The sequence below is a fragment of the Panicum virgatum genome, chromosome 4K, assembly GCF_016808335.1.
Source record: "Panicum virgatum strain AP13 chromosome 4K, P.virgatum_v5, whole genome shotgun sequence".
Taxonomy (NCBI): Eukaryota; Viridiplantae; Streptophyta; class Magnoliopsida; order Poales; family Poaceae; genus Panicum; species Panicum virgatum.
The window spans coordinates 5401612-5518644 of NC_053139.1; the positions used below are offsets into that span (position 1 = coordinate 5401612).

Sequence of the window (117033 nt, forward strand, 5' to 3'; positions counted from 1 at the left end):
TGCATGAAAAACTGCAAACGGGCGTGGCACTCAAAAAGAAAAAGTGGAAGGGGAAGCCAACTTCACTCTCTGTAACTGTCCCGAAACGGTTGACCGCATCCTTTTCCAGTGTGTTATGGCGCGTTTTGTTTGGGCGTGTTTCAAAGAAATTTTGGGTTGGGATCAAGTTCCTCAGAACCTATCCCATATGTTAGACAATTGGATACCCCTGGGGTGCCATGATTATGATTTAAAGTTCTTTGCTTTCGTCATTATAGCGTGGTCTTTATGGGGGACTAGAAACAAAATCAGAATGCAACAACTCTATCCAATATCTCCAATTACAATCCTGTTCAAGTCTGCTTCCTTTATGCAGCGATGGTCGGTGCTCCTACGGGAAGCGGATAAAGGGAAGCTGAAGACCCAAGCTGGTGAGGTGCACACCTGGGCGAAGGCTTTTGAGGAATCGAGAAGTCGTGAGGAGGAGGATGTCTGGTGTTAAACGTCTCTTCTCTGTCTGTGATCCCAGGCCGTGCCCTGTGGCTGTTTCTCTCCATTGTGGTTATTAGGGTGCCGATTTATCTGAACCTTTATTCGCTTTCTGGAAAAGCTGGTAATCTACTTTCAAAAAAAAACTAACCCCACAAATCATTATGGTATAAATTGTCAAATCCTGAAAGGTTAATGAATTGGAACCCAAATTGATTGAGCAGATAATAAGGTAGCTCAACCAAACTCCCCTTCCTTGAGTATAAATTGCGATTTCAAAGCCGCTTCAGAGAGCCAAATCCAGCAGAATCTGCTTAGAAACTCAAAATCTACTGGAGTTTATAAATAGAAAATCAAAGCAGCTAGGCTTTCATTATCGAGTCATTCTCACGCTCACGCTGTCGTGCTCTGCTTTGCTGCGCACTCTGCACCCGCGCTCATTCTCCATGCGCTTTTGCAGGTGGCTCCTATGCTAGACTCGGTACTCTCTCTTCATGTGATGCACTAGCAAATCTTATCTCGAGTTAATTCTCGTTTTAGCACCGACACACGAATGAACTTTGAGAATCCTTTGGTGCTAACTGCTAACGCACGAAAGGATCTCGAGTATAGCCCACGGAAATCCTACAGAGTTACAGCATTCGGACCCATCAGTTTTAAGTTTAACTGACGCCTGACTCAAACTCTGATCTGAACTTCGATTTTGATTCGTGCAACCAAGGCGTACACGGCCCCTGGCGGCTGGCGCCGCCTATTTAAAGTCAGCCAAACCACGACGTAACCTATCTGCAGTTCCAGGACAGCAGGCATGGACACGACGCCGCCGAGCCGCGGTGTCCGCGTGCCCTACCTCGCGTTGAAGCACACGGCGGGTAAGGCGGGTTCGGACCACCCCGTCTTCTTCAGTCTCGGAGGTGAAGGCCATCGTCCCCGACGCCACCGCCGGCGAGCTAGAGACCGGCAACTGCTGGGCAACTCCGCAGGGCTGGGTCCTGGTCCGCGACGCCGCCGCCTCGTCCACCTACCTCCTCGACCCTCACGACCGCCGCACGAGGATCCAGCTGCCGCATCTACCGGAGAATGACCTCCCTCGGGTCCGCACCTGCCTGCTCTTCGACCACCCTGATCCCGCCGATCCGGGGAGAGGAAATTGCCTTGTTCTCCTAATCGAGCCCGACAACCCTATCATCCATTACTGCCGCATTGTCATGACACAAGCCTGAAGCGAGGAACCGACGTGGCGTTCACGTTTCGTGGTGTTGCGTTTAGAATTTTACTTGTAACTATTTTTAGTTGTGTGGGCCCGAGGCCGTTCTATACTAGATATAAGCCGTGCCCATGTGGGGAAGAACCAACAAACAAATGAATTAGAAAAATTCTGGAAGAGGAATCCTTCCTCGTTCCGCCCCAACTATCTTGCGTTGTTGATTTCTCACGCCTTCGATTCCTCGTTGGCCACGGGTGATTACAGTGGTATCAGATTCAGGCCTCCTCGGCGCGCTACCGCTCGATTCCTCGTCGGCGTTTCCACCCCGATCCGGTCCGCTTCCACGGCGCACTGGACCTGCTCCGCCGAACTTCGACGGGTTCGGCGTCCCCGCCCCGCTATCGGCCCCCAGCCGACGGCGGCCACCGCCACACGCCGGTTAGCCAGTCCGGCGCCATCGTCCGTTTCCATTTCTTCGCGCCGCTTAGGTCGTAGTTTGGGGTTGGTGATTGTGGCCGATATTGGAGCGGGTCTGCATCAAGGGCGCGGCGGCGAGCAATTCGTCGTTGTTCGTGGGTTCGGTGTGCGATTGCTGTAGCCCTTCGACTTGGATTGACACTGTTCGTGCCTCGGGTGGAGGTTTTCTCAAATCGAGCAATGTCTCCTTGTTTGAGGTGCAGTCAACACGGCGCCCCCTAAGCCTTCCGTGCAGACATAGTTCGTCTTGGAGGCGATGGCGTCTTCAGAAGAGCGTGAATCGTCGCGTTTCGACCATGTTTTGGAGTCTCTAGATCTCCTATTCGCAAAGGTTGGTCAGCTTGACACTACTCAGCAGCGTATGGCGACGCAGATGGATCTCGGAAATCAAGTGATGGAGCAGATGTTGAAGGATCAACAATCTCTTTCCAAGCAAGTGGAGGCCACTGGTCAAGCGATTGCTCGGTTCTCTTCTTCGGATTTCCGTCCTTCCCGTCGTCAGGATCCTTCGTCTTCGTCAGGTGATATCCCTGCTCATCGCCCTTTTCAGAGTTTGCTCGGGGGTGGGGGTGATCATTCTGGGGGTTTCAAACATGGTGTTCCTAAAATGTTGTTTCCCAAGTTCACTGGTGTTAATCCTCGTATCTGGAAAGACAAGTGCCTCGATTACTTTCATTTGTTCAATGTTCCTGAAGGTTTTTGGGCCACCATGGCTTCTCTGAACATGGATGGCCAGGCAGCCAAGTGGTTACAGGTGTATAAGTTGCAGGTTGGGCTGGGTTCATGACATGATCTTATTACTGCAGTCGAAACTCAATTTGGGTCCTTTGATTATCGTGATGCTATTGGTGAACTCATTGCTCTCGAACAGACAGGTTCTCTGGAGGATTATATAGTTGCTTTTCAGGACCTTCACTATAGTGTGTCCATGCACAACACTGGTTTGGGGGAACTATATTTTACTACTCAGTTTGTCAAGGGGTTGAAGTCTGATATTAGGGGAGGAGTGCAGTGTCAGGTGCCCGATTCAGTCAATCGAGCAATACTGTTAGCCCAAGTTCAGCAACAAGTATTAGACAACACTAAATTCAGATACCCCAAATCCTCAGTCCCTGGTAAAGCATTTGCTATCCCAGCCAAATCAAAGACTAAATCCACCACTGCTACTAGTTCCTTGTGGAAAGAACGTCAGCTACGCAATTACAGGAAAGCCAATGGGCTATGTATGTATTGCGGTGACAAGTATGATGCTGCTCATGCTGCCTCTTGTACTCTGAGACCTCAGCATCAAGCCAATGCTCTGGTTGTGAATGACCTTGATCAACCATTGACTGACGAAATTCTGACCCAGCTGGCTGTGGAGGATTCTATGTCAGAAGAGTTTGAACAGCTGTCCTTGAATGCTTTGGCTGGCACTGCTCATGGTGATGCTCTTCAGCTGAGATCTCTTGTTGCTAATAAAGTCATGCTGGTGCTCATTGATAGTTGGAGTTCTCATAGTTTTGTCAGCTCATCTTTTCTGCAAACAGTGGGGATCCAACCCATTGATGCTCCACCCAAGAATGTCAAGATGACCAATGGTCAGGTGCTACTCAGTAACAAGATGGTACCCCCATATGGCGTGGTGGTGTCAAGGGCACACTCTTACAGCTGACATGAGAGTGCTAGACTTAAGTGTGTATGATGCCATTTTGGGTTATGATTGGCTCAAGACTCGTAGTCATATGATCTGTCAATGGGACAAGAAAATTATTGAGTTTGAGGAGAATGGTCACAAGGTTACCTTACAGGGTATTCAGCTAGTTCAGCACACTATATCTGGCATTTCCGTTGCTAGTCTGATCAAAAGTTGTAAAGGTAATGATATTTGGGCTTTTGCAGTACTCTCTGCTGAGCCTTCTACTCCTCCAGAATTACCATCTGAAATTGCTACACTTCTTCAGGAGTATGCTGATGTCTTTGCCAAACCCACAACCTTGCCTCCATCTCGAGTATATGACCACACCATACCTCTCTTGCCCAATACTACTCCTGTCAATTCCAGACCATATCGATATTCTCCTCTCCACAAAACTGAGATTGAAAGACAAGTCAAGGATCTTCTAGCTGCTGGTTTGATTACCCAGAGTACCAGTCCTTTTGCTTTCCCTGTCCTCCTTGTGCTCAAGAAAGATGGTACTTGGCGCTTTTGTGTGGACTATCGCAAGCTGAATGAATTGACAATTAAGAATCGATTTCCTTTGCCTGTGATTGAGGAGATATTGGATGAGTTAGCTGGTACTCAGTTCTTTACCAAGCTGGATATGTCTGCAGGCTTTCATCAAATTAGAATGTGCCCTGCTGATGAGCATAAGACAGCCTTCAAGACTCATCATGGTCATTTTCAGTTTCGTGTCATGCCATTTGGGCTCACCAACGCACCAGCTACCTTCCAATGCATGATGAATGATATCCTACAACCATTCCTGAGAAAATTTGTTCTTGTGTTTTTGGATGACATTCTTATCTATAGTCCCACTTGGGAGGCACATTTAACCCATTTGCATCAGGTGCTTGACCAGTTGAGGATCCATCAGTTTTACTTAAAGAGTAGCAAGTGCTCTTTTGCTCAGACTGAAATTACATACTTGGGCCCATGTGATCTCTCAACAAGGAGTTTCCACCGATCCTACTAAGGCTGCTGCTATGTTAAAATGGCCTACTCCAACATCAGTTACAGAACTGAGGGGATTCTTGGGTCTTACTGGTTACTATCGGCGTTTCGTGCAACATTATGGCTTACTAGCTCGACCACTTACTCAGTTACTGAAGAAAAAGCAGTTTGCATGGTCTCCTGCAGCTGAATTGGCTTTCACTACTCTTAAACATGCCATGACTCAAACTCCAGTCCTTGTTCTCCCAAATTTCGATGATCCTTTTGTGGTGGAAACTGATGCTTGTGCAACTGGGATCGGGGCAGTTCTGATGCAGCATCACCGGCCGGTGGCTTTTCTTAGCAAAGTTTTAGGCCCTACTCACCAGCATTTGTCTATCTATGAGAAGGAATTCCTTGCTCTGATCATGGCCATAGAAAAGTGGAGGTCCTATTTACAGCGTCAAGAATTCACTATTTTGACTGACCACAAGAGTCTTTCCTATTTGACTGAACAAAACTTACAGTCTGACCTACAGCGTAAAGCAATGACACGGTTAATGGGCCTCCAGTTCAAGGTTGTATATAGGAAAGGAAGAGAGAACTTAGCACTTGATGCTTTGTCCCGTGTGGGTCATCTTATGGCATTGCAGGCTATATTTGCTACTTCTCCAGCTTGGCTCCAGGCAGTTCTCAACTCTTATCATACCGATGAGCAAGCACAACAACTTCTGCAATCCTTGTCTGTCCATTCTCCTAATGAGCAGGGTTTTTCACTGACAGATGGTCTGATTAGATACAAGGATCATGTCTGGATCGGCCACAATTCTGCTCTTCGCACTAAAGTGATTGCAGCTTTACATTCTAGCCCTATTGGTGGTCATTCGGGCATTCAAGCCACTTATTATCGAGTGAAGAAATTGTTCCATTGGAAAGGTCTCAAGAAGGATGTGGAGGATTTTGTTAAGCAATGCAGCATTTGTCAGCATTCTAAGCATGAGCACACTAATCCAGGGGGTTTATTACAACCTTTGCCTATTCCAGCGGGTGCATGGCAAGACATTTCTTTGGATTTCATTGAAGGCTTACCCCTGTCTCAAAATGCCAATGTCATTCTGGTGGTAGTTGATCGGTTCACCAAATACAATCATTTTTTACCACTCAAGCACCCATTCACTGCTCATCAGGTGGCCCTCCTATTATTGGATTCAGTGGTGAAATTACATGGTTTGCCAAAGACAATGGTTTTTGATCGTGACAGGATTTTCCTTAGCACGGTTTGGCAGGATCTATTTACTGCTCTGGGAACTAAATTGTTGCACAGTACGGCTTATCATCTGCAAACCGATGGGCAAACGGAACGAGTGAATCAGTGTTTCGAGATGTATTTGCGCTGTGCTGTTCATAACTCTCCCAAACTGTGGCGTCAGTGGCTGCCATTGGCTGAGCTCAGGGGCGGATCTAGCGTGGGGGCAGGTGGGGCTCAAGCCCCCCTACCCCCACAAACTCCATGGAAAGTAGAGGTAAGAAGGAGGGAGAAGAAGAGGAAAGAAAGGAGGGAGGAAGAAGAAAGGGGGGCTGGAGGAAGAAGAAGGGATATGAGCCCCCCCAAAAGGCAAATCTTGGATCCGCCACTAGCTGAGCTGTGGTACAACTCTTCCCTTCACACATCCCTGGGTTGTTCTCCTTTTAAAGCCCTGTATGGTTATGACCCCGATCTGGGTGTTCTGCCTGCTTCTGATTTATCTTCCACAACTGAGGTCTTTGTGATGGAATTGATTCAAGATCGGGAACAACACATGGAAATGCTCAAGGAACAATTAACAATTGCTCAGAATCGAATGAAGCTTCAAGCTGATCGTCACCGTACTGATCGTGTCTTTCAAATTGGAGAGCAGGTTCTACTTAAGCTTCAACCCTATGCTCAGCATTCCGTGGTGAATCGACCATTTCCTAAGTTGTCTTTCAAATTTTTTGGTCCCTACACCGTTACTGAACGCATCGGATCCACTGCTTATCATCTGGATCTTCCTGCGGACAGCAAGGTCCACAATGTGTTCCATGTTTCCCAACTGAAGGCTTTTACCCCTGATCACACTCCGGTTTTCTCGGATGATCTGAAACTGGTGGACCTCTCGGCATCGCCTACTGAACCTGAGTTCATCTTGGATCGTCGCTTGGTAAAGAATGGTAACACGGCAGTTCCACAGGTGTTAGTCAAATGGACTCATTTTCCTGCTGACGCTGCTACTTGGGAGGACCTGTACGTCGTCCAGAAATGTTTTCCATCGGCAAGTGCTTGGGGCCAAGTCACTTCTGAAGGGCGGAAGATGTCATGACACAAGCCTGAAGCGAGGAACCGACGTGGCGTTCACGTTTCGTGGTGTTGCGTTTAGAATTTTACTTGTAACTATTTGTCGGGTGCCACAATTAGGGACACCCTAATTGGGGTACTAAGATCGCTTTAAAAGACACAAACACCTGTTAAAGCAACTGGGCCCACGAAGGCCCACGGCCTGCTTCCTATTCGAAAGAAAGGAAAGGACTCAAAGAAGCCCAGCATGCGGCCCATTCCCATCCCCCTCGAACCAAAAGAACGATCTCCGCTTCGCTCGAGGGTCCCTCTCGGGCCCGCTGGGCAATCTGCACCTCGCTCGAGGGTAGCGGATCTGCCCTCGAGCAGGTGACCGATCTCCGCCTCGCTCGAGGGTAGCGGATCTGCCCTCGAGCAGGTGACCGATCTCCGCCTCGCTCGAGGGTAGCGGATCTGCCCTCGAGCAGGTGACCCATCTCCGCCTCGCTCGAGGGTAGCGGATCTGCCCTCGAGCAGGTGACCGATCTCCGCCTCGCTCGAGGGTAGCGGATCTGCCCTCGAGCAGGTGACCGATCTCCGCCTCGCTCGAGGGTAGCGGATCTGCCCTCGAGCAGGTGACCGATCTCCGCCAAGCTCGAGGGTAGCGGATCTGCCCTCGAGCAGGTGACCGATCTCCGCCTCGCTCGAGGGTAGCGGATCTGCCCTTGAGCAGGTGACCGATCTCCGCCTCGCTCGAGGGTAGCGGATCTGCCCTCGAGTAGGTGACCGATCTCCGCCTCGCTCGAGGGTAGCGGATCTGCCCTCGAGCAGGTGACCGATCTCCGCCTCGCTCGAGGGTAGCGGATCTGCCCTCGAGCAGGTGACCGATCTCCGCCTCGCTCGAGGGTAGCGGATCTGCCCTCGAGCAGGTGACCCATCTCCGCCTCGCTCGAGGGTAGCGGATCTGCCCTCGAGCAGGTGACCCATCTCCGCCTCGCTCGAGGGTAGCGGATCTGCCCTCGAGCAGGTGACTCATCTCCGCCTTGCTCGAGGCCCTCTCACGGCACAAGGGACAAACGGCCCCCGCCGCCCAACCGACCACCGTACAAAAGCATTAAAGGCCAGCCACTCCGCCACGGCTCAAATGACGGGCGGCGCCAGACCGCCGCTCCCGCGGTGGATGTGACCGACGTCCCATCCGCTGACCCCGGTCACCTCTCCGCCACCCCGGTCGCTGTAGCAACACTGTGGACATTCAATGCGGGGCAAGACAAGTTGGCGCCGCCCCCGTTACTGTTCTGCCGACATCAACCATCCGGACTCACCTCCCGCTGGGGAAGGGGTCCGGCGATGTCACGTGTCCTTCCGAGAAGGACACTCTGCACGCACGGGCAGGGACCCCGGACCTCCCCCTTATGGGGTCCGGGACTTCCACGCGCTCCTGGACCTTCCAGTGTGCACGCCCGCACTCCGACCAGGGGGTCTGGGGCCGTCCCACGCCATTACTACCGCCGGGACACTGCAGGACGACCGGCGCAATCTTCGCGGAACCCAGGACGACAACGACGCGCGCCGCCTTCCCACAGTACACTTTCTACAGTGTTCGACCACAGTACCCCCGCGATTTAAGGGGAAACGATGACTTCCATATCCCCACTCATGTGCACCGCCCTTCCTTGTGACTATAAAAGGAGGAGGTGGGTTTTCTTAGGCATGAGGGGCAGCAGGTTCTCCGGTCTTTCTCCCTCAGAAAGGCCTCTGCACTACTGAGCACTCACCTCAACCGACTCCACTCCTAGCAGAGACTTGGGAGCTTCCCTCCCTCTCTCGCTTTGCTTGTATCCCCTACTACAAGCACTCCGGCTGCAAGATAATACAGTGCCCTCGCACACCCCCTTTGCTGGACGTACGGCCCCGCGGCCGGAACCAGGATAAAATCGTGCGTTACTGTGTTGCCTCTTGCATCATCATCTGGGACGAGAAAACACGCAGCATTTACTAGTTGGGATTCAGGCCCCTCGGGTCGGAACACCGACAGTTGGCGCGCCAGGTAGGGGACACTGCGTGACTTTTTCTCTCTTTTTCCCACTTGATCTCCAGGAATGGCGAGCAGATCGAACCCATACCCTATGGGTGTTTCGGATCCGTTTCCAGCGGGACGCGCGATCTCGTTCGGGAGTCTCGAGTTCAGGACAACCGGCAACAGTTACCTCATGCAGCTCCTCTCCTCCGAACGCAACCTCGTCACTCCGACTTCGCCAGCCCGGCGCAACAGGTGCTCGGGTCAGCGTTCGCGACAAGCACGCGCGGAGCGGCGTCGTGCGGCACGCCACAGCTCCCCCACGTGGGTCGAGGCTGGCGTGTCGCAACTTAGCATCACGGCCAATGGGGCAACCGTTTCGCCATCGCGTGCCTCGGCGTCATCTGCGCCGGCGCCATCGCCTGCGGCAACACTAGTGCCTCCCAGGGGGGACTCGACTTCGGCGTCGCCCTTCCCCTTCGGGATGCGCAACGCTGCCGCCCACGCCTCGTCAACCGTCGCTGACTTCATCGAGCGTGGGGATCTGCCGGGTCATCATCTTCGGTCGATTCGCAGCCCCATCGCGTCATTTCCTGACGAATCCTACCCCGAGACGGCGAGCTCGATCGCCGACGACATCGACTTCTTCATGACCAACTTCGTAGCCGAGGAGGCCGAGGACTACTCCGGGGCCCGCGACCCCGACGCTCTCCGCGCGTTCCAGCTGGCGACGGCCTACTGCCTCACCTGCTCCGAAGACTCCAGCGAGGGGGATTTCGATCCTTCCCGGGAGTGCTTCATGGTGGACCTTGCGGACGAGCAAAATGACAACGCCCCAGGCAACGACGGGGAAGGCGGGGCGGACGTACGGGCAAAGCAACCGGTGGTCCTGCCTGCGGCCCCTTCCTCATCAAGTTCGGCGGCGCGACAAGCTCAACTGGCGCAGCTCAACGAGCTTTGAGCCAAGCTCGACGAGCAGCGTCAACAAACCCAGGAGCTACGCGCCGCACTCGAGCAGCAGCGTGCCGTGCCTGGTGCACACGCCCAGGCGGCGGGACGTGTTGCCCGGGAGCGCATCCTGGCCGACGACAACGTCGACAAATCTCCGGAACTGAAGACGGCGGGCGAGAAGCTCGTCGCTGCAGCTTACCTACTCCAAGCTATGCCCGAGCCATCGACACCTCCGGGTCGCAACCTGCGCCGCGAGGCACAGGAGCTCATCGAGCAAGCTGCCGTGCAGCAGGCCGAGAGTTCTGCGTCTCGCATGCGCTCGAAGGCCCCGGAGCAGTGTGATGGGACTGCGCACCAGGACCGTGAGGTCTCCGTGCACACACCCCCAGCGGCGAAGGGCAAAGCAGCCGTAGCGCCCGGCGCGAGGGCACCCTCGGTGCACGAGCGCATCGGGAGAGTTCCCGTAAGGGAGCGAATCCGTGACACTCGCGGGCACGCTGGCGACGGCGACGCCCGCAACGTCATCGACGGCAGGAGGTACACCCCTCGACGGGGTGGACGCTTCGACCCCGAGCACGACAGGGGTGAGTCACCAGAGCCTCCGGGCACCCGGGTGTTCAGCCGGGAGATTCGAACCGCGCCTTTTCCCCCGCGCTTCCGACAACCCAACACCCTCGTCAAATACTCGGGCGAGACTGATCCTGCAGTCTGGCTTAACGACTACCGCCTAGCATGCCAGCTAGGCGGCGCGACGGAGGACGCGGCCATCATCCGCAACCTTCCTCTCCATCTTGCTGACGCCACACGAACGTGGCTCGAGCACCTACCTGCGGATCAGATCCACAACTGGGCCGATTTGGTCCACATCTTCGTGGGCAATTTCCAGGGCACGTATGTTCGCCCTGGGAACTCTTGGTACCTCAAAGGGTGTCGCCAAAAGCCCCGCGAGTCCCTGCGTGACTACGTGCGACGCTTCTCCAAGCAGTGCACCGAGCTCCCCAGCGTCACCCACGTCGAGGTCATTAACGCTTTCCTCGAGGGTACGACGTGCAGGAACTTGGTGCATGAGCTTGCGAGAAGCCGACCCGTTAACACCAATGAGTTGTTCGACGCTGCCACCAACTACGCCGCCGGCAAGGAAGCGGTTGGTGCCATCTTCGACGACAAATTGAGCAAGCGCAAAGACGATGCGCCCGCGTCAAGCCCAATGCCCCCGCCAAGAAACTGAAGCGGGGGAAGAAGGGAAAGAAGCCGGTCCCACCAAGCCAGCACGGGTCGAGACAGGCAGAGGACTCCGAGGAGGCCTTTGCAGCTGCCCCAGACCGCAAGGGACCTCGAGGCCCCCCTCGAGGCGGTGGTGGCCAGTTCGACGACATGCTTGAGAAGCCGTGTCCTTACCACAAGGGCCCGGTCAACCATACCCTCGAGCAGTGCGAGATGCTCAAGAAATACTACAACCGCGTCGCGCATCGCGACGAGGACAAAAAGAAGGATGCTGGCGACAAAGGTGGAGATGACGAGTTCCCCCCAGTGGAGAACGCCTTCTTCATCTTTGGAGGAACAACGACGAATATGACTTCTCGGCAGCGCAAGCGTGAGCGCCGCGAAGTCTTTTCCGTTACCAAAGCCACGCCATCCTACCTCTACTGGTCGAAGGATACCATCGCCTTTGGCCGCGAGGACCACCCCGACTACGTCCCGCATCCGGGACGATATCCGCTCGTTGTCGATCCCATCATCGGCAACACTCGCTTCTCCAAGGTGCTCATGGACGGAGGCAGCAGCCTCAACATCATGTACGCCCCAACCTTGGAGCTCATGGGGATCAGACTGGACAAGCTTCGCCCCAGCAAGTCGCCATTCCATGGCGTTGCGCCGGGGAAGCGAGTCCAACCCCTCGGCCAGATCGATCTGCTTGTATGCTTCGGCACAGCAGCCAACTTCCGCAAGGAGGTTCTCACTTTTGAGGTGGTGGGATTTCGAGGGTCCTATCATGCCATCCTTGGTCGTCCTTGCTATGCCAAGTTTATGGCTGTCCCCAACTACACCTACCTCAAGCTCAAAATGCCGGGTCCGAAGGGCGTCATCACCATCGGCTCTTCGTTCGAGCACGCCTACGAGTGCGACGTCGAGTGCGTTGAGCGTGCGGAAGCTCAAGCGGAGGACGAGGCCCTCGCAGCCACCCTCGACAAAATGGCGAGCGAGGCCTTAGACTCCACGCACCGACACGCTGGGAGCTTCGAGCCCGCTGAGGGTATCAAGAAAGTACCCCTCGACCCAAGCCACTCCGACGACAAGATGTTGCAGATCAGCGCCACCCTCGACGACAAATAGGAAGTGGTGCTCGTCGATTTCCTCCGCACCAACGCAGATATCTTTGCGTGGAGCCCCTCGGACATGCCTGGCATACCGAGGGAGGTCGCCGAGCACTCTCTTGATGTCTGACCCAACTCCAAGCCGGTGAAGCAGCGCCTAAGACGCTTCGACGAGCTCAAGCGCCGGGCGATCGGCGAGGAGTTGCAGAAACTTCTGGCGGCCGGATTCATCAAAGAGGTATTCCATCCCGAGTGGCTAGCTAATCCAGTATTAGTGAAGAAAAAGAGTGGAAACTGGAGGATGTGTGTGGACTACACTAGTCTAAATAAGACATGTCCGAAGGTTCCCTTTCCCTTGCCACGAATTGATCAGATTGTAGATACTACTGCGGGATGTGAGCTCTTATCCTTTCTTGATGCTTACTCCGGTTACCACCAAATCAAAATGAAAGAGTCCGACCAGCTCGCGACTTCTTTTATCACACCTTTTGGCATGTACTGCTACGTTACGATGCCCTTTGGCCTCAGAAACACCGGAGCTACCTATCAACGGTGTATGCTCCACGTTTTCGGAGACCATCTCGGGCGGAGCGTAGAGGCATATGTCGATGACATCGTTGTAAAATCCAGGAAGGCGGACGACCTGGTTGCCAATCTCAGGATCGCATTCGATTGCCTACGGGCCAAAGGGGTAAAACTTAACCCCGAGAAGTGCGTATTTGGGGTGCCTCGAGGCATGCTCTTGGGTTTCATTGTCTCCCAGCGGGGCATCGAACCCAACCCTGACAAAGTCTCGGCCATCACTCGGATGGGACCGATCCGAGATTTAAAGGGGGTACAGAGGGTCATGGGATGCCTAGCATCCCTTAGCCGTTTCATCTCGCGTCTCGGCGAGAAAGGCTTACCCCTGTATCGACTCTTGAGGAAAACCGAGCACTTCACGTGGACCCCCGAAGCTCAAGAAGCCCTCGAAAGGCTGAAGGCATCGCTCACTCATGCTCCCATTCTTACGCCACCTACGGACGGCGAGCCCCTCTATCTGTACGTAGCTGCGACGACCCAAGTGGTCAGCGCGGTGATCGTGGTTGAAAGACAAGAGGAGGGTCAGGCTCTGCCCGTCCAGCGGCCGGTGTACTATATCAGCGAGGTGTTGTCCGAAACCAAGACACGCTACCCGCAGATTCAGAAGCTGCTCTACGCAGTAGTGCTAGCTCGACGCAAGTTGCGCCACTACTTCGAGGCTCACCCCGTCACCGTTGTCTCGTCTTTCCCCTTGGGAGAGATAGCCCGCAACCGGAAAGCCGAGGGTAGAATTGCCAAATGGTCTGTGGAGCTGATGGGAGAGACCCTCGCCTACGCCCCCCGCAGAGCGATCAAGTCCCAAATCTTGGCTGACTTCGTGGCTGAGTGGACGGACACTCAGCTACCCCCATCACAAATCCAGGGCGAATGCTGGATTATGTACTTCGACGGGTCGGTGATGAAAACTGGCGCCGGTGCCGGCCTCCTATTCATCTCACCCCTCGGAGAACACATACGGTACGTGATCCGCTTGCATTTCCCTGCTTCGAACAATATGGCGGAGTATGAGGCCCTCCTCGGTGGCCTCCGCATCGCCATCGAGCTCGGCGTCAAACGCCTCGACGCGCGCGGTGACTCTCAGCTTGTCGTCGACCAAGTAATGAAAGAGTCCAGCTGTCACGACCCGAAGATGGAGGCATACGGCAACGCGGTGCGCCGCCTCGAAGACAAATTCGACGGTCTCGAGCTCAATCATGTCCCGCGCAAGTACAACGAGGATGCCGACGAACTGGCCAAGATAGCCTCGGGGCGGACCACTGTCCCCCCGAATATCTTCGCCCGCGACATCGCCAAGCCCTCCGCCGAATTCAAGGACCCGCCGGAGCCGGGCCCCTCGTCCACCGGGTCCCCCGGCGGGAACCCCCCGGCGGACGGGGTCGAGCCCATGGACATTGACTTTGGGACCACCTCCGCGGACGAGGCCGAAGCAATGGAAGTCGACGAGGTCCCCACCTCGCGAGACTGGCGCGTCCAGTACCTTGACTGGATGATTCGAGGGATCTTACCCTCGAACCGTGCTCAGGCACGGCGCCTCGCCAGGAGGGCCAAGTCCTTCGCTCTAATCGACAATGAGCTACACAAGCGCAGTCCCTCGGGCGTCTTGCAGCGATGCATCCCCCTCCCAGAGGGCAAGGAGCTGATCCGCGACATCCACGCTGGCATCTGCGGCCATCACGCCGCGCCACGTACCCTCGTGGGCAATGCGTTTCGGCAAGGATTTTACTGGCCCACCGCGGTCGCCGACGCCACCGACGTCGTGCGGACCTGCGAGGGTTGCCAGTTCTATGCTCGAAAAACACATCTTCCGGCCCATGCTCTGCAGACCATCCCCATCACGTGGCCGTTCGCCGTTTGGGGGCTGGACCTCGTCGGTCCGCTGAAGAAGGCGCCCGGGGGCTTCACCCACTTGCTGGTGGCGGTCGACAAGTTCTCCAAATGGATCGAGGCTCGACCCATTGGCAAGATCAAATCCGAGCAAGCAGTCCAATTCTTCACCGACATCGTCTCCAGGTTCGGGGTCCCGAACTCGATCATCACCGACAACGGCACCCAGTTCACAGGCAAGAAGTTCTTGGCGTTCTGTGACAGTTTCCACATACGTGTGGACTGGTCGGCTGTGGCACACCCACAGACGAACGGGCAAGTGGAGCGTGCCAACGGCATGATCCTCCAAGGACTAAAGCCAATAATCTTCAACAAGCTGAACAAGTTCGGCCGGAGGTGGCTCACGAAGCTATCCTCGGTCATCTGGAGCCTGAGGACGACCCCGAGCAGAGCCACGGGCTTTTCTCCGTTCTTCCTGGTCTATGGTGCCGAGGCTATCCTCCCCACTGACTTGGAGTACGGATCGCCAAGGCTCAAGGCATATCAAGAGCAACGAAACCAGCGAGCTCGCGAAGACTCGCTGGACCAAGTGGACGAGGCTCGAGACATGGCGCTCCTCAACTCTGTGCGCTACCAGCAGTCCTTGCGAAGGTATCAAGCGCAGAGGGTCCGGCGCCGAGACCTCAACGAAGGGGACTTGGTGCTAAGGCTTCGACAAGACAACAGGGGCCGCCACAAGCTCTCACCTCCATGGGAAGGACCGTACATAATCGCCAAGGTGCTCAAGCCCGGCACGTACAAGCTGGCCAACGAAAAAGGCGAAGTCCTCACCAACGCTTGGAATATACAACAGCTACGTCGCTTTTATCCTTAGCATTTCAAGCTATTTGTATATTGTTCGTACTCGCATTTTCAATTTCCCGAAATAATAAGGAAGTACGCTTTACTTATTGCTTTTTGGGAACATTCCCGACCCTCGAGGGCTCGGGCGCGCACGAACATCGAGGTACGCTCGGCTTTACCCTCGGCAAAGCCGAGCCTCCCTCGGGGGCTACTACGGGGGGAACCCCCGAACGTCCCCAAAAAGTCGCCAATGTTTTTTCGAAATATCTCCGTCTCGACCCTAAGCTTCTCGTATCCTTGGAAAAAACGGACGCGAGGCATAAGCAACTACGGTACGGGGCTGGCCGAGTCGTGGGGCCGCCTACGCCTCCGGGATACGGCGCCCTCCTCACCACCCTACGCCTACGTTGCTTATGAACGCGAACTTCCTCGCAGATGTTTATCTAAGTCGCATACCAAGAACACGGAAGTAAAGTAAAGAAACACAGGCTCGAACACACGAGGCCTCGACAGGCCACACATTCAAATTATGAAATAAAATTTCATATATTCATAGGATGCGATTACAAAGAGCGACTGTGATAAACACTAATCTATTTACAATGGGCTTCGAGGCCCAACTTTCCTACAGGCTACCATCCCCCCCTGCGGGTCTTCAGGGGCGTCGAATTCAGCGATGGGAGGGATGTCTGCCTCGAGCTTCTCGGCGAGGACGGTGGCGAATTCCTCTGCGGCTGCGTCAGCTTCATCCATGATGACCGACGCGGCGTCCGCATCCGCATCATCGGGAACGACGTACCCCGACGACACCCTCTGGAGATCCATGAGGTAATGCATCGAGGCCACGGCGAGAGCCCGCAGGACACCGAGGCGGAAGGTACTCTTGGCGTGTTCGGCAATCCGGCCGCCTGCGCGCTCCCCCTCGAGCTCTTGACACACGCTCACGGCGGTCTGCTCCAGCTCAGCAAACTCCATCTGTGCCGCCGTGAGCGCGGTGTGGACCGCTTCCTTCGCCGCGGTCTCATCCGCCACCTTTTGCCTCAGCTCTGAGCAAAGGAAATCAACATTAGCCACGAAAGAAAGCAAAACGACGGAAAATCGAAGGTACTCACCCGCCATGTTCTTTTGCGCCTCCTCCCTCTGGGTACGGGCGGCCTCCTCGAGCGAGGACAAGGAGGCTTCTTTTTCCTTAAGGCTAGCCCCCATGTTCTGGAGGGCCACACCCTGTTCCTGGAGGGTCCCGGCGAGCGCAACCACGGCCACCTCTTTGTGGAGGAGCTCGGCTTTCTGCTGCTCAAGAGTGGCGCTGAGGCGTTGCAGCTCGGCGCTCTGCGCCTCAGCCTCCCGAGCTCTCTCCTCGAGCGTCGTCCGAAGGTGCTACAGCTCGGCAGCTCGCGCCTCGGCTTCCCGGGCCTTCTGCTCTGCTGTCGCCCTCTGGGCGTTCCGCTCATCGGTGACCCGCGCCAGTTCCTCCTCCAGCGCCCGCTGACGCGCCCCCAGATCGGCCATTTTTGTATTAGCGTCGATGTTTTTGAGCACCAGCTCGGCGTTGTGTTGTCCGAGCTGGCTCATCTGGGAGTACAGCCGGTTTATCTCGACGCTCTTTTGGCGCGAGATTTCCCTCAGCTGCTGCAAAGGGGGAGGGCGTGGGTGAGGACGCGTAAAAGCTAAAACCGAATCCGAGCAATTTTCGGGGGGAAATATTTACCTGGCTGACCTGGTAATCCGCGTTCTGATGAAGCTGATAAGCGCGGTCGAGGGCCTGCAAGATCTCGCGCCCAACGCCCATCTGCTTGTCCCAGGCCTCCTCCTCCTCCTGCTCCTTGCGAAGGAACTCTGAGGGGACACCGGACGGGACGATAACCCCGAGGTGGCTCCCCTCCGACGCCCCCACTTCGAGCACGCCCGCGCTGGCCGACGCGAACTCGGCAATATGTGCGGTGGCGCTCGCCGCAGCAGCGGGGTCGATATCCATCGAGTCCCCGTACTCCTCGCTGCTGTCTGGCAGCTCCACCACCGCCGTTGCGCCCCCCTGCGCCGTGGGCACGGGCACTATCGCTGCGATACCCTCGTCTCGGGCCTCGATGGGCTCCGAGATGGGGGCTCCTTCTACCGCTGGCGCCTCTTGCGCCATTTCTTCTGTGAGACCCTCGCCCTCGGCCCTCGAAGGCTCGAAGACGGGGGTCTCCTCCGCAGTTTGGCCGGCAGGGTGCTCCTGCGCGCCCCCGCCAGTTTCTCCTCCTATGTCCGGCCGGGTGGCGATATCTGCGTCGCCCTGACCGGCCTCAACATCAATGACCGCTTGGGCGGCGCCACCGGCACCGCCCTGGCCGGTCTCCTCGGCGTCGGCCGCTTGAGCAGCCGCCTCGGCGCCACGGTGGCCGGCGTCACTCTGACCGGCGTCACCCTCCTTCTCCCGGGCTTGCTGCGCCGCCTGGGCCCCTCGGGCCACTGCCTCCCGTAGCCTAGCGGCCGCCGCCTCGAGATCCAAGGCGGGCGGGGGCTGCGGCGCCGTGTGCGGAGTGCTGCGAGCCCCGGTCTTGAGAGCCTTGGCCGGGGCAAGCCGCACTGCATCCTTGGGAACGGCCCCGGGGCTGGAAGTCAAGAGGCACGAGTTGAGCGGGATCGAGAAATTTACCAAGTACGTAACAAAAAACGAAATCCAAAATGCTTACCCAGATCGAGCACTCATGCTCCTCTTCCTTGTGGCGCTCTTTCGAGCCTGGGGCATCGAGTTGTCCCTCGAAGACTGCCCCGAGGGCGCCCCCCTCGCGTCAGCCCGATGGCTCGAGGCTGCCAGCACGGACGACTCCTCTCCCGCCGCGGCCTCGTGGCCGCGGATCAGCACCTGGGGCGCAGGCGACCCCTCGCCGGCCGCCGGCGAGGATGACCCCCGTACCGCACCCTCGAGGGTGGGATTCGCCGATGACCCCGCTACGGCCCCCGGCTCCTCTGGCGCCACGGTTGCTCCCTCTTCCTCGTCCCACAGGTAGAACGGTAGGGGGCTCGCGCCCTCCCCGTCCCGCCTCGGCGCGCGGTCCTCGGCATCCGAGGCCTCCTCCGAGTCCTCCTCCTCGTCCTCCTCCGAGGACTCAGGTGTGGCGGGCTGCGGCTTCCCCTCCGCCCGAGCGAGCTGGCGCGCCTTGTCGTGCGCCGCCTTCCTTTTCCTCTTCCTCTCGGCCTTGGCCTCCGCCGCGTCCTTCCGCCTCTTCATCTTCTCCGCGTGGAGGCGATTGATCAGGCGTTGTTCTGGGACCGGAGGCCTCGAGGTGCCGCATCTCAAACCCTGTACAATACACACATATGGGGTCAGGAAAGGGGAACTACACGATGCACGACGAGTTCGAAGCCAAAACTCACCAGGGAAATATACCCCGGCTCGGGGCGCATCTTGATCCTCCAAAGATCCGCGGGATCTTGGGGAAACTCCGCCACCGCATACTTCGCCCTCCGGGCGGCGTTGGTGTGGGAGAGAAGCTTGCTCGACGTCCTCGAGCCCTCGACCTTGCTCCCGGGGATGAGCCGGTAAATCGGCAGGGCCCTCTCCACAAGAGGGATCACCCTCTGCCGGTGAAAGTTCGCGATGACGTCCACCGCTATCAATCCCTTCCTCGCCAAACGCCCCAGCGCATCGGTGAGGCCCTCGAGCCTGGCTTGTTGGGCTGGGGGCGACACCCCCCAGTCCCACTTCGCCGGACGCTCCCGAAGAACCTTGTTAGTAAACGCCGGGAGCGCGCCGCTGAAGTTTCGAAGGTAGAACCACCCTCGGCTCCACCCGGAGTTGTTTGTCGTCATCTTGCTTGTGATGTAAAGGTTCCGCCGGTTCGGGCGGACGTGGAGCGTCAAGCCACCGGCGCGTGTGAACCGCCTTGGCTGGTTCCGCGCGTTCTCGACGAAGAGCTCGCCGCGGAACAGGTGGATCCAGAGATCCCAGTGGACGTCGATGCCGAGGTACCCCTCGCAGACGGCGACGAAGACCGCCGCCTGCGAGATGGAGTTGGGGCTGAAATTATGCAGCTCCACTCCGTAGTACTCGCACAGCGCCCTCATAAACTTGCTGGCGGGGACGCCGAAGCCCTGTTCGTGGAGGCGCACGAAGCTCACGACGTAGCCCTGCGGGGGCTTCGGCTCAGACTCGTCCGGGTACGGGGAAATCCACACCGGCGCCCCCATGTCGGAGTTCCGCGGCAGCAGCCGTTCGGCGACCAGCTGCTCCAGCACCGCGACGGTGGCGGAGGACTTCCCCCATAGCAAGGGCTCCTGGATGTCCGACATCTCCGAGAGTCGAGGGGGGATGGAAAAAGGAAGACTCCGAAATGGCTAAGTCTCTCTCTCCCGCTTTCTCCTTTCCCCTTCTCGCTCTTGGCTACGGGTTCGGAAAGCAACGGAGGCGGAGAAGGCGAAGGCGAAGGCAAATGGCCAGGTGAACCCAAAACATCCCTTTCTTCTCCGTATTTATTTACCACGGGGGGCGCACCCACAGCCACGGCCCAAATCTACCGCATTCAATACGGTAGATTTTGCTATCACTGACGGGTGGGCCCCACGACCGCGAAGTTTCCCACGCGCGCACGCGGCGATAAATGTGGCACGGTAACCGGCGAGCGCGACGCGACTGTTGTGTTATCCCATCCGTCAGCCGCCGCCCACGCCGCTCCGTCTGCCCGAGGCGGACGCCTGAAAAGGCGCGCCCACGCTGTGCCACCCAAATCGGGCCACGTCGCCCGCTACCGGCGGAAGACCCGCGCGCGTGGCTCGCGGCTCTGCGACGTTTTCAGAACATGACGGAATATTCCTTCATAGGGTCTCTTTACCCTCGAAGGAATCGCATTTCGAGGCCTTACTGATTAGGGGGTCAAAGCCTGGCCCTTCAGGGGGTTCGACAGGCGCCCCAGATCACCAGAGTCAGGGACTGCAGGGATGTGCCGTACAAGCTACCCTCGAACGCGGAGTTCGAGACATCCTACGCAGTGTTCAAGGCCAGTCGAGGGTGCCTAGAAGGGGGATCCCATCGAGGGAGAGCATCGAGCCCTCGAACCCTACCGAATGGGTTCGAGCCCCGCCTAGCGAACCCTCGCGAGCGCTTTATGAGACGTGTCTATGGACCACGAGCCGACCCCTATCGAACGGGGCACGGACGTCCACTTGAACAACCCGCTAATAGCTCACTGAAGCAGCCATAGCTCGCGGCCCGGGCATGGGTAGCATGGTGCGCTTCACCCCTCCTCCCTGCGGAAGGGCGACGAGGGTCGTAATTGAAGTCGAGGGTTTCCCCTGAACGCCTTCACACGGGCCTAGGCTCGGGGGCTCCTCGCACACCACGGTTCAAAACCACACCCTCGAATAAATCGACAGCCATCACTTATGAAGCTCCACGCGTAAACCGAACCCACCGCTATTAGCGTACGTCCCCCTAACGGCTAAAGCTGAACGCCAGATCGCCATACCAGCACTAAGAGTGCCGAGGCCGGCTGAAAAAGTGCCGATGCCGGCTGAAAAAGACGCTGGACGGCCATCCCAGTAGAGCTACCCAGCGGGACAACGTTTATAGCCCTTGGACGAGCACAAACTCTCCTCCAAGGCCTCGGGGGCTACACCCGCGGGTGCGCTGACGCGCCCCCGCGAAGGTGACTTCACACATATTCGAGGGTCGTGACTCTCTATACACCCCTATACCCTCGGTAATCCTCCCCGCAAAGGAGAAAGGAGACTTTATTGCTCAAATGCAAGTAAAGATTACAAAGGGTCACCGGCGCGAAGCCATCGAAAGATACAAACACATTGCCACCTACGTGGCAATTTTCCCTGTCTTGGGGAGGAGCGAGCGACGAAGAAAGGCACCAAGCCCCTAGCTGACGCAGCGGCGAGGCTGCTAGGGATGCGAGAAGCGGCCCCCAGACCTCACGGGTCCAGCGGGACGCTCTCCTCGCAAGCCTTCTTCTAGCGTCTCCTCCACCGAAGACCACGCGGGGGGTCAAGCTGGCGGACAGCGCCCTCCGCACCGTCTCCCCGAGAGCAACCTTGTCGCCGGGGGGGACGATGCGAAAAACAGCCGCCGGACCTGGCGCCAGCGCCCCGGTCAGGCGTCTCCATCCCCCTTCAGGCTAGGGGACATCGCAGGAGCAGGACCCCACGGGCCCAATGCTCTTCTGCTGATCCCACTGAAGCTGAGGGATGGTGCGCACGCCCACTCCGGTCTTCCCCAACCGCTCGCAAGCATTCTTCTAGCGCCAAAAGCCTAAAAAAGCCAGGCCACCCCATCTGGGGGCCGGTCGCAAAAAGGCAAAGGAAACATTACAGGATTTAGGCAATGCAGGAAGAAAGAGTCGGAAGGCTGGAGAAGAAGGGAAATCCCACGACCCCTATTTATAGATGCGCCGGGCACAAAGCTTCGAGCTTTTCGAAGAGCGGAGGCTTGTATCGCCCGTGACAAAGCGGCGCTCCACGAGCAAAGGATGTCCTCGGTCCCTGCGCCGAGACACGACCGAACGAAATAAAGCGGAGCTGAGCCCCCGGATGCTAAGCGGTGCAGCATCGGCCCAGGCCGGATGCCCTCGAACGGCGCGCCGTAAAGCAACCAGGAACGCTGGGGCCAAGGCCCTACGTACGGGACAGCACGATGGGAGCACCAGCTGCCAAGCAGCGGGTGCCACCGTCGCCCTGGCCCCCCTCAGTGCGCGGACACGTCTTGTCCTTTACCCAAACAAACAAAGAGGCGTGCGCCTCGAAGTACTCCCCCCACGGGTGTACTATCCCGACCGGCGTGTTGTCACATCTGCCGGGCCCGCGCTCAGGCGCGCCCAGCAGGTGCACGACTTTGACTAAACACGTCAAGGGGGGAAATCGCGGAAACACCCTTTGGCCGAATCCATTAACTCGACCAAAGCCTCGGGGGCTACTGTCGGGTGCCACAATTAGGGACACCCTAATTGGGGTACTAAGATCGCTTTAAAAGACACAAACACCTGTTAAAGCAACTGGGCCCACGAAGGCCCACGGCCTGCTTCCTATTCGAAAGAAAGGAAAGGACTCAAAGAAGCCCAGCATGCGGCCCATTCCCATCCCCCTCGAACCAAAAGAACGATCTCCGCTTCGCTCGAGGGTCCCTCTCGGGCCCGCTGGGCAATCTCCGCCTCGCTCGAGGGTAGCGGATCTGCCCTCGAGCAGGTGACCGATCTCCGCCTCGCTCGAGGGTAGCGGATCTGCCCTCGAGCAGGTGACCGATCTCCGCCTCGCTCGAGGGTAGCGGATCTGCCCTCGAGCAGGTGACCGATCTCCGCCTCGCTCGAGGGTAGCGGATCTGCCCTCGAGCAGGTGCCCGATCTCCGCCTCGCTCGAGGGTAGCGGATCTGCCCTCGAGCAGGTGACCGATCTCCGCCAAGCTCGAGGGTAGCGGATCTGCCCTCGAGCAGGTGACCGATCTCCGCCTCGCTCGAGGGTAGCGGATCTGCCCTTGAGCAGGTGACCGATCTCCGCCTCGCTCGAGGGTAGCGGATCTGCCCTCGAGCAGGTGACTCATCTCCGCCTCGCTCGAGGGTAGCGGATCTGCCCTCGAGCAGGTGACTCATCTCCGCCTCGCTCGAGGGTAGCGGATCTGCCCTCGAGCAGGTGACTCATCTCCGCCTCGCTCGAGGCCCTCTCACGGCACAAGGGACAAACGGCCCCCACCGCCCAACCGACCACCGTACAAAGGCATTAAAGGCCAGCCACTCCGCCACGGCTCAAATGATGGGCGGCGCCAGACCGCCGCTCCCGCGGTGGATGTGGCCGACGTCCCATCCGCTGACCCCGGTCACCGCTCCGCCACCCCGGTCGCTGTAGCAACACTGTGGACATTCAATGCGGGGCAAGACAAGTTGGCGCCGCCCCCGTTACTGTTCTGCCGACATCAACCATCCGGACTCACCTCCCGCTGGGGAAGGGGTCCGGCGATGTCACGTGTCCTTCCGAGAAGGACACTCTGCACGCACGGGCAGGGACCCCGGACCTCCCCCTTATGGGGTCCGGGACTTCCACGCGCTCCTGGACCTTCCAGTGTGCACGCCCGCACTCCGACCAGGGGGTCTGGGGCCGTCCCACGCCATTACTACCGCCGGGACACTGCAGGACGACCGGCGCAATCTTCGCGGAACCCAGGACGACAACGACGCGCGCCGCCTTCCCACAGTACACTTTCTACAGTGTTCGACCACAGTACCCCGCGATTTAAGGGGAAACGATGACTTCCATATCCCCACTCATGTGCACCGCCCTTCCTTGTGACTATAAAAGGAGGAGGTGGGTTTTCTTAGGCATGAGGGGCAGCAGGTTCTCCGGTCTTTCTCCCTCAGAAAGGCCTCTGCACTACTGAGCACTCACCTCAACCGACTCCACTCTTAGCAGAGACTTGGGAGCTTCCCTCCCTCTCTCGCTTTGCTTGTATCCCCTACTACAAGCACTCCGGCTGCAAGATAATACAGTGCCCTCGCACACCCCCTTTGCTGGACGTACGGCCCCGCGGTCGGAACCAGGATAAAATCGTGCGTTACTGTGTTGCCTCTTGCGTCATCATCTGGGACAAGGAAACACGCAGCATTTACTAGTTGGGATTCAGGCCCCTCGGGTCGGAACACCGACACTATTTTTAGCTGTGCGGGCCCGAGGCCGTTCTGTACTGGATATAAGCCGTGCCCATGTGGGGAAGAACCAACAAACAAATGAATTAGAAAAATTCTGGAAGAGGAATCCTTCCTCGTTCCGCCCCAACTATCTTGCGCGGTTGATTTCTCACGCCTTCGATTCCTCGTTGGCCACGGGTGATTACACGCATCGGCGGCGGCGGCGACGACGACGAGTGGGTGAAATACGAGTACGACATCGAAACTCAAGATTTACCTGACCTGGGCGAAGGTTGCAAGGAAAAACTAGTCATATGCTCGATTGCAGCCAGGCCCGGCTCTGGGCCTAGGCGGGAGGGGTGACCGCCTAGGGCCCCGGCTGGAAAGGGGCCCAATCTCATGTACATGCAGAGCAGCACCGAGGCCTAGCAGCGTAAGGGCAAAATAGCGAAACGTCAACTGCGCGACCTAGCAAGCGTGAACGGACGCTGAAATTGAAATAATGTTTAGTGGCGTCTTGGCGATTGTTGCCTGCTGCATGTTGGCGTTCTTCACAAGATCAAATCGGATCAGAGAAACAATTAGTCTTGACGATTGCCTCTTGCTGCACTTGTTGTGGTCGTTGGTGCTCCGATTCACCAGCAAGGTGACCGTGTGCTGCTGTTCCGTTCCTCATGAACGCCCTAGTCCTGGATCCTGTCCTGGATCAGGTCATCAGGTGGCTCACACAGTCCGCAATCTTCTCACTTCTTCCCTTTGTTTTTCAATCAGTCCATAAGTGATAGTGATAATTAATTTCATTCCCATCCCCCATAGAGACCTAAAAATTAGTTTTGACTTTTCTATATCTATAACTTTTACTACACATCTAGATATAACTTTGTGTAAATTAGATGCATAGCAAAGACTGTATCTAAAAATGCAAAAAAGTAATAATTTAGAATAGAGGGAATATAACATTAGTGAATATTTAGAGCTCTCACCTCAATATTATCCTTAATGACTTTGCACTGATAATTTCCAAAGGAGTTTTTTTGAACCACAGAAACAATATTTTTGATGGAATTGTTACAATTTATTCTTGTTTGAGGTAATCACACTAGTCACATTTTGTGCTCCTTTAGTTTCTAATATGGACACTGTTTTTCAAGAATTGAGTATATGTTACTAGCATTATATGCTTTATGATTTTGCAAATGCAAACAACTTTTTAGTCTAATAAAGGGCCCATAGTATCCTTATGTCCTAGGGCCCTAAAATATGTTGAGCCGGCCCTGATTGCAGCTTGCAACGGCAGGTTCTACTTCAACGGCGGCCTCGACGAGCTCGGCGTGCTCGAGTTCAGTCCCGCGCCGGCGTTCCGCTCCATCGCCATCCGTGACGCCATCGAGCTGCCCTTCGGGTGCCAGAAAGTGTTCCTGGTCGAGTCCGGGCAGGAGCTCTTCATGGTCTCCCTGACGTCGCTCAGCGACCCCAATGTGATCCGCGGGGTCCTCGTGCACCGGATGGACTTCTCGCGGCAGGAGTGGCGCGAGGCCGGGGACATCGGCGGCAGGGCGTTCCTGCTGGCGCCGTGGTACTTCGGCGCCTCGCGCCCGGCGGCGGAGTGCGGGCTGGAGGCGGACTGCGTCTACGTGGCGTACGCGGGGACGAGGCGCCTGCTGGTGTTCAACGTCAAGGACGGGACGACGACGATGCAGGACCTGGATGGAGCTCCGGTGTCCAAGCTAGCGTTGTGGATGCTGCCTACCAATCCATAGACGTTGGACAAGCTTTGCTTTTGTGTTTTTTCGCGTTGATGTTTTTTCGCGTTGATGTTTATATGCTTTTGGAGAACAATGTTTTTTTTCTAGCTGCCTACCAAACCCATAGTCATGTAATAACTGCAACTTGTTCTTGAGCAATTAAATCATCCCGTTGCAATAAGTAAATACCTGTCAATGATTCTGGATGCTCCACTTTCAATTCGTTCCTGAAGTTCAGACCATGGTAGTTACTGATTTAAAGAGCAAACAAGCTTAATTCTGGTCACATTACGCGTGATTTGTTAGCGACTTGTTCCTTTGATTACCAGTGAGTTTTCTGGAGTCCGAACCAACTTGAGAGCAGAAAACTTTTTTGAAAGGTTCAGGCTCCAGACCTTCAGGAATACCAATATGCTGGGCTTAGACGAAGGCTGGCTGTTCCACTCAAAGGTGAGACCGTAAAAAGCTGTCTTTATAAAAACCATAAAAAGCTTACTGTAAAAGTTCCGGATTACCTTTTTTTTTTAACTTCGTGGAGCCAGTATGGTCAATTTTAATGACTGTACTAATAAGAGGAATGCATTTAACATTTACTATCGTGTAATGATATCATGTGAAACAAATTTATTTCTGTAATTTTTATGCTCCCAAATCCACATTCCAGAGCCCAAACCGTTTTTTTAAAAAAACACATCCTGTGATTTTCGCGTCAGTAAGGTCAGCAGGGCCAGATCAGATCCCAAATGACCCCACTGATCCCCATGGACTCAACTAAACAAAACCGAAACGCAAAGCAGGGCCCTCTTCGCAATTCCCACCACCACCACCACCACCGTCACCGCCGCCCGCCCCCAGATCCGCCCGGCCGACGCCGCCCCCGCGGCGGTGAGATCCCCCCGCCGCCCCGCCCTGGATTCCGTCGAGAGGATCGTCGAGGACTTCTCCATGGACCTCGCCATCAACCCCTTCTCCTCCGGCACCCGCCTCCGGTGAGTCGTCGTCCTCTCCCACACCGCGCCCTCCCTCCCCCTCTCCGATCTGCTCGTGGTGTGACCGGGCCGGCGTGGGCGTTGCTTACGCAGGGACATGATACGCGCGATACGCGCGTGCAAGACGGCCGCGGAGGAGCGCGCGGTGGTGCGGCGGGAGTGCGCCGCGATACGGGCCGCCATCAGCGAGGGCGACCAGGACTACCGGCACCGGAACATGGCCAAGCTCATGTTCATCCACATGCTCGGCTACCCCACCCACTTCGGCCAGATGGAGTGCCTCAAGCTCATCGCCGCCGCGGGCTTCCCCGAGAAGCGCATCGGCTACCTCGGGCTCATGCTGCTGCTCGACGAGCGGCAGGAGGTCCTTATGCTCGTCACCAACTCCCTCAAGCAGTATCCGCCAAGCCTGCGCCTACCATTTTTGTGTTTGCTGATGCTGTTTTGCGCCATTTCTGATTTATATGCTGATACTAGAGTATTTGGTACTACTTAACGTGGGCAGAGATCTTAACCACTCGAACCAGTTCATCGTGGGGCTTGCACTCTGTGCTCTTGGCAACATATGTTCTGCTGAAATGGCGCGTGATCTGGCACCTGAAGTGGAGAGGCTGTTGCAAAATAGGGACCCTAATACGAAGAAGAAGGTACACACTTTTTACATGATAGTTTAACCCCTAGCAAAGTCTGTTTGAGCACTTTGACCATACTCCCAATCCAAGTGTAACTCTCCTTATAATTCTACATATGAAAGAGTTAGCTATTAAGATGCTTCCAGGACCAGGATAATTGTTTGCTATTTCACTATTTAGCTCATAAAACTACTGACACTGTTCTTTAGAGGTAAGCGGTAAGTGATAGTGCTGCAAATCATACTCATTTAGATAATAAATATTAGCGCCAATAAATTTGTGATGAACAGCCGTTATTTTCTTTTAGGGTATTCTTGCTGTCGTCGTCTCATAGCTTACTCCTGAGCATTTTCCCAACTTGGCATTTCATACTTCACTAGTATTTATCCTTTTTGGTTAGCTTGTGAAATGTATACTGTAGAGCAACCTTGTTGATTGTCTAGCTCTTGCTATTTTGTAGGCCGCCTTATGCTCTATAAGGATTGTACGAAAAGTTCCAGACTTAGCAGAAAATTTCATGAGTGCTGCTGCATCATTACTGAAGGAAAAACATCACGGAGTTCTGATATCTGCTGTTCAGCTTTGCACTGAACTCTGCAAAGCTAGCACTGAAGCATTGGAGTACTTGAGGAAGGTACAATGCATTCCACTGGAGAGTTATCTACACACATAATGCATGCAGTCTTGAAGTTAGATAGCAACAGCTATTTATTTCCCATTACTCATTTGCATATACTGTTTATCCTTGCATGTTTTGCATATTAATAGGCCTGAGAAACGCAACCATTCTTATTTTCATTCACATCAGTGAAAGAAACAGTGTTCAAAGAATTTCAAGTTGTATCCTTAGTCTAAAATCTAATTGACCCATCATTTCACTTTTGGAAACCTGGCATGATCTTTTATTCTATGATGAGACATGCCACGTGTCCATCGCCTTTAAATAAGCTTGACATTTTTATGTATTTCTCCTTTCACGTGTCCGTCACCTTTAAATAAGCTTGACATTTTTATGTATTTCAACTTTCAAGTGCCCATCACCTTTAAATAAGTTTGACATTTTTATGTATTTCTCCTTTTACCATCTATGAAATGCTAGATGTTGATTAGCCATTCCTTCTCTTTACTTGCCTCAATAGATTACACATTCTGAGCTACCCCTACACTGATTTCTAGGAAAACACTGTAGCCTTTTGATAAATGTTGTCTGTTAATTTCCGTTATCTATCTCAAATGGCCTGTGAGCAATAAAATCATTAGTAATATTAGTTAGAAAACAATGTGGTGCAACCGTGGTAGTTCTTTGTTATTCAATGGCACACCTGATCAATGTTTGATGTAGGCTTTGCCAGTAAGGTGGCATGTGTGTGTTGTGTTGAAAGCGCGTGTGCAGATGTAATAGACCGGCCTTCTAGTTGGCAGCTGTTCGCAAAGAAACATTGTCACTGTAGAGAGTTGTTGTGTAGTATAAACATGCACCACCTAGGTGTGAATCCTCTTCGACTCGGTGCTTATTTCTTCTTATTTACAATGGGACCTAGTTCCTCCTAGGTCGTTCACTCTTTTAATCAGATGACTTGATAGTCAACGCTAACACCTGTACTGCCCTCGCATATCACATCAGGATGCATAGATCTCAAACCTAGTCCTTGCTGATTTGGATCATTCATGTCCTGTTACCTTAACACAAATTCCATCATAAACATTCCTATAATAATGTGACCGGTTTTTTTTGTATGCAACCATTCCCTATGCTGGATCCGCAACAAAAGTAATTTTTTTCTTTTGTTCTGCCTCGTAGATGATTTTTGACATTGTTGTTGGATGATACCATGAAGATCATTGTGAACTTGCATGTTTATTTGTGGCTATAAATGTACTGACAGAGGCTTCTTGTTGCAGAACTGCCTTGAAGGTTTGGTTCGAATACTGAGAGACGTCTCCAACAGTTCATATGCTCCTGAATACGATGTTGCTGGCATTACAGATCCGTTCCTACATATCCGAGTCCTTAAACTCATGCGGACACTGGGTCAAGGAGATGCAGATTGCAGTGAGTACATTAATGATATACTTGCTCAGGTGATTTGTTCATCTTCCATTTTAACTTACACAACTACCAGAGCCATTTTCTTTGAATAATCACCACAACTCATGTATTACAATATTATACAACTATAACAATATGAACTCCTAGTAGCACTATCCTGAGTAATTCGTAATTGTTAATTTCGAAGTGATGCTGTTTCATCTAGAGCTTGCTCAGTGAATTACTGCTGTTTGCGTGTTAGATTCTAAAAAAATTGTCATAGGAATGTTGATTTCCTACTATAATTTGTACATTTTCATGGTTATCTTTGCACTTAGCATTCTAAATACTTGGTTTTCTTTTACAGGTTTCAACGAAAACCGAGTCAAATAAGAATGCTGGAAATGCTATTTTATATGAATGTGTTGAGACCATAATGGGCATCGAAGCTACTAGTGGCTTACGTGTGTTGGCAATCAATATTTTGGGTAGATTTTTGTCCAACCGTGATAATAACATAAGGTAAATTTACTCTTGCTTAAGCCATCTAATATGGTGAACTATTTTTTTTTTAAATATAGGCCAAAAGGGTGAAAGTGGTCATTTACTTAATTATTACTTACTGTGGTTTGATGGGAAAGTTTTTGGTCTTGACCTGTTCCTGTAGAATATGAGCATTTTTCTTTTACTCAGAGAATATGAGCATTATTGTAAGGCTTGGCGATTACAGTGCTATTCTATAGACAGCAAGAATGGACAAGGCACATAACTATGTTTTAATAGTATAAAGTGTTTTCTCATCTCTCATCACAAAAAACATCTTACTGTATATACTGCCTTTTCAGATATGTTGCCCTGAACATGCTTATGAAGGCCATTGCTGTAGACACGCAAGCAGTGCAGAGGCACAGGGCAACCATTTTAGAGTGTGTCAAGGTAAACCTAGCACGATTTGGCAGACTAATGCGATGTGTCTGTTCCTTTTGGCTCTTTCTTCTACATATATGAAGTAAAATATGCTCATCATGTACAATATTGGAACAATATTCACTAATGATAGTTTGCTGATATAAGGTTTTATTCATTTCTTCAACTTTTCTTTAGAAGGAAGTTCTGTCCTGCTTTGTATTCTTTCCTGTCTGTCCTTAAGTTATATGTGTAACAAGAGGAAGAACACTAGCTATTTAATCCATGTATAAGTCATTATATTTTCATCCAAAAAAGCATCCTCAATGATGGAGAGAATAATAGATGTATATCTCCAACCCTAGAAGGGTGGGTATATATAATACATATACTTGGGCCTCTATACACATGGGCTCAATATATATCAACACCCCCCCCCCCCCGCAGTCTGAACTATCGGCACAGCGGTGTTCAAGACTGGACAACAAGAAAGCCAACACCCCCCCGGAGTCTGAACAACCGGCGCAGCGGTGTTCAAGACTGGACAAGAAGAGAGTATAAAAGGCTAATACCCCCCCCCCCCCCCCCCGCAGCCACAACTAGCCACCGGCTACGTTGAGGCTGGAGCGAAACTGTGAGAAGGTTGAGGAGGGCAGTCCCTTGGTGAAGATGTCAGCAAACTGGGAGGTAGTCGGGACATGGAGTACCCGAACATCGCCAATGGCGACTCTGTCGCGCACGAAGTGCAGATCGATCTCCACATGCTTCGTCCGCTGATGCTGGACGGGGTTGGTGGAGAGATACACGGCGCTGACGTTGTCGCAGTAGACGAGCGTGCTTTTGGCGAGCGGGCTGTGGAGCTTCGCCAAGAGCTGTCGTAGCCAGGACGTCTCCGCCACGCCGTTAGCGACAGCCCGGTACTCCGCCTCAGCACTGGAGCGGGAGACAACCGGCTGCCGCTTGGACAGCCAGGAGACTAGGTTGCCGCTCAGAAAGACGGCGTAGCCGGAAGTGGAGCGACGAGTGTCCGGGCAGCCAGCCCAGTCAGCGTCGGTGTAGACCACCAGCTCAGTAGAGGACGAGCGGTGAAGCACCAGGCCGAGATCCACTGTGCCACGGACGTAGCGGAGGAGACGCTTCAGGGCAGCAAGGTGTGACTCCCGGGGATCATGCATATGGAGACAGACCTGCTGGACAGCGTAGGTGAGGTCCGGCCTGGTGAAGGTGAGGTACTGCAAAGCGCCAGCCAGACTCCGGTAGGCAGTAGGATCACCCACCGGATCACCCAGATCAGCAGACAGCTTCGCCTGAGTGTCGACAGGAGTGGAGCAAGGCTTGCCATCAGTCGTCCCAGCCCGCTCCAGAATATCGAGTGCGTACTGTCGCTGGTGAAGGAGAAGACCAGACGAGCGAGGCTCAACAGTGACGCCCAAGAAGTGGTGGAGCTGACCGAGATCCTTCATAGCAAACTCCTGCTGCAGAGAGGAGATGACACTCTGAAGCAACCGTTGACTGGAAGCTGTGAGCACAATGTCATCGACGTAGAGCAGCAGATAGGCAGTCTCATCCCCACGGCGGTAGATGAAGAGAGACGTGTCAGACTTGGCCTTGGTGAACCCCAGTGTCAGCAAGAACGTGGCGAACCGAGAGTACCAAGCCCGAGGAGCCTGCTTCAGACCATAGAGAGACTTGTTGAGCCGGCAGACCATATCCGGACGATTCGAGTCCACAAATCCCGCTGGCTGAGAGCAGTAGACAGTCTCTGACAGAGTGCCGTGAAGAAACGCATTCTTCACGTCCAGCTGGTGCACAGGCCAAGAGCGCGAGAGCGCAAGCGAGAGAACCGTGCGCACCGTAGCGGGCTTCACGACTGGACTGAAGGTTTCATCATAATCCACACCAGGTCGCTGAGTGAACCCTCGGAGAACCCAGCGAGCCTTGTATCGCTCCAGTGTGCCATCAGCCCGACGCTTATGCGTCCAGATCCACTTGCCAGTCACCACATTGCAACCAGACGGACGCGGCACGAGGTCCCACGTCTGGTTGGCTAGAAGAGTCGCGTACTCCTCTTCCATCGCGCGACGCCAGTGAGGATCCGCCAAGGCGTCGCGGACAGAGGAGGGTACCGGGGAGACCCGCGGCTCTCCCTTGGTGGCGGAGAGAGTCGCGGCCTGAGACGCCATCAGCCGAGTCACCATGGGATGGATATGTCGAGGATCCCGATGGATGACTGGCGGGTGGTACACCTCCGGCTCGGCTTGAGAGGGAGCCGGAGGAGGCGGCGGCGGCGACGACCACGGCTCCGGTGTCGGCGTCGCAGGAGCCTCCGGAGCAGGAGGCGGCGCCGGTACACCTGCACCGGCTCAGCGTATCGCTGCGGCGTCGGGGTCGGCGCCGAGCGACGATGGTACACCTGCACCGGCTGAGCGTACCGCGCAAGTGCAGGGGAAGGCACCGGGGCCGTGCGTGGCGCAGTGGGAGACACAACGAGTCGAGCGGGGCGCCAGCTTGTGAGAAGCGGTGGCGGAGGTGTTAGGGTAACACGCACACCCGAAGACCCGAAGGTGGTCGTAGCGAGGAGGGGTACCGAAGAGAGCGTGGTGTGGAGTGGGAGCAAGAGAAGCAGTGGACGTAAGGCGGTTGAGCATGTAGGTGGCGGTGTGGAGGCTCTCGGCCCAGAAGCGCGGGGGCAGAGAAGCCTGGATCAGAAGGGTGCGCACGACGTCGTTCATCGTGCGAATCATCCGCTCAGCCTTGTCGTTCTGAGGAGAGGTATACGGACAAGACATACGCAGCTGAACACCCCGAGACAGGAAGAAGGACCGGGAGGTGGAGTTATCGAACACCCGCCCGTTGTCACACTGGATGGTCTTAACGGTGAGGCCGAACTGAGTGGACACCCAGGCAAAGAAGTAGAGGGTGGGGAAGGTCTCAGACTTGGCGCGCAAAGGGAAAGTCCAAGAGTAATGAGAAAAATCATCAACAATGACCAGATAATATTTATAGCCAGACATGCTGAGTACAGGAGATGTCCACAGGTCACAGTGAATCAGATCAAAAGCATGCCCAGCATGCGAAGAAGAAAACGGAAGTCTAACATGACGACCTAACTGGCACGCATGACAGAGGTGCTCAGCAGGAACCCTAATACATGAAACATCGGTACTACGGCTGAGCTGAGCTAAAACGTCGCGGCCGGGGTGACCCAGCCGGCGGTGCCAGGTGGTGGAAGGTGTCATGGCAAAAGCAGTAGACGGAGAAGCCGAAGGCGAGGCAGCGGAAGCAGGAAGCCGAAGAGTGTAAAGGGGCCCCGGGCTGTCACATCGGAGGAGCGGACGCCGGGAAGCTGAATCCTTCACAGTAAGACCAGATGAGTCAAATTCGATAGAACAGGAGTTGTCAGCAGTAAACTGGCGAATAGAAAGAAGGTTGTGAACCATTTGAGGAGCAACAAGAACATTAGGAAGACAAGGAGCAGAACCCACGGCGGTGACAGGAAGACAAGACCCATCACCAACCATGATAGAAGGACAAAAGGGGTGTGGGGGTCGGGCAGAAGAGAGGATACCTGCATCAGGAGTGGTGTGGAACGAGGCACCCGAGTCGGCGATCCACTCGGTGCTGACCGGCGGTGTCAGTCCCATGGTGCTGAAGGACTGCGATAGAGCGGCCTGGTCCCACCCCCCAGGCCAGGTCGGCTGCTGGCTGGGCTGAGCGGGTGGGGTCCAGGACGGCGCGAAGAGTGGAGCAGCGCCAGTGAACATGGCCGCCGGCTGGAGGTGAGGACGAGGCCCCCCTCCTGGACCCTGGAACGGCCACATCGAGATGCGCCCTGACCATGTGTTGCTGAAGGATGGCTAGGGCGTATCTCCAGGGGCAGGAGCGGGAGCCGGAGCCGGAGCCGGCGCGCCTCGACGGCCCCCACTGGTACTGGTAATCCCAGGAGCAGGGCCACCAGCACCACCACCACCCCGTCCCCCCCGCCGACGACGTCCACGCCCCCCCACCCACCTCCTGTCTGCCCGGTTGGAGCAGCACCAAGGAGCGGCGGAGGAGGCCGGAGGAGCAGCGACGAGCGCGGTGGGGGTGGGCGAGGACGATTCGGGCGCGAGACCCCTGGTGATCTCCTCGAGGGCGAGGTCGTCCCGGACCTGCAGGAAGGAGGGGAAGGGCCTCTGGCTGGCAATCCAGCTCTTTAGGTGGTCGTAGGTGCTGCTCAGGCCCCGCAGGACATTGAGCACCAACACCCGATCGGAGACGGGACACCCGAGGTCGTGAAGAGCATCGGCCATGCCCTTCATCCTCCGGCAGAACTCACCAACGGAGAGGTCCCCTTGCTGGAAGGTACGGAAGGTGGCATCGAGCTGGAGGGCGCGGTACTCGGCGTTGCCGAGGAACTGCCCCTCGAGCGCCACCCAGGCCTGCCGCGCGGTGCCGCCGTGGGTCCTGACGAGGTACTGAAGATCCAGGGAGATGGTCCCGAAGATCCAGCACATGGCGACGCTGTCGCGGCGCAGCCACACCATGTCTCGCGCCTCGATCGGCATGTCGAGGAGGACGTGGTCGTCGAGGGCGTAGCGGCGGAGGGCGAGCAGAACTGGTCCCGCCAGTGTCTGTAGGAGTTGGACGTCTGGTCGAGGAGGACGGTGACCAGGGCCCTGATGTTCTGGACGCCGGCGGCCTGGAGGTGGAGCTGGGCGACCATGGGGTCGGTCGGGTTGTGTCGGGCTCCAGATCCAGCGGGCGGGGCCTGGCGGGAGGAAGAAGCGCCGGGCTCGGGGTCGACGGGTAGCTGGCCGGAGGAGACGCGGAGGAAGTGCTCCGCCTCGGCGACCCGGAGAGCGGAGGCGTCGGCCGCGGCGCGCTCGCGCTCCCAGGCGAGGGCAGCCACGCGGACCCGCTCCTGGGCCGCCGAAGCCTCCGACTTGGCGGCGAGGAGGGCTGCGGCGAGAGCGACGTCGGCCTGCTACCCACGGAGAGCGGTGGCGGCGAGTGGCGCATCCGCGGGAGACATCCCGAGGCCAGACCACGCGGCATCAGGTGCGGCGTCGGCAGCGGGCTTCTTGCCCGCCGCGACATCGGCGCGGTGGGCCGCAGCAGCGGCGGCGGGATCAGCGCCTAGCAGCTGCGCCGCGGCCTCGGATCGACGCCCGCGCCCTGTAGCAGCTGCGCCGCGGCCCGCAGGGCGGCCGAATCGACGGCGGCGGCGCGCTGCTGGGCCCCCGCAGCCCCCGCGCCCGCGCCAACAACTGCGACGGCGGCGGTGTCAGGCAGCAGGGGGCCGAGCCAAGGGCGTGCAGCGGCCGGGACGCGCCACGGGCCGGCGGCGGCGGCGTCGGGCAGCAGGGGGCCGAGCCAAGGGCGTGCAGCGGCCGGGACGCGCCACGGGCCAGCGGCGGCGGCCTGGATCAGAGAGGATCCGGCGCTGGCGGCTGGGAAGGAGGAGAAACCGGGAGCAAGCGAGGAAGGAAGGGGAGGGAAGGAGGAAGGGGAGACGAGGGACGGCGCCGGGAGGGGCGGCGCCGGCGGCCGGCCATGGCTGCCGGCGGCGGCGGCTGGGTAGGGAGGAGGAGAGGAAAAAAAATCTAGGCTAATGATACCATGATGGAGAGAATAATAGATGTATATATCCAACCCTAGAAGGGTGGGTATATATAATACCTATACATGAGCCTCTATACACATGGGCTCAATACACACCAACACTCAACACACTATCGATTTATCTGTCTTGTTTTGGATTTGTGCTATTGACCTGTCACTTCCTACAGGCTTCCCAGTCTGCTTTTGTACTTAAATGTTTTCAATTGCATATGAACTGTCAGGATGCAGATGTCTCCATTCGCAAAAGGGCCCTGGAACTTGTTTACCTACTTGTCAATGATACAAATGTAAAGCCTTTGACTAAGGAGCTTGTTGATTACCTTGAAGTTAGTGATCAAGATTTCAAGGAAGACCTCACTGCAAAGATATGCTCGATAGTTGAAAAGTAAGTTGTTATTTCTGGATCTATCGTTTCTCCTTGTTGTAAAATGTTTATGGTTCATGCAGTTGTGTTTCCTAGGTGCAATTGGAAGATAAAAAAACCTGATCTGCATATTCCTTATTGCTCCAATGGTTACCATATATCCACTGATGTTAGATATATATTGAAATATAATTGATAATTGACAGGCAATAATGTTATTTGGTTCTGCAATGCATGTTGCATTCTCCTCCGGTACAGTTTCTTTGTTGTCTCATAGACAGAGAGTGAATGGAATAAGGGAACATCATTCATTAATGCGTGAAGAATTGGTTTGTTCTCATTTGAATAATATCATTACCAGATGCCCTCTTTTGAGCCTGCCTAAAGTCTTTAAACATGGTTCTTACAGCATAATATCGTTATAATTTTCTGGATGTTATCACCTATTAAAATATATGGATCATACATAATTTCAGTACACATCCTTTCACAACATGCTAGATGGAAGGCTATATTATCAATGTGTTTGATCCTTGCCACATAAGCTGCAGCACATTGTTGTCTTTTGCTGCAAGCTTTCATTCCTTTTATTTATATGGAGCTTGTCGTGGTGCTGCAAACCACAGCCGGGTGGCGGAAGGCACCCGCCCTAGCCCAGAGGGTGTGTACTCGGGGGTTAGCTAGTCTTAGATCAATCTTCCTCAAGAACTCGATGAACACAGCAAGATTTAGAGTGGTTCGGGCCGCCGGAGCGTAATACCCTACGTCCACTGTGTGTTGTATTGCCTTCCCACGAGAGTGAGAAGGTGCGAGAGTTTCAGCCTGTCTGGATTGTGGAGATTTCCTTGTGCACAGCGGGCACCTCCCTTTTATATCTCAAGGGGGCGCGTACACGGCTGTTGGATCCCCGACAGGTGGGTCCAACGATGCGATATAAAATAACGGGGTGTTCATACATTATGGCGTTGCAGGCGAAGGAGATCTCTCTCTTGGATTCGCTCGCCTGCTCCCGGAGCCCTCCGTCCATCATGTCTTGGCGCTGTCTTGTCGAGACGGAGCCCGACGCAGCTAGTAGCATCGCCTGTTACGTAGCTGAGCGGCTGTGTAGGGAGCGGCGTAGGTGGCATGATGGAAAAGTGCCGAGCCGTCGTATCCATTTAACGCGGCCGACGGGCTCTGCGCGGGCGCGGCTCAGGCGGCTCCACTGTGCTCCTTGGTAATACGCGGCGTGCAGCGGGGCCTGACAAAAGGCTGTCTTGTGTGCCGCGGCGGCAGAGCACGCCTTGTCCATCGCATTAAATGCGGTAGGTGGGCGAGTCTTCCTGCGGAAGACTCGCGCACAACCTCACGTCTCCGGGACACGCGGCGGCTCCGGACCCCTACACGGTGAGGGGCGTCCGGACGGGCGCAGGAGGTCCCGGACCCCTCTGGGGGTCCGAGGCCTCGGCGGTCAGCACGGAGCTTCCCTTTTGTGTAGACACGTGGCGTCACCGGACCCATCCTCAGGCGGGGAACGGTCCGGGGCCGTTGGCCTGGTGAGGGAAAAACCTGGCCTGTGGGGCCTGGCTACTCCATCTTTCCCGCGCAGCTACGGGTAACTGCGCGGGTCCTGCCTTGCTGCAGTAAGAGTGGGTATCCCTGTTACAGGGTACCGACAGTGGCCCCCGGGCCCACCTTGGGAGAGGTACGAACCCACAGGTGGGGCCACTTCAGCGATTTGGCTCTGTATAGCTTGAAGCTCCTTTCCGCAGGGGTCTTGACCGGCTTTGATCGCCCATCGGGTTGGTTGCTGCTTCATCACGTCGCAACGGATTACTGACTATGGGCCCCACGATCAATGGTTCACCTAGTCACACGCGCGACGTTCGGCATTGCTGCGGCCGGAGTAAACGGGTCATTTACCACCGGCGCAGCTCCCGAAAAGCTCGGCCACGCCTGCGATTAATGCGCGCACGTCAGCTCGGCTTTCGCCTTGCTTCACGCGCGCAGGCGACGGTTCGGATCCCGCCTTTTTTCACCCTCGTTGATTACCCACCCTCCCTGACATGTGGGCCTGGGCCCCCACGTCATGGACTGGGTGGCCAACTCCGGGTGCGGGCGTCGCTTGAGTTCCGGCGACGGTTCCGGGGCGCGCCGGTTGAGTCAGGCTTTATAACGGGGCATACCGCATTCCACGGTTGCTTTCCCGCATTCGTCTTCTTCCTCCAGCCTTTGCGCCCCTTTGCCTCCGAGCTTTCCTCGCCCTTCTCTCCCCCTTACACAGGCTCCTTCCTCACCCACCAAGAGATGACATCCCTTGTTCATCCCCGTCGCTTCCAGACCGAGGGAGAGCTGAACACAGTGCGCCGCCTGCTTGGGTGGAGTGCTCAGGAGACCGGCTGGGGGGTGCGAGCAGGCTCGGTTCCCCTTGGCAACCTCCGCGCCGGGGAGTTCGTGCTATTCACCTCGCATGTCTCCGCCGGCGTGGGACTGCCGATTTCTTCATTCTTGCTGCTGCTGCTGGAAGACTTCGGCCTCCAACTTCAGCATCTGACGCCGCACTCCCTCCTCCTGACATCCATCTTCGTGCACCTATGCGAGATGTTCGTAGGAGTTCGGCCCTGCGTCATCCTCTTCCGCTACTTCTTCATTCTGGTGAGGTCCGGAAGGAGCAGGGACGAAGTGGGAGGGTACTACTTCCAGATAAGGAGCGACCTGCCGACTCCTTACATTCCCGGCCTTGCTGGCGGAAGGTGGGAGGAGTGGCGCAGGGATTGGGTGATCGCCACCACCGAAGCCAACGAGCGCCTTGCCCTGCCGATCGCGGGGCCCGCCTCCGACAAAGCATCCTGGAGGGCCAAGCCGTCGCTGCAGCCGGAGTTCGACTCCGTGCTGGACAAGATCAGGTCGCTGGCGGAGAGCGGCCTCACCTCATGGCACGTGCTCGGCGACTTCGTGAAGCGGCGGATCGCCCCCCTGAAGCAGCGGCCACGACCGGCGTGGAGCTTCACCGGCCTCAACGATTGCAGCAGGACCCACCGCGGGGAGGGAAGCGACCTGACCCAGGAGGCCTTGGAGGTCCTGGTGCGGAACGTGACGGGAGACACCTTCATCCCGGAGAACCTGATCCTTCCGCAGGGCATAGTCCCCCTCTGCGAGGACTCCGCGAGGGTGGCGGTGCTGGCAACCCTGCCGACTCTGGACGACGGGGGACTGGCCCCACGCCAGACCGGGGGCGACGCGAACCGCGGGCTCCGGATCCCTGGCACGTCCGGGGATCAGGCTACGCTGGGCGCTGCGGGGTCCGGCGTCACTACGAAGGGGAAACAGGCCGCGGCTAGCAGCGCGGCCGCGGCCGGTTCTAGCCGGGCTCAGAGCAGCTCCGGTGCGTCGTCGGGGGACGCAGGCCGGCGGAGGCTACTCCGGGGCGACGGGACCCTGGTCTCGGAGCCCGCCGCGAAGCGCCAGAGGTCTTCTGAGGGCGCAGGCCAAGGTAGCTCCCGGGCTGCCGGCCCCCACGGGTCCTCTGGCGCAACTGGACCACCACCATCGCCGCCGAGGAACTCATCGCGCCGGCAGCAAGAGCAGCAGCAGCAGGAGCAGCCGCAAGAGCAGCGGCAGCAGGCACGCGGACGGCAGCAGCAACAACAGGTGCGACCCCGGGTTGCGCCCATGCCGCAGCCGCAGGAACAGCAGCAACGGGTGCAGGCCCGGGTTGCGCCTGCATCGCAGCTGCACGGGCAACAACAGCAACAGCAACAGCAGCAGCCACAAGAGAAGAGGCCCGGGCTCCGGGGACGCTGGGTACCCGGTACTGCCGGGTTAGTGTCATCCTGCTCTCCTTGCCTGCGCCGGTGTTCTGTTTGTCTGTTTTTGTTAATGGCTTTTCTGCTTTGCTACCAGGGGTTCCCGCCCCAGCGGTTCTTCTACCACCGTTGGCACATCAGCAGGTGCTCGGGCGGCGGCGACCTCGGCATCGACAGCGACGGTGGCAGCAGGTGCGGGACCCTCAGGTACGGCGTCCTGCTGCTTACTCCGTGGCACATGATGCGATGCTGACTGTCATGCCATTTCCAGACTCTGCAGTGCTCAGTGCAGCGGCGGCGGCGGCGCCGGTGCTGGGTGCAGCCGCACCCGACACGGTGGTGGAGGTGCCGGTGCAGGGCGCAGCCGCTCCTGACGCATCGGTGGAGGGGGCACCCGATGCGGCCGCGTCCGCTACGGCGGCAGCGGGAGTGCCGGAGTTAGGCTCGGCCGCGCCCGACTCGGCGGCAGCGGGGGCACCGGAGCTGGGCCCAGCCGCGCCCGACTCGGCAGCAGCGGGGGCGCCGGAGCTGGGTCCGGCCGCGCTCGACTCGGCGGCGGCGGAGGCGCCGGAGCTGGGCTCGGCCGCTCCCGACTCGGCGGCATCGGGGGCGCCGAAGCTGAGCTCGGCCGCTCCCGACTCGGCAGCAGCGGGGGCGCCGGAGCTGAGCTCGGCCGCTCCCGACTCGGCAGCAGCGGGGGCGCCGGAGCTGGGCTCGGCCGCTCCCGACTCGGCGGCGGCGGAGGCGCCGGAGACAAGTGCCGCAGCGGAAGCCCCTACCTCCAGCTCCGGTCTTGTTGCGGAGGAAGAGTTGGAGGTGGTGTTTGGCAGGCGGCTCCTGCAGCTCCAATCCCCGGAGGAGGATGCGACTCCGCTTCGTCAGGTGCTGTTGCGAGTTCGGCGGTCGATCGAGGAGGCAACCTCCTCTGCCGAGGCGGCCTTCCGGCGGGAGTGGTCTGCGCTGGAGAGCGAGCGTCAGCGCCTCTCCGACTGGCACACCCGCCTGGAGGCGCTCACGAAGGCTGAAGCCTCCCACGCCGCGGAAACTCGGTCAAAGCTCAAGGTGGACCAAGAGGCCTACCGAGTCAACCTTAAGAAGGTGTTTGACCGAGAGCTCGCAGTGTCAAACCGAGAGAAATCCTTGGCGCAGCGGGAGCAGGACTTCACCTTGGAGGTTGTTGGCTTCGCTGCTCAACGGTCCGACCTCGAGGCCCACCTCGCAGCCCAGCAGTTAGAGCTGGAGACTCGCAGCGAGGACCTCGAGGTCCGGAGGCAGGAGCTCGACGTCTTCTCTACGACTCTGCAGGGATGGCGTGAACAACTGCAGGAAAGAGCCTGCCAGCTGGCTGCCGACGAGGCGGATTTGGAGGAGGACCGGAAATCTCTCGCCAAGCGGGAGGCTCACGCCACCGGCATAGAGAAAGAGCTTGGGCGCCAGCGAGAGTCGCTCAAGAAGCGGAAGGTATATGCGGAGCAGAAGGAGGCCAAGCTGGAGGAGCGGTCCCGCGAGCTCGAGGAGAGATCCCGCGAGCTCGAGGAGAGGTCCCGCGAAGTGGAGGCGGCCAAGGCGGCATTGGACACCCGGGCGGCAATTCTATTTATCGCGCGCGTGGCTGCCAGCCATCACGTCGCACAAGCCCAGAAGCGCAGGAGGAAGTTCCGCTGTGTTCGGCTGTTCCGTACTATGCTGGACGGTGGCCTCATCTTTTTTTTCTATATCCGGACTCATCTAGTACTATTTCACTTTCCATTAGATCGGTCCGTATTAATTAAACACATGTTCTCGTATCAATTCGCTAGCTCCTCAGTTCTCGATTTTCTACCTAGGGATGATATGGAATTTGCAGTTCTCATTTCACCATCATTTTAATTTTGTTAATTGATTAGGATGGACCAATGACACGTATGATTCTCGTTTCTTTCTTCTAATCCTAATTTTACTACTTTAATTTGTCTTAACTTTTGCCTTCATGCATTAGGTATGGGGCGTTTATTCATTGCGCGTGTTTTTTGCGCGCCGTTGCATCGCAGAAGGCTTCCCCTGATTCTATTGTACAATCCATTTAGCGTTTTGAAGAGTTTAACAACATTTAGAATTATGGAACATTTTAAAGTGTTTAACAACATTTATTCAGAACTTTTTCAAATGTTCTAATGTTCCGGTACAATTCTGAAAAGTTTTACAAACATATATGAAATGTTTCGGAACAATCTAAAATGTTCCCAAACAAAGTCCAGAAATATTTTTAGCACAATCTGAGATGTTCCCAAACAAATCAAAAATGTTCCGGAACACTCTGAAATGTTCCAAAACAAAGTCCTGAATGTTTCAGAACTTTTCAACTGTTCTAATGTTCCAGTACAATTCTGAAATGTTTTTCCAAACATATCTGGAATATTTTACAGACATATCTGAAATTTTTTGAAACATAATGAAATGTTTCCAAACAAACCTGAAATATTTTTAATCGTCCAAAACATTATAAAGTGTTTAACACTATTTATTTGGGTATTTTTTCATGCAAACACTCTGAGGTGTTCCCAAACTAATTTAAATGTTTCGAAACACTCTAAAATGTTCCGAACATTCCTGGATTGTTTTTGATCACTTAGAATATTATGAATTGTTCTTAATCTTTCAAAATTTTCTAATGTTCTAGTATAATATATGAAATGTTTTACAAAAAATATCTGAAATGTTTCGGAACAAATCTGAAATGTTTCCAAGCAAATGTAAAATACTTAATCATTCAAAACATTATGAAGTGTTTAACAGCCTTTATTGGAAACTTTTCATGTAAACATTATTTCTAGCACACTCTGAGAGGTTTCCAAACTAATTTAAATGTTTTGGAACACTCTAAAATATTTCGGAACAAACCTGAATTGTTTTAATCATTTCAACATTTATTTAGAATTTTTTGAAATGTTCTAATGTTCTGGTGCAATTTTGAAATATTTTCAAACATATCTGAAATGTTTTGGAACAATCTGGAATGTTCCCAAACATTTTAAAGTGTTTAACAACATTTAATCAGAACTTTTCGAAATGTTCTAATGTTCCAGTACAAATCTGAAATGTTTCGAAACAATCTGAAAAGATTCAAATATTCAGAACGTTTCCAAATTCTTTAACAATATTTAACTTCAAACTTTTCTTGTACACAAATATTTTTCGAAACAGTCTGAAATGTCTCCGAATTAACTTGAAAAGTTCTTGATTAGGTCCTTCGGTCCTAATGTTTGTTTTTCCTTGCTTCTTCGGTCCTCCCTGATCTTCCCCCAATCTGCCGATTGTTGATTAAGATCAATCAACTGTATACTTGTTATAACTGCTTAATGGGCCGAGCCCCAGCTTTCGCTTCCGCGTGCGTGGCGCGCGGCGCGCACCCAGGCTTCTGCGACACGATCACGTGAAGTCGCATAAAGCGACATATAGACGCCCCCCACCCGGGTGCAGGAGGCTGTCCGGGAGGCGGTCCAGAAGCAGCAGGAAGACCAGCGCGCTGGAGCCCAGCGGATCGCTGACTGGGCGGCCGAAGCGAGCCTCGCACTGGTGCCATTTGGAATGAGCCCGATCCAGGTGGCGGAGCCGCCAGCTTCGATAGCTGACGCCCTCCCAGTGTTGAGCTCTGCTTCGGATAGGCTCCAGCGCCTGGGGCCGGTCCTTACTGGACAGCTCGAAACCGAGGGCCGCGAGCTGATCCGGATGGTGGCAGAGCACATCCTGACCTGCCTCCGGAGCCACGACCCGGCCATCTCGCTGGCGCCCGTGGTCGATGGCCCTGTAGCAGAGACGGAGGCTGCCGCTCGGGACAGCGTGCGGGAGGTCGTTGACTTCGTCGCCGCCTACTTCAAGCGAGAGCCTGCGGACCCTTAGGCTGGGGATTGTATCTTTTTTCCTTTGCATTATGTAACAAACATTGTATCAGTTGAAAGTTTTTGAAATAGAAGAAACTTCAACTTAGCTGTTTGTCGGTTGTTGATTTGCGGTATGCGGCACCCTGGCGCCCTGGCCCCCTGGCGGATAGGTTCAGTTGTTTGGACCTGTCTGCCACGTGAGCCGTAGAAGATACTTCGGACCTCCTTGGCATGGGTGTCACATAGTTTGTAAGACGAGCAAGCGTCTTGTTCCCTGCGTAGCATACAAAACTACAGAGAGAAGAATCAAATTTGCTTATATGGTAGCAATGATACTGCAACTTAGCTGTTTGGCGCATGCAGAATCCATTCATGCTGTCTGGGACAAGGTGGATGCTCGGGCCCCCTGGGAGATAGACTCAGTTGTTTTGAGTCTGTCTACCATTGAAACCGGACCTTGGTCTGCATGAAGGCTTTGAAGCGGATGCCAGGACCCCCTGGTAGGTAGGCTCAATGGTTTGAGGCTGGCTACCACCCTAGAGGCGGCTTAACCTGTGTACCACTTCAAATTCACAGCTTAGTAGCAGGCCCGCGGGACTCATCCCTGACCAGTGCCAGGCTGGTACAGGGTCCGGGGCTCAAGACGCGCAGGTCCAGGTTGGTCAGTGCTTGTTACAGAGTGGTGGAGTGCGTAGGCTTAGGGTCGGAACCAGGCTAAAGCGCTACGCAGGGCTCCGGACCATTCCAGGAAACAGCACGATCTTTCCGGACCTGGCTTCACCGTCCCAGACCCTTCGCAGCAGTGGGTGAGGTCACTTTGCTGTGCTCGATCCTTTGAGATATAGTGCTGGACATGCCGCGTTGGACTTAGGAAGCCAGCTCTTGAGTTGGGAGGAGGTCCGGGCCCCTAATTACCCGGCTCCAGGTACTAGAGCACTCGTTACAGGGTGGTGGAGAGTGCAGGCTTTTGGGTACGGAACCAGCTAAGCGGCTACACTGGGCTCCGAACCGCCCCAGGAAACAAGTACCCGCTCCCCAGAGTAGGTCTCTAGGGGTCCGGACCCCTCTCCAGCAGCAAGAGGGTCCGGACCTGTACGGTAGTCCAGCAGCTCAATGCGGATCTTAGTTGCAGCAACAAGAGTGGAGGTCCCGCGGGGGTTAGAAAAAGGCGAAAATTCCGAGAATCGAAAAGCGTAATTTAGCTTTGACACAAAGATAGAACTAGGAGAAATTCTTTCCTTTGCAATCTCGATGTACATGGCTTGCACGATGGATGTCAGAGGCCGGGTTTACGAGGTCGGACCTCTACCGCTCTGAGCCGCGCGTTAGCCGACGGTGCGATGGATGCCAGAGGTCGGGTTTACGAGGGTGGCCCTCGATCGCTCTGGGCCGCACGCTGACTCTATCTTATTACAAAGGAAAAGTTATTTCCCTGCTCTGCCTAGGTGTAAAACTTACGCAGATGCTCTATATTCCACGGGTTGGGCAGCGGCACTCCGTCTTCTGTGGCGAGGCGAACGCATCCGGGCCGGCATACCTCCGTAACCTTGAAAGGCCCCTCCCAGCTGGGTGAGAGTTTGTGGAGCCCCGCTCGGTTCAGGATCCGCCTGAGGACGAGGTCGCCAGCCCGGAGCTCCCTACTGTGCACGAACCGTTGATGATAGCGCCGGAGCGCCTGGTTGTAACGTGCATTTCGGATTGCTGCTCGCCACCTTCGCTCGTCAACGAAGTCCATGTCATCGCACCGCAGCTGCTCCTGCATGGACTCGTCAAAGGCCTGGACCCGTGGGGAGCCCAGGTGAATTTCTGGGGGAAGGCATGCTTCGGCCCCGTAGACCAGGAAGAACGGAGTCTCCCCGGTAGCTCGGCTGGGTGTGGTCCGGTTGCCCCATAGTACACTCGGAAGCTCGTCAACCCATTTGGCTCCATGCTTTTTCAAGCAGTTGTAGGTGCGGGTCTTGAGTCCCCTGAGGATCTCTGCATTCGCTCTCTCAACCTGTCCATTGCTGCGGGGATGTGCCACGGACGCAAAGCATAGCTGGATGCCGATGTCCTCACAGTACTCTTGGAAGAGTCTGCTTTTGAATTGGGTCCCGTTGTCCGCGATGATGCGGTTTGGGACGCCAAATCTGCACACAATGGACCTGAGGAATGCGACTGCAGATTTCTTAGTAATATTCACCACAGGAGTAACTTCCGGCCACTTGGTGAACTTGTCGATGGCGACATAGAGGAACCGGTACCCGCCGACAGCCCGGGGGAAAGGCCCCAGGATATCCACACCCCACACAGCGAATGACCATGAGGGTGGAATCATCTGCAGGGCTTGAGCTGGGGTGTGTATTTGCTTTGCATGGAACTGGCATGCTTTGCAGGACCTTACCAGCTCAGCCGCATCCTGGAGTGCTGTTGGCCAGTAGAAGCCATGCCGAAAGGCCTTGCCAACAAGCGTGCGAGAGGAGGAATGACTTCCGCACTCGCCTCCATGGATCTCCGCGAGCAGTTCGCGGCCCTCTCCCTGGGAAATGCATCGCATGAGGATTCCGTTGGCGCCACGGCGGTAGAGATCCCCTTCTACCACCGCGTAGCGTTTAGCCAATCGGACTATGCGCTCAGCGGACACATCGTCATCAGGGAGGATGTTATCCTTCAGGTAGCCCCGGATCTCGGAGATCCATGCATCGGGAGCTCCCAAAGCAGGTAGGAGTGGCTCCGTGAGGACACCAGGTTCCTCATCAGAACACACAGCCCCGGTTGGGCACCATAGGTGGAATGCTGCCGGGACCGCTAGCTTCGAGGTGCCAGCTTGATCCCCCTCACCCGGCTCGGCAGGCTGGGCGGTAGGTTTCAGCAGCCGTCTTTCAAAGACACCCTCGGGCACAGATGCCCAGGTAGATGCTCTCGCAGAGAGATCATCTGCTGCTGAGTTGTGCTCGCGGGGAACGTGTTGCAGTTCCAAGGCGTCGAAGTCCTTCTCGAGCTTCCTCACGTGAATGAGGTATGCCGCGAGCTGGGGATTGTTGCAGTTGCAATCCCCTCGGACCTGCGTGATGATCAGCTGGGAGTCCCCCTTCACCAGAAGCTGCCGGACCCCCAATGAGAGGGCTTGCGTCAGGCCGAAGATCAGAGCCTCGTATTCCGCCATGTTGTTAGTGGCCTTGAACTCAAGGTGCACCATGTACTTCAGCTGATCTCCGTTTGGGTCGATGAGGACTACACCAGCCCCGGACCACTTATCGCGGGCGGACCCATCAAAGAAGAGTGTCCAGTGAGGCTCGGTGAAGACTGGTGTCCTGATTTCCGGCTCCGGGGTCCAGCATTTATGACCGGACCCCCAGGGTTGCTTGGGGAAGGAGTCCACTCCGCTATGAAATCAGCCAGGATCTGGCTCTTGACCGCGTGGCGTGGCTGGAAGTCCAGTTGGAATTCTGCCAGCTCTGCTGCCCACTTGGCGATATTGCCTGTGGCGTTGGAGTTGTGTAGGATCGCTTTTAATGGGTAAGAGGTCACTACAACAACTCGGTGTGCTTGAAAGTAGTGGCGCAGTTTCCTGGACGCAATAAGTATTGCATAGATAAGCTTATGCGTCTCAAGATACCTGGCCTCTGCCTCGTGGAGGACTTCACTGACGTAGTAGACTGGCTTTTGGACGGTCCGGACTCTAGTTCCTGGGTCCGGCTCGCCCGTGTCCATCACATCTGTCCCTTGGGCCCCCAGTGGTTCTGGGTTCCCACTGGGATGAGGCTCCTCCGGACCTGCCTGTGCAGGGCCCGGACCTTCAAGCTGGGGTGAGGCTGACGGGCCCCCGTGTCCGGGGTCCGGCTCACCACCCTTGGCCAAGGAGTCCTTGGTGCTCCCCTGGGGAGTTTGCTCCATCCTTTCGGCGACCAGCACCATGCTGACCGCCTCCGCAGATGCAGCAAGATACAGAAACAACGGCTCACCGGGTTCTGGAGCCACCAGTACTGACAGCGAGGTGAGGCGCTGCTTCAGCTCCTGGAAGGCTTGTTCAGCCTCTTCGGTCCATGAAAATGGACTGGACCTCCTCAACAGCTTGAAGAAGGGAAGGGCCCTCTCAGCCAGCCTCGAAATGAAGCGGCTAAGAGTAGCGAGAGATCCAGTAAGCTTCTGGACGTCCTTGATACGGCCAGGAGGCCTCATTGCTTCGATCGCCTTGATCTTGGCTGGGTTTGCCTCAATGCCTCGATGTGAGACCAGGAAACCTAGCAGCTTCCCTGCTGAGACGCCGAAGATGCACTTCTCTGGGTTCAGCTTGGTGCGCGTGGCGCGAAGACGGTCGAAGACGAGGGACAGGTCCTCCACTAGTGTTGACCCTACCTTAGTCTTGACCACAATGTCATCGACATAAACCTCAACAATATTTCTAACGAGATTACCGAAGGTTTTGTTCATAGCTCGTACAAACGTGGGTAAGGCATTCCTTAGACCATACGGCATGACAATGTAGCAATAAAGCCCATCTACTGTTACAAAGGCAGTATGCTTCCTATCCTCTCTAGACATCTGAATCTGGTGGAAACCAGAGTATGCATCTAGGAAAGACAAAAGTTCACACCCGGAGGTGGAGTCCACGATCTGATCGATACGCGGAAGAGGATAGGGGTCTCTTGGACATGTCTTGTTGAGGCTGGTGTAGTCGATGCACATCCGGAGCTTCCCGTTGGCCTTTGGGACGACGACCGGATTGGCCAACCACTCGGGATGGTGGACCTCCTCGATGAAGCCGGCGTGTAGGAGCTTGTGGACTTCTTCGCGGATGAAGTTCTGCCGCTCCACGGACTGCTTCCGAGGCTTCTGGCGCACCGGCGTGGCGTCAGGGTAGATCCTCAGATTGTGCTCGATCACTTCCCTGGGGATCCCGGGCATCTGTGACGGTTCCCAGGCGAACACGTCGACATTTGCCCGGAGGAAAGCGATGAGCGCGTCTTCCTATTTCTCCTCCAGGTTTCCCGCGATGCGGGTGGTCCTGGTGGGGTCTGTTCCAATCTGTACCGACTTCACGAGAACTTGGTCCGGGTCAGATGGTTGGACCTTGGGAGCCTTTGCAGGCGCCCTGGGTTGCGAGGTGGACGGATCCTCGGAGCGTGCAGCCTCTGCCGCCAGAGTATGCAGTCTCTCAACTGCAGCGACGGCAGCGGTGCGGTCACCCTGCACGGTGAGGACTCCGGCAGGGGAAGGCATCTTCAGGACCAAATACCCGTAGTGGGCAATGGCCATGAAGCGGTAGAGTGCCGGTCGGCCAATGATGGCGTTGAACGGGAGGTTCACCTCCGCAACATCGAACATGACGCTCTCTGTGCGGAAGTTCTCCTCGGTCCCGAACGTGACCGGCAATGTGATGCTCCCCAGGGGGAACACCGGGTGTGGGCCCACTCCGGAGAATGGGCGAGAGGGAGTCAGCTTGGACTCTGGGATCTGCAGCTGCTTAAATGCTGCATAACTGATGACGTTGAGACCAGCTCCACCGTCAATCAGCACGTGGTAGAGCCTCACGTTGGATATGACAGGAGCGGTGACTAAAGGTAGCACACCAGCTCCGGCCATATTCTCCGGGCAGTCGGATGGCCCGAAAGAGATGGTGGTGTTCATCCACCTCTGGTGCGGCGCCGCCCTCGGGACCCCCGGCTTCACCGAAAGGACCTCCCGGCGAAGGGTCTTCACGTCCCGCCGGGAGACAAGCTCCCAGCTCCCGCCATACATTACGTACAGCTTCTTGCGGCGGTCGCCGTTGTCGGAATCGGAGTCGTCGTTGTGATAGACACCCTTTAGCTCTCGGGCGGGGGATTGGTACCCCAGCTCCTTCTCCCCGGCCGCGGCCCCACTGTCAGAGGCCTTCTCCTTGCCGGCCCGCTGGCGAGGAGGGGGTGAGCCATCCTTAGAGGACTGCTCACGCCGCCCACTGACCCGTTTCGCGAGCTTTTGGATCTCGCGGCAGTCAGCGGCGCTGTGGCGAGCGGTGGGATGCACTGGGCATGAACCTCCGCTTCCACCTTGCGGGCGAGGGCGTTTGCCGTGGGTATTCTGGCCCCCAGCCGCTGCAGCCGCAGCCGGCGCCGCTGCTGGCGCTGCTGCTGCAACGACTGGTCCGCCGGAATGCGGCTCCCCGCGACCCCGGTTCTTCTTCTTCTTCTTGCCACCGCCCTGAGCGGTAGCACTGGAGCCACCAGCTTTGGTGTCTCCATCTTGGGGGGCTGAGTGCCATGCACGGCCCTCAGCGGCCCTGGCACACTTGTCTGCCAGGGAGAAAAGCGTAGTGACGCTTTCCACCTCGTGCGTCGCCAGCTTCTCGAGCATCTTCTCATCACGCACCCCCTGACGGAAAGCAGTGATAATAGATGCATCTGAGATACGAGGAATGGTACCCCGTACCTTGGTGAAGCGCGAGATGAAAGCCCGAAGCGTTTCCCCGGGTTTTTGCCTCACGGCGTGAAGGTGTGCCTCCACACCATGCTGCTGGTAGGCGCTGGCGAAGTTCGCTGTGAACCTCGCACAGAGCTCTTCCCAGGATTGGATCGTCCCGGGTGTGAGATTCATGAGCCAGGTCCGGGCTGGCCCAGACAAGGCTACATGAAAGTAGCTTGCCATGACGGCGCCGTTGCCACCAGCCGCTGTGATGGCGGTAACGTACACCTGCAGGAATTCCGACGGGTTAGTAGTACCGTCGTACTTTTCCGGCAGGTGGGGGCGGAACTTGGGTGGCCACGCCACGGCGCGGAGGTGCTCCGCAAGCGCAGCACAGCCCACCCCGGCCACCGGTGCGCCCGACTGAATCCGGGCGTTCACCGGAGGCCTGGGTGCCGCCGCGTCCAGATCAGCATTGAGGTTGCGTCCCTCAAAGTTGAGGCGGCGCTCTCGCGCCCTCTCGACAGCGATGCGGGCATCCTCCCCCGCGCGCCGGCGGTTGAGCTCCGCCCGCAAGTCTTCTGTTCGTGCACCCCTCACGGTAGGGGAGCGCACAGATGCCGATGCACCGCCCTGACGCTGGTGGTAAGGTACCACCGCGTTGCCAGGCGGAGGTCGTTGCCCAGTCTTTGCAGAACTGGGGGAGGCCTGAGCCAGATGGAGGAGACGATCGACGTCGTCCCGCCATTGCCTCAGGGCGTCTGGCGAGGCTGCCTCAGCCGGGGGGTTGCGAAGCAACTCCCTAGCCGCTGCCAGCGCTCCGCCGCTCGCAGCCTGTGAGGGGGCCCTTGACGGGCGCCCTGACTCTTGCCGGCGGGCGGCGCGCGCCACCGCCAACGGTGCCTGCTCCACAGGCACAGTTGCCCCTGGAGCAGGAACGCGAGAGGCATGTGGCGTGGAGGACGCCACCCCCTCCGTCATCTCCACGTCGTCTACGCGAACCATGGGGACGAAGAAGATGATGGAATGCGACCAGCTGTGCCCCTACCTGGCGCGCCAAATGTCGTGGTGCTGCAAACCACAGCCGGGTGGCGGAAGGCACCCGCCCTAGCCCAGAGGGTGTGTACTCGGGGGTTAGCTAGTCTTAGATCAATCTTCCTCAAGAACTCGATGAACACAGCAAGATTTAGAGTGGTTCGGGCCGCCGGAGCGTAATACCCTACGTCCACTGTGTGTTGTATTGCCTTCCCACGAGAGTGAGAAGGTGCGAGAGTTTCAGCCTGTCTGGATTGTGGAGATTTCCCTGTGCACAGCGGGCACCTCCCTTTTATATCTCAAGGGGGCGTGTACACGGCTGTTGGATCCCCGACAGGTGGGTCCAACGATGCGATATAAAATAACGGGGTGTTCATACATTATGGCGTTGCAGGCGAAGGAGATCTCTCTCTTGGATTCGCTCGCCTGCTCCCGGAGCCCTCCGTCCATCATGTCTTGGCGCTGTCTTGTCGAGACGGAGCCCGACGCAGCTAGTAGCATCGCCTGTTACGTAGCTCAGCGGCTGTGTAGGGAGCGGCGTAGGTGGCATGATGGAAAAGTGCCGAGCCGTCGTATCCATTTAACGCGGCAGACGGGCTCTGCGCGGGCGCGGCTCAGGCGGCTCCACTGTGCTCCTTGGTAATACGCGGCGTGCAGCGGGGCCTGACAAAAGGCTGTCTTGTGTGCCGCGGCGGCAGAGCACGCCTTGTCCATCGCATTAAATGCGGTAGGTGGGCGAGTCTTCCTGCGGAAGACTCGCGCACAACCTCACGTCTCCGAGACACGCGGCGGCTCCGGACCCCTATACGGTGAGGGGCGTCCGGACGGGCGCAGGAGGTCCCGGACCCCTCTGGGGGTCCGAGGCCTCGGCGGTCAGCACGGAGCTTCCCTTTTGTGTAGACACGTGGCGTCACCGGACCCATCCTCAGGCGGGGAACGGTCCGGGGCCGTTGGCCTGGTGAGGGAAAAACCTGGCCTGTGGGGCCTGGCTACTCCATCTTTCCCGCGCAGCTACGGGTAACTGCGCGGGTCCTGCCTTGCTGCAGTAAGAGTGGGTATCCCTGTTACAGGGTACCGACAGAGCTGCTAGTCCTTTGCTACCCCCCCCCCCCCCCCCCCACACACACACCTTCTCCTCGTACAGCTCATTTTGGTTATTTAATTCTTTTTGATCCATGGCTGTCCTTGATGAGTTGTTTAAAGTTTTGTGTTCGTATTGGATAAATTTTGTGGAATATCTTGTTTTATTCCCGTTGATTTATGGGAAATTAATAGTGTTGCATTTTTGTTAGGTTTTCCCAGGACAAACTATGGTACTTAGACCAGATGTTCAGAGTTTTATCACTGGTACGTGAAGCAGTGCAGTTATTAGCGCTTTCTGGAGCTCTCCTTTTTTTTGGCTAGATATTAATTCTACATCTATACAATTTCCTTTTCCTGATTACTGCCTTACTGGTGTTCTCAGTAAAATACTCTTGATGTTTTCTAGCGAAAGTTCTCAATCCACTGTTAGGTAGTTACCAAATCCCCACGTTTTTCACACCTTTCATATGCGAAAACTCCACCTGTGAAAAGACTCAAGAGTCAAGACCAACCAAACCAGAATGCTGGTAGCCAAATAATTTATCATATTTACGCACTGTTGTTACTAAATGATTTCACTTCACCCAATTAAATCTCTAAGTCTATAAATTTATGTGCATGAATTTCTGTTGCACGGGTAAATTAGAAATCCATATTGTTGTTTAACTCTTTTATCCACAGGCTGGAAATTACGTGAAGGATGATGTGTGGCATGCCCTTGTAGTTCTAATGAGTAATGCATCTGAACTTCAAGGATATTCAGTCAGGTCATTATATAAAGCATTGCTAGCATGTGGTGAGCAGGTATGGAGAAATAATTAGTGTTCTTTGTAATATATACTATTGGATTATGTATCTAATTGGCATAGACCTCTTCTATGTTGGTATGTTTAGGAAAGTTTAGTTAGGGTGGCTGTTTGGTGCATCGGTGAATATGGAGAAATGCTGGTGAACAATATTAGTATGTTAGACATGGAGGAACCAATCACGGTGAGTTGCAAGTTCTTGTTAGTCATCTCTATTTGGTGATACACTTTCTATTGAGAAGACGACGGACACTGCACTGATAATTCCATTTTATATCATTACATATTCTTGTTACTTTCTGTATGCAATATAATTTGTTAGTTATGTTCAAACTGTTCAAAATCCAGTGTATATATATGAAGTTGATAACTCCAGGATGAACTAAAATCTTCTCACAATATCCTCCCTTGTGATCTCCTTGCAATTACTTATGTTAACTGTAATGGCTGTTATCAGGAGAAGTTACATGATCATTTGTTTACTCATGTTAAAAAAAAAACTCGGCCGGGTGGGGAAAGACCGCCCCACCGGTATTAGCTTAAGAAGAAGCCTCGGCTTCTCCGACCGAGAAAATCCCCGAACCCTGGCCCCGCCCTGACACTGGGAGACGTAACCCCTGGGAACTGCGCCTGGGCCATGTAAGGGTCCTCAGGCCGACCTGGGCCGTCTCACAACCAGTGCTTTGGCACACGGGGCCAGCGAGGGGATTTTTTTTACCCTCAGCCTGAAATTCGCTCCCATGGGGAGTCGAACTCAGGACTTGAGGGGTGCCGCCGGAGTGACTAACCAACTGGGCTAGCATCCTTTGGCATTTGTTTACTCATGTTGCTGCATATATGGTTGATTGCAGAATTTTGCCTTTATAGAGTAATATCGCTTTAGCCTCTTTCACTTGTTGCCTTTTCTCTTTATTTATTTCATTTAGGAGCATTGCTCCCCAAATCTGGTGTCAAACTGTGTAGCCAATTTCTGATCTTCTTCAGGTAACAGAATCCGATGCTGTGGATGCTGTAGAGGTTGTTCTTAAACGCTACTCTGCAGATGTTACTACTAGGGCTATGTGTCTTGTCTCTCTTTTGAAGCTTTCCTCCCGGTTTCCACCAACCTCAGAGTAAGTTATTGTTGAGCTGGACACTGTCATAGTCATCATAAAATACTCTATACCATAGTGGAACAACCTACCAATTGACTCAACTACACAGTTCCTTTCTGTATGAAGTAGCAGACTTTTCCTGTCTTGATTCACACGAAGTTTGTTTTAAATCTGCTATTTTTCTCCCTGTTTTGTGAATAAACACATGAGCTTACCAATCATTAAACAAGAAAGCACTAAGTTCTCAAATTTCACTATGTCAGATCAATAAATAGTCCACAACTTTTTTTTAGTAATTGGTGTCTGTACATCCCATAATTTTTTGTGAACTGGTTTTATTGTTTTGTCAGTAAGTACTATATTGAAGAGCTGACAGTGTAACAATCATTATTTTGCTTTGTGTATTTAGCTTTGTTTACATGCAATATCAGCTTCATTTCAAGTCTATGTTTGTTCCCTTGTTTTTCATGCCTTGAATCAAGTTCATTTTTGCTCTGTAATACATTGTAAAGTGATTGTATGATTTCATCATTTTTTTGGTGGTTGTGTCGCCAGGAGGATAAAAGAAATAGTTGCTCAGAATAAAGGGAATACTGTGCTTGAATTGCAGCAAAGATCTATCGAATTCAGTTCCATCATACAAAGACATCAATCTATAAAGTGAGTGCCAGATTCTGCCATTATTGATGATACTTTTGTCATTTTGTGTTACCATGTTTTTTTAATATGGACAATGCTGGTATATGTGCAGATCATCTTTACTTGAACGCATGCCTGTATTGGATGAAGCTAATTATTTGGTGAAGAGAGCTGCTTCTACCCAGGCCACTGTTTCATCTGTAAAATCTGCTCCAGCAGTCACTCCTGGAGGCCAACCTAAGCTTCCGAATGGTGTAGCAAAGCCACCAGCAGCTCCTTTAGCTGATTTGCTTGATTTGAGTTCCGATGATACCCCAGTGACTACTTCGGCACCTACTACAGCACCTAATGATTTTCTACAGGACCTTTTGGGCATTGACTTGACTGACTCATCCCCTGCAGGTCTTACTCTTGGATATTTATCTTTCATAAGGATCTACTCTGTTTCTTCTTGGTTTGCGCAAGAAAATCAAGTTATGATTTATCGTATATTTATTATCTTTGGGCACACAGTCCACACTTGGTTTTAATTATGTCAGTAGTTCATACTTTGCAGTCCTATAAATGTGTTTAAACTAGGGATGCAAGTGTATAACCCTTAGGTGCACCTCCAACCCTCCTTAGTTCAAAATATTGTACTAGTTTTCTAAATGATATTACATTTTTCAAAAACTAGTACAATATTTTGAACTAAAGAGGGTTGGAGGTGCCCCTAAGGGTCACCCATTGGCACCCCTAGTTTAAACCTTGTCGAGTGCATCTCGTTTCGGACTGTTCAAGATCATGGCAACTCCATGCAGCTTAAGCTCTGCTGTTTGTGACCATTATGCTGCTTGTGACATTGTAAGTTGAAGTGTTGCTTTCTGGTGTATGTTTAGGTGGAGCTCCATCTACAAGCACAGACATTCTAATGGATCTTCTATCTATTGGTTCAACTCCTGTACAAAATGGCCCACCAACATCAAACTTCATCCCTCCTGGCATAGGTAAAACAATGTAATAATATAACATTGAAAATTTGGTTTTGAGTTTTTGTCATTCGTGCTTATTTTTCTATCACTGTGCAGCAGAAACCAAACCAGTTGCTGTTACACCTCAAGTTGTGGATCTACTCGATGGTTTGTCCTCAAGCACGCCTCTTCCTGGTTAGCTCCTGTTACTTGATTATCCAATACAATGGAAAGTTGCAAGTGCCCCCTAAAAGTTAGAGTTTGATTTCCCTTCCATATCAAACTCAAGGTGATTCAAAGGGTGGCTTTTGCATTTTCCTAATGATTATGTAACATTTTTGATAATGACAAAAAATTACTGTTACTCGATTTGCCTGCCTGCCAGATGAGAATGCAGCTTACCCAACAATCACAGCATTCCAGAGTGCAACCTTGAGGATCACATTCAGCTTCAAAAAGCAGCCTAGGAAACCTCAGGAGACCACAATTAATGCTACCTTCACAAATTTAGCAACTACCACATTCACAGATTTCGTCTTCCAGGCAGCTGTGCCAAAGGTAGTATTCATCTCTGACACTTGCTCACACTCCAGACAACGTATATTTTAATAAATAGTTGACCTGCAAATCAACTTGCTTAGTTTATGGTGTAAATCTTGTGATCACTCAATTGATTGTCATTGGATCGAAAGTCATCAATGATCCTGGTAAGCTATAGAACTTTTTGTATCCATGCACTGCTGTCATGGTTAATTTGGATTCAGTTAGTAAAATTTTCTGTGGAAATTGTTGACAGGTAATCTTGTTCATGACTGACATTAAAAAGGTTGTAGTATCCTAACTCTAGGTACGCGGCTCACTTTTCTTGTTCAAATCTGTATTCCAGTTCATCCAGTTGCGTTTGGACCCAGCTAGTAGCAGCACTCTTCCTGCCAGTGGAAACGGGTCAGTTACGCAAAGCCTCAGTGTCACTAACAACCAGCATGGACAGGTATGTCAAGATCTCCCCCTGCGTAATGACTCTTAACCCCTTTTTCCTGTTTTTCTTTGACTTCTGAACTAATTTGATACTTAAAAGAGCCTGTGCAACTGGTAACTCAGTTTTCACATGCCCCTGTGAAAATTATAAACTAGGAAATCAATGTTATTTGATGTATTTCTTTTTTTATTTGATAATAATAATGTAGTTGAAATTCTGCTCTCAAAGTAGAACAATAATGTTTGTCTTTCCACTCTGGTAAGCTGATTCTGGATTATTTGCTTCATAGAAACCACTTGCGATGCGTATCCGGATGTCTTACAAAGTGAACGGTGAGGACAGGCTAGAACAAGGGCAAATCAGCAACTTTCCTGCTGGGTTGTAGTGCGCCACCTGTCTATAATGTTGTGGTTGCTCTTTCAGCGTGCTTCAGGCAAGGTGTTCCCTTTCTTGTTCTTAACCATTTCTTACTTTTGCTTGCCTGTTAGTGAGTTGTGTACACTGCTAGTCGGTTTTGGCCATTCATTCTTGCTTTATATAGTGTACAGTAGATGGCAGCGATTAATGATGTATCCTCAGTTTTGCCGAAATGTATTCATATGTTGATGTATATCATACCGAGGGTAACCAAAATTTTCACCCTATCCCTCATATCAAGCAGCAAAGGAATATGTTGTACCATGACTCCCCACAATGTAATTATCTATTTGTCTAATCGAGCTCATACAGGCTTATAATTCAGAGTAATTATTTTATTTTACAAGCCCAAAACTTAGCACCTCTTTCCGAGCCATTGAAGGTCGATTCACATAATTTTTCACCGTGGCACAAATCTGACTCGTAATTTGAACACTCGCAAGTTCTACATTGGAAATACAGATATGTTTAGTCTGATTCGATGGTCCCTCAACTTTATCTGGCTATACGGAGAGCATGGTCTGCGCGCGCACTGAGTTTTTCTCGGTGCATTGTCAGACATTTGCGCTGTCCATGATCCCTTCGTAGTCAACATCAGACTGATTGCACAAGTGCAGTGTGACATCATCAGCACAGTTCTGTAGCAGAACTTGTTCCCCCTGGTGGCCTGCCCAGCTGCCCTAGACCTCTGGTACTCTGGTAGTAACTGCACTCAGAGACCTTTTTACTGTCATTTGTCACCTTGCCTATGTTTTTTTCAGGCATGTTCGCACGCCGGTGTTTGGTAGGTCCATTCCAATTTACCCCTCCACTTCTAACAAGTACCGTTTACAGTTACACCACCACCATATAAACCATCTTTAACCACCTCAGATTTTTCTTAAGTTACTGATTGATTTCCCTCCCCACGCTCTTCTACATCTATCAATTGTCGTCTGCTGCTCAATCAGCATGACAAACCTAGCCACAGATCACAAGCCAAACATGTCAACCCAAGCACCCAACTCCTCTCATCTCATGACACGATCACACACGCGGTTAGACGAGCTGCGTCAGCCTAGTCGAGCAGTGCTAAATGCTAATCACACAGCCGTGCAACGATCACATTGAATGCGCCCAGCGTTGGTGAGGCATCTTCACCATCACATTGAAGGGTTAGCAGTACTTGCTGTCCGTTTAATAGCAGATACGGACACGTAACCGCACACGCTTAGGACCAGCGCCTCACATGCCGCTGCAGTCAAGAAGAGGGAGGGGGGCTAGTAGACGATAAACACGAGTTGTACACACCCCGTCCGTCTCTCTCTTTCACGGCGATTCAGATTTCGGAACGCTCCAGTCCAAGCAGTCCAGCGCTAACCAGCATGGACGTGTCTGGTTAAGTACGGTTATTTTCTTAAAAAAATTCTGTTCTTGCAGCCGTTTTTCTAATCGAGCTGTTGCAGCTTTATTGGGTTTGCAGTGCAGCGTAGTGTAGTGTAGTGTGCACTGTGCTGCTGGTGTGGATCGCCTGCAGAAGCAGCTCGGCAGATGCATCCGCCGCACCTGTCACGGAAGCCAAAAGCCGGCCATGAAACCTCTCCTGTAACATCACATTAGTACAATACTCGCAGGGTGGCAACCAGTTAAGAAATGGTAAACGTGATCCCGTGAGGTTCATTCCTAACAAAGCTGCTTTGATCCGGCCAAACTTTTACGCCTCTGAAAAATTGGAGTGGTTGAGCAGCACTGGAATGAGTCCTGTACTGCGATTTCCTGTCCCCATTTTTCTTCTCCACACGCTATTTTCAAAGAAGGCTCCTGAATAATATTGATTATCTATGCGTGCAAGTGTACGGTCACTTGTGCTTTACAAGTCCTTGTGATGGCTTGAAGATGGAGCAAGGGTAATACACTGTACAAGCACTTGCTTGCTAATGCAAGAATCTGCCATTAAAACCTATCAATTTCCCAGTTTGTTTGTTTTTGGGTCAAGTATCTCACTGAAAATGCGAGCAAAGAGGATGGCGAATAGCAAATGAACAAGTATAATCCGCGCACACACGAAGTCCATCGTGCACCTAGAAAGCTAAGATCACCGCTACCACACGCAAATGTGATTTTGTAAGAGGAACGAATGGCTATGAACAGATTCACCGGTTAAAAGGGCGAGCTAAATCAGCTCAGCAAAGTCCGGAGCACGCACCACCACACACGTTTTCTCTGCGTCACGAATCCCCGGGGCTCCGCCTCTGCCACGGCAGCCGGCCGTTCATCGCCGGCGAGTCGTCGGACGCGAGCACGGGCAGCTTCCCCTTGCCGTTCCGCGGCCACTGCCAAATCTTGGACACCGAGAAGCTGTCTCCCTTGCTGCCGGCGCCGATCCTCTTCCCCTCGGTGCCCGCGGCGGCTTCCGTGCCGACGGGGTTGGCGCCGGCGCCTCTGAGCCTGGCCCTCGCCCTGGCATGGCCGTCGCCGTGCCTCCTGTGGACGGACACCTGCAGGCTCGCCTCGGCGAGGACGTACTGGTAGGAGCCCATGGAGTAGCACCGCCTGGCGTCGAGGCTGCTGCTGCTCGTCTCGCCGGCCTCCCTGGTCACAATGCCGGCGCCGCCCTGGGCGGGGACGGGCGCCGCCCTGGACAGGTTCTTGAACTTGCCGAGGCGCACCGGGAGCACGGCGTCCTCGTGCTTCCACCCGCCCTCGTCGCCGAACGCGCCGAGCAGCGCGGCGGCGTCGGCGCCGAGCGCGCACCGGCAGAGCGGGCACGTGGAGTTGGAGAGCAGCCAGGTGTCGATGCAGTCGATGTGGAACGCGTGCCCGCACAGTGGCAGCAGCCGGAGCCGGTCCTCGCCGGCGAACTCGCACAGGCATACCGCGCAGTCGAACGGCTCCTTGGCGCCGGCGCCGCCCACCACCTCCCGGTACAGGAACACCGGGAGCGCGTCGATGACGTCCTGGTCCAGCCCGGCGTCGTGCAGGTGGAACAGCTGCTGCAGCTGCCTCTGCAGCGCCGACTCCTCCCCGCCGCCACCCGCCCCGTCGGCGCCGCCCTCCGCCCCCGAGCGCGCGCCGCCGCGCCGGCGCAAGCACCTGACCAAGAGATGCAGCAGCCCGGACACGAGCAGCAACACTGCCACTATCACCAAGACGAGCACCACCGCGGGGCCAATCCTCGAGCCATGGCCGCCGGAGGACGCCCCGCCGTCGTCCTGCTTCTCGACTTCCCCGGCGACGGCGAGGCCCGCGGCCAATCCTAACAGCAGCATCTCCTCCTCCTCCTGCTCCTGCTCGTTGCCCAGTCTGCCCCGGGCAACGCGCTGCTCATCTCGTGCGCTAAACCCCGACGCCTTTTGAGCTGAGCTGAGCCGGAGCAGCTAGTAGTGGTAGCTTCTCGGATGCTGGCTCCACTTGCAGCAGGTGCAAGGGTCCAAGCAATTAGCTGAAGAGGGAAAGGCCAAGGCCAAGGCTTGTGAAGTGTGACGAGCCCATGCTCATATGCAAATGGGGGGAACACGAACACACGGTCACGCAAGCAACCAAACCAACCCAACAAAAGTGGCAGAGCGTACGTGTCTTTCTTCCGCGAGCTGCAAAGGTAAAGGACTGAGCTATAATAACTCCACTAATCCTACTATCAAAAAAAGTCCACTAATCCAGCTCTTTTCTATTGGCATTTTTTTTTCATTACACCAAACCACAACTTTGAGGACCACTTTTTACACATTTCTTGTACTTATTTTTTAAAGTGATGTAAACCAACTTGTTTCAACCACCACTGTAACCCCTTAGCCAACATGCCATATTTATACCTACTAATAAACTTACATCCTGGTTAAATAATGATCTAATGACAAATATTGAAACACAGCAGGTGGCAGCCATATAAAAAAACTTGAGATTCTTGGTTATCAGGCATATGTAAAGGGATAAAGAACGAAGGAACAAAGATTTGATCTCTGAACCTTTCTACAAGGTGCCAAGGTTGGTACTGTGTTCTTTTCTTCGCATCTTTGGCCTTTGGGCTTCCAGCTTTGGACGGGGGTTGACCGGGCCTTGAGAGGCTGCGGTTAGAAGGCCATTTTCTCGAGCAAAAGCGCATGCCCCGGGCCGGGATTGGGACGGCTGCCCTGCGGACTTGTTCTTCCCTTGGGTGGGTGTGCGTGTGATGCAAAGGAAAAGCCAAGAAAGCAAGAAATGCCCCGGGGAGGGAGAGGGAACGAGCGAAAAGTGGGGAAATGGTGGCGATCTCCGTGGAGCGTCGCTTGTGCTTGTGCCGGTGGAGGGTTTGATACTTTGGTGGCAGCGGCAGCGCTCGTTGTCAGCGGAAATTCGGAGGAGATTTTCCTTCCGGTGTCGGATGAGATGAGGTCAGGGTTTCAGCTCATTTCTCCATCGAAAGTTCAGACTTTTGTGCGACGAGGAAGTGGTTGCGTTGCGTGCGTGGCGGCCCGACCTCTCGTCTGCCTCCAACTGCGATGTGCGCCAGGGCGTCGCCACTCGCCACGCCGCACGTGTGGCGATCAGCTTCTGAATTTGGGACCAAACAGAAAAGGCTCCAACTGGACAAACCCTCAACCCTGCCAACTGCGTACTGCCACCTAAAACCTCTGAATTTTTTCCACATCTTGTAGTACCACAGACACATAAAACCCTGCTATGATATGGATAAAATATTTTTAATATTCGTGCCAAAATCATGTACATTTTGTACATCATACAAATACAATATGATTCAGCACCTTGAAGCCCACAATTTCTGCAATCACCGTCAGGTACAATTGAAACTCTCGATCGAAGAGACAAATCAACAACTCTTACAAATAGGGGTGGAGCCAGGTTGCACCCACAAAAACTCCATAATCTCTTGTCACTTCTAGATTTTTACCATATTTGCTTCAATATCATGCACATACTATGAAACGCCACACCCTCTCTATTTTTCTCTAGCTCTGCCTCCGTCTACAAACGCACATCCATGCGCATGTTCCACGGCAACCAGCGCCAAGAAGCCGCGGTGTCGTTGCCACCGGGGGACCGGCCCCGTGTCGTGGCGTCCCCACGTTGTTTGTTCTGCTGGTGCTGCTGCCTGCTGGCCCCCGGCTGGCGCGTTGACGACTGTGGTGGCGTCGCCCCACAGCGATCCGCTCGGTTGGGGTTGGGCCCTCCCCCGCGCCCCACCCCCGCGCCGGCGTGCCGTCCCGTCCATGCCATGCGCCCAAGTCCCCGTACCCGCCACCAGTGGCATCCCTGCCGGGCTGTCGCCTCGATGCCTTTGTGCGCCGCCGTGGGCTGCGCTGCGCCCGTGCGGGTGCGCCGCTGAAAGCTAGGCGCGCGGCCGCACCCGGCGCAGGGAAGGAGGCGAGGGGCGAGGTTCCCCGCGACGCCCGAGCTCGTACCCAAACCACCCGCTAGTGAGTACGGAGCAGCACCGTCCAAGTCAACTGTGTCTCCATACGATCTTTGCTAGGGATCGGCAGGGGTGACGAATCGCTGGCCGGTCTGGCACGTCGTTTCATTCACGCACTCGCAGCCTGCACCCAACGCCGTACGCCGGCCGCGCAGCGCAATCGGAAGTGAGATGCAGAGATCTGCTGCTTGTTGCTGTGTGCTGCCCATAAAGAAATGAGATGCATCATGCATGGTGGAATAATGGCGGCGAGCTGAAGACCTGAAGTTGAAGTTCTCCCCATACCCATGATGTGGTGACTGCCTTTGATGCCTGTTTTGGGGTTAGCTAGGGCCCTGTTTGGAACACGCTAGCGCTAACATTTCTTGAAAAAAGAATCTCAAATGTATGGAGTACTAAATGAAGTCTATTTGCAAAATCTTTTTAGGGATGAGTATAACTTTTCGCGATGAATTTAATGACGGTAATTAATTGATAATTGGCTACAGTGATGCTACAGTAATCATCTTCTAATCATGCGGTCAAAGGTCTTATTAGATTCTTCCGGATTCCTACCGCAGAGGTTCTGAAGTTGATTTTATAAACTGATTTTATTTAACACCGTAATTAGCGGTCAAAGTTTTCTAGCACTCACTAGCCTATAAGAATCAAACAGGGCCTAGGTCGCCTGTCCTGACTCCTGGAGCAGACAGAATCCGACGAAGGTCGCTGGTGCCGGAGAAGATTAGCGCCAGCCGCCAGTACAGTACTCCGCCATTTTAGGCCTACCGCTCAGGGGTTTAATGGCGTGAGCGTGACGTGTCGTAAAGGGAGGGGTGGGGGGATTTAAAGCTTTTGGGCCGTTCGCGAGGCGGAATCGATCCGCTACGCGGTGGGCCGGGGCATCTAGCGTCAGAGTTCCCGTTCTCTACGGGCCGGATTTCTCGTGCCGATATATATCCTCTTCCTTCCGTCCGTAATAATACTCGTGCTAGATTTTGTGGGGTGGATCAGTCCCAACTCCCACCCAAATAGTAGTAGTTCGTACGCTCTAGCACGTGCAAGTAAAGTTTATACTAGAAATCCAAGGGCGCGGCATTGCCGCACCATCTTTGAGTTGGACACCAGGGATTTCTTTTTCCCTTGTATCCAGTACAGTAACTTTAGAATTTGACGGACACTTATTTTAATTTTCCATGTCATTACTGAATTGCTCGTATTGGTTGTCTAGAGAGCATGAACTGTATTGAACCCCCAATATTATCTTCCTATCATGTAACTGCAAATATGACATGCTCTTCCTGACCTGGGCAGGTCTTTCGTTTGGATTGGGGAATGGTAATCCTCTCTGAGGTCGCCGTTGTCTTTTTGTTGGATTGGGACAATGCAACGGGACTGATTGTTTATAGTACAATGAAGCACATATGTAGTTGACAACATGGTTGCCAGGAACAGCTTGAATTATGATGTGAACATATTAATTTACAGAAGGAAAAAGAACTCTTGCTCTAGTAGTTAACCGGTTTGGGCTAGAGGGATTGGTATTTAAACTGTAACAAATGATGAATACATAATCTAGATGTGCCTCTCCATTTTTTTTTGAAAGAAGCTTATCGGTACTTGTACAGTCAGAGTGCAAGATGGTTCTAGGTAAGCAGATACGACACACTACCTGACACCCTGATTGTGTGCATCATGAAATGGATATAATCAGCAGAGAACAAATTCTATCAGCGTACTGTTCCTTGATCTGGTTATTCTCAGACAGCCTTATTTGTGTAACACAAGGCATAACATCTTAGCATTTCAGTTATTTAACCTGAATAGAAAGATAATTAAACAATAGAACATTATTTAGAATCATGTCACCAAGAGTTGCATGTAGCAGTATGCGTTGGGCTTCTGCTGATCAATTGCCTATCAGAACTTGAAGTTCAGATGTATCAATTGATTTGAACCTCTATACGTACCATAAAGTAATTCACTTGAGATGTTGCAAGAGCTCCCAGAGCAGTTGCAGCCACATATGCTAATTAATACATGTGTTAGCTTTGGCTATATGCCATCAGATGAATGACATTCAGTGGTACACATGCAGGACATGGCTGCGAAGACGATGCTGAGCGTCTTCATATCGCACATGTCGATGACGGCCTGCTGTGTGTTGCTAGCCACGTTCATCGCCGGCGCTTCTTGATCTTGCGTAATAACTGGACTCTGTGTCCTCACGCAACTATACTGTTGTTTCCCGCAGCGATGGGCCACACCTCGAGGAGAAGGGGAGAGGTGGGCGATACGAGCATGGCTACACAGAGGGGAGGGCGAGCCGGGTAGATGAATAGTCGTGTCGCTGGCCGCAATGCAAGAGGATGCTGCTGCACGAAGGTTCAAGAAGATGGCTGAGGGCTATGGCTGAGCTTAGATTCTGGCCGCTAGATGCAAGATCGGTGGTAGGGGATTTGAGGGGACGTGGCCCAATAACCGCTCGATTTTCCGTCCAGGTTTCGTCTTTTAGAGATTTGCCCTACGCCGGTGACAGTTTACTATAGTACTAATCCTGAAGCTGCCGTGAGGGTACACCACTCAAACGAACACAACCACCGACCGAGCCCCTACAGCTCAGCCTCTGCCTATCCTTGCCGCTGCCTGCGTGGCGTCCCCCGCGCGTGCAGTGTCGCGCCCCCGCATTTCCGATGCTGCCGGCTGCCGGTGGCCGGGCCCTGCTGCCGCGCGTTGACGTACGCCCGTGGCAGCAGCGCCATCCCTCATCCCCACCCTCGGCGATCGGAACCGGGCGCGCGCCGTGCGCCTCCGCGGGGTGTGCCGTGGTACGATACGATCCGAGCGCTCGAAGAACTTCATGGCGTCGGCGAGAAGGCGACGTGTCGACCCGACGCTCGTCGTCGCCGCTGCATTCAGTGCATTGATGGGTTGGGTTGGTGCCTTGGTGGTTTGGTGCGCCGCGTACGCGCGCCTCGCGTGGATCACTCGTACTGGTCGAGGTCCCCCCCGGTTCTCGGCGTGAAACGGAGCTGCACCTTGCCACCTTGCTTGCGTCCACCGCCCGCTTACGCACTTTTCGTATTCTTCGGTCTTCAGAAGATTTTATTAATAAATGATATAAACACACACTAATTCTAACTTCCGCTCGGCCTCGAAAAATATTTTTAAAAAGCGTTCAATATAAACAGAAAAGCTTCTGCTCTGCTCGGCCGAAATCGATGTACCACGCCCATGGGCCGTTGCCTGGGCTCAAAGTCGCTGACCATTGCAGCAGGCCTACAGCAGCGACCAGCCCACGACTGCTTTAAAGCCCAGCACCGGCCAACAATCAGCGCTGCATGTGTGCTTCCGGACCTCGCTTCTCGGTTCTCGCGGTCTCGCCTCCCTCCGGGCTCCGGCCGTCACGCGCCGCCACCTCCACTCTTCGCCAGCGAGACAACTCCAAGCAGCCAGCCCGTCTCTGCTAGGGTCTGGCTTCCTCCAGCGTCCAACCCTCGGCCCTTGCTGTCCTCATCGAGAAAGTTGCTGCGTCCCGATCAAGAAGGCTTCGCTGAACCGACAACCACCAAGTAGATCGAGAGCGCAGCGCTGGTATGGCTGTGAGTGTGATTTCTCCCAGTCCGTACCCACGTGCTGCTAGTTCATGGTGGAGGATGGCCAGGCGCAGCAACTTGCTTTCGCTGCTGCTACCCGTCGGCATGCAGCGCCTCGATTTTGCTTGATTCTTTTGAAGTTTTTTTTAGGCACCCACATCCGTATTCTATTTTTGTTCGATTTAAGGCTCAAGCTGAAGTGGATTTGCAATTCGTAATCTTGTTTGCCTTTTTGCCATGTTTTTTTTGAGCAAGCCTTTTTGCCATGTTATGAGCCGACGCGACGACGGAGAGGCGCCGGAAAGGTGCGCGGCGGCGTTACCTGCTCCCCAGTCCACCTCGGCGTCCGCGATCCGGCAGGCGTTTCCGGCCGTTTCGACCTCGTTTTTATTCGCGGCCGTTTCGACCTCATCTGCTGACCGCCCCGCGTCCGCAAGAGCCGCAAATCCTCTGGCGGTCGCGTGCGGCGGCCCGCGTAGCGCCGCATTTTCACGCGGGGTTTTGCGGCAACCCGCGTAACATCCCACGAGCTGTGGTGTCCGCCTCCGCTCGAGCTTATAGTACTTTATGGCAGACTGGCTCACTCACGGTGCTCTACTTGCTCCGGCAACAAGCTTTGCTTGCAGCCAAACTAACACTAGCATAGATTTACATTCCAATCCACATACTTCAAGAATCTAGAATAATGGGAAAATCTGAAAGAAGACGGAAAAGAACATGGCAGGGACATTTCCAATGCTAGTTATTTGTGTATAACGATAAATGGTAAATTATAAAAAATAACTACAAAACAGAGCTAGTCTTTAGCTACTGTTAAATCAACAATCCTCCTAGCTTTGTGGGGTTCTTTGTTTCATCACTGCCGCATGGCCTGCTTGGCTGCTTCCGAGCCATCATCTAGTAAGTAAAATGAACAGCACATGATTGACAAATTAGAGATGGTTATGACAGGATGAATCTCTGAAAAGAAAACTGGTGATCGCAAGATGAAGCTGGCTGAACAAAATACATGGAAGCAAGGTAAAGAGAGTGGCAACCCACTCTTTTGACCAGACAGCTAGGTAAAGCAAGCTGGATATAGCCTTAGAGCAACTCCAAAAAGGCTAGCTAAACGTTTTTGTGGAGAGAGCCGTATCATCAGTATGATTTGAGCAGGAATGCCTGCTTGCATCTTGGTCAAAGGAAAAGCTTTTCTGAAACAAAATCCATGAAGAGTATGCGCGATGAATAGCAGGACAACACTGAATCAAAAACGCAAATTGCTCAGACGATCTTTGGCTTTTCGCACCAAACAGAAATCAAACGGTTCTAGTTGCAACACCTTAAGCAAACACTGAATCATATACGAAAGAGTGACGCCTGCACTAGGTTATTTATGCTGCACTGATCTCACATGATTTTTCAGGTAAAATGAAGGAAGCGACATTAAATCTGAACTAAAAACAGTTTCATGACTCATCCACCAATGTTCAGGTATTATAATAAAAAAAGGCCCAATGAACTACAACAGGTAGTTATCCACCATGTCTGATTTTTTTTTACTATGCCAAACAAATTCATCTGAACAGATTCTTCCAATAAAAATATCACAAGAAGCAGAGGCAAACTATAATAAGCATGTATGCCGATGCGCCTTGTTCTTTGCGTGCTTTGCGGCGCTGCTGGCTCTCGCGGGCTGGCCATGCAGGCCCGCTTCACTATCGCGGGTTGATACACGGCGTATCGCGGGTATGCAGCGCGGGTTGGCGGCAAAGCCGCCCCGCTTGCATCCAAGTCACGGGGGCGTCGTGGCGGACTGGCGGTGGTGGTGATTGCTCTGCGCGCCTGCGGCCGCCCGAACCGCAGGGAAATATCCCCCCGCGAGCTCCTCGTCGCGGCAGGTGGCACGTCACCTTCCACCCCACCGCCCCGCGTCCCCGCCTCCGCTCCGCGCGTTCCAGAGGCGGAGGGAGAGGCGACAGGGCGGCTATAAATCCCCTTCTAGATTCTCCCTCCCATCACTCGCGGTCTCGCATCCATAGAATACAAAACTGCTCGATAATCGCGATTATCGGTGAAATTTATCGTTACCGATGCTAGCTGAAAACGTAAACCGACTGTAATTTCGCTGGATTTAAATGGAAAACTCAAAATTTTAAAAAAATACATAAAAAGTAGAGAACTTATTTTTATAAAAAACTAGACATTCTCTTGATTCCAGAATGTTGTCACATGTTGAAAGCAACAATTGTTTGTTTAGGGAAAAATATTTTTATCGATGATGCTGCAGCTGGGAGCGAGGGAGCTGTGCTCGTGGCGTCGATAATCGAGGTAAATCGTTGATTATCGATTTGTATCGGATGATTTTCAGTTCAGTTCAGCTTCTTTTTTATTTCTACTCACCGATTTGGCCAAATATACTACATTGGTATACAATATTCCTTGGATAGTTGGTTGTATCACAGATATAAAATCTAGGCTACAGTATTAGATATTAGTTCTGGAGAAAAAATTATTGTTGTACAAAATGCTATGTTAAATAGGATAATAAGGTGCATGCCTTTACTTTATATTACATGCCTAAATGGTACAAATTAAGAGTGAGTACCATTTATTCATAGCATAATTTTAACACAGATATGGTTCGATTTCCCTTTTTATAGGTAAATGTCTGATAATCAGGACTTACTTTGGGAACATGGAGAGAAGATTAGCATTGGCTTCAAGTGCAAGTATTATCGTGTTGAAAAGGTGGAGGAGGGGCAACCCATGCCACACAAAATCATGGTCAACCCATGTCACAAATGGAGGACGACAAACAACTGACATCGATCTGATCCTCGGGAAGGTGATAGCTCCAGCTCAGTAAGTTCAACCTTCAGCTATCCACGTCCACCCTTCTACCCATATCCATATCCACAACCATACCCATATCCGTACCCACAACCATATTCACACCCACCACCATATCCAAGTCACTTCATTCAACTATCGGTACATCTTGGCATGAGCACTAGTGGTCAGATTGGTGAATTACAGGTATGTATGTATTTATATTACAATTTCATCATTATGTGTTCCCCTCTTATTTGAGTTCATTTCAATATTTAGGAATATTATTATGGATATCACACATACCAGCAAGAAGAGATCGAAGAATGATTAAATTGATATGCTGAATGCCTTCATGTATGGACTATATGCTTACTAGTTTGTATGTATCTTCTATAGACTATGTACTCTTGTTTATATGCACTATGATGTTTGTATGAACTATGCACTCTTTTGTTTCTTTGAACTATGAAGTTTGTATGGACTATGCAATCATTTGTTTATATAGACTATACACTTCGTGGTTTGTATACATGTGCAAATTCATGTGCTTTATGCAATTCATGGGCAAAAATATAAACATATTTATTTCTTAGGCAATCCCATATGCAAAATTGTGCATGTATGTGTAATTTATCTAATATAATATAATACATAACCTAAAAATTTAAATGCTATCAAACCTTTATATTTTTTCCACTGCCAAAATACATTTTCAGTAGGCGAAGCGATAAATCGTTCGGTTTGCATCGATTATCGACGATAAATTGTTGATTTTTATTTTTTGGATTTGGGTCCATTTACCGATCGGTTTTGGCGATTTTTCACCGATTTTCAATCGATTATCGTTACCGAAGTTCACTAATAAATGATGTATGGCCGGTAATATAATCCTTCCTCGCATCCCCTCCGCCAGTTCGCCCCGTCGCCGGCCTCCCTCGCCGGGGTCCTCGACTCGCAGGTCAGGTGAGTCCCTCTCCCTGTCAGCTATCTCTCCTGCTTGCTGGCCATGTGCCGGATGAATTCGCTGTGAGGCGGGTATACCTCTGTTGGGTCTTGTTTGAGCCGATTGGTCCATTGGAGTGTGTAGGCGCCTAGGCGGCGAGGTGGTCCTAATCCGGAAGCTGTCAAGCTCGTAGCTAAGAATTGGAGTACTGGATGAAGTTGATGGTTTATCTAAAAAGAAAACGTGCTTTTTTAGGGCCGAAACGAAAGTGGGGCCTGGATTTACTCGGCTGGGCTCACGTACGCTTGGCTGGGGTAGGTTTCACGTCGCGGGCGGTGGGCCGCTCGTCTCTGGCCCTGTTTGGTTTAGGTTAGCACAAGTAGCACAAAAATTTTGACCAATAATTAAGGGTGCTAAATAAAGGTAATTTACAAAACTAACTCCACAGCCGTGTTCTACTTCGCGAGACGAACCTAATGAGGCCTTTGACCGCACGATTCGAGGATGGTTACTGTAGCATCACTGTAGCCAATCATCGATTAATTACTATCATTAGATTCGTCGTGAAAAATTACACCCATTCGTGAAAAGGTTTTGCAAATAAACTTCGTTTAGTACTCCATGCATTAAAGATTCTTTTCTCGGGAAATGTGTGCTAGTAGTACTACACATAAACCAAACAGGGCCTCTCTCTCCCTGTTGCGGCGTACCTGCTCTCGAGTAGTACACCTCGGCGTCCGCGATCCAGCAGGCGTTTCCGGCCGTTTCAACCTCGTTTTTATTCGCGTCACGGGGGCGTCGTGGCGTTGGTGGGCCCCCGCCTCCACTCCGCGCGTTCCAGAGGCGGAGGGAGAGGCGACGGGACGGGTACAAATTCCCCTCCAGAATCTGCCGCACCCCGTCCGCCAGTCCGCCTCAGCTCTCTCTGCCTTGCCCGTCGTTGGCCTCCCGCTCCCTTGCCGAGCCCACGGCTCGCAGTTCAGGTGAGTCCCTCTCGCAGTCGCTCTCTGCTCCTGCTCGCCATGTGCTCGATGAATTAGCTGTGTGGCTGGTATATCTCTGCTGGGTCTTGTTTGAGCCGGTTGATCCATCGGAGTGTAGCGGCGAGGCGATCCTGATCCAGTAGCTGGTTACCGGTATGATGGTTTCTGTTTAGAAGCTGCCAAGCTCGTAGCGAAGAATTTGAGTTGCTGCTTGCTGGCCTTCTCGGTACCATTTTTGCGAGCTTGTCCTAGAAAAGCACCAGGAGTTTGGGCAATTGGGCACAAGAGGGAGTAAGTATCTGGGTGGCTGGTACACCCACGCAGTAAGCTTGTTTGGAGAAACTAAAATGGAAAGTTGGTGTTCATGAGGTGTTTTGCACCATCAAGTGGAACACTGCTTCTTTTCTTTAGTATAAAGTTCCATACTTTTTTTTCCCACATCTTTCCACGTCATGTGCATCAGCAAGTGGAAATTGATGCTTACATGCAAATGCTCAAATTGAAGCTTTGGATAGATAGTCAAGCTGCTGGTTGATTTCGATCTCCAGTGGGTCTCATCGTTTCCACTATGGGAAACTCTGGACTCCAACTAGTTAATCAGTGGGGTCTTTCTCATCATTCATAGCCCATGATGACTCTTTTGTTTTCAAAAAAGGAAAAAGGTGTAAATTCATAGCTGGGTAGTACAAGTGTGCAGCCTGCTTGTAAAAACCTTGCAGCATGTTTTTTAGTGCCAAAAGTTGCTTGGTGTAGTTCTTCTTTAGTGTACTTTATTCTGATGGTGTTTCCCCCCTTATTCAAGTTCTAATCCTCACGTGTCTTCCTGTTTGTAGCTTTGGTAATTGGCCGCCCCCCTTATTATCACAATGGCAGGGTCACTTATTGCTCGCTCTCCTGAAGTGGTGAGTTTTATATCTGTAGCAACATATGTAGATTAATTTCTTACTAAAGTAAGCAATCAGATATCATTTATCAGGCTTGTAAAGATCCTCAAAGAGCTATAACCTTTTTGTTGTGTTGACGTCCACAAATATTCTTACAATATGGAAGGTTCTGATCACTTCTGATTTATTTTCTCGGTCTAGGATCCGAAGATAGAGAAGCCTGATGATATGGTTACTGGTGGTGTTCTTGCAAGTTTTCAGAATTTCCTACGCAAGTGCCTCATAGCTGTCATCTCATATGGCCCAATGCCCAAGCACATAGCTTTTATTATGGACGGTAACCGCAGATATGCTAAATTCAGAAGCATCCAGCAAGGAGCTGGTCATAGGGTGGGTTTCTCTGCTCTTATTGCAAATCTGCTGTACTGCTATGAAATGGGTGTGAGGTACATCACGGTGTACGCATTTAGCATTGACAATTTTAAAAGGGACCCAAGTGAGGTGCAGTCCTTGATGCAGTTAATGGAGGAAAAAATCAATGAGTTATTAGACAACCGGAGTGTGATCAACAAGATTAACTGCAAGATCAACTTCTGGGGAAATTTGGACCTGTTAGCTGAGCCAGTGAGGTTAGCAGCTCAGAAGCTGATGGCAAGCACGGCTGGAAACACAGGGGTAGTTCTCTCTGTCTGCATGCCATATAACTCGACTTCTGAGATTGTCAATGCTGTTAATGAGGTCTGCACAGAAAGGAGGGACATGTTGCAGAGAGAACATGCCAGCGTCTCTAATGGTCAGGCTGCAAATAACAGTGTGCATTCAGATATTTCAGTGGCCGATTTGGATCGCCACATGTATAGCGCTGGTTGCCCGGATCCTGACATTGTGATCCGGACTTCAGGTGAGACTCGGCTGAGTAATTTCCTCCTATGGCAGACGACGTTCAGTCATCTGCAGAACCCAGACCCCCTCTGGCCTGAATTCTCGTTCAGGCATCTTGTTTGGGCTATATTAAAGTACCAGAGAGCCTACCCTTATCTGGAGCAGAACAGAAATGTGGCAAAGAAGCAACTCTGATCTGGTGTTGTTTGCAGGGGGGATTACCTCATAGTAGGGTGATTATAGCTATAGCACATCTAGCTTATATGCCAAAATGAAGATAGCTTATGGAGATGTTTCAGGTTATAATGTACCTGCCATTCTACTGATTGTGTAACTGATTCGAGCTTGTGCACATATTAATGATTCCTGGATTTATACTGTATGAATATCAAATTTTACTAAGCGAAGTGCCTTGTCTCTCTGATACAGTGTTTTCTTATCAGGTAGATGTGCCATGTGCGTGAGGAAAGTGAGCACACAATCACATGGGTGTGCTAGCATTTCTTTTTGTGTCTTTTATCGCACCCAAGATCAAACCTGAACGACATGTGCGGCTGTAGACTTCCCTGTTGTCACGGAGTACGGTCTGCAAAGGTCATGCCACATCGTGAAGTATAGCAATTCTGAAGAACGACCGGTACAATATTGTACCCTAGTGAGTAGTGGTAATTGTCAACCTAGCACGGCAGAAGTCCGAGTGTCTGAGAGACTGAGAGTTGACACCATTTCTTTGCACGAAAAGTTCATATTAAAACGCGTTGACAAATTTTGTTCGATTTTATCACCGTTGCTTTGCACGGAGATTTCGAATTTAAAGGCCCATACGAACAGGGGCGAAGCTAGAGCTAAATCGAGGGGGGTGCCCTATCCATGATTGTGCTACTAGCTCTATGATTTACGAAGTGAAAATTTGATAATTAACACTGAGTTTTTGTTTTGGCGTGGGTGCCCAAGCACACCCCACACACAACCTAGCTCCGCCCCTGCATACGAATTTCGTCCCACGCGAAAGAGACCAGCATGGCAGCATCTTCCACTCTTCCTCCCCTCCCTCCCTCCCCCTAGTCCGCCTGCTGCTCGCATCGGCCAAAACTCGAAACCGGCGCCGCCGACCCGACGCCGCCGACCGGATCCTCCTGCCGCCCGCACCCCGACGAGGCCGCGTCAACTCCAGCTGCGCCCCCGCGACCTCGTCTCTGCGAGCGCACATGATCGCGCGGACAAACCCCAGAGGCAGAGACCCAGCCCGCCCGCTCCGCTAGCAAGTACGAGCTGCAGGCAGCAGCAACCCAATGCTGTGCTCCTCCCACCAATCCACCACCCCTCCACCACCTCCTGAGTCAACTCCCGCCCGCGGCCGCCGCGCCCCACGCCGGCCCCCATGGCTCGCTCCGCGCCCGCTCTCGTCGCCGTCTTCGTCCTGGTCCCCGCGCTCCTCCTCGCCATCGCCGCCGCACAGGGCCCGCCGCTGCCACCCACCAATCCCTCCGACGGTATCGATTTCTCGCTCCCTCTGGTGCCCTGCGTTTGTGCAGCCGCTGTGGGAAGGTTGGCGGCTAGTGACTCGTGGATCTCGCGTTTCCTGCAGCGGCCGCCCTGCACGCCGTGTTCCGGCAGTGGCGCCTGGAGGGCGACGCTGCGGCAGAGGACCCGTGCGGGAAGGGCGCCTGGTCCGGGTCGTTCGCGGTAAACGCGTCCGTCGGCTGCGACTGCTCCAGCGGCGTCGAGTGCCGCATCACGCAGCTGTACGCCGTCTTCGTTTCTCATCCCGTTTGCTGCTGACGCTTCTGAGCGCCTGTGACTGACGTGTGGATCTCGAATCTCTGGGTAATGCAGGAATGTGACTGGTTACAGGAACATCACGGAGATCCCACCAGCGCTCTTCAACTTGACGGAGCTTGTCACTCTGTGAGTTTTCAGTTCTGGATTTGACGGTTAATGTTGCAGAATTGGTTACTCTTGTATCGACTGGAAAATAAGCACCCTGTTTTTATACTAGTAGGAGATGTGATATTTGGCCAGCATGACTTCTGTAGGATCTAGTTTGCCCACAACTTATCTTTATTGAGCCATGATGAACTGTGTCATAATGTAGCAGTGCTTACTGAAAGTATTATGCCATTTTTCACCATAAATATGGACTTGCATAACTTCTGCTACAATATGGTATCCTTCTGTTCCTAGATGAATCTATTGGGCAACATTAGTTATTCTTCTTTGTTCTTACTCAATGTACTTATGCTTCATTGACAGTTCACAAAAATTTTGGTATCTTAGTTATCCATGCACATAACATTACCCTTTTTGTTGTCATTTAGCTCTATTTACATGAAACAAGGAATGAATTTATTTGTTTCTGACATACTTCGCTCCTATGTTTTGTACCATATACCCTTTAACAGTCTATCACCACTATCATTCTATTGAGAAGCAATTAATAGTGGTGTATATTGGAAATTGACCATGTTTCCTTCCTAGAGTGGTATATGCTTGGACTGATGGTTACAATTTTTAAGTTTGCTTTACCTGCGTTACCATAGCTCTGGTCTTCCTTTTTTTTTTGAAAAATGCCTCTGATTATCAATATGGTATATGCATTCTCTTGTGAGAATAGGAATTTCAATACGATTGTAAGTCACCTCCTATTTGTTTCTGTAGGGATTTGAGTAATAACTACTTGAGTGGTTCAGTTCCCCGAGAAGTTGGCAATCTTTCCAAGCTGGAAACATGGTGATAACCGAACTTGTTCCCCTAAAGTTCTTGTAAATTTGATTTGTTCTTCATTGAGCCATTGTTCTTGTAACTGTCACCTAAGAACATTTATATTAATCGTCCATCTTTTTGAATGCCATTGAAATATAATTAATCTATACTGGTAACAGAATCTTTAATTTTCCAACTTAGTTGGACAACGCTACTGTGGCCCTGACATGCATCCATGGCAACTACAGACATGATATAGCTGAATAAGACGAGCGATTCCTTATCTAATAGATGCTTGCTTATTTCTGGATTTTCTATCTCAAGTCTGGACTGAAACTCCTAACTCTTCCAAATTTTGGATATTAGTTTACCAATTTCAAATAACATAATATTCTACATCACTGACTTTTGTTTCTGCCATCCCATGACTAGTTTCTAGGTGCAGTAGTTTGTCTGATGTTATTCAAGTAATTAGTCTGTGATGTATCCAGTGCATGCTTATAAATAGTACATCTTATGACAAGAATTAATCTTTCTCCAGATGTTTGTTGGTACTCTGATTGTCTTAGTTCTGAAATTATTTGTGAGCCAAAACATTTGATCTTCTCATATCTGATTGAATGCTCTCCATATAGCTAGGCACTTCAATAATAACAATCTCAGTGGATATTTTCCTCATGAATCATCACTTTTAAGGAATCTCAAGTCCCTGTAAGTGTGTCATATATCTCTTTGTTTTTTACATACTAAGTAACTGTCTACATCAGGCAGAAGAACAATAACTAATCTTGTGGTTGATTATGCAGGTGGATGTTTGATAATTACATTGAAGGGCCTATTCCAGAATTTATCCAGAACTTAACCAACCTGACAGACTTGTATGCATAACCACTTGGCTTGCTGTTAGGTACAGCTCCTCCTTCCTTCCCAATCTTCATGAGCTAATGGTGTGATCTTGCTAGGCGATTATATGGGATGAAACTTCAAGGACCTATTCCACAAAATGTCTCCAAATTGATCAATCTAGAAAACCTGTGAGTCACTCTAATGGTCGCTTCTATTAAAGAAATACCCTCATTTATTTTGAATATCTGTTATGTGATAAATATTGGAGTAAAAAAATATTAAACCTTAGCCACCTTAGATTCTAATCTGAAGAAATTTCTTATCAATCGTTGTTTCAGATAACATTGTTATTGTAAGATTGTGTATATTGCGCGGATTATATTGCATTGAACCTCTAGGGCGAATATATAGGAGGGCAAGTAGCCTCTCCTAGAGATAAGGAAGGCTATCCCGGGATTACAATCAATCCTAAACTAACCATATCCGGAGGTGCCTAATATATTCTAACAGTTATCAATTGTTAGAATTTAGAAGGCACTAATACGATTTTGATATTAATATATAGCATTTCCTTTTCCTTACAGGATGCTTGGTGACCTTGAGGGCAACTATACTTCTTTTGATTTCGTAGAAAACTGGGCAAACCTTTCAACATTGTATGTCAAGTTTCTCCATGCTCTTAATGAATAGTCTAGTTTAGTGATTAATGCAACTGCTTCATGCTTTCTTTTTATTATGCAGATCTCTAAGGAAATGTGGGCTCACAGGCCAGCTTCTTAGTCCTCCCCGAAACTTGCCCAAGCTGAAATACCTGTGAGTTGTTAAAGATTCTGCTTGAACAGAATGCCTTTTCTGCTAAATAGTAATATAACTGCGAATATCATATATTATTTAAAATGTCTTGTAATAGGATGGTGATCTTCTTAATATTATCGCAGTTGTCAGTACTTTTTTGTAGTTTGTGTTTATATTATTTCTATCTATAGTTGTCAAGCATCAGTTTCCAAAGCGAAACAGTCGAAATCAAATTTTCCCCTTTTTAATAGTTTCTACTGTTATTGGCTAGGTTAGCTAGAAAATATCCAGGATGTCCTTGATTGTTACTTCAACTTAATTTTTCCAACCTTTTCAAAATAAATGAAGACCTGGTGGCTGTAAGATATTCCATGAACTATGTATGCACTGACAGTTGATTGTGTTCTTAGCTTGCTATAATGTTAAGTGGAGGAAGTTACGCAATAAGTTAATTTCTTTACTGTAGAAAATGTGCAGTCCATAATGTTATAATAAACTTTCATTCTTTTGATATTAATTATATCATGAATTTGAAAGACTCTTTTGTATCATCTGCAGGGATTTGACATCGAACAATTTATCAGGCTCAATAAAACTATTGCTTCAATACAAGGACTCATTAAACTTCATGTACGATGGAGTTTGAATTCTTGAGTAATATAAATGTGATATGCTGCTGTTGTGCTTTCAGTGAGAAAAGGAATTAGGCGTGAAACTTTTGCTTGACATGAACTTGGTAATGATTGCAGTAAAATTTGAGAACCTTAAGAGAATAATAATTTAGCCCAGCAGTGTTGACTTTCGAGTTCTAATGCATATTTCTGTTCATCTCTATAGCTTGATGTTCGGAATTCAAGTATCATGGCTAGCATTCAAACTATCATACCATCTCCTATTTTTGTATGTTTCCCCCAAGATAGATGGCAGGATAAGTCTTGTGCATTTGCCATCTCACTTTCCTCCAATACTAGATATATTGCTGGCTTGAATTTGTTAGAGGGTTTGCATGGTTTGCATGTCCCCTTGTGGTTATTGAAATGGATGTGTAGTGGAACCATTGCCATTCTAAGTTTTGGATTTTTACATATTGATGAAATCATGTTAGTCATCTTTGCTTTTAGAAAATTCATAACCTTGTACTTTAAAAAACTCTACCAACCTAGGTGGCATTGTAAATGATAGATATATGCACCTGAACTCGAGTTGAAGAGGACTCGAACCTTGGTGGTGGAGTACACCAACACCTCCCACCCTTGTCAGTTCCTCAACTTATAATTTAAAGAGTTTCTAAATTCATGCATGTAATTGAAAATGTGAACCCCCCTCCCCAACCCACCACCACCACCACAAAAAAGGCTCAAAATTAGAGAAAATAGACTGTGTGCTTCACGGTTTATCTCGAAATTTAGCAGGACATTTTGAGGTATTCTTGCAAATTTATATGGGTAGCTTGTGCAATATTTTCTAGTATTGAATTCAGAATCAAGAATGTAAGTCTATGCCATCTGCAGATGATCTGTTAACACTTCATATGTAATCTTACCATTCTCGTGCATATAACTTCCAAGTTCCATGAGATTCGTGTTTCTCACTTTGCTAATGAACTTTTATTCATTTAGATATGTAGGTAATAACAGCTTAAGTGAACGTCTGCCTCCTGAAATTATTCAACCATCCGTTCCTTTGTAAGTAATAGTTGTTGCTTTTTTCTTCTGTCTTCTATGTTTACACTGTTTGATGGGTGTCAATAAATAATAATTCACCTAACAAAACCACCCTTTCACATTGTTTGATGGGGTTACTTAGATGGTATGTGAAGTTCAGAGGGAAGGGTTTCATTTAGAGTTTATATGGTTTAGAACTTTGGGAGGTGAAATACACAGGCTCCCAAAGTTCAGGGGTAACATGCGGTTACTATCTTGATTCTTGCAAGGGCCTCTTAAGACAACATACTTTTCTAATGATTCCCTTCTGAGCACTTTGCATTTTTGTACGAACTTCCCCGAATAATTGTTTGCTACCATGTAAATCCACTTTTTTTTTTTTTGCAACATAGGGACTTCCCATTTGTGCACAATGGCTGCAAAACTTATGCATCACCTCAACTAATCACCTATAGCCATGTTGGTATATCGTCACATGTAGCATGTGGGCCCTAGGTAGCTCAGAGTTGTATGTCCTAAATATTTACTTTAATCAGATCAAACCTTGAAGTTTGAACTGAGTCTAATTAGAATAAATTTGATAAAACTGTTGATATCTAGGCATATAGCAAAGATAAGAACTTGCATACATCGGATCTGAAGTGGGACTAGTGTTACAATCTACTTTTTGGTTTTCCCTCTGGTTTCATATCCTATTTTTTAATTCTTCAGAATCTACCAAGAATTCTATGCCTTTCTAAGTGAAACTTGTATTCCCATATTTTCTGTTCTGAATGATCCTCCAGCTCAGACTGATCTTATGCTTGTCTAACTCTTTTCAATTTTGGTATAAAATCTCCAGGGATGTTTCATATAATCCTTCCGTTAACGGAACCCTTCGTAGCATCCCTGCTGGTCAGAAGTGGCCCATGTATGCATTTCTTTCTTTTTTATAAGTATATCACAGTTACTATTTTATTATTGGATTAATTATAGCAACCTTACCTATTCTTCTGCAAACATATTATGTATAGAAATTATATCGGAACTTCAGTTGATGCAAATGGAACAATCAACAGGTAATGATCATTTTAAATAAGCTGCATGCGCCTAAAGTCAGCTGTTATTGTTTTGCAAAGTAGGTATATGAATTTGAAATTTGGATAACATTCACTATAGGATCCTTGCCTCCTGTTTTTTCTAGGGGGACAAGGTTATTATGTCTGCTGTATAGAGAACTTTTCTTACACTGTTGCAAAAGTATTCCCTTTTAAATATCTGACGACCTGCTGTTCACTGTAACCCTTCTTTCCTGAGTAAGAAAACTTAATAGAAGTACCTAGATATTTGGCACAATTGAAGTATCATGGAATAGATTAACACTGATATTACAACTTTTTCTTAAAAGCTCACTGACCAACGCCTAGAGCGCATCAGAAAAGTTGTCAGAGATGAGAATCTCCCTGAGATGCCCCCCCTCCCCTCCCCCGCAACACACATGCAGTCTGTTTTTTTTTTCATTTTTTGCATTTCGAAGAATATTTTTTTGCTATGTAGAATTTTTGGAGTGCGTAGGAAATTCTCATCTAGGACATGGTAAATGGATGCCTAGCGTTATGGTGGCTTTGCTACCTATGGAAATAGTACAAGTCATGAAATTGCCCTAGTGATGTGAAGTTATTTTCAATCACTGCATTATTTTAAATTTTGAAGTAATATGCTGCATGTATCTCACTTTGCTGTATTGACATGCAGTGGAAGTCTCACAATCCTCAACTGCCTTCGCATGCAAGAATGCAACGGAAACGATTTAACTGGTAAGTTTTGCAAAAAAAAAAAGTCTTTTGATCATTGAGCATGCCACTGTTTACTATTGGACTGCTAGTGTGCATATTCATAGAGAAAACCTTCCAGTTTCTACATATCATCCGCAATCTCCATCAAGTTAAAAAACGCTATTGCAATTTGCAAATGATGTCTTCAAAATGCCATAAAACAGCATGAGACATTATGAAATGTCGTCATCTGTTCTCCAGTTAATGGCATCCAAAGACTATCTATCTATACTTGCCCTCTGTTCTGCAACGTACCTTTTGCCCTTTTCCTCTGCTATAATGCCTGGTAAACAGAGTACCAGCTTATAATGCGGGTGCAAGGATGTCAACTAGTCACTGATTCTGTTGCTAATAGTGATATGGAAACTGTCGCCTGATGATTCACTAAACCATATATTATTTTCAAGTTTTTTTTTGTTGATGTTGTGTTGATGCCAAAAGTGTACATGCAGATCATGCAACTTCCTTCGCTATAAACTGTGGTGGCAAGGAAACTAGTTATTCAGATCGAATGCCAACTGTTTTCTCTGAAGACTCCACTGATCTTGGAGGAGCAGGCTTTCATGTTAATACAACCAGTCATTGGGTAGTTAGTCATGTGGGTTCTGATCCATTTAGTAAATCCCCTGGCATTGTACAGGATATTCTGGACACAGACATGCTAGAGCTCTATAAAACAGCAAGGACATCAACAGGTGCATTGAGGTACTATGTGGTAGGTTTGGCAAACGGGAAATACACAGTCCAACTCTTCTTTGCAGAGATAGTCATAGTTGATGGACCAGGACGGCGTGTATTTGACATTGATATTCAGGTTTGAACCTTCCTCCTTAATGATAAAAAAATGTTTTAACATATACAGTACACAAGCTATAACTTTATTTGGTAAACTATTTGCAGGATCGGAATATCAGGAAGGATTTTGACATTGCTAAGGAAGCAGGAGGTTCCAGGAAACCCACTAACATTACCCATGAAGTGATTGTTGACAACTCCATACTGGTAATACATCTATATTGGAGCGGACGAGGCACCTGCTGCATTCCATATGAAGGAGCTTATGGGCCACTTGTGTCAGCAATAAAAGGTAGCTACAGAACATGTGCTGCCGTCTGTTCATCTCTTGTCCTGTTTGTGGATGCTTGCCAAATACCATGAATTGACAAAAATGCTTAATTTTCTCAGTTACCCATTTCCAAGACCCCAAGATCAGTCCCCCACAAGCACCGCATTCTGGTTCTTCACGACAGGATGAAAAGCGAAGAGGAATAATTGCAGGCATTGCAGCTCTTTGTATAGCTGCTGCAGTAATATCTTCATCCGTGGTTTACCTTTGGTGGAAATGGGTTTCGCTTGTGAAACGTTCAATGGCATGAGAAATTCAGGAATTTTGGTGTGGATATCTGATTTTCATCCTGTTTCCTTTCCATGCTTCCGAGCCTTGTGTATTTGTGTTGTATGTGTGCTGAGTTTTGGTTGTGAGCATACTAGAAGGATACAATTGTTGTACAGTTCACATTGTGATGAAAGCTTAGTCTGTAGTTTTGCTTCACTGTTGTAACCCAGGACATTCTCTCAAGAATATTACTACTGATGTACACAATTTATTAGATGTCTGATCAAAATCATTGTTGTTGTTGCTAAATTATTGTCGAATGAATGTAACTGCCCCATGCCCAAAGCTTAGTGTTCGTCTGTAAAGCTGATCAAACTTCCTTACACAAGATCCTAATTTAAGATCCAGAATCTAGATCCTATCAACACAAATATGATCCAACTGGAGTGTTGGTCCAATTTATCCAATTCAGTTCTTAGGAAGACATGCACTCGGGATCTTGGATTCTTGGATCACAAACCATATTAGTACACAAAAAGATTAACAAAAAAACAAGCATATGCCAAATTTATAGGCGGACTGAACTTTTCAAGTCAGCACACAGCTCTTAAGAAAACACACGGGATGAAAATCCAGTCAAATACTAAATCATCTCATCATTCTGCGGCATCCAACCAAGGAACCGAGGCAAGGAGAAAACTATTAGTTTCATATCGCAACACAAACCAATTTGATATGAAACATGCACCATGAATACCACAGGGTTCAACAGAAAAGTTAGGTCACAAAGGTTATAACTTATAAGATGGAAGCTAAGTACTAAGGATGCAAGTGGGTACCTAATAGTATTTTTTGGGTTAGCTAATCAATTACGATGGCATACCACTCTAGTTTATTTCTCCTTCCAAATTATTTATGAAAAATGCCATTACAGTTCATATTATCAACGTTTTGGGTCGACCCAATGACCCAAAATATATTTAACTTGCATCCCTACCAAGTCGAAATAATGGTTGATTCAATCCATCCTGTCATAAGCAAGTTATATACAGTATAATCAAGGAGTTCTATAATAACAATAATAAAATTACAGCAAGTGATAAGTCATAACTCATAAGCAAGGAGTAGTATGCTATGCAACCAAAAGAAAAAGGAGAGGATGCCAATCTACAATTGCTGTATAATATGAAGGCATGGTATCTGGTACTCAAATCGCGGTACTGAGCTGTCATCAGAGATATAGTGCTTCAGTAGGCATTTAACCAAATAATACTTCACTTGATTTACGTGCAAAAGACATGATGAAGATCATCCAAAATCGGATAACAAGAAGGAATACCCAGATAAACATCATCAGCACGAACAGGAATAGAAAGTATAATGGACATGCTCTGAAGATAATGACCCCAAGGGTGCTAGTCCAGTTGATACTTGGAAGAGGGGATTGAAAACTTTGGGCTATGATGTACTGAGGAGTTTATCAAGTCTTAGAACAGAAGATGCTGGGTGTAAAACCATCTAGGTAATCTGAAGTAGACAGAAACACCATAAAATTTTGACCTGTTTTCTAAGCACAGCTGATAAAAAACACTAATAATATCCTGATGGGTCATATTGTCATGGTCCGCTCTCACATAAATAGTACTTAGTTTTCTACGTTCCCTTGACTCCCACTAGTCCCAATTGCAACACAACCAAGCACAGCAGAAGCACATAGATAATCTTAAACAGGACCCTAAAACTAAAACTTTTCCTGGTGCACAGTTGACAGTAGCAGTAGAGATGGCTTATACTCCCTCTGTTCCAAAATGTAGGTCGTTTTGGCTTTTTTAGGTTCATAGTGTTTGCTAAGTACCTAGACATAACAAATATCTAGGTACTTAGCAAACACTATGAACCTAGAAAAGCCAAAACGACCTACATTTTGAAACGGAGGGAGTATTTGTCATAGTCTAGTCATACGAATAGATCTGATCCTATTTTTCCCTGTTGCCTTGTCTCCCATACTCCCTAATTGTGACAACAATCAAGCTAAGCAGATAGAAACCAACAATTTGCAACAAGTTCAAGGCAATCCACTGTTACAGATGAAGCATTAATGGATCAAGCATGCTGAACATAAAATTAAAACACATAATTCTCGGATATCTTAGTTCAGACAACAGAAGCATAGCTGCTTCAACCATATCTAAGAGCAGTAATAGGCATCACAAGCCACAGCAAACCAGCACATTACGCCTCAGGCGCTGGCTGCGTAAGGCCAGACTTGGCAAGCAGCTTCCCCAGCGCATCAGGGGAGCACACCTGATACTGCACCTCCCCGGTGCCGGGCTGCAGGAACACCTCGGCCAGCTCCAGCTTCTCGGCGGTCAAGCTGGTGGAATCCATGGTCTTGCTGAGGACCTTGAGCGCGAGGGCGACGGCCTCCTCGCGGGTCAAGCCGTCCTTGTAGTCCTGCTTGAGCATGGACTGCGCGGCCTGGCTGTTAGCCCCAACAGCGGCGGCCTTCCACCCGCCGTAGTTGCCAGATGGGTCGCTCATGTAGAGCTGGAAGCCGTGGTGCTTGTCCCAGCCGGCGAAGAGGAAGGAGACCCCGAAGGGGCGGAGGCCTCCGAACTGGGTGTAGCCCTGCTTGGTGTCGCAGAGGGACTGGACGAGCTGCTCGACGGGGATGGGCTCCTGGTAGGCGAGCGCGTAGCGCTGGGCGTGGAGGCGGGCGGTGTTGATGAGGATGTTGGCGTCGGACATGATCCCCGCGACGGCGCAGGCGAGGTGGGAGTCGATCTTGTACATCTTCTCGGCGGATCGGGAGGTCTGGAGGAGCTTGGAGGTCACCTTCTTCTCGCCGACGAGGACCACGCCGTCGGCCGTTAGGATCCCGAGAGCCGACCCGGCGTTGCCGATCGCCTCCATCGCGTACTCCACCTGGTAGAGACGCCCCTCCGGCGAGAAGATCGTCGTCCGGCTGTCATAGCGGCGAGACATCGCGGCGGGGGAGTGGCGGCGGCGGTGGCTAGATTGGGGTTTGCGAGATTGGGGAGGATTCGGGGGAGGCGACTCGGGAGAAGTTAAACGCGAGATCTACTTGTGAGCCAAGAAAGGGGAACGTTTGCCCTCATCAAAAAAAAAAAGGAAACAGAGCCGCCGGTTTAAGTGAATCTGGGCCGTCGGGTCTCTCCGCCCTTGCTTCGTGGCCGTTGGATCCGTGACGAGGCTCTCTGCAAAGGGCGAAGAAGGCGATCGTGGGCTCGTGCCGAGTCAGGGGATCGCCTCATACGGATGAAACCGGAAATTTCGAAAGATTTTTTCTTTACCATCTTCCGGTATTTAAAATTCGTACAAGTCATCTCATTCATTAGGAAAGTACAATGGAAATACGACGCCCTGAACCGTGTTAATTACGGAGAGAGAGCGAAGCCGTCTCTTCCCCCGTCGACGGCGAAATCTCGTGGCCCGATGCAAATAGACGGCTCGTCATCCCCGTTGTACGACCTGCTGCCGGTCGGCGCCGGCGGCGAGGATCCCGTGCGCGCGGAGGCCGTCGCGGCGGTGGAGCGGACGAGTACGGCTCGGCAGCAGAGGACTTCGGCGCTGGGGCAAAACGGCGTTGGTGGATATGGCGCAGGAAGTCAACCATTCTCCTTCACCGACGGGACTTGCTTCTTCAACGGCACCGGCAGCTTGTTCGGCGACATTGGTCATGGTAGCCCCATGACTGAACCTTGGATGCAAGCTCAAGCTTCAGATCCTGCAACATGATACTGTCTTTTTTTTTCTGTTAATGTGTATTCAAATGGAATAGAAATTAGACAGCAATGTTTAGTGTGTCATTTGAGGTTATTGACTATGATTTGATCAGATCAATCTGTAGTCAGAACCTGGCTGAAACTAGTGTTTACTGAATACTGATCAAACTGCTAGCTCGGCTTAGCCTAGTTCCTGATTGAACTGTATTTTCGATATTCTGGCTCATAACAGAGAAAATTGTGTTTTTGGGACTCTAAACGTTGCGTTTCGCTAATTTGGGACTTCAAATATCGATTTCGTTAAAATGACCTTTGAAACATTAGCTCTTTGCTATACATAACATTTGATTCTTTTAATAAATTTGGTAAATTGAAATACATGTATTTGCACCCTCTAGGACCCTTTTGCCCCCGTGCTATCCTACAGACTACGATCGATCTCTTTCCCTGAAGCCCTCCTGATGCAGCCGACCCCCGCCGTGCAGCTCCACCCGGCGGAGACCCAGATGCTCCTGAGCGGCAACCCGTTTCTGCTGGATCACAATGCGCCGCCGCCGCCGGGGAGTAGCGGCGGCGGCCAAGAGGGCCTCCCTGATCTCTCCCGGCGGCGTGAGGAAGAGAGGCTCGCCCACCGCGCTCAGCCTCCTGCTCGAGTCGTCCATGTTCCGGCAGCTGGTCGAGAAGAACTCTGACGCCGAGGAGGCCGGCGGACTGGGGATCAGGGAGGCCGTTGCGCATCCGGAAGTCTACGAGTACCACAACTTCTTCCAGAGAGAGAGAGAGGCTCCGGACACGTGTGATTTGTTCTCGTCAGGCAGTGGGCAACATGCCCGAGAAGGTGGGTTTCACGGAGAAATCGCGTGCTACGACGATGGCGAGAGGTTGGATAATTGGAGCGGTTTTGTAAACATGTCATCTCTGCAATAGTTGCTAGTTTCCCTTCCACACGCCCCCAGACTTTGCAATTTGCATTGATCAACAAAGGTTAATCCATGATAAATTAAAGATGCGTTTTCTGCTCGTATGGTACATGAGCTTGGTTTTGTATTAGTCAAATCGGTGTACATTCCAATCAAGGCTCCGCGGCAAGGCCAGCGGCCGGCACGCAGCGGCCACCGTCGAGCGGCGCGGCAAGGCCAGCGGCCGGCGCGCTGCGGCCACCGTCGAGCGGCGCGGCAAGGCCATCGTCGCCAAGGTCCGGGGCGCCCTGGCCGGAGGCAGCTAGGGCGGACGCAGCAGCTAGGCCAGAGGCCGGCTCCCGTTGGCCCTCCATGGCGGCGTCGGGAGTAGATGGATCGGGCGGCGAGGCCATGGCGGCGGCGAGCGGATTGGGCTCCATGGCGATCTCGGGAGGATGGCGGCGTCGGACGTCGGTGTCGGGAAGATGCGTCGCGGCCTCGCGGGAGGATTTAATTAGCACAAGGGCAAATGGGTCCTAGTGGGTGCAAATATATGTATTTCAATTTACCAAATTGATTAAAAGGATCACATGTCATGTATAGCAAAGAGCCAATGTTTCAAAGGTCATTTTAACGAAGTCGGTGTTTGAAGTCCCAAATTAGCGAAGCGCAACGTTTAGAGTCCCAAAAATGCAATTTTCTCCTCATAACAGTGCTTGCCTAATGTCCATGTCTAGCACTGTATATACTGTCTCATATTAGATTCATATTGCTTGATGTCATGTCTCATATTGCTTGCTTGCATTGTTCAAAAAAAATTTTGCTTGCTTGCTTGCTTGATGTCCTGGGTCATATTGGGTAATCAAACATCTCATATTGCTTGCTTGTTGGATGTCCGTTGAATACTTGAATCAGTGAATGTACAAGTGACCAATCATCAATAATTTACATGGAGAAAGGATCGTCCATGGTTTTTTTTTTGTGAATAGGATTTTAGTGTACAGCACATCTGAATTTGGAACTCGGGGTATGAATGTCTTCTGAAAGTGCAATCACTTGATTCATGGACTTGCATGTTTTGAACAGACTGTAAATGTGTATTCAAATGGAGCATTTTGCTATACTAACTACCCTCAATAAAAGGCTGATATGTCATATTTCCCAGCTGTTTGGCTCCTCTCATCACTGAAAAAGAAATTATGAAGTCTCTGAAAATTGAGGTCTCTGAAAACTAGCTACCTCTCAATAAAAGAATCTGGCTGATATGTCATGCAAATACTATGAAGTCTTTGAAAAAGAAATTATTTACTGAGAATTGAGGTTAGTTTCCTACACATAAGTAGAAAACTGTCATTTTGTCATTTCTGAAACCTGTTAGCAGAATGTATGTATATTGATATAGCATATTGTTTCACATGATCAGGTGAATATCTTCAAATGGTTGGAGGTCGATCATTTGCATTCCATTGTTAACTGAAAATTGAGGTTATTTCCTGAACCAGATTGTTATCTGTTAGTTTACAGCATAGCACTGACCATTAACTTGTATTCAGTCAAACCATTAACTTGCATTCACTGCTTTTCTAAAATGATCAATACTAGTCATTGTTCAGTTTTATGAAATGATCAATTTCGGGCTGGGTTGGGTACATCCTGAAGATGACGGGGTACATAATGGTTATTTTATCTCTGTTTGCTAAACTACTACAAATATCAACTCAATTGCTTGCCCTGTTCTCTTCCATTTCATCACATCATATCAACTGAACTGTTTGTTTTGTTCTCTTCCATTGCATATATTAATGAGCATTAGAAGTAACAGGAGATGTTTTCAAATTAGTTCTATTTTGTTGACTTATGTGATCACTTCCATTTTTGTGACCATTCTATCTACTGTTGCTTTGCAGAAAACCAACAAATTGGGAAGTCTTTTGGCTTGGGACGTTGGACCTTTTGTGTTTCTGCAATCTTTGCTGATGAGAAAATATTAGTTACCTGTTCATTTCTCGTATTCAGTTAAACGCCCTTGTGAACTGAAAAAGAGTTTGTTTGTTTGTCAGATTGGTTAACTGTTGCTGTGTGAACTGAGGTGCCATGTGAACTGATGACTATTGCTGTGCGTATCTGTTGCCGTGTGAAATGAAGTGCCGTGTGGTATGACTATTGTTGTGGCTATTTACATATATAAAATAAGTGCCATGCTGTGTGTATGTATGTAATAAGGGGTAATTGCGTTTCTGCCCTTACTTTCAACCCCAATTGCGATTTTACCCTCACTTTTGTTGACTTTGCAGTCTTACCCCTACTATTCCGAAATGAAGACTCGTTTTACCCCTACTCCGTCAACAGCACCAAACGGTGTTAAAGAAGATAATTTTACCCTTGTGAATATACCCCTACTGTTTTTAGAACTTTGTGAATATACCCTTATTTGCCATTATATTGCACCAACATTTCAATAACAATATGAACAAGAAATTCACAGAATTTGGGCAGTATCATGATACACATGATCAAGTGAAAACCACATGCCCTCGTCGGAGATGAGCACTTCATCATGGCAGTGTTTTGACATCACCCAGAACAACACTAGTGTTTGAGCATTCAAATCGTATGTACTAAGCAAGTTGATTAACGCATTATTGTCCGCGAGCCCCTCGCCCAGCGCCCCCCGCCGCCTCCCAGCAACCTCGTCGTCGCCCGAGCAGGCCCTCGGAAGTCCGGTGGCCGGCGAGGAAGGTGATGGCGGGGCAATTCGGCTTGTGGGTCTCCAACGCCGGGGCGGGCCGGCGTCCAGGGACCACGGCCGTCTCGACGTCCGGTGTGGGCAGCTCGCGGCGGCGCCGGCAAAGATGGCAGGATCCGGCACCGGCGAGCGTGGATCCGGTGTCCTCGCGGCCGGATCCGTCGACGGGAGGTGAGGGAGTCGGCCGGCGCTCGTGGCACGCGAGCCTCCTCCTGGGCCATCCCTGGCCGGCGGATCCGCGCCCCCTCCTGGCCGGCGAGCCTCCTGCCCGAGGGAGCCGCGGCCCCTCCCTGGCCGCCGGGCGCGCGGCCCCTCCTAGCCGCCGGCGCGCGAGCCTCCTCCTGGGCCCTCCCTGGCCGGCGGATCCGCGACCACTCCTGGCCGGCGAGCCTCCTGGCCGGCGGATCGGCGGCCCCTCCTGGTCGGCAAGCCTAGCCCCCTCCTGGCCGCCCACCTGAGCCACCTCCTGGCCGCCGCCGGGTCCTCCTCCTTGGCCAACGGGGCCAGCTTCCTGGCCGCCTCCCTACTGGCCGCCGGGGGCTGCTTCGTGGGGGAGAACGAGAGAGCTGTGGCCAGATCTGGTGGGAAGAGATATATGGATAAGGGGTATACTTGTCTTTTCGCAAGGTTTAGATTATTTTTCTAATTATTTTATTTGGGATGCAGCTCACGGTGTTAGAAATAGGGGTAAACGGCAGCTTCGTTTGTGAATAGTAGGGGTAAGACTGCAAAGTCAACAAAAATGAGGGTAAAATCGCAATTGGGGTTGAAAGTAAGGGCAGAAACGCAATTGCCCCATGTAATAAAATGGCTACAAAGATCAATTATGTATTAGATCACCATGAGTTTGTGTGTCAAAGGATGAATTAATCACTCTACAGACAGCTAAACAGACAGCTCATTTACAAGTTGTCGGTTCAGCTGTCTGTTTGTGATAAAAAGACATCAATTGTCTGCACTGTTGTACATGCTCTTAGATCTCCTCAACTCTAATCTTCTTCCTTCTTTCTTCTTCCTCACCATGTGCCTTCGCTGCCGCCCTGACCACGCAATCCGCCTGCTACGCCACCGCCCAACCTGCCGGAGCCGCCGCCGGCTGCTGCGCGACAGCTACCGCCGCCGCTCCCGGTGCCTACTGCTTGTAACACCTCAGGTGTTAATCACCTATAGTTAAGGCTAATCATGTGTTTGATATCGTCATTAACACTAATCGTGCATGCATAAAATCATTTAAATACATTTTGTTAGCTTGTTAACACATGAAATGATGTCTAGGTTTCAACCCAATAAAACATGCTTTAAAAACAACTTTTAAATTCTTGTTCAAATCAACTTTTGCCTAAAACCAAAGTTGTAGAGTTTGGAGTGGTGAAAAACTTTCGTGTTATGATTTTTCAAGTTTCAGCACAAACTTTGAAGAAAACTTTTGATTTCGCTTTGAAAAGGACATTAATGAGTTGGTTTCAAAATTTCAAATTTTAAACTATGATTTAATCTTCAAATGAAGTTTTGCCTGAAACAAAAGTTGGAGGAAATTAAATTTTGAACAACTTTCATTCTTAAAATTTTTCATGTTTCAATGCAAAAATTTGATAAAACCTTGATTTACAAACAAGTCCCTGAATTCTTGTTTCTTCGCACTTCAGTCCCTAGCTCATCTCTCTCCCTCCTCACTGTGTTCTCCCTCACGCCGTTCGGCGTCCGTGCGCCGGCGCCGCCTCAAGGCCGGCCACGCACCGAGCCCCCGGCCAAACCGCCTCGCGCCCCGCCCCCCCGGTATCGCCCAAAACCGCTCGCCCTGGCGCCCTCCCGCGCTCGCCACGCGCCCCGCCGTCCTCAGCTCGCTACGATGCCGAGGATGGCCGTTGCCTTCGCCACCGCTCAAGTCATCCATATCCGAAGATGAAGACAACTCCGAGTTCCCCTCTCCGTTCATCGCGCTAGAGCCAGTGCCCGACTTCCCCTCCTCCTCTGCCCAGAGCGGGAGCCGCCGGCGCCATGGCCGCCTCCCCTTCGAGCTCGCCGCGGAGCCCCTTTTTCCGACCCACCTCTGCCCGAGCTAACCCCACAGTGAGCTTCTTCTCGCCGTGGCGCAGCTCTCCGACCTCTCCTCGCTCGCCCAACACCGCCAGAGCACCGCCGCCATCACCATGGCCACCGCCGCCCCCTAGGCAGCCGCTGAGCTCCCTCTTCCACCCCTTCTCCTTCCAAACTGACCCCCTAGCTAGCTTCCTCTCGCCCCCATGAAGCTCCACGGCAAGATCCCCGTCGTCCAGGGTCGCCGGAGCGGCGCCGCCGCCGCCGCCTGGAGCAGAGCTCCATGGCCGGCCCGCCTCCGTCCACCCCAGCCCCAACCGCAAGCACCCATAGGTCCACCTCGGTCTCCTCTCCCTTCTCCCCCACGAGGCCCTCGCCGCCGGCGAGCCCTGCCGCCGGAATCCGGCCCGGAACCGCCGCCCCTACTCTGTTCTCCGGCCAGGGGCCTATTCGCGAGTCCCAAATCTTTCTGAGCCCCTTTCTGCAAAATCCAGGGGCCTAAACATAATATTAGATTTGTTTTTAACTTTTTGCAGTGAGCTTGGAAATTCAATTAAAAATCGTAGAAAAATCCTAAAAAGGCAAATAAGGACTTGTTGGAATCCTTATCAAAATCTCTACCCTCTGGAACCATAAAATGACATGTTTTATTTAGAATGTTTTGCTGCAAAAATAGATTTATGTTTAATAGTGCATAAAGACTAGTTGTTCTTATATTTTTAATAAATAATGTTTGGAGCCATGTTATACCATGAAATTTTTACGGTAGTATGTACATGTGAATATAGTGTTAGTGTAAAAATTTCATGGTCATTTATCATGTTTAGTTATATTTTTAATTAAATCTTGTTTTATGCCTAGGTTAAATGGTTTTATTTCTCCAAGTTGTTCTACTGTGTTTCATGAGTTGAAACTTTTACAGTACCTTTACTTTGGTTCCTAGTTGCTGTAGAAAAAGTTTGAGAATTTTTAGTTATTCCTAACTAGACCAAATGATTTTGTTAAGAAAAACTATAATAAATCAAGTAAAATAATTTATATGCCTGAAAAAATATAATATTTTTTACTAGAACTTCTCCTTGAGTATATAATCATGACAGTAAAGTTTGAGCCTCTGGAACTCAGTATAACTACTTGTATAATTTAAACTTGATTAATGTAGCTATCACTTGCTTTATTTCTTTTATGCCTTGTGTAGTTTTTCTTATGCTAGAATAAATCCTTTTGTAACTTGTAAATGCGTAATTGAAGTTAGTAGCATGCTAAATTTTGCAACCAACTGGTTTAACCTTGTGGTCACCTGCAGTGCCTAGTTAAAATATTCAACGTGTTGTTCGTTTAGCAATTGGTGAGGTGTTGCCTTAATCGTGTTTAATGCCTGTATAAGCTATCTCTCAATATCTATGGTCCTGTTAATTCAAAAGCATGCAGTTCCTGTAAGTCATGCTAACCCTGTTAGGTTCAGAGTGTTCTTGGTTTGTGTACTATGTTTATGCTTGCTTGCTAATAATTTAAGTCCATAGCTACTTCTTTTTGGCCCTAGGCGGATCCTTAATCTTCCTAATGCTTAATCTCCCTAAGTGAATTAGTAGCCTTCCTTTATAGGAGACACTTCAGGCTAAAATGAGTTTGAACTCTGAACCCACACATTAGTATCCGTGCAATTTGTGACCGTCTGCTTGCTTTGTATGCCTTTCAAATGCTCCGTGTGATGTTTTCCTTGAGTTCATACATTTGCATTGTGGCATATCATTTAGGTACGCTAGATGCACGATGCGTGGAACTAAAGGACAAAGTTGAAGCCGAGCTAGAAGATGGTGTACTGGTGGGCCGATCCAGAAGATGGAAGTACCGACTTGAGTCATGCTTGGGCCAGAGATGCTATCAAGCTGGAGCAACTGAAGGCCGGGCCCAAGGTCGGAAGGGCCCAAGGCCTTGTTTCTACTAACACTGACTTAGTGTTAATCCCAGGCAAGCCCCGGAGCATAATCCTAATTTTAAGTATTCAATGTTTATTTAAGTATTTTGTGCATTTACGTTCTAGGAGTTGTATGGAACTCTAGTATGCATGTTCTCCCTAGGTACCTGAGGGTCTATACTAGTATGCAGGTGTCGTTAGAAATGCTCTGCTAAGTAGGATCTCGGTAGAAGTCGAGTGATTCCTGTCACTCGCGAGATTTAAGATCTTGTTACTTGTGGCAATGTGGTTTGAGAATGAATCAATGAGGAAAGAGAAATGAAGACCGGACGGAGATGAATTGGTGCTGGATATGAAATGGATGTAAAGTAAGCCTCCGCCTGTGTCGATTGAGGACTGTACTGTTGTTGGCATTGCTGACCGAGTTTGAACAGTAATAACCACATGCCGGAAGTAGGAGGTAGTCGAAACCGGTAAGCTAAATACCTGATTTGCAACGATACTTTAAATCGCGACTTGCTACTCTGGGAGTGGAATGATGGCGGGTGTTGGAGTGTATGTCGCCTCCTAGTTCTCTGGGAGTTCGTTGTGAGGGACCCTTCACCCGGGTTTTGGCAGGCGTGATTCAGACGTCGGGGTAATGATGGGAACGGTTGACATATGTGGTCCGGCGTGGCTGCACGTGTCGTGTGAGTTAGGTCCACCTTGCAAGGTTAAATCGGATCGATTCGCCGTCTCTCTCGGTTAAGAGAACCTTGGTCACTGTGTCACATCGTAGTAAATAAGTAAAAATGAGAAGAGAAGTATGATGAGATATGTTTGTGGTACTCTGTAAAGATTAATGTGATCAACCATGCTTGCTTTAGATGTCAAATCTAGTTGGTACTTGATAAATTTAAATTGAGCTAAAATATTGAAAATAAGGATCCAATATTAGTAGCCTTTCAGTAAAACATACTCCAGAGCCAAAAAGCTTTGCATGTCTAGATAGTGGGCTAAGTATACTCGTGTCGGGTAAGTCTTGCTGAGTATTAGTATACTCAGGATTTGTTGTTAACCTATTTTCAGGAAACTGCTGCTGGTTGGAGCTAACCAGGATCCACATCGGTGGGCTCGATGTGACGTCCTCACGTCATCGTAGTTACTGTTGTTTTTCTAAACTAAACTTCTATTTAAATTTTGCTGCATGTTGAACTCTGATAATTTATTTTAAAACTCATTTTGTAAAGCTCTTCTTTGTAAATTAAATTTGAGAAATTTTGTCTGCTTGTAATCATCTGTGCTCGTCTTCGTGCGAGATTTCCAGTGTTTTTCGATCCTTAACCCGACAGACGACCGGATTACACCGTTTTAAGTGCGTGACAACTTGATTAACCATTAAGATAATAGTTAACGCACTTAAACCGGTTTAATTTGGATGGTTCTGTCACACTGCTGCAGCTGCCTCGCCGCTGTTGTCTGTGCTGCGCGCTGCCGCCGCCGCCGCTGGTGCCCGCTGCTGCTACTGCTGAGCTGCGGCCGCCGCCGTTGCCTGCTGAGCGACGCTGCCGGTGCAGCTGTTGTGCGCCGCAGCTGCGCACGCCGCCGCCAGAGAAGAAACTTGTTCAACATTTCTATTTCAATATTTTCAACATTTTATATTTTCAATTTCAACATTTCATCTTTAAAGTTTCAACATTTGAAAGCCAAATATTGAACATGTTTAACAAAATGTTGAGCCAATCCTATCAAAATGTTGAACATGTTTGTAGCTGATAATTGGGCCAAAGTGAGCTTTAACGATGAATGTCTTGTCTATCTTTCAGAAGATAGATAGGAACCCCCGGATGAAACCACATCCATTCCGAATTCAGAATAGAGCGAGGCATTTGACTAGTTTTTTATACAGACACACTCGCCTGTATGAACATGCTACATCTCTCGAACAAAGCGTGCAATTAATTTATAAAGTAGATTTTGAAATGTTTTTTTATCAGACACTCTCTATTTTACTTGGACTTGCTTTTTTTACCCAGACACTCACATTGATCCTATCTTTATGAGTACTTTCGAAAAAATATGCCAATATATCTCAAGATTAACAAGGTTATCATAGGTGTCTCTCTATTGATGAATACATAGATTACCATAAAAAATAGCACCATTAAATATATAAATAGATTTAGAAAATAAGAGCACTCGCGCGGAATTTAGTTTAGGACTCAAATCCGAATAAGCAATTTTTTTAGAAAATGCAGATTAAGTAGGCATCATCCTAATCAACTTAGCGTGTGGAATCTAATAGTGCCTCATTGACTACAAGAATCCTGATCGGCAAAATGTCTGGCATTTTTCTGTTGAAGAAGTTTAACAAGTAATCAAGTGCACCGTACAAAAATGTGTGAAAGTCTGATGTCCTCAACACCGGTTATAGCACAACGTTCAGTGACACTGTTAATACAAAGTCTAAGGGGATGTTTGGTTGGCCGCCGCAAATCGCCACGCCACACTCGCTCTTGTCGCGCTGCTTTGACCATCATTTGGTACGTACTTAAGTTGAGGCAGCCACACAATTTTTCTGCTTTGATTTTCACCAAGCTGTGGCAGCCGATTTGCTGGCCACACATTGCCACAACTTTGGTGCCACGTCACAGCTCACGTGGCGGAAGTTGGGTGGGAACCAAACAGCCCCTAAAGCACCAATTACTCCCTCCTTCCTCGTTTATAAGGCACGGTGGAACATGGCACGGTCTTCCAAACGATACTTTGACCATTTATTTGTCATATATTATATCACTTATGATTATAAATTTATAATCATTGTAAACTATGTTTGATCACGAATCCAATCATATAAAATTTACATTATAAAAATTAAAAATTAATAGTTAAATTATTAGTCAAAGATATAAATGTTTGAATCTTGATATGCGTGTGTGCCTCATAAACGAGGAAGGAGGGAGTAGGTTACACCATTATGGTGCCCTCTGACTATCTTTGATGAGCAACCTAGGCAACCCATCAGATATATATGAGATGATGATCTACCAATAAGGTTACCGAACCTTAAGTCACTACCACGATGCAAAATGGAGATTTATGAGGGGCCTGCCATTTTGTTGAGAGGAATTAATAACTCATACAAAAAAAATATTTTTTGTGAAGATGATCAATAAACTCCCCTGAAATGCTATTTTCGTGATTATTTTTAATGAGGTGTTGAAAAACCTCCCGTGAAATCTGTCTAGATTTCATAAAAGTGTTCCTAAACTCTCACGAAATTGCCGCCATGAAAAGGACCTTGACGGTTGACCTTCATGGAAACGGTATTTTTGTAGGCCTCGATTGGTGAGAGTATCTTCATGACGGTTTGGCATGGTAGATAAAATTTGCGGTGGTAATGGCTCTCACGAAAATTCGAATTCTGCTACTGCTAGTGACTTCGCTTGGTCAGACTTCGACGCGAACACAAATTCCGTTCATGGAATCATCTCTCCCTTCCCTTGCCTAGCTACTACTCCGACAACAGTTATCATCTTGTTCACAGCTTTTGCGGCTAGATTCTCTTTAGCCTTCAGCGGCCATGCGAGGGACTGAAAGGAAGCTGCAGCAAACAGAAGGTTCGACGCTGGAGTGGTGCAATGTGTAACACATCTTGTCTGTACTTCTCGCAAGATGTGTTTTTTCCGTTTCTTGTGCAAGCAGGTCGACGGCCTGCCTTGTGGTGTCTGAAACCTGAACTTTTTTCAGACTTCTGTCATTTTATCCTCTTAATTCAAAGATGCGCAGCTCTTCTGCGTATTAGTGAGGAAAAAAACTTTACGATTCATGGTTGTGTGTTTGCATGGTTGAAGTTCTCAGAAAAATTTAGAAACTAAGCAAACTTGATAAGTAGTCTGTACATACATGAATTCACGACAAAAGAGACTATTTATTATGGTAAAAAGGACTAAAGAGTAACGAGTCTACTCGTGCGTTGGGTTCAAGTCACCTGGCTAGAAGCCTAGAAGGGCTAATTGCAGATTTGCAGCGACTGCACACCCCAGTGCAGCAGTGCTATTTGGACCTTGTTTAGAGGCATAAAGTTTTAGGTGTAAAGCACTGTAGCGCTTTCGTTTGTATTTGATAATTATTATTTCGTTATGGGTTAATTAGGTTCAAAAGATTCGTTTCGCAAATTATAGACAAACTGTGTAATTAGTTATTTTGTTTAGTTATATTTAATATTTCATGCATGTGTTAAAAAATTCGATGTAATGAAAAATCTTGTAAAATTTTAGAATTTTGAAGGAAACTAACCTTGTTATAGTGTTTGTCGCTTCTTCCCCTTCCTTTGTATCTGAATAATAAAATTGACTCCGGGGCGCTCTTCCTTCCCTTGTGGCTTCTTCCTTCCTACAAACAAATCACCATCGCCGCTCATCACACTAGGAATGACGAGACGGTTTAGGATGGGCTGTCTCTGCACAAATTCACCAAAAGTAGGGCCGTGTTTAGTTGCCTCTCGTAAAGTTTTTAAAAGACATCTTTCTATATTTGAAGTACTAAATATAGACTAATCACAAAATAATTACAGAACTCGTCTGTAAATCGCGAGACGAATCTAATGAGCCTAATTAATCCGTCATTAGAAGTTGTTTACTGTAGCAATTTAGCATCTAATTACAGCTTAATTAGGTTCATTAGATTTCATCTCGCGATTTACAGGCAGCAGTCGCAATGTATTTTTTATTTCGTCTAGATTTAAATCTCCATGCAGATGCCGGAATTTTTTTTTTGGAATTTTGATTTTTGGAACTAAACACGGCGTAGGCATATCATGTGGGCCCTTATCCGCTGCCACTTGCTTCCGCCCATCTTCTAAGCGGAAAACGACGGGCCCCGACTCAATCACTTAACAACAGCCAGCCAGCAGGAGCCTTTGCAGGAGCAATGGAATTAAAGCATTTTTCAGCAGCTTGATTGCGCATGAATTTGACGACAGAACCAAAGGCCAAAGCACTTGCGACACATTGCCAGAATTGGATGCCAAAGCAATGCTCTTTCTTCCCACTTCCCTCAAAAAAAAAAAGGAAAAAAAGGCGAATCACCCCCATCTGCCGGCGGCCGGCCTCGCAAGCACAGTAGAAAGATCGACCGGTGATGCATCTCTGTCTCGTGCGAACGCTGAGGTACGGTTCCGACAAGTGCTACGGTACGGTTGAGACTTCAGACGCCTGAAATTGACGTCATTTTCAGGCGAGGCTCATCGAATCGCGCCAGCGTCGCCGTCGTCCTCCAGATCCAAGGCCTCTAGTCTAGGGTGAAGGAAGCCAGGAAGCCACTGTGAAAATACGTGTGCAACAGCTGTGCCAAGGTCAGGGCTCAGGGCTGCCGCCGAAGCAGTGTGAGTGGGAGAGGTGTCGCGATCTTGGAAGACTTTAGCATTCCGACTGTACCACGCTTGTTGAATTTGAATAGTTACCCGAGTTGTTGGAATAATGGATTAAGAATTTGAATATTTACCGGAGTAGTTGGAATAATGGATTTAAAAACAGCACTGCCAGCGCCCGAACGTTTAGTCAGATTTTTTTTATCTTCGGACGGTCCATGGCAATATTGATAAATAATACGACCGCAACATCGAAAAAATGTGTATATAAATGACTCTCATATCCGATTCAGGATGAAAAATTCTTATCGCAACATTAACATCATGTTTCATGCAACATCTACTGCACAATATAGAGAAATAATAATTGCAACATCGTTAAAAAACGCGGCCGGAGGAGTGAAAGGACCCCTCCCGGCTTCTCCCGGCCGCGGAAAAATTCCCGAACCCTGGCTCATACCTGAGAGGGTAAGTCTTGCGGCGAGCACAGCGAGGAGATTTATTTACCCGCAAGCGGGAGCGACTGTGCCACACGCCCACACCCGGTTATTCCTGATCGAACCCGGGCAGGTGGCCTCCACGACGGACGGGAGTGCCCACCAGGCACCACTGCGCTACAAACGCGGCCGGAACATCGTTACTTGTCTCTTCCAACGCCCAATTTTTTCTGCACGTGGGACATGCTAATCCTAGCATTATTGATTCAGAGAGTAGAATATGGAGGTAATTAGGGCAGCGTCGCGCAGCATAAATTGCAGTGCGGATCAATGCCGATGCTGCATCCATCTCATTCGTCCAGTCACCAGCCCCAGGCTCGGCCGCTCGGTCAGTCGGAGTCGGAGGCGCCACCACCATGTCCGTCGCCGTGGGCTCGGGCGGTTGCTACGACCAGGGGCGAAGCCACGTTGGGCTTGCCGAGTGCACGTGCACCAGGGAAAAAACAAAGATTCAATGGTTAACATCTAAATTTCCCAAGGAATGAGATTTTTTTTACACGTGTATATTAAGGTGTGCACTCGGGTCTACTATGCTCTAGCTTCGCCCCTGGCTACGACCGCCGGCGGGAGCTGCAGGCGTTCGACGACACCAAGGCCGGCGTCAAGGGCCTCCTCGACGCCGGCACCAAGTCCATCCCGGCCATCTTCCACCACCCGCCGGACTCCCTGCCCCACCAAGAGGCAGACGCGTCGTCCGCCACCGACGACGCGGCAGCAGCAGCAGTCCCGGTCATCGACCTCCTCGGTGCCCCGCGGGAGGAGGTGGTCGGGCTGGTGAGGGCCGCGGCCGAGACGGCCGGGTTCTTCCAGGTGGTCAACCACGGCGTGCCGGGCGAGGCCATGGCCGCCGTGCTCGCCGCCATGAGGCGGTTCAACGAGGACCCCGCGGAGGCCAAGACGCCCTACTACACGAGGGACACCGCCGCCCGCAAGGTGAGGTTCTACTCCAACCTCGACCTCTTCCAGTCGCCGGCGGCCTGCTGGCGCGACACCCTCTTCTGCGACATGGCGCCGGAGCCGCCGACGCCGGAGGACATGCCGGAGCCGCTCAGGTGCGTGCTTGCCGGAGCTGGTCAACTCAACATGCACGATGATTCTTCTCTTAACAATTATGGATTATAAAAAACAAAATTGATTAAACGAAACCAAATTGGACACACAGGGGCGTGATGTTCGAGTACACGGAGGCGGTGCGGAGGCTGGCGGTGTGGGTGTTCGAGCTGCTGTCGGAGTCCCTGGGCCTGGCCGGCGACCACCTCAGCAAGATGGGCTGCGGGGAGAGCCTCAAGGTGGCGGGCAACTACTACCCGCCGTGCCCGGAGCCGCATCTCACCCCCGGCAACACCAGGCACACGGACCCGACGTTCCTCACCGTCCTCCTGCAGGACGGCGTGGGCGGCCTGCAGGTGCTCCTCGACCGCCGCGGCGGCGGCGGCGGCGGCGGCGGATGGGTGGACGTCCCTCCCGTGCCCGGCGCCCTCATCATCAACGTCGGCGACCTTCTCCAGGCATACATCCGCTCGCCGACCGCTACCGCTTGTCCGGCCATCACCGACATGGCTGATCATTGTTTGCCGTTTCCCTTGGTTCTCGTGCGTGCAGCTCGTCAGCAACGGCCGGTTCAGGAGCGTGGAGCACCGGGTCCTGGCGAACAAGGGCACGGGCCCGGCGAGGGTCTCCGTGGCGGCGTTCGTCGACGTGGGGAGGTCCATGAGGCGGTACGGCCCAATCCAGGGGCTCATCACGCCGCCGGGCGGTGGCAACCCCCCGATCTACAGGAGCGTCACGGTCGAGGAGTTCATCGCGCACTTCTACAGGAAAAGGCAGCGAGCGCCGCCCCAGGCTCGACTACTTCAAGCTGGAGCAGTAGCAGCACACTCCTTTTATACTCGTTAATTAATAAAATAATAAGGGAGGGATGGGTATAGTACTAGTAGACTAGTAGTACATGCTTGCTGTGTGTAGCTCCCAAATGGAAACAATCTTGGAATAATGGAGCATCTCCATTGCTGCTCTCGGTAGCTGAAATGCAGGCCTGCTGAAATGGCAGGTCTTCCACATAGACCATAGGCCGTGGACCACGGCCCGTGGTCATTCTTGCGAGGACCAAATGTGTTACAAAAACTGTTGGTGTGTAGTGGTAACGCTGATTGGGATGTTGATGTTCAAATGGCGAACAACCGACGTTTTGGATTTGAATTTGATTTCTACTTCTGCTCTACAATTTCACAGCCATCCAATCCGAATCATAGAATTGGAACCATGTTCCCTCAAAAAAGAATTGGAACCATGTTACATAGAATTTATTTCGGGCTAGGAATGATATGTATAACAATAGACTCGTGATAGGTATAACAAGAGATCGGAATTTATTTCGAGTTCGGAAGGTACAACAAGAAACTGGGAATCAATCCACTAGTCGAGGGGTGTAGAATCAACGTGGCTCGGCAACGATGACACGCTGTGAGCCCTCCTCCTCCGAAGGCCAGGTCTCTGCTAGGGCCTGCTTCCGTTGGGGCGAGGCGTTGGTTCGTGATCGGAAGTCGGAGCTGCTCTTCGGTGGTTTGAGCTCAGCAATGATGACCGGTTGCGGCCGCTTGTTTCAGACCCGTCGGTGGGTGGCTCTTTGGTGGCTTGCCATGGGAAGTCGGAGCTGCATAGCTTGCTCTATGCTCGGCAACGATGACCCATGGCGGCGCGTCGTGTTTGTGCTCAACCGCGTTGCGTGGGTTAGTTAGCCCCTCGGACGCCTCCTTTCGACATCTGATTAATCTTTTTTGTACATAAAATTTCTTTCGTCTTAATTGAGTGGTTCAGCTCCTGCCATTATGTTCAAAAATAATATGCATGACAGTTGCAGTTCCCTCTGTCGTGATTGCCGGCAGCAAGGCGGCCTGCCCTCGGAAGGCTCACTGGGCCGCGCGCTGTGGGCTGGACCGTGCGGTTTTCTTACATGGGCTGGAAGAATTTACAAGTGGGCTGGATAGAGCTTCGAGCCCACCACCGGCCCGCTAAATAAGGCCCGCTCCGGCGTGTTCGGGGAAATAAGATAGGAGACGCGCAGGAAACAAAATTAAACCCTTTTTCCGCAAGGCAAACCCCGAGGCCTTCTTCCCCTGGAAGAAACCCCAGCCCACTCTCCCGGTGATGGCATCGGCGGCGGCGGCCGCGGAGTGGGAGGCGGCGGAGCGGAAGGTGCTGGTGGCGCGGAAGCCCTGCTTCGGGCTCCCCACCGCCTGCCCCACCAGCCTCCCCGTGCTCCTCTACCTCCGCCTGGCGCAGGTCCCCTTCGACATCCACGTCGACAGCTCCTTCCCCGATGCCGGTGAGCTCCCCGCCCGCCCGCGCGGCCCTGCCCTCTCATACCGTATCGCCTTAGCTCCTCTTTGCGTGCGCGGTGTTGCCATGCTGGGATCTCGCTGTGCTGCTGGCGTCTCCGTTCGTCATCAGCTGCTAGATAGTGTTTTTCCCCTTATAAAAATAAAATAAAGCTGTCGATAGCTTGGGGGGGGGGGGGGGATCCACACATTGACGTGAAGGAATCGCTTTCGCTGGTTGAGCCATGTGCGAGGCAGCTGCTCTGCTCACAAGTTAATTCTGTTCCACAGATCACATACCATATGTCGAATTCGGTGATTGCGTGGCGTTCAACAATGAGAAAGGAGGTGTCATTGAGTACCTGAAGGGGGAGAAAATTGTCGACTTGAACTCAAAGCACCCGAGCGTTTCACCTTCCGATGTGCTGTCCACAAAGGCCATGGTTTCGACCTGGCTTGCGGATGCTTTGCAGTATGAACTCTGGGTGGTTAATGATGGAAGCATCGCGCATGATATTTACTTCTCTGATCTTGCCTGGCCCATCGGAAAGATACTCCACTGGAAGAAAACTAGAGATGTGAAGCACCTACTGGGTATAACAAAGCTTAATGCTGCAGAGAAGGAAGAAGAGGTTCCTACTCCCTACTCATCACTTCCATTTCTAGTCCTTTTTTTTTCCCTGGTGACACACCAGTAGCTTCTGATGCAAATTTCTTATTTTAAACAGATATACCAGAAGGCAAGTGCTGCATATGATGCATTGTCTCTGAGATTAGGGGACCAAGTATTTCTATTTGATAATAGGTAAGCACCTGATCTTTATCTATTTTACTTGAATCATGTCTTTATCAGCTTTTCTATTTATCTGTGCTCTGTGTTAGTTTTTAAATGCTTACTGGCACTTGGATATTTGTCCTGATGCGCCTTTTATGGAGCACTAATATTTTTGTTTCTATTTGTGAAGCCCTACGGATGTTGATGCTCTTTTCCTTGGACATGCTCTTTTTGTCCTCAATGCATTGCCTGTAAGCTCCCCCTCTCTACACTTAGATGTACACCCAAATGACAGATACTGCCTAAAGTTTCTGATTGCATCAACAAAATGATCAAACACACATGCCCAATTTGCACAAGCACATTATCTTGAAGGAGCAGGTGCAGATCTCAAATGCTTCTAATTTAGCAGTAGGGGTATTAAGTTGTTTTTCTATGCTGTGAAGAATTTCCTTAGCTATAAGCCTATAACCTAAATCTGTCAAGCAAATGCTTGACTATGTTTTGGTGATCTTTGAGGCTTGTTCTGATCTTACTTCTGCTTCTTAGGATACATCTGTGCTGAGGGGCACTTTGCAGAAGCATGAAAATTTGGTGAATTTTGTCGAACACCACAAGGTCCAATTGCTGGAAGACTCATCATCATCAGGGGTGGGATCATCACCCAGTCCATCGTCATCCACCCCCCGGAAAAGAGCATCTGGTGGCCAAAGTAAGCAAACAGATCACTATATTCTGACGTTCAAAATTCAGAGATTGAAAGTTATAGCATGAATACTACTAGATAACCTGTTAGGAACATTAAAAGTTGAATGATGCCATTTTACAGCTAACTCTGCCTAAGCTTTAGGCCTCTAGTGCCCATTTGCCCGTTATAAGTGCCCTGGAGCTGCCAATGCTTTCAGGTTTTCTTGTTGCTTGTCACTCAAGTTTAATGCAAGAATGTGTTCCATTCGATATTTAATTAGATCTGGTGAAGAGACTGAAATATTCCTGTCTGAAAATTATTATTTTGTCTGTGCCACTGCGAATGGCTATTATATGCACACGCTGAACTGTTTAAGGCCATCTGCATTCTGCAGTCTACTCATCTGCATTTAGCAATAATATTTGTGCATGAAGTGATGACCTAATCCCTTCCAAAATGCATTTCATTTTGAAGTAATGCAGTGTCTGCACTCAAGAACACCGTATTGTATTTCCCTGGAAAAAAAGAACATTTTAGCAGACGGATCCTTTCTGTAATCCTGGATCATTGCATCAAGAAATTCTACCAAAACAAACGGTGTCAAACATTGATTTAGATAGGATGGGAGTGGAAAATATATAATTATATGGCTAGGCCCTAAGAGCCCAACAAAACATAATAGTAGTACTTGGACTCATCTGGCAAAATGATTTTTCTCAGATATGTTCGGGAAGATTTGGTCAGAAGTTAGTGTCGAGGGGTTCGTATGTTTTACTTGTTTGTGCTTTCATTTGAAAGTGAGATAATTGAAACCAAAATGCACTGAGGAAATGTTGATGATAACAAGTTCTACTTGAACATCACCTGGCTCATTTCCCTTGTTATCTCTGCACTTGTGTTACTTATGTTCTTGACTGGTATGGTGTTCTTATTGACCTGGTCTCTAGGTTATAAGCCAAAACCCAAAGCCAAGAAGGAACGGACCGAAGAGGAAAAGAAATTCAGGCAAAGAGCAAAGTACTTCCTGGCCACGCAACTTGTTGCAGTCCTTGTGTTCCTATCACTGATGGGCGGGGTTGACAGTTCTGAGCTAGACGATGATGACGGCATGGATTATGAAGATTAGATCGTTCCTAATGTTGTACTACATGATTCGTTCCAAAGCCAGTCTGCCCTCTTGCTGGGTGCTGTGAAAATTGTTCCCACCGTTAGTGAGATGTGATACACCTGATGCTGTGACTAGGAATACACTGAGCTGGTTTGCCTTCGGCAGTTTCATAATCTGTACGCATACTTGGCTCGACTTTTTTTGCAGCTTCAGTGAACCCAACTGTAAGCAAATTCGAATTTTGGTGTTTATGGAGACGCTTCTTTGGTACAGGATGGATCTGTCGGCCTGAACTTGTGTTCAGACATTAAATGAATAAATTGTGGCTGCTGATTTGCAAAATAAAGGGTGCTTCTGGGAATAAATCACACGGTTATTTTTCAGTCAGAAGTAATTGGCAGTAAATTACTTTGAGCTGCAAAGTTCAATTTGAGATCAGCTAGCCTCGAGTTTGGATATGGAGTCCGGGTTGAGGTCAGCGATCATCATCGAGCATGTCTGTTGGAGGCTATCTTGAGCTAAAAATATTGTTTACAAGGATGTCTTGGAAGCATAAGAAAATGCTAGTTTTATTGTGATGTACATTAACAACTATTATTTATCCATCTATTTTCTTACTCAGACCATACTGATGATGTTTTCTTATAGGCAGATTGTTGGAAGCCTGAATTTTTGTCAAAATAACCTGTCTAATTATTATTACCTTCATGCTGCCGTGTTGGAAATTGCATTACCTGTCTAATTTGTACACACAGGCATATTGAATTAAATTTTGGTGACTGTTCCACCTTATTTTAGATCGAACAATGCAATTCTTATTTCAATAACTTTAATCTGTGTTATGCTCATTTGATGGAGACTCATTTTTGCTACAAATATAAAATTCTTGTCTTTTAGATTTTCTATGAATATGAAGTTCTTATTTACTAGAATTTTAAAGAACACTAGTTGATCTGTAAAGAATGAGTAAATGTATAACACAACAGCGTTTAATTTGTATGCTTTCTTTAATAGATAATTGAAATAAGACACTAGCTGATTTGTTCATTATTAGCTAGCCAACTTCATCATCTTCATTAATCTAAGAGTATCTCTAGGAGTCGTTCTAAATTTCACTATCTAAATTATCATTTCGAGAGTCCTCCGCATAAAAATCGATTTCTATATGTTTTCACTCTCTGACAGTTTTTCTATATCTTGTGTACAAAATTATTTTCGTTATCTATCTGTCTAGTGAGAAATACGGAATAGAGATTTGGATAACCAATTAGAGAAGCCGTTGGAAGGTATTTTTCCATCAAAATCTCTCGACGAGAAAAGATATAAAGAGTGTCTCCAAGTTGCTCAAGCAGCATTGGAATCATCTGAAGCGTCCCCTCATAAGAGAAGACTTAAATGTGATACAAAACATCAGTCCCAGGAGGCTGATGCCACATTTATTACATCAGATGGTTCAAAACCTTACAAACCTTGGAGGACATTCGATACAGATGATAACAAGGATTAACCAAGCTACGACAATACACCAAAGTGCTACCAACACGGGATCTAACTCAGGCTCAGAGTGCTGCGACAGCGGAGGCATCTCGACAGGGCCGGTACCACAGGCAAGGTTGGGTGTAGAACGATAACCCTACTCGGCGTCGTCTGGCACGAAGTCGGGGTCTTCTTCTGTAAAAAGTAAGAGTGGGGTGAGTACAAACGTACTCAGCAAGTCCAACCACACCCACGGAGGGGGTTATAACAGAATAATATGCATAGGTAAATCAAGGATAAGGTTACGGTTTAATTTGCCGAAAAACGATACTTTATGCAGGGGTTTATTTTATAGAAAACCATTTAGAAATCAATTTTTTTTTTGGCATTAACACAGAGTTCAGGTTTTAAAGCTGCTACCGGACTCCCCGTCCGACGTAGCACACGACACAACTGCCGGAACCAATTCCAAAACAACTCACACCAGCCCATCCCAAAGAAACACTAGTTATGTGACCACACCATAACTCGCCCAATACCGTGGGCACGGACTATTCGAATAGATTCTTAACTCTGCAGAGGTGTGCAACTTTACCCACAAGTAGGATACCACAACTCGAACACCGTCGTGTCGGTGTAGATCCCAACATAGCCATTACCCACCATAGCTAAGCCTGACTAGCCATCACGGGATGCACCAAGGGTCACCGACCGTTCATTTAGGTATAACCGGGCATAAGTCACTCTGGGCTTATCCCTTTTCCTTAGTCACCCGTTGCTCTCAGCTCTCCTGATGGCTATCACACCAACTAGTGGGATTTATGCTACGCCGTTGCCCATACAACGGTCGAGTGGTCTGCACGATAGTGGAGTTAGGTGAGATGACACACCAACTCGGTCCTTACATGCGACAAGATGGATATCTCCCTCCTTGCTCTGCCACACAGGCACAAGCACACCAATCGGCAAATCACACAGAAATGCCGTCCATCCCGTCCATACTCATCTTTCGAAATCCACATTTTATCCCTTCCCACACGCACACATTTTCTTTATCAAATAAATCATATTATGAGTAAAGTCCTGAGCGTTCTAATATCGATTAACGTCCAAGCAAAATCAGACATTAATCTAGGTGGTCAAGGAATGGTCATCACAAGTCAAGGGGTGGCTATCCAACCGTGTTTTCATGCAAGTAAAACATATGCAACTTTATAAAACAGGCCATTGGGTTGTGTTTATAAAAACTAGGACAGAAACATGCATCAAAGGATGGGATTGAACTTGCCGTCTTCGTAGCCTTCGGGGAGGTCCTGTCCTTCGGGCTCGGGGTCGTGGAACGGGTCCTCGTTCACCTGCTCACAGCACTGCTCGTCAACGGGTTCTCCTTCGTTCACTCCGTGGTCTACAGCGCACACAAATAAACATTCAATCAAAACAAAGATTTGTCGTCGAGCTCGAAACGGAAACACATGAAATATAGAGCATAGAGCATTATTTTTGGATGGCTTCTGAATGGTATGGCCAAAACTGAGTTAGGAGAGGCGTGGTAAAATTTTAGGTCAATCCGGGGTCGTTAGGCACATAAAATGATAGGTCAGGGAAGCGCTTAGGCCCTAAACAGGGGTCCAGGGACCTAATTGTAATTAAATTTATGAAGGCAGGGGCTTGGTTTGCTTTTTAGAAATTACTTGGGTCAATTTAAAAGAGTCAGGGTTTTATTAAGTTTATATGGTGGGGGTTTATTTTGGGGATGTAACAAAAGAGGGGGTTTTAATTGAAAAAGGGCTTAAAAGTTTTGGGGTTCCTTTATTGATTAGAGTAAAGGGGAGGGGCTCTAGGCAAAACTGCCTTTCCCCTTCCTCCCGCTACTGGAACAGGGGAGAGGGGGGGCGGCGCACGGCGGCGTCCGTCGCCGGCGAGCCAGGGCGCGGGAACGGCCGGGAAGGAGGGAAAAAGGAGGAGGAGGGTGGAGGGGTTCGATTCCCCACCTCGGCTCGAGCTGGGGTGGAGCGAGGGGGCGGCTCCGCGGGGATCGACGGCGGCGGCGGGAGTGGGTGTGCGGCGGCGGCGCTGCAGGGCTGGGGAGGGAGTTGGGGGTGGCGGAGGAGGTCGCCTAGGTGACTGGGGTGCTCGGAAGGTGCCCCGCGGCCTCTTTTATAGACGGCCAAGGCGGTGGCGGTGGGGTGATGGCCGGCGGCGGCAAGCTTGCAGGCGGCTTTTAATGGCGTGGGGGCGGCGAGGCGACGCGACGGCACGGCGCTGAGAAGCACTGGCGGGGCGTCAACGGTGACAGCGGGCGGGGCGCGCGCGCGGGCAGGACGGGACGCGTCGGCGGCAGCCGACCGGCGCAGGCGGCGTCAACGATGGCGGTGTGCAGCCGTCAACGGCGGTGTGCGCGTGGGTCACGGTGCGGCCGCGTGGGCGTGCAGAGGCGGTCCGGCCGGGGCTTGCTTGTGCGGGCGGAGCGAGGAGCACGCGTGTGCGTGTGTGCGCGCACACGACGTCGTGGCGGCGCTAAAGCGGCTCGGGCGCGGCGGTGTTGCGGCGGCGCGGCTCGGCGTGGGCCGCCGGCCGGGCGGGGCGCGTGGTCGAGCAGGAAGGAGGCTTGGTGGGTGCTGCGCGCGCGAACGCGGCCAGGTGGCCGTGGCGTGGCGTGCGGGCAGGGAGCGAGCGGGCGCGCGGCGCTCGGGCTGGCGCGCCGAGCTGCTGCGGCCGAGCGCGTGTGCGCGCGAGGGGGTGGGGCAGCAGCGGCGCGCACGCGGTCGGGGAGCAGGGCGAAGGCGAGCCGCGCGGGGCACGGGCCGGTGCGCGCCGGGCAGCTGCAGGGCGAGCGTGCGGGGAGGAGAACTGGGCCGGGCCAGGCGCGCGCGGCAGAGAAGAAAGGAAGGAGAGAGAGAGAGGGAAAAAGAGAGAGAAAAGAAAAGAAGGAAATGGGAAAAAGAAAAGAAAAAGAAAAAGGAGGGGAGAGAAAAGGGAAAAAGGAGAGAGGGAGAGATTTGCGGTGATCCCGCCGGTGGCGACAGCGACGCCGGTCGGGCACGCGCGACTGTCGCGGCCGCGGCCTGCTGTCAGGCGTGATGCACGGGTTGAGGGGAAAACAGTGTTCTGGATACGGGTGTCGAGACAAGTTTTTCGGGAATCGGGAGATCGGAACAGGGAGGTTCCCGGAAAGCTGGGGTTAGGGTTTTAAGGAAGGATCGAGCTCAACGACGAGAAACAAACTTAGCGAACGATTTAACTTGATGAGTTTTCGGGGCGTTACATCATCAAACGCTCCTGATCACAGGTCATTGAAATCATCAAAGACTACTGACCACACAGGTCACTGAAATAATCTACGAGTAGGAAAATACTAAAAATAATATCCTTGTTTGGTCTGTTCATTAGCTAGCCATCGTCCTCATTATCGCGAGTAGCATTGAATTCATCAAACTCTCCTGACCACAGGTCACTGAAATAATCTAAGCCCAACAATACTTTGGAAGGTATGGTAACATTTTCCCGCAAAAATATCATAAAAGACTACTGCACCTTTTTTTTGAAAAAAAAACTACTGCACGGTTTTTCCAAAAAAAAAACCACTACCGCACTACGTCAGCAAGGACACCCCACAGAGAAATGCTTTGCTGGAATACCCACGGAGCCTGAATCGCCATAAACCCAACAGTGAAATCAATCTTTCGGAAAAGACAGCACGCAATGACGACAAGCTCTAGAGATTATAGTTGTTCAGTGTGGGGAACTGGGGATGCAGTCTGTACAATAGACTGTTTCTTCCCCATCGTTAGCTCAAAAAAAAAAAAACTCAATCATAACTTCCTGCTCGTCCAGCTCTCATAAAAGTTACCTCAGTTAAAGAACACAAAACCTACAACCTCTTAACTTAAGCTCTCATAACAAATGAAAGGAATGACGCAAACAATGTCAGAGAAAGAGACAAGTAGTGGTTATACTAGCATAATTCCCCTCCTCTGCAACCAACCAACATTCAATAATCCGCATACGCCAATACGGTTGCATAAGAATTTGGGAACACATTTAAATAGTGGTGTTCCAAATGCCAATGACGAATATCCGCGACGTCTACTAAGGAGGAGAGGCAGTATAAGGTTGGATCCACAGGAATGCAGCGGAGAGAGTTCTTTCGACAAGTCTCTGGCTCTCTGCTTATCAATTTGGCACTGAAAAGACAATCATAGTGAAGCATGGGGAAAGCATTATCTCCTCTGATTCTGGTTCTGGTGGCTGTCCATGGCTGCAAGGCGAATCGTGATTTTGTGTCAGGTTTGCACGGTTCAGTCGAAAAAAATTGGATAGTAAGAAGACTGCCTAGTTTTATCGTAGACTGTTTCATCCCAGTTTTCAGGTCTGAAATAGACATACCATTCTGACATTCTGATATTGAGCTATAGTTGTTTGTATGTGAGTGTGTGTCTGTGATTGACTTGGATAGTTGCACTCGCAAAACTTAAAATTTTGAGTTATAATGGTCAGACCATGTCATCCAACCGAACTGGAACGGATAATTAGGCCACAAATTGTTGATTGCATGTATGAATGAAAGTGCAACAATGGTATATCTAATGAGATATCTTTTGACAATTGCAGATGGCGAGTACATCAGGATAAGACGTAAGCCCAAGCTAGCCTTTCTGTTGAGTCCACAAAGCGTGCATCAACGCATGCTTAATAAAAATCTTTAACTGCAGTGCGTTTGTAAATTTCAGGTAGCACATTTGCAGTCCTGATAGTTTTCGCAATACTGGCGGTTGGCTTCGCCATTGCGATCACCAAATACCTAAGGAACAAGAACAATAAAGCGAATGAGGCTACTGCAGAAGAGTCACTGAAATCATCTCAAGGTAGATAGATCTCCACATGTGAACATCTAATTCCATCCCCTGAACAAAAAAAAAAACTTACTGCTTTTAATGATGATTCATGGTTTGTTTGATTGACCCACCTTACCCCAAAGGCAACAGGGTGCATGTGGAGGTGACCAGCAGGTGGTCGGGCTTGTATAAGTTCACGAAGGAGGAGATTGAGAGAGCAATCAATTATGCGAACAGCAGGATCTACCTTGGCTCTGGTAGCGCAGGCCAGGTGTACCAGGGCGTGCTACCAAGCGGTCAGCTTGTCGCGATCAAGCACATCCACAAGACCGCGATGTCGGGATCCTTCATGAGGGAGGTGGAGCAGCTGTCCAAGGTGAGGCATCCCAACCTGGTGTGCCTCTTTGGGTACTGTGATCAGGAGGGAGATCAGTACCTGGTGTATGAGTACTGTGCCAATGGGAACCTGGCCCAGAACCTACTGAGTAAGGGCAATTCAGCTTTGAGATTTTCTAGTATGTTTATTCTGGTGATCTTACTACAACAACCTTCTGTTCTTGATTGGCAGGAAGTGACTCTGTTCTACCATGGGAAACAAGAGTGAAGATCCTTAGGGACTGTGCATCTGTCCTGAGGTTTCTTCACACACACCCTGATGGTTGTATTGTCCATAGAGACATCAAGGTGAGAACGTTGATTGAAATTTGTAGGTATAACGTGAGATTGCTTCTGAACCATAACATGCTCTAGCCTCTTGGAGCTCTTTACATACTATGGCCTGAAAATCTGTTCGGATTGTTCCAGCTCACAAACATCTTGCTGACAGAGGACAAGGTGCCAAAGCTATCCGATTTTGGTTTGGCCAAAATGCTGGAAATGGAGGAGACTAAGGTGTTCACAGATGTCAGGGGAACCATTGGGTATATGGATCCCGAGTACATCACACATTCCAAGCTCACTTGTGCCAGTGACATATACAGCTTTGGTGTGGTTGCGCTGCAGCTTCTGTCAGGGAGGAAGGTCATAGAACTTGACATTGTTGCACGTGATTCTCTTACGAAGAAGGTAAGTTCTGTTAGTGGAAATGTTCTTCGTAATTCATATTTTCTTCTAAACGAATAAGTGGAAATATTCTTCATAATTTATATTTTCTTCTAAACGAATACACTCACAGAACTTTACCCATGTGAGTACTTCCAAGAGACTGAGCCGGCAGATCTCAACATTGATGAAGTCACCACATGCATCTCAATGTCAGTAGACTCTTGCCTAGTAGTACTGAACGAATAATGCCGGTTAAATCTTGAAATAAATTTAGAAAAATGTGAGGACCCATGCCCAATTGAGGTCTCGAACAAGGCTAGACAGGTTTCACCACAAGAACTTTTATGAACTAAGCTATTTAATGACGGTTACATTCTGAAATAAATTAAAAAAAATATGAGCACCCAGACCCAATTGAGGACTCGAACAATGTTGGACATGTTCACCACAAGAATCTTTACCAACTGAGCTACTTAATTTATATTATGACAACATGAACTCTCTTTTATCTTTTCTTTGCTTAATTTCTATTTCTTGATTGTGATTGTCATATATTTGAAGGCCAAAGATGTCGTCAATGGGAAAAAGCCATTGGAAGAATTCATAGACCCACGTGTTAGGAATGAAGTTATCATAGAAGATTTCGTGTTGATATTGAAAATTGCAGTCCTTTGTGTGGCCAGTTCAAGCATAGGGCGTCCTACAATAAAGGATGTGTTCGAGGAGATGGACAAAGCTCTGAGAAATACAACAATAAAGGTTAGAATTTCAATATAACACAGTACTATTTTGCACCTTTCTAAGTAATTTATTTTTCTAGTTTATGCATGACCCGTGGTAGATCAATACTGTGACAAATGTATTTCACAAATTTCTTTAAAGCAAAATTTGAGAAATGATATGAAAAACTTCTTTGGAAACAACATTTCGCTAACAATTTGGAATAGTCGAGTTTCACATGATTCATGCACTCTCATTGCCCAACCTTAATATTGTCTTGTGCAGACTAAGGCAAGGAAGGAGATGAACACGGCAAATTTGGACGTTCAATATGCTAAAGTGCTGGATGTATAGATCGCATTTCACCTTCTTATGTCATGACAACCGCGATGGAATTTGTAAGGCCACACCTTTTTCACATGGCTGAAAGGAAGATGCACCATGGTCGAAAGATTTTACTGAGTGACTTATACCGGCTGCAATACTTGTTGAAGTGGTTGTACAATAGTGACCGATGTACCTGCAACACTAGTGGTTCCACAAAGCATTAGCCCTTTATGGGTACATGTTAATATAATACTTAAAAGGTACTGTACTATAACTAGTCCTTTGTTGGGCCGTTGATGACAGACCATACAGGTTTCTAGCAGAAGAGGTAAAAAAAGGGTTCGTTCAGAATTGCACAACAATAGCACAGAGAGGGTGGAAAAAAAAGAATCAAAATGGGAAAAGAAACGGCCCGCGTAATGAAAAAAAGGCCCACTTGGGTCCGCGACACCAGAGTGTTCTCGGCTGTCGGGGTACCTGACCTGAACACTGTCAAGTGTCGAACTTTCAATCATCTGGCAGCCCCCGTACATGCTGATTGCTGAACGCGGCACCTCTCTTGAGCTATTTTGGCGCATTCATTCTTCAAACACATCGTTGATGTTGCATATCAACTGAATTCCATCATTTGAAACCTGAGGGTTTGTCTTTGCATGTCCTCCATTCTGCTCTGGAACTCTGAATCCCATGTCGCTCTTTTTTGCTCTGCAGTTCCAGCAGAACGGTACTGATCCTGCAAAACAAAATCTACAGCTTCTGCCAATCTTCTTCAGCCCCACCGCTAGCTTCTGTGGCCCCACATGGCAGTGGCCTTAGTCACCGTCACAAAGTGTGTGGAGGTGCGACATCGGAAGGAATTCGAGGCCATCCATGGAGCATGAACCTTCCCTTGCCGAGCTGCAGCCCCCCGCAAGCTCCGGCAGTCATGCTTCCGTGAGCTCATATGGAACTCCTCCACCACCGGCGAGCACGAGAGGACATTGTCACCACCCAAATGTTAAAAACATGATTAACATTTAGCTAACGACATTATGAGCATCATCGTGGCATAATATAGCATCATGTGCATGTGAATATACTTGATTGAAATTGATTTTTATGCTTGAGTGAAGTGTGCTTGTGAGGAAAGTTCAAAATTTGTTATGAAAATGTGCCTCCAAAAATTTTATTCAAATATTAGATTTCGAATTTTGATTTTCAAGTATTTTTACAGGATTTTGTGACCTTTGACCCGAGCCATAAAATTCTTGAAAAACTCAAAAATAGTCATTTTGTTCTTTTTACTGCAACCAAATTACAAGTGCTTTTAGGGTGATTCGTGTTGCAAAATGATTTTGGTGATGTCAGCTTGCTCCAGTTAGATTTTGGTGATTTTTGCAGCTTGGGAAGTCACTGGTTTCAAATTTTGAACTTCAACGATCGTTTCACTTTTCCCCCTTCGCTCGGGCCCACCTCTCATCCTCACCTCCCGCTTCTCACGCGTCTCCTCTCTCGCCCGTTGGGCAGCAGGGGCGGCGGCCACCGGTTGGCAGCGTGGCCGGGTCAGGGTTCAATTAACCGACCGGTTCGGTCAAACCGGCGGGGTCCGGTACCGGTATACCGGACCGGTTTGGCCGGAAACCGGTAGAAACCGGTCAAATTCAAATTTGAATTCAAAAACTCAGTTCAACCGGTTCGTACCGGTATACCGGCCGGTTAGACCGGTTTATCGGCCGGTTTGACCGGTTTGAATTCAAATCCAAATTTAAAATCACATGTGTAACCGGTTTGGAACGGTATAACGACCGATTTGACCGGTTTACCAAGTGGGCCTTAATGGGCCGTCTCATTTTTTTCCTTTTCTTTTTTTATTTAACTTTAAATGACCGAAAAGTATGTTAAACGAACAAATTTTTGAGAAAATTTGACACCATTAGATTAGTCGCACCTTGAAGTATTTTTAGAATTTTTTTGGGAATTTTTTATTTTTTTAAATTCAAAATTCGGCCCAAACCGGAATTGAACCGGACCGGTTTGACCGGTAACCGGTCAACGGTTTTGTAAACCCTGGGCCGGGTAGTCGAGGCAGCGCGCCCGTCCGCTCGCCTCCCCCTCCCACCCTTTAAATGCAGCCCGGCCTCTTGCCCCAAACCCTACCCCCCCACACCTCCATTGCCACCAGCCGCTGCGGACGACGTCGCCCCGCCGCCCTCCCCACCGCGACGCCCAGGGGCGGAGAGAGGGGGGTGGACAGGGGCCTGGCCCCCCATAAGCCCCAAATTTCCATTACAAATTTAAATTTTGATTAAATTTTTATAGAAATTTGTATGGTTGGCCCCCCTAACAATGAAAAAAACGACATCCTGACTCCGCCCCTGGCGACGCCGCTGCGCGTCCCAGCCGTGCCTCCCCGCCGACTTCCCGCCGGCCCTCACTGCCGCAGCTGCGGACGACATCGCCGTGCCGCCCTCCCCACCGCGCCGCTGTTGCGGACGCCGCCGCGCCGCCCTCACCACCGCGACTCCCCACGGCGCCTCCGTGGAACGTGAGAGCGCATCTCGCAAAATTGGCTTTCTCTGCTCTTGGGGAGCACGAACAAAGGATTCGGGAGCTTCCAGGTACCAATCCGACTGGATGCTTCGTCTAGCAATTAGCATCTCGCTTTGCTGTTACTTTTTGATAAGCAATCTGCATTGCAATTTCACAAGTTGTAATATTTAATTGCACATTTGCTGTCTCTCTGAAATGACTATTCGTTGCCATTTTTTAGTTCTACTCATGTGAAAAAAATTTAAATGCAAGATTGTTGTTCCCGTACCAACATTTAGTATAGGAAACTTCAATAGTGCACATAAGTAGTTTAGTATGTAGTATTAAATCTACTGCCTTGCTAGACTTTGTAGCAGATAATTGCACTGATTACCACATGTTACAGCAGAGTGATAATATGTTTGTCTTATCTCTTCCAACAGCCCTTCAAAGTGTCTACAGATGGACCCGAATTTGGCTTTGTCATCCTATCGCTGTTAATCAACCAATCAGGCCTTAACATAAAGTATTTGATTTGGGTAAAATCTTCTTTTCCCTTCTTGATAGGATTTGATTTTGTTAAAATCAGTTGAATACTGCCAAAGTTAGCCTGACTGATGTACGAATCCTTGTGATATTTGACACTGCAAGTTTCAGCTTATCTACATGGGCATGGCTTGGATCACATGTGAAAAATCTGGCTTCATAGGTTGTGCCACTACTTTTGTTGGTTTTAGTTTTGCTGAATACTAAACTTACTTCCTACTGCTAGATATGCCAAATTGGTAAACTGGAATTTCATTATTTGCCTGTTGAATGGAACTGAATTCTTGGTTACAGTTGCACCTGGTTTTACCCAGCATTGATATTATGGTAGTGAACTAACTATTGAACTTAAGGATGATGAGCCCAAACTGTTTATTCC

The 117033-nt window shown here is 50.5% G+C and overlaps 8 protein-coding genes and 1 pseudogene across 14 annotated transcripts; 7 read left to right on the forward strand and 2 right to left on the reverse strand.

Annotated features, from left to right (window-relative positions):
* Positions 1-24108: 24108 nt before the first annotated feature.
* On the forward strand, positions 24109-26113 carry LOC120705012. The gene has a single exon (XM_039989559.1). The coding sequence runs from the start codon at positions 25655-25657 to the stop codon at positions 25967-25969; it is 315 nt and encodes a 104-aa protein (XP_039845493.1). The 5' UTR covers positions 24109-25654; the 3' UTR covers positions 25970-26113.
* Positions 26114-26733: 620 nt separating this feature from the next.
* On the forward strand, positions 26734-57813 carry LOC120702729 (AP-1 complex subunit gamma-2-like). Of its 3 annotated transcripts, none has more exons than XM_039986654.1 (19): positions 26734-26943; positions 27037-27339; positions 27449-27590; positions 28036-28209; positions 29478-29657; positions 29972-30126; positions 30450-30540; positions 36336-36499; positions 52814-52868; positions 53286-53408; positions 53499-53594; positions 54395-54522; positions 55060-55164; positions 55256-55545; positions 56022-56129; positions 56214-56288; positions 56479-56651; positions 56980-57084; positions 57362-57813. In XM_039986654.1, exons 1-19 carry the CDS (start codon positions 26900-26902, stop codon positions 57455-57457), a joined length of 2607 nt encoding a protein of 868 aa, XP_039842588.1. In that variant the 5' UTR covers positions 26734-26899; the 3' UTR covers positions 57458-57813. The 3 variants fall into 3 exon arrangements, with proteins under 3 accessions (XP_039842588.1, XP_039842587.1, XP_039842589.1); XM_039986653.1 differs by having other exon boundaries at positions 26754-26943; positions 56211-56288; XM_039986655.1 differs by lacking the exons at positions 56980-57084; positions 57362-57813 and adding an exon at positions 56735-56972 and having other exon boundaries at positions 26754-26943; positions 56211-56288.
* Positions 57814-59384: 1571 nt separating this feature from the next.
* On the reverse strand, positions 59385-61692 carry LOC120702731 (RING-H2 finger protein ATL46-like). Its single transcript, XM_039986656.1, has one exon. It carries the CDS (start codon positions 60735-60737, stop codon positions 59697-59699), a length of 1041 nt encoding a protein of 346 aa, XP_039842590.1. The 5' UTR covers positions 60738-61692; the 3' UTR covers positions 59385-59696.
* An 8469-nt stretch (positions 61693-70161) lies between these two features.
* On the forward strand, positions 70162-73380 carry LOC120702732 (dehydrodolichyl diphosphate synthase CPT3-like). 4 transcript variants are annotated; one of them, XM_039986658.1, is made up of 3 exons: positions 70162-70230; positions 72027-72095; positions 72279-73380. In XM_039986658.1, exons 2-3 carry the CDS (start codon positions 72060-72062, stop codon positions 73152-73154), a joined length of 912 nt encoding a protein of 303 aa, XP_039842592.1. In that variant the 5' UTR covers positions 70162-70230; positions 72027-72059; the 3' UTR covers positions 73155-73380. The 4 variants fall into 4 exon arrangements, with proteins under 4 accessions (XP_039842592.1, XP_039842594.1, XP_039842591.1 ...); XM_039986660.1 differs by lacking the exon at positions 70162-70230 and adding an exon at positions 70952-71346; XM_039986657.1 differs by lacking the exon at positions 70162-70230 and adding an exon at positions 70954-71193.
* Positions 73381-73983: 603 nt separating this feature from the next.
* LOC120702733 (probable LRR receptor-like serine/threonine-protein kinase At1g56130) lies at positions 73984-82426 on the forward strand. 2 transcript variants are annotated; one of them, XM_039986661.1, is made up of 17 exons: positions 73984-74452; positions 74548-74704; positions 74796-74867; positions 75618-75689; positions 76302-76373; positions 76469-76540; positions 76625-76696; positions 77093-77164; positions 77250-77321; positions 77862-77933; positions 78923-78988; positions 79809-79877; positions 79981-80025; positions 80702-80763; positions 81234-81595; positions 81682-81868; positions 81967-82418. In XM_039986661.1, the coding sequence occupies exons 1-17, from the start codon at positions 74341-74343 to the stop codon at positions 82155-82157; spliced, it is 1827 nt and encodes a 608-aa protein (XP_039842595.1). In that variant the 5' UTR covers positions 73984-74340; the 3' UTR covers positions 82158-82418. The 2 variants fall into 2 exon arrangements, with proteins under 2 accessions (XP_039842595.1, XP_039842596.1); XM_039986662.1 differs by lacking the exon at positions 78923-78988 and having other exon boundaries at positions 74011-74452; positions 81967-82426.
* A 1723-nt stretch (positions 82427-84149) lies between these two features.
* LOC120702735 (proteasome subunit alpha type-4-2-like) lies at positions 84150-85229 on the reverse strand. Its single transcript, XM_039986663.1, has one exon. It carries the CDS (start codon positions 85100-85102, stop codon positions 84350-84352), a length of 753 nt encoding a protein of 250 aa, XP_039842597.1. The 5' UTR covers positions 85103-85229; the 3' UTR covers positions 84150-84349.
* Positions 85230-99539: 14310 nt separating this feature from the next.
* On the forward strand, positions 99540-101509 carry LOC120702736 (annotated as a pseudogene).
* An 882-nt stretch (positions 101510-102391) lies between these two features.
* Positions 102392-105585, forward strand: LOC120702737 (mitochondrial outer membrane import complex protein METAXIN-like). Its single transcript, XM_039986664.1, has 6 exons — positions 102392-102635; positions 102919-103259; positions 103356-103432; positions 103593-103653; positions 103952-104114; positions 105038-105585. The coding sequence occupies exons 1-6, from the start codon at positions 102458-102460 to the stop codon at positions 105214-105216; spliced, it is 999 nt and encodes a 332-aa protein (XP_039842598.1). The 5' UTR covers positions 102392-102457; the 3' UTR covers positions 105217-105585.
* Positions 105586-111618: 6033 nt separating this feature from the next.
* Positions 111619-112631, forward strand: LOC120701806 (probable serine/threonine-protein kinase PBL21). Its single transcript, XM_039985621.1, has 3 exons — positions 111619-111994; positions 112078-112193; positions 112314-112631. Exons 1-3 carry the CDS (start codon positions 111619-111621, stop codon positions 112629-112631), a joined length of 810 nt encoding a protein of 269 aa, XP_039841555.1.
* Positions 112632-117033: the final 4402 nt, after the last annotated feature.

What these genes read in the sequence shown, in the direction of transcription:
- LOC120702731 (XM_039986656.1), bottom strand. Translation starts at nt 60,737, where the DNA reads ATGCTGCTGTTAGGATTGGCCGCGGGCCTCGCCGTCGCCGGGGAAGTC.
- LOC120702735 (XM_039986663.1), bottom strand. Translation starts at nt 85,102, where the DNA reads ATGTCTCGCCGCTATGACAGCCGGACGACGATCTTCTCGCCGGAGGGG.
- LOC120702732 (XM_039986658.1), top strand. Translation starts at nt 72,060, where the DNA reads ATGGCAGGGTCACTTATTGCTCGCTCTCCTGAAGTG. An exon ending in TTGCTCGCTCTCCTGAAGTG is followed by an intron (nt 72,096 to 72,278) that starts GTGAGTTTTATA and finishes TTCTCGGTCTAG; the next exon opens with GATCCGAAGATAGAGAAGCC.
- LOC120705012 (XM_039989559.1), top strand. Translation starts at nt 25,655, where the DNA reads ATGGTCTCCCTGACGTCGCTCAGCGACCCCAATGTGATCCGCGGGGTC.
- LOC120701806 (XM_039985621.1), top strand. Translation starts at nt 111,619, where the DNA reads ATGGTTTGTTTGATTGACCCACCTTACCCCAAAGGCAACAGGGTGCAT. An exon ending in CCTGGCCCAGAACCTACTGA is followed by an intron (nt 111,995 to 112,077) that starts GTAAGGGCAATT and finishes CTTGATTGGCAG; the next exon opens with GAAGTGACTCTGTTCTACCA. An exon ending in TTGTCCATAGAGACATCAAG is followed by an intron (nt 112,194 to 112,313) that starts GTGAGAACGTTG and finishes GGATTGTTCCAG; the next exon opens with CTCACAAACATCTTGCTGAC.
- LOC120702733 (XM_039986661.1), top strand. Translation starts at nt 74,341, where the DNA reads ATGGCTCGCTCCGCGCCCGCTCTCGTCGCCGTCTTCGTCCTGGTCCCC. An exon ending in TATTTGACATTGATATTCAG is followed by an intron (nt 81,596 to 81,681) that starts GTTTGAACCTTC and finishes AACTATTTGCAG; the next exon opens with GATCGGAATATCAGGAAGGA. An exon ending in ACTTGTGTCAGCAATAAAAG is followed by an intron (nt 81,869 to 81,966) that starts GTAGCTACAGAA and finishes TAATTTTCTCAG; the next exon opens with TTACCCATTTCCAAGACCCC.
- LOC120702737 (XM_039986664.1), top strand. Translation starts at nt 102,458, where the DNA reads ATGGCATCGGCGGCGGCGGCCGCGGAGTGGGAGGCGGCGGAGCGGAAG. An exon ending in CTGCAGAGAAGGAAGAAGAG is followed by an intron (nt 103,260 to 103,355) that starts GTTCCTACTCCC and finishes TATTTTAAACAG; the next exon opens with ATATACCAGAAGGCAAGTGC. An exon ending in TTGTCCTCAATGCATTGCCT is followed by an intron (nt 103,654 to 103,951) that starts GTAAGCTCCCCC and finishes TCTGCTTCTTAG; the next exon opens with GATACATCTGTGCTGAGGGG.
- LOC120702729 (XM_039986653.1), top strand. Translation starts at nt 26,900, where the DNA reads ATGGACCTCGCCATCAACCCCTTCTCCTCCGGCACCCGCCTCCG. An exon ending in TTAATGATATACTTGCTCAG is followed by an intron (nt 29,658 to 29,971) that starts GTGATTTGTTCA and finishes TTTCTTTTACAG; the next exon opens with GTTTCAACGAAAACCGAGTC. An exon ending in CCATTTTAGAGTGTGTCAAG is followed by an intron (nt 30,541 to 36,335) that starts GTAAACCTAGCA and finishes ATGAACTGTCAG; the next exon opens with GATGCAGATGTCTCCATTCG.